Source organism: Scyliorhinus torazame, chromosome 2 (assembly GCF_047496885.1).
Source record: "Scyliorhinus torazame isolate Kashiwa2021f chromosome 2, sScyTor2.1, whole genome shotgun sequence".
NCBI classification, from domain to species: domain Eukaryota; kingdom Metazoa; phylum Chordata; class Chondrichthyes; order Carcharhiniformes; family Scyliorhinidae; genus Scyliorhinus; species Scyliorhinus torazame.
Genome location: NC_092708.1, coordinates 25,452,270 through 25,596,448, shown reverse-complemented (window position 1 = coordinate 25,596,448; position 144,179 = coordinate 25,452,270). Strand labels below are relative to the sequence as shown.

General features: G+C 49.6%; 1 protein-coding gene across 2 annotated transcripts; it reads left to right on the top strand.

Moving 5' to 3' along the window:
- Window positions 1-42,001: 42,001 nt before the first annotated feature.
- Window positions 42,002-97,041, top strand: LOC140386844 (beta-crystallin A2). 2 transcript variants are annotated; one of them, XM_072469602.1, is made up of 5 exons: window positions 42,002-42,062; window positions 90,816-90,996; window positions 93,966-94,107; window positions 95,566-95,708; window positions 96,808-97,041. In XM_072469602.1, the coding sequence occupies exons 1-5, from the start codon at window positions 42,017-42,019 to the stop codon at window positions 96,953-96,955; spliced, it is 660 nt and encodes a 219-aa protein (XP_072325703.1). In that variant the 5' UTR covers window positions 42,002-42,016; the 3' UTR covers window positions 96,956-97,041. The 2 variants fall into 2 exon arrangements, with proteins under 2 accessions (XP_072325703.1, XP_072325713.1); XM_072469612.1 differs by lacking the exon at window positions 42,002-42,062 and adding an exon at window positions 87,123-87,262.
- Window positions 97,042-144,179: the final 47,138 nt, after the last annotated feature.

Sequence of the window (144,179 nt, the reverse complement as noted above, 5' to 3'; positions counted from 1 at the left end):
GGCTTGGGTAGGGTGCTCTTTCCAAGAGCCGGTGCCGATGGGCCGAATGGCCTCCTTCTGCACTGTAAGATCTATGATTTCTATGTATTGTTTGATGTTGTCGATGATGTTTTTGTTTTTAATACTGTGCTTTGCACGTATGGCAATAAAGATAAATGAACAAAACGTGCTTCCCCCACATCCTCTTAAACCTTTTACAAAACCTTTAAATCTGTGTTCCATCATCTTTGTACCATGGGTTAAAGCGAACAGCTGGATTCTCCGCCAGCGGGATTCTCCGTTCCGCCAGCAGTGCACCCACTCCTGGTGATTTCCCGACGGCGTGGGGAAACCCCATTGGCTGGCTGGCGGGATGGAGAAAACTGGTGCAGTGAGGGGGGGGGGGTGGGTGGATGAATCCCGCCCCTTATCTTTGCTTACCTTATCTAAACCTGTCATAATCCTGTACCCCTCTCTCAAATCTCCCCTCAACGTCCTTTGCTCCTAGAAGAGCAACTCCACCTTCTCCTGACAAGAAGAATCGCAACAGTGCAGAAGGAGGCCATTCGGCCCTTCGAGTCTGCTCCAACCCTCTGAAAGAGCCCCCTACCGGGGCCCACTCCCCCGCCCTTCCCTGTAACCCCGTAAACTCACCTAACCTGCACATCTTTGGACACTAAGGGTCAATTTAGCATGGCCAATCCACCTAACCTGCCCATCTTTGGACTGTGAGAGGAAACCGGGACACCCGGAGGAAACCCACGCAGACACGGGGAGAACGTGCAGACTCCGCACAGACAGTGACCCAAGGTTGGAATTGAACCTGGGTCGCAAGCGCTGTGAGGCAGCAGTGCTAACCACTGTGTGACCGTGCCACCTAACCTTGCAGCTACAATCCCTCCTCACTGGAAGCTGAGTTAGGGAGGGCATTGACCAGGTTTCCTGTGCCACACATCATTTGGGTGATTAAAACAGGATTCGCATTCCTTAGCGATAGCATGACTCACCTTGTTGACCAAAAGTTTCATTTTTATTTTGTGTTATTAATGTGCTATTAATTCTTTCATAACGTGAGGTGCTACAGGGTATAGACAACTCAAGGCCTTATTACTTTCACAGACCCAGCACAGTCATGGAGGGCTGAATGGCCTCCTTCTGTGCTGTATGATCCCACGCCGGTCGTAGCTTGTCAGGGTTGTCAGCAGAAGATGTGACGGCGGGACCAGCTCCAAAGGGAGATTTGCCTCAGTTTTGCATGCTGTGTGCAAGAGGTGAATCATTTCCTTAATTTATGTCAGTATTTACATATTGATGCAACACACACCAGTTCGTTCTACAGCTTCTTATTTGAAAATAAAAGACACACCTTCAGTCTGTTAACCATTGCAGCACACTGCAGGGAGGAGAGCGAAACCTGCCATGACCAAAGGTTAAGCGGAGATCTGATGAGGGTGTTCATAGTTATGAGGGGGTTTGACAGCGTGGACGGAGATAAATTGTTTCGGGGGGTTATGAAGGGGGAGAGTTGGTAGCTAAAGATTTAAGAAAATCGACAAACATCAAATTGAATTCGTAGTTGAAAGGGAGGAGTTTTCAGGGGTTTTTTTGGCGTGGAAGAACCGGGAGGGAATGGGCCGAATGGGATAGCTCCAGCAATAGCGAGCGCAGGCACGATGAGCCTTGAGCTGAGTTGTATCGCTCCATGGTGGGGCGATTCTTCATCGGGATTTCCCCTTCCCTGGCCTAAGCTGACATGACTGTTAGGGGGTCACTGGCCTAATGATAGCAGCACATGGAATTCAAATCACTGAGGCGGGATGGCACGGCCGCACAGTGGTTAGCTCTGTTGTTTCACAGCTTCAGGGTCCCGGGTTCGATTCCCGGCTTGGGCCACTGTCCGTGCGGAGTCTGCACGTTCTCCCCGTGGCTGCGTGGGTTTCCTCCGGGCGCTCCGGTTTCCTCCCACAAGTCCCGAACGATGTGCGGGTTAGGTGGCTTGGCCATGGTAAATTGTCCTTAGTGCCCCCAAAAAAGGTTAGGTGGGGTTACTGGGTTACGGGGATAGGGTGGAGGTGTGGGCTTAGGTGGGATACACTTTACAAGGGCAGGTGCAGACTTGATGGGCCGAATGGCCTCCTTCTGCACTGTAAATTCTATGATCTCTGAAACAGGCCTAAATGGGTCTAGGCTAGTATTAATGCCCCACACCAGCCTGCTCTCTACTCTCCACCCCCTCACTCCACCCAGCTCATTACCTTTTAAGCTAATCTTTTTCCCCTCAGTTGCCTGCCTGGCTTTCCCTTAAATGTATCCGTGCTCTACGTGTCAATTACCCCTTGTGGTAACGAGTTCAACATTCCCACCACCCTCTGGGTAATGACGTTTCTTCCCAATACCCTGTCGGAGTTATTAGTGCTTATTTTATATTACCGGGGCTCCTGTTTTGAACTCCTCCACAAGTGGGATTACTTTAAAAAGATTAATTTACAGGATGCGGGTGTCGCTGGCGAGACCAGCAGTAGTTGCCCACTCCAAACTGCTCGTGAACTGGGTGTGTCGCTCGGCCTTTTCAGAGGCATAATTAAGAGGCAGCCACACTGCTGTGCGTCTGGAGTCACATGTCGGCCAGACCAGGTAAGGGGGGCAGATTTCCTTCCCAAAAAGGCATTAGTGAACCTGATGGAGTTTTACAACAATCGGCAATGGCCATCATTAGATGTGTAATTCCAGATATTTACTGAATTTCAATTCCAACATCTGCTGTGATGGGATTCTAACCCGGGTCCCCAGGACATCATCTGGAGTCCGGTCAGCCTTTGCTAAGGGTTTTAACCTCTCAGTTCTGTATAAACAATGACGACTTACATTTATATAGTGTCTTTGACTTGGTAAAACTCACAGCGCCAGGGTCCCAGGTTCAATTCCCGGCTGGGTCACTGTCTGTGCGGAGTCTGCACATTCTCCCCGTGTCTGCGTGGGTTTCCTCCGGGTGCTCCGGTTTCCTCCCACAAGACCCGAAAGACGCACTGTCAGGTGAATTGGACATTCTGATTTCTCCCTCTGTGTATCCGAACAGGCGCCGGAATGTGGCGACTAGGGGCTTTTCACAGTAGCTTCATTGCAGTGTTAATGTAAGCCTCCTTGTGACAGTAAAGATTATATACAAAGATTATATAAAAGCTCCAGGGGTGTTATCAGATAAAATCTGACCCTAAGCTATAGAAAGTATAGAACCTTAGTTAGGCCACACCTGGAGTATAATGTTCAATTCTGGTCGCCACACTACCAGAAGGATGTGGAGGCTTTAGCGAGGGTGCAGAAGAGATTTACCAGAATGTTGCCTGGTATGGAGGGCATTAGCTATGAGGAGCGGTTGAATAAACTTGGTTTGTTCTCACTGGAACGAAGGAGGTTGAGGGGCGACCTGATAGAGGTCTACAAATTTATGAGGGGCATAGACAGAGTGGATAGTCAGAGGCTTTTCCCCAGGGTAGAGGGGTCATTTACTAGAGGGTCAATTACTTTAAGATGTGAGGGGCAAGGATTAGAGTAGATGTACGAGGCAAGTTTTTTACGCAGAGGGTAGTGGGTGCCTGGAACTCACTGCCGGAGAATGTGGTGGAAGCAGGGACGAGAGTGATGTTTAAGGGGCATCTTGACAAATACATGAATAGGATGGGAATAGAGGGATACGGACCCCGGAAGTGTAGAAGATTTTAGTTTAGAAGGGCAGCATGGTCGGTGCAGGCTTGGAGGGCCAAAGGGCCTGTTCTGTGCTGTACTTTTCTGTGTTCTTTGTTCGAAAGAGACATTTGGATAAGCTCAGTAAATGACATAGATTTTAAGGAGGGTCAAGTGAGGAGAGAGGTGTGTCAATGGAAAGGTTGCAAGGCTGGGGTGATTTGATATGATTTGATTTATTATTGTCACATGTATTAGGATACAATGAAAATAATTGTTTCTTGCATGCTGTACAAACAATGCATACTGTACATAGGGAAGGAAGGAGAGATTGCAGAATATAATGTTACAGTTAAAGCAAGGTGTAGAGAAAAGATCAACTTAATACGAGGTAGGTCCATTCAAAAGTCTGATGGCAGTAGGGAAGAAGCTGTTCTTGAGTGGGTTGGTACGTGACCTCAAACTTTGGTATCTTTTTCCTGACGGAAGAAGGTGGAAGAGAGTATGTCCGGGGTGCGTGGGGTCCTTAATGATGCTGGCTGCCTTCCTGAGGCAGCGGGAATTATAGACAGAGTCAATGGATGGGAGGCTGGTTTGTGTGATGGACTGGGCTACATTCATGACCTTTTGTAGTTTCCTACGGTCTTGGGCAGAGCAGGCTCCATACCAAGCTGTGATACCACCAGAAAGAATGCTTTCTATGGTGCATCTGTAGAAGTCATTGAGAGTTGTAGCTGACATGCCAAATTTCCTTAGTCTTCTGAGAAAGTAGAGTCGTTGGTGGGCTTTCTTAACTATAGTGTCGGCATGGGGGGACCAGGACAGGTTGTTGGTGATCTGCACACCTAAAAACTTGAAGCTCTTGACCCTTTCTACTTCGTTCCCATTGATGTAGACGGGGGCATGTTCTCCACTACGCTTCCTGAAGTCGATGACAATCTCCTTCGTTTTGTTGACATTGAGGGAGAGATTATTGTCATCGCACCAGTTCACCAGATTCTCTATCTCATTCCTGTACTCTGTCTAGTCATTGTTTGAAATCCGACCCACTACGGTGGTGTCATCAGCAAATTTGAAAATCGAGTTGGAGGGGAATTTTGCCACACAGTCGTAGGTGTAGAAGGAGTATACTAAGGGGCTGAGGACACAGCTTTGTGGGGCACCGGTGTTGAGGATGATCGTGGAGGAGGTGTTGTTGCCTATCCTTACTGATTGTGGCCTGTGGGTGAGAAAGTTCAGGATCCAGTCGAAGGGAGAGGAGGCGAGGCCAAGGCCACGGAGTTTGGAGATGAGTTTCGTAGGAATGATGGTGTTGAAGGCTGAGCTGTAGTCAATAAATAGGAGTCTGACATAGGTGTCTTTGTTATCAAGGTGTTCCAGGGTAGAGTGCAGGGCCATGGAGATGGCGTCTGCTGTGGACCTGTTGCAGCGATAGGCGAACTGTAGTGGATCAAGGCAATCTGGGAGGCTGGAGTTGATTTGTGCCATGACTAACCTTTCGAAGCATTTCATGATGATGGATGTCAGAGCCACTGGACGATAGTCATTAAGGCACGCTGCTTGACTTTTTTTGGTACAGGGATGATGGTCGTCTTCTTGAAGCACATAGGGACCTCAGATTGTTGTAAAGAGAGGTTGAAGATGTCTGCGAATATCCCCGCCAGCTGATCCGCGCAAGACCTGAGTGTTCGTCCGGGTAACCCATCCGGGCCAATGGCTTTCCGTGGGTTGACCTTCGAGAAGGCTGCTCTGACGTCTGCAGTGGTGATCTCAGATACAAGTTCTTCCGCGGCTTCTGGGATGGAGGGCTCGCTCTCGCTGACCTCTTGCTCAAAGCGGGGCATAGAATGCGTTGAGCTCATCAGGGAGGGGTGCGCTGGAGCCGACGATTTTACATGCCTTCATCTTGTAGCCCGTTATGTCTTGCAGACCTTGCCATAGACAAGTGGGGGAAGTGTAGGACTCAGAGAGGGGCTGAAGGCATGGCCACCCATGGCTGAATGGTGAATGAGCTGGAGGACTGGCAAGATTAGGAGAAAAACAGCCTGTTCGGGGGATGGTGAGGCTGAAGGAGGTTACTGAGGCAGGGAGGAGGGTTGAAACCGGGGAAGGGGGGGGAGGGATTATTGCAGCCAATTGCTCATTGGGCACAGGGGTAGTAGCTGATTGGGACTTGGTGTGAGTTAGGATATGACGAGCACAGTTTTGGAAGAGTTGAAGATTACCGAAGGACAAAATACATAGATACATAGCAGATAGGAGCAGGAGGAGGCCTTTTGACCCTTCGAGCCTGCTCCGCCATTTATCACGATCATGGCTGATCATCCAACTCAATAGCCTAATCCTGCTTTCTCCCCATAGCCTTTGATGCCATTCTCCCCAAGTGCTATATCCAGCCGCCTCATATATCGGATTGAGTTTGAAGCCCCATATGTAAGATAGGCTGCAGAAACAGCTGGTCCGAGGGAGTGTGCGGTTGAGGGTGGGTGGGTGGAGGGAGGGGTTGCGGTTGGGGGCAGGGAGGGGCAGTGCTGCAGAGGAGCAGGGGTCAGCATGGGCTGATTCTATTTTTCTCTTTGAATCCCAGGTGTCCGTGGTCTGATCGGCTGTCACCTGTGATCGGTGAGGTCAGCATTGACCTGGAACTAAAACCTGAGCATTTCCTGTCTTTCTGGCTGGCCTCCAGTCTGGGGGGGGAGGGGTGTTAAAACTGACAATGAGGCTGAGGAAAGCTTTGCTCCACGACATGTACAGGCACAGCCTGTTTCGTCCCATTTCTCTAAATGCCATCAAGGCGAATGACCTTTGATCATGGTGAGCCGGTTTAATTCAGCCAGAATCTCCCCGTTACCCTCTGAAATAAAGCCACTGGGTGATTAGCCGCAGCCTCGAAGGAACATTCTGGGTCACTGCACCTCAACAATGTAATCTGATTGAAGCTGTCACTCGTCAAGAGGGAACAGGATGTGGGGTGCCTGTAGTGGGCGGGTGACCACAGTGTGGGATTCCTGGATCCGGTATCTGGATCGATGTCACGGAGGGACATCCAAGTCTCAAGAACATGCAAGGAGAATGTGTTTACAGGGCTGGAGCAGACAGTTTAAAACTAAAACCAGTAGTTCTCAGTGGGTTAGGCTCGCTTCATTATATATGCAGTCTATTAAATATGCCTCCCTCCCTATAGGATTTAATGCGTAACTTAACCCCGGTAAATTAGTAACTCCTGTACAAATGCAGGCACAATCCCAAATTGCAATAGAGTCAGCTTAGTTCCAGCTGGTGGGGGGTTGGCCATGGATTATGGATTTTTAGGATAAAACAGCTCCTCATTGTGCTATTAGTTTTCTAGGTTTCATTGCTGCTTTGGTCTCTGTGACCAGGAATCAAACAAGGTCAGGCTCAGCTCCAATAAGCCCCACCCTCTCCACAATCTTAAACAGCCCATCGCGGCATCTGTCAGCAAGGTTCACGCCTGAAGAACAGCCAATTGGATGAAGTGCTGGCGGTCAGCCAATCTCAGGGAAGCCCCATTTCGCCGTGAGCCAGGATATCCGGCAGTCGAGTTGTGTTCTGACACTTGCCTCCTCGGTTAGCACGGAGCGAATGGCCATGGCGCTGTACCGTACCAATCCAGGGGGCAATCAATTCACAGTGAAGGACCCGGTGGGGGGGGGGGGTGGAATTCGGCCTGTAGGGCCCACCGACCGAAAGTTCAGACATATAATGGTCGCAAGAAACAACTAGCGACCAAATGTTCGGTGTTATGTCTTGGCCGGTAATGTTCGCTCAGCGGCAAAATTTGGACCATACAGCTTAGGAACAAGAGGAGGCCATTCTGCCCCTCCAACCGGGCAGCATGGTAGCACAAGTGGCTAGCACTGTGATTTCACAGCACCAGGGTCCCAGGTTCGATTCCTCGCTGGGTCACTGTCTGTGCGGAGTCTGCACGTTCTCCCCATGTGTACGTGGGTTTCCTCCGGGTGCTCCGGTTTCCACCCACAGTCCAAAGACATGCAGGTTAGGTGGATTGGCCATGATAAATTGCCTTTAGTGTCCAAAAGGTTAGGAGGGGTTATTGGGTTACGGGGATAGGGTGGAAGTGAGGGCTTAAATGGGTCGGTGCAGACTCGATGGGCCGAATGGCCTCCTCCTGCACTGTATATTCTATGTTCTATGTTCAACCTGCTCCAACATTTAATTAGATCATGGCTAATCTGTGTCTTAACTCCATCTGCCCGACTTGGTTCCGTACATTAGAAAACTCTTGCCTGACAAAAATCTATTCTTCTTAATTTGGAAGTTTTCAATTGACCCCCCAGCCACAGGAAGGAGGGAATTTCAGATTTCCACGAAGCTTTGGATGAAGAATTGCTTCCTGACATTATCCCTGACTCGCCTGGTCCTAACTTTAAGGTTAAACCACCCCTTTTCTTGACTCACTCCACCAGAGCCATTACGAAGTAAAAATGGTTGAGCAGACGGCCCACTCTACAGGTGTGGAAAAGCAGAAATGGAAAAGTGTTTTTTAAAGCAAAACAATGTTTATTCTAGGAACTCAAGTTAACCTTTTTAAAACAAACAGTGAACATCTTAGTAACCATTAATTCAAATACAACCCCCAAAGAATACAACACTAAGTAATCCTCACAGGCTGAAACTGATGTTGGAAACCAAGCTTTGATTTATGAACTAATTCATAATCAGCTGCCATTTCTACTGCTAATCTCGCAGTTTTAACCCTCTGCTCTTCCACATGAGTTCTCACTACATCAGGAATTGAATTTTTAAACTCCTCCAAAAGTATAATTTCTCTGAGAGCTTCATACGTTTGGTATATTTTCAAAGCCCTTATCCACCGATCAAAATTACTCTGTTGGATCCTTTCAAAACTCCATGTATGTTTGACCAAATTCTTTCCTTAAATTTCTAAACCTTTGTCTGTAGGCTTCAGGCACTAGTTCATATGCACCTAAGATGGATTTTTTCACCTCCTCATAGGTCCCAGATACCTCCTCCGGTAGTGATGCAAACACTTCACTCGCCCTACCTACCAGCTTTGTTTGAATCAGTAATACCCACATGTCCTGTAGCTATTTCATTTGTTTAGCTACCTTCTCAAATGAAATGAAAAAGGCTTCTACCTCCTTCTCATCAAACCTTGTCAATGCTTGGACATATTTAAATAGATTCCCACCAAGCCTTTGACTTTGACGCTCTTTCTCACTATCCTCATCACTATCATCCAACTGTACGTTTTCCTTTACGCCTGCCAATTTAAACAGACTGTCATGTTTCATGGCCATTTTCTGAAGTTCAAACCCTCTCTCTTTATCTTTCTCCTTGATTTGTATCCCCCTTTCTCTTTCATTTTGTTCTGCTAGGGCTATTCTTTCTCTTCTCCTTTCTTCTCTCTCCTTTTCTTTTTCCTCTCTCTCTCTTTCTTTTTCCTCTATATCTCTTTCTCTTTCTTTTTCCGCTCTCTCTCTTTCTTTTTCCTCTCTTTCGTATTCAAGCTGCTTTAATTCTTTCTCATGTTCCATTTGTTTAATTTGTAACTGAATTTTTGCCATTTCCAATGAGTCAAACTGCATCTCAGGCAACTTTAAATGCTTAGCCAACGCCATAATTTCCTCATCTTTTCACATTTTGTCAGGTAATGTTAACTGCAATGTTTTTTTGCCAAATCTAACAGTCTGCTTTTAGTCTCTGTCCATAAGGTACTGCGTGTGACCGTCTCCACCCCCAAAAACTTCAGAGCCTCTGAAAATGCCATTGTCCACAACACACTCCCCACTTAAACTAGAATACCACACCTGAAAAGCAACCACAATATGCTCACCCCTCACTGTCTTTAAGTTCACTAAGCCAAGCCAATAGATAGACTTTTATCCCCCTCAAGGGTTTAGAGAACCCCAAAGTGTATCATGGAGTTCTCCTGACCCACAACGTTTAATAGATTGTGGTATGGGGAGCACACGACCCACTCTACAAGTGTGATACAGCAGAAATCGAAAAGTATTTTTTAAAGCAAAACAATGTTTATTCTATGAACTCAAGTTAACCTTTTTAAAACATACAGTGAACATCTTAGCAACCATGAATTCAAATACAACCCCCAAAGAATACAACACTAAGTAATCCTTAATAACTTCCCAAACAACCTCCAGAAGACAAAAGAATCATCTTTTAACAGAAGCACATTAGGTTTACATTCACTACTGGTAACATTTATAATTCTGAATTCACCAAATGATCAAGAGATAGTTTTTTCATGGCAGAGAGATCAACAGTACACCTGCTCTGTCTGGCTTCAGCTCCAACACTGAAAACAAAACTAAATCACACCCTGCAGCAAACAGCCTAACACAAAAGTAACAAGCTGACAGACAGCCCAGCTCCATCCACACTCTGATACCACTGATAAACACCCATTTCTTAAAGGTACATTTCTTAAACACCCATTTCTTAAACGTACTCTCACATGACACTAAGTGTGGTAGCGAGCAGGAATTGCCAGGTGCTTCTTGATGGCCAATTTGATGACACCGCCACCGGTGTCTAACACCAAGTAGGGCCTGTAACGAACCCCACAGGCTTCATGACGGAAATGACTGGCGCATCAGCTGGTTTGCCTGGACTGCGTCAGGCAGCTCCCTGCTAACGAGAACGAGCAGCACCTAAACCGATCCCACAGACCACCCCCAGACAGTACACAGCCATGCCACCAAAGAGACCTGCACCACGATTCGGAGACACCGACCTGGCCAGACTGTTGGATGCAGTGGTGTCCAGACGGGACATCCTGTCCCTCCGAAGATCAGTCACAGGGCAGCCAGTGCCACCTGGAAGGCAATGGCAGTGGCCGGCAGTGCAGGGAGTGTGACCAGGAGGATGGCCTCCCATAAGAACATAAGACCAAAAGACATAGGAGCGGAAGTAAGGCCATTCGGCCCATTGAGTCCACTCCACCATTCAATCATGGCTGATTTCAACTCCATTTACCCGCTCTCTCTCCATAGCCCTTAATTCCTCGAGAAATCAAGAATTTATCAACTTCTGTCTTAAAGACACTCAACGTCCCGGCCTCCACCGCCCTCTGTGGCAATGAATTCCACAGACCCACCACTCTCTGGCTGAAGAAATTTCTCCTCATCTCTGTTCTAAAGTGACTCCCTTTTATTCTAAGGCTGTGCCCCCGGGTCCTAGTCTCCCCTGCTAATCGAAACAACTTCCCTACATCCACCCTATCTAAGCCATTCATTATCTTGTATGTTTCTATTAGATCTCCCCTCAACCTCCGAAACTCCAATGAATATAATCCCAGGATCCTCAGACGTTCATCGTATGTTAGGCCTACCATTCCTGGGATCATCCGTGTGAATCTCCGCTGGACCCGCTCCAGTGCCAGTATGTCCTTCCTGAGGTGTGGGGCCCAAAATTGCTCACAGTATTCTAAATGGGGCCTAACTAATGCTTTATAAAGCTTCAGAAGTACATCCCTGCTTTTATATTCTAAGCCTCTTGAGATGAATGACAACATTGCATTTGCTTTCTTAATTACGGACTCAACCTGCAAGTTTACCTTTAGAGAATCCTGGACTAGGACTCCCAAGTCCCTTTGCACTTCAGCATTATGAATTTTGTCACCGTTTAGAAAATAGTCCATGCCTCTATTCTTTTTTCCAAAGTGCAAGACCTCGCACTTGCCCACGTTGAATTTCATCAGCCATTTCTTGGACCACTCGCCTAAACTGTCTAAATCTTTCTGCAGCCTCCCCACCTCCTCCATACTACCTGCCCCTCCACCTATCTTTGTATCATCGGCAAACTTAGCCAGAATGCCCCCAGTCCCGTCACCTAGATCGTTAATATATAAAGAGAACAGCTGTGGCCCCAACACTGAACCCTGCGGGACACCACTCGTCACCGGTTGCCATTCCGAAAAAGAACCTTTTATCCCAACTCTCTGCCTTCTGCCTGACAGCCAATCGTCAATCCATGTTAGTACCTTGCCTCGAATACCATGGGCCCTTATTTTACTCAGCAGTCTCCCGTGAGGCACCTTATCAAAGGCCTTTTGGAAGTCAAGATAGATAACATCCATTGGCTCTCCTTGGTCTAACCTATTTGTTATCTCTTCAAAGAACTCTAACAGGTTTGTCAGGCACGACCTCCCCTTACTAAATCCATGCTGACTTGTCCTAATCTGACCCTGCACTTCCAAGAATTTAGAAATCTCATCCTTAACAATGGATTCTAGAATCTTGCCAACAACCGAAGTTAGGCTAATTGGTCTATAATTTTCCATCTTTTTCCTTGTTCCCTTCTTGAACAGGGGGTTACAACAGCGATTTTCCAATCCTCTGGGACTTTCCCTGACTCCAGTGACTTTTGAAAGATCATAACTAACGCCTCCACTATTTCTTCAGCTATCTCCTTTAGAACTCTAGGATGTAGTCCATCTGGGCACGGAGATTTATCAATTTTTAGACCTCTTAGTTTCTCTAGCACTTTCTCCTTTGTGATGGCTACCATATTCAACTCTGCCCCCTGACTCTCCGGAATTGTTGGGATATTACTCATGTCTTCTACTGTGAAGACTGACGCAAAGTACTTATTTAGTTCCTCAGCTATTTCCTTGTCTCCCATCACAAAATTACCAGCGTCATTTTGGAGCAGCTCAATGTCAACTTTTGCCTCCCGTTTGTTTTTAATGTATTTAAAGAAACTTTTACTATCATTCCTAATGTTATTGGCTAGCCTACCTTCATATTTGATCCTCTCTTTCCTTATCTCTCTCTTTGTTATCCTCTATTTGTTTTTGTAGCCTTCCCAATCTTCTGACTTCCCACTACTCTTTGCCACATTATAGGCTTTCTCTTTTGCTTTGATGCATTCCCTAACTTCCTTTGTCAGCCATGGCTGCCTAATCCCCCCTCTGATAACCTTTCTTTTCTTTGGGATGAACCTCTGTACTGTGTCCTCAATTACTCCCAGAAACTCCTGCCATTGCTGTTCTACTGTCTTTCCCACTAGGCTCTGCTCCCAGTCGATTTTCGTCAGTTCCTCCCTCATGCCCCTGTAGTTACCTTTATTTAACTGTAACACCTTTACATCTGATTCTACCTTCTTTCTTTCAAATTGGAGATTGAATTCTACCATATTATGATCACTGCCTCCTAAGTGCTCCCTTACTTTAAGATCTTTAATCAAGTCTGGCTCATTACATAACACTAAGTCCAGAATAGCCTGTTCCCTTGTGGGCTCCATCACAAGCTGTTCCAAAAAGCCCTCCTGTAAACATTCAATGAATTCCCTTTCCTTGGGTCCACTGGCAGCATTATTTACCCAGTCCACCTGCATATTGAAGTCCCCCATGATCACTGTGACCTTGCCTTTCTGACATGCACTTTCTATTTTGTGGTGCATTTTGTGCCCCCGGTCCTGGCCACTGTTAGGAGGCCTGTACAGAACTCCCATTATGGTTTTTTTGCCTTTGTGGTTCCTCAACTCTACCCACACAGACTCCACATCATCTGACCCTATGTCATTTAGTGCTATTGATTTAATTTCATTCCTAATTAACAAGGCAACCCCGCCCCCTCTGCCCACCTCCCTGTCTTTTCGATAGGTTGTGAATCCCTGGATGTTTAAATGCCAGTCCTGAACCCCCTGCAACCACGTCTCTGTGATGCCTACCACATCATACCTGCCAGTCACAATCTGGGCCACAAGCTCATCTACCTTGTTCCGTACATTGCGCGCATTTAAATATAGCACCTTTAATTCTCTATTGACCGTCCCTTTTTGTTTTCTTAGTGTGGTGGACCTTGGTTTACTGAGCCTTTCCATACACGGTGTCATATTTTGTGGGATGGGGACTATCGTAACCTCTCCTGAGTTTTGTCTTTTCGTGCTTTTTTGCATTCCTAAGCAGCTACGCTTCCCACTGATTACTTTACCTCTTGGTTCCCTGACTTTCCCTTCCCCCCTACAATCTTTAGTTTAAAGTCCTATTGACCACCCTATTTATTCTTTTCGCCAGAACATTGGTCCCAGCTCGGTTCAGGTGGAGACCATCCCAACGGTATAGGTCCCCCCTGTCCCAAAACTGATACCAGTGTCCCATGAAAAGGAACCCCTCTTTCCCACACCACTCTTTCAGCCACGTGTTAACTTCCCTGATTCTTGCCTCCCTATGCCAATTTGCACGTGGCTCGCGCAGTAATCCGGAGATTATGACCCTTGAGGACCTGTTTTTTAATTTGAATCCTAGCTCTTTATAATCTCTAAACAGGTCCTCTTTCCTAGACTTGCCTATGTTGTTGGTACCGACATGGACCACAACAACTGGATCTTCCCCCTCCCTCTCCAGTATCCTTTCAAGCCGGTCAAGTCGATACCTGCCAGTATCATGAGAAGCTAAACAACCTTGACCGGGCCGCACGGGTAAGTTGGCATCGGACCCGTGGCACCGGTTCCGCCTGCCACCCCCGGTTGCCCCTGGAGTTGGTACACACCCCTCCCTCCCCCATCTCACCCCCCCACCCACAACACAATACCGCACCTGTGCCCAAGCACACACTGGCACCCATCAGCACATCCCACCCACTCCAGCAGCAGTGCCCATGCCAGGTGACCTGTCACATGTGAATTGTACATGCCAGAATAATGATCCCCCCCTCCCACTGAGCACATGTCCAGGGTGGACAGCCGTCGGAGGTCTGCTAGACCCCAGGCCCAGCTGAGTCCCAGTTAGAGGTCAAGCCCCTAGACCAGGCTATCCCTGACCATCAGAGCTCAGCTCACAGTTGGTTATTGTCACTCTCCTGCCTTGTATATTGACCCGCTGACAGTGCTGACACAGGCCCATCACCCTGGGGTGATGTTACTCAGACCCTGGGAAGATGGGACATGGTGAGGCAGATTGTGTGGTGAGAGAGAGTGATATGATGGACGAAGCCACGTCCTATGTGATGCGGGCGAGGATGAGAGCCACGCAGCTAGGGGGGGGACCTAGCTGGGGGTGGTGGGGGTACGGGGTGAGGGGGGAACTGGGTTGTTCCTGCATTGGCCAAAGGGGAGCTGGAGCTCGGAGAGAGAGTCGGGGCGGGCGTCTGCCACTGGTGGGACTGGAGAGTGCGGGAGGCGCGGGCATGTGGCTGGCCTAGAAAAGGGGATGGCTAATCGGGGGGGGGGGGAAGGAACCGGGGCCAGGTGGGTTCCTGGTGGAATTTTACCGGAAGTACATTAGTGAGGATTTTCAATGAGGCGGGGGGGGGGGGGGGGGGGGGGGGGGGCCCTACCCCCGACCATGTCCAGGGCGCTGATCCCGAAGCGGGACAAGGACCCATTGCAGTGTGGGTCGTATAGGCCAATCTCGCTCCTCAACGTGGACGCGAAGCTGTTAGCGAAGGTGTTGGCTACCAGAATTGAGGACTGTGTCCCAGGGGTGATTCAGGTGGATCTGACAGGTTTTGTGAAGGGAAGGCAGCTGCATACCAATGTGCGGAGGCTCCTTCGCGTAATCATGATGCCTGCAGTGGAGGGGGAGGCGGAGATAGTGGCGGCAATGGACGCGGAGAAGGCCTTCGATAGGGTGGAGTGGGGGTACCTTTAGGAAGTGTTGAGGAGGTTTGGGTTCGGGGAGGGGTTCATTAGTTGGGTGAGGTAACTTTACAAAGCCCCGGTGGCGAGTGTGGCCACGAATCGGAGGAGGTTGGCATACTTTCGGCTGTACCGGGGGACGAGGCGGGGTGCCCCCTATCCCCCTTGCTATTTTCATTGGCAATTGAGCCTTTGGCTATGGCTTTGAGGGAGTCCAGGAACTGGAGGGGGCTGGTCCGGTGGGGGGGGAGGAACACCGGGTATCGTTGTATGCCGATGACCTGTTACTGTATGTGGCGGACCCAGTGGGGGGGATGCCGCAGGTGATGCGGATCCTCGGGGAATTTGGGGAATTTTCCGGGTATAAGCTCAACGTGGGGAAGAGTGAGCTCGTCGTAGTACACCCAGGGGAACAGGGAAGGGGATAGACGAGCTTCCACTGAAGAGGGCGGAAAGGAGTTTTCAGTACCTGGGGATCCAGGTGGCCAGGAGCTGGGGGGCCCTACACAAGCTCAACTTGACACGACTGGTGGAGCAGATGGAGGAGGAGTTTAAAAGGTGGGATATGCTGCCACTCTCCCTGGCGGGTAGGGTGCAGTCGGTGAAAATGACGGTGCTCCTGAGGTTCCTTTTTTTTATTCCAGTGCCTCCCCGTCCTGATCCCTAAGGCCTTTTTTAAACGGGTCAGCAGGAGCATCATGGGATTCGTGTGGGCGAAAAAGACCCCGAGGGTGAGAAGGGTGTTTCTGGAGCGGAGTAGGGACAGAGGAGGGTTAGCGTTACCTAATCTGTGTGGGTATTACTGGGCTGCCAATGTGGCGATGATACGCAAGTGGGTACTGGAGGGGGAGGGGGCGGCGTGGAAGAGGCTGGAGATGGCATCCTGTGTGGGCACAAGCCTGAGAGCGCTGGTGACAGCACCGCTGCCGCTCCCGCCGACTAGGTACACCACGAGTCCGGTGGTGGCGGCGACTTTGAAAATTTGGGGGCAGTGGAGACGCCACAGGGGTGAGGTAGAGGCTTTGGTTTGGTCCCCGATCCGAGAGAACCATCGGTTCGTCCCGGGGAGAATGGATGGAGGGTTCCTGAGCCGGCACAGGGCAGGAATTAGAAGGATGGGGGACCTGTTTTTAGACGGGATGTTTGCGAGCCTTGGGGCGCTGGAGGAAAAATTTGGGCTTCCCCCCGGAAATGCCTTCAGGTACATGCAGGTAAGGGCATTTGTAAGACAACAGGTGAGGGAGTTCCCGCTGCTTCCAGCACTCAGGATCCAGGATAGGGTGCTCTCGGGGGTGTGGGTTGGAGAAGGCAAGGTCTCGGTGATCTACCAGGAGATGCAGGAGGAGGAGACCTCGGTGGAGGAGCTAAAGGGTAAATGGGGGGAGGAGCTTGGGGAGGAAATAGACGAGGGTACGTGGGCGGACGCCCTGGGTAGGGTTAATTCTTCCTCCTCTTGTGCCAGGCTTAACCTGATACAATTTAAGGTTCTTCACAGAGCGCATATGACAGGGGCGAGGCTGAGCAGGTTCTTTGGGGTGGAAGACAGGTGTGGGAGGTGCTCGGGGAGCCCAGCAAATCACACCCACATGTTCTGGGCATGTCCGGCGCTGGATGGGTTCTGGAGGGGCATTGCGAGGACGGTGTCTAAGGTGGTGAACACCCGGGTTAAGCCGAGCTGGGGGTTTGCACTATTTGGGGTATCGGACGAACCGGGAATGCAGGAGGCGAAAGAGGCCGGTATTCTGGTCTTTGCGTCCCTGGTAGCCCGGTGGAGAGCTCTGCTACAGTGGAAAGATGCGAGGCCCCCAAGCCCCGATCCACCCTGGATCAGCGACATGGCAGGATTCATTAAATTGGAGAGGGTAAAATTTGCCTTCAGAGGGTCTGTGCAAGGGTTCTTCAGGCGGTGGCAACCGTTCCTAGACTTTCTAGCGGAGAGTTAGGAGGTGGTCAGCAGCAGCAGCAACCCAGGGGCGGGGGGAGGAGGTGGAGGGGGGGTGTACACTGTGTTTACTACTGTGTTTATGTAGTTGTAGGATGTTTATTTATGCGTTCTTTGTTTTTCTTTTTTCTGTAATTGTTGAAAATATGTAAAAATTTGAATTAAAATATTTTTTTTAAAATAGAGGATGAGAGCCTCCTTGGTCCTCCGGGCAGGCCGGACCCTCGCTCACGTACTCGTACCCCACTAACAATAGGGCCCATCGCTGTATCCAGGCAGATGCTATTGACGGAATTGCCTTGTCTTCTTAAAACAATCTGAGTAACATCTCAGATAGGGATGGCCCGTAGTCGCAGTGTTCTGTCAGGAACTCAGGAACAGACTCCCCCAGTGTTCTCTCAGCTGTATCAATTCCTCAAATGTCTTGCAGTCTGGAGCCGCAGGGTAGGTTAGGCTCTTATGAAGCTGTAAATGGGGACCCCACAGCCGGTCAAAAGAATCACCATCCGGCGACCTTCCTTAGTGATCGCGTTCACCCTGAAGAAATAGCGTATACGCTCCATGTACCAAGCCCAGTCTTCCACACTCATGTCAAATGCGCCGAGGTTACTGAAAAGCGGCATTTTTGCAACAGTGCGAACCTTGCTCCTTTGCGTTGAGAAGCAGCCCTAGTCTGAGTGGCCAGCAGCGCCGTCACTGGTTCCATTTTATCCTCATCGCCAATATTGTAGTCAATCAGGAGTCCCGTAAATGTGAGTCAAAAGTAATTTATTTGCTACTTATGTTGGGAAATACATCAACGAAGCAACATTCCAAGTCCCAGCCGGGACCATCCTGGGATGCCAGCTCCTTCCTGGGCTGGCTTTTATCTGGGGGAAGTAGTGAGCCCCGCTGTTGGGCCTTCGCCCCTTAGTGGGGGATCTCGTACTCCACGAGCACCACGGGGCGATCGATCGGGTCGTCCCTGTGGATCTCCTGGAGGTTATAACAAAATCCCTTAAGGCTGGAGGTTAGACCACAGTTAGAATATTGCTGCAAATTCTGGCGTCACAATTTAGGAAGGATGTCAAGTTCCCAAAGAGGGTATGAGAAGAATGATATTCAGGATGAAAGACTTCAGTTATGCAGAGAAAAGGGAGGAACTGGGATTTTTCTCCTTAGAGCAGAGAAAGACAAGGAGAGATTTGAAACCGCGAGGGTTTTTTTTTTGATGGATTAGACGAGGGAAAACTGTTTTCGGTGGCTGGAGGGTCAGTAAGCAGAAGGTAAGGCTCGAGATGATTGGCAGAAAGGACGTGAGGAGTTTTGTTCAAATCATGACTCAGTGTTTAGCTGGGCCATTTTGCCATTGCTGTGGGTGGAGTCGCAGGGAGGCCAGACCAGGCAAGAACAGCAGATTTAGTGGACCAGGTGGGGTTTTTTGTAGGGCAATCACGGTCACCTTTACTGTCAGCAGCTCCATGTTCCAGGTCTATTCATTGAATTTAAGCCATGGTCAGCTTTGAAACCATGTCCCTCCCGGATATCTGAACGACTGGGCCAGCGATAATACCACCACACCACTTTCTCCCTGTTGATCAGGCAGTTCTTTCCAAGGGATGGCAGAGGCCTGATGGGCTGAGTGGCCTCCTTCCGTGTTGCAAGATTCGATCATTCTATAAATAGACTGTGGTTCAGCCTCTCTTCAAAATAACTTAAACGAGATGAAGCACAAATATCCTGCAACAAGCAATGGTGAAGGGTTTGTATCGCAGTGAAGTACTGTATAGTGTGACATTTAAATGCTATTTTTTTTTTTAAAGCCTTTTGATTTTATGTGGCTGGTGTTGTGCTGCTGTTTTGCATTAATGTGTTAATTAAGGTCATTATTGCAGGTGTTGCATTAAAATAAATCCAGACATTTCATCCCCATCTGGTTGTCTTACCTACCTCCACCTGTCTCTGTTTATCACTGCACTCCCTATTATCTCTCCCCCCGTCTCCTCTCAACTGCAAATTAAACGGTGGGAGCTAAGGACCAGCTTCTGTTTACCTTCCACAGCCTCACCAGTAATAGCTGTCCTCTCTCCTTCGCCTGCATAATCGAATCTGTCAGTGTCTGTGCACTTCCAACCAGACAGCTTAACCCTGCATGGGCCAGTTAACTAACAGCATTTAAAAGAAAATCAGGAACTTGCCATTACACAGCACCTGTTTCCTCCCCAGGACACCCTAAGGCACGTGACAGCCAATGAGGTACTGTTGCACTGCAGGAAGTGAGTCAGGAAATTTGCACATAGCAAGGTCTCACTGACAGCAACATGATACCCGGGTAGACTGTCTAAGTGATGTTGGGCTAGGGGCTCTAAATATTGGCCGGGACACATGCCCATCAAACACCCACCCTCACCCCTTTCACATAGCACCATGGGATTGGTTACATCTACCTGAGAGGGCAGATGCAGCCATAGTTAACCTCTGCTACATAGCACTTCCTCAGTGCTGGCCCAGAGTGGCAGCCACCATTTTGTCTCTATGGAGTGGGACTTGAAGCTGTGATCTGCTTTCCTTAGAGGCGCGAGTGCAGCGAACTGAACTAGTTTCACTTTGTGTCTGCATCTTTCTGCACCTTCGCATTCATCAGCTTCATCTTCCAGCTCCACTGTCTGCAGCTCTCCATTGTGTCTGCAGCTCCCCTTTGCGTCTGTCACGTTTCTCACAATAACCTCCTCCCTGTTGTTGCTGCTTCCAGGTCAACGGTCGTCAGGTCACATGGACCAGCATTTCTTATTCTGCAAGAAAATGACAACTGACCCCTTTGGAACTGATGCAAACTCTCAAAAAGTTCTTTTCAAACAACCTCACGAACAATTACAGATTCCACAGACCTTTTAAAGAGATTACACATTTTCCTCACCTGATTGCTTCGGCGTCAAAAGGTCGTCACATTCGGTGGTGCTCAGCTGAGGTTTGCGGCTAAGGCATGATGGGTCCTATTTTAACACACTCAAAACCTGCCCACTTCCCAGAGTTGAAATTGGAGCCTATTCAGATTTTGCGGTAGAAGAAACGGCGGGGTTAACTATGCCTTCGCTTACTAACATGGAAATTGCCAGCGACCACATGTGTTGTTGGACCTGAAAATCAGGAAGCTTGTGTCTGAGTTCCTCGCCCCTCCAGGATCTGTGTAATTATCCTGATGAGAGACTCGTCACTGAAATACAGGCCTCGGTGTAAATCTGCAGGACTTCCCTGATCGATACCCACAAAACCAGACAAATAAGTGTTACCCATTCTAGTGTCTATCGACGTTTCATTCGCCCAAATCCAATTCTCTTCCCGCACCCAATGATGCACCAAGGCAGACTTTTGTCTGTTTCCAGAGCTAGTAATTCCTGGGAAAGATGGCTAGTCTGTCGCCGGGGGCTTTTAGCTTGAGGGGCGCACCACTCCACATCAATCGTGGCTGACCAGGAGTCTCTCCCGCTCTTATCTCAAGCCATTTGCGCATTGGAAGGGTTTGCAGGTTGATAGTCAACCTGTTTTGACCGCGTTATCAACGCAGCTTCCTTGGCCGTCAAGTCCTGGGCTGGGAATCAAACTCGGAGCTTTTGACTCTGAGGCAGGAGCGCTACCCACTGTGCAACGGGACCTCCGGATGTTCAGGGATGTATTAATCACTACTCAACAACAAGAATGAGAGGGGGGGGGGTGGTGGAGATGGGCCTGCACTGGTAATATAGTCGAGACTAGTATTCTATGCCAGGCTAATGCTCTGGGGGCATGGGTTAAAATCCCACCACGGAAGCTGGTGGAATTTAAATTCAATTAATAAATCTGGAATGTAGAAATGGTCTCAGTAAGGATGACCATAAAACCATCATTGATCTTTATTAAAAAACCATCTGGTTCATTAATGTCCTTTCGGGCAATCTGCCAACGTGTGACCCCAGACCCACGGTGATGTGTTTGTTTTTCTAACTGCGCTCTGAAATGCCCTAACAAGCCACTCGGTTCAAGGACAATTAGGGACGGGCAACAAATGTTTGTCAGCAACCTCACATCCCATGTCGGAATAAATAAAAATCTCTGGCATTGAAAATGAGCTTAATGAGTGGATATTTCATTTCTTCAGGTTTTAATTATTGTTGGAGATTTATAAACTGTATTTCTGTCGCTTTTCTCTGTCTTCTTCAGTCTCATCTTTCTCCGCATTGAATTCCGTTTTTCCAACCACATGGGATGATTCAGGAGCTGTGGTGTTTATTAACCATTCTTCAATCGGATTGCTTTCCCTGTTCACACAGGTCCCCAGATGGGCTGTGTCGGGGAGCTGTGCCTTTTTGGGTACTTAGCTGACAAGAACTCACCCCGGGGAAATAACCCACAGGCAGTCGTTGGGCAAGTCAAGGGGTGGCATGGGGGCACAGTGGTTGGCACTGCTGCCTCACAGTGCCATGGTTCAATTCCAAGCTTGGGTGACTGTCTGTGTGGACTTTGCACGTTCTCCCCGTGTCTGCGTGGGTTTCCTCCGGGTGCTCTGGTTTCCTCCCACAGTCCAAAGATGTGCAGGTTAGATGGATTGGACATGCTGGTGTTAACTGGGGAAGCAGTGGCATAGTGGTATTGTTACCGGACCAGTAATCTAGAGACCACGGTAATGCTCTGTAGACATGGGTTCGAATCCCACCAGCGCAGATGATGGAATTTGAATTCAATAAAAATTTGGAATTAAAAGTCTGAATGATGACCATGAAAGCATTGTCGATTGTTATAAAAACCCTTCTGGCTCACTAATTAACGCCCTTTAGGTAATGAAATCTGCCGTCCTTATCTGATCTGGCCTATATGTGACTCCAGACCCACAGTGATGTGGTTGACTCTTAACTGCCCTCAGGGATGGGCAATAAATGCTGGCCCGGCCAGCGACCCCCACATCCCGTGAATAAATTTAAAAAATACTTAGGGCTGCTGAGCTGGGTGTTCTTTTGCAGAGTCAGTACAGGCTTGATGGGCTGAATGGCCTCCTTCTGCACTGCAGGGATTTTATGGATCCGGTGGAAGTGTAATTTGAAGCAATGGCTGCTGAAAAGCTGGCCCGTTGTTGAGGGACGTGCTTTAAACTGCAACAGAACATGTCATAAACCTCCAGCGATGGGAGTTAGAGACCAAACCTAGATATAGTCAGGACTAGCAGTAGGCCTTTGGTAACTCCAGATCAACAGCAATGTGGGCGACTCCGTGCTTTGCAATTACCTCTCAAGAATCTAAGTTATAGAGTCATAGAGTCATGGATGTTTACAGCATGTTAACAGGCCCTTCGGCCCAGCTTGTCCATGCTGCCCAGTTTCTATAACTGAGCTAGTCCCACTTGCCCGCATTTGGCCCAAGTTGTGCTGAACCGCCCATTTCCCAGGATGCAGTGCTTCGCGGTGGCAGCTTCACCACCATCTTCACCAGGGCCGAGTAGGCACACGTGCTAAATGCTGGGTAAGGGAGAGATTTGACAGTTTTTAATTTACATCAAGAACTTTGTCTTTTCAAACTCGATGCAAATTTGCCAAATTTGCATCTGATATCGACGAGCAGAAAGCGAGAGAGAGAGATCCCAGATGGCAATTCATTGTGAGGGAGCCGGAGAGCAAGAAATGGGAGGAACATCGTCTGAATCCACGGCACTGCTTGAGGAGGGGCTGGGGAGTTGTCCTGCCAACAAGCCAACCCTCAACCAACATAAGCAACACAGATTATGTGGTGATTTATTTCAATTGCCGGATTAATGAGATCTCCTGATTTGCAAATTGATTGCTGTGTTCCAGGCTTTACAAAAGCGATACACTTCAAAAGTGATTGATTGGTTCTGAAGCACTTTGCGAGGCCTGGGGTTGGGAAAGGCACTATGTAAATGCAAGATGTATATGTTGGTAGTCAGGTGGTGTTGTATTGCATGGCAAGTGGTGAGGCAATGTAAAATCGCAACTGGTGATTCATTTAACTGTGACAAGCTTCCGAAACAGGACAATACAACTACTCCCCAGGGCTTCTTTCCATGACTCCCGGGCTAACTCTGAGCAAACCCCAACAGTCAGGTGGGGAGGCGGTAGCGTAGTGGTATTGTCACTGGACTAGTAGTCCTGTGACCCAGAGTACTGGGGTCCCAGGTTCAAATGCCGCCATTGCAGATGGTGAAATTTAAATTCAATAGAGGTCTGGATTTAAAAGCCTAATGATGACCATTGTCTATTGTCGTAAAAACCCATCTGGTTCACTAATGTCCTTTCGAGAAGGAAATCTGCCGTCCTTACCCGGTCTGGCCTACATGTGACTCCAGACCCACAGCAATGTGGTTGACTCTTAACAGCCCCCTCAAGGGCAATTAGGGATGGGCAATAAATGTTGGCACAGCCTGTGACGCCTACGTCCTATGAATGAATAAAAAAGATCCTTGCCTAGACACCCGATAGACTAATGTTTGCGCGCTCCGAGACCCCGTAGATTCACGGCCTGTCTCCTGGCCCGTGAAGGATTAATAATAATATTAATCTTTACTTTGGCACAAGTAGGCTTGGATTAACACTGCAATGAAGTTACTGTGAAAATCCCTTTGCCACTTCAAGGGACCACGCTACCACATTCCTCCTCCCTTAATGTCCCTTACAGATCCCTGAAATACAGTTTTATTTACAGTTATATACAGTCAAAGAAAGTCACAGTGAGGAAGTTTAAAGCAAAGTTCATAAGGTAAGCCTATCAGGTGACTTCCTAACTCTTGGCGAACATCTCAACTTGGCCACCGGCTCTTCCAGACTGGAGGCATCCGAGTACACAGCAAGGCCAGACAAATAGGTCGAGTCTGAAATAGGGGCAGCACTGACTACCTCTTCAACTCTCCTGTGGCCGCTGATGAACCCTCTTGAGAAGATCGTTGGGCTAACGCCAGCATCTCGGCTGGTGGTACATTGGTAGCCGGGATCGGGTCCACCTGGCCCTTTGCGAGAACGACAGCTTCTTTCCTCAAATGATCAACATGTCTTCTAGCCTCACGGCCTTGTAGGTCTATGACGTAGGATGCTGGCCAGGTCCCGGCAACGCCGCCACCAGGTAACCATTCTGGTCCTACATAAAGTTCCACGCATACACCAATTCCAACTGGTTCAAATGACCTGTCCTTCTTGGCTGTATCGTGGTGGCCTTTCTGTGAGGTTTGCTTAGCCTCCACCCTCCCCGACAGATTTGGAAAATTAGGTCAAGCCAGGCCCTGAGGGGCCTGCCTATTAACAACTCTGCCGGGGTAACCCCGATGGTGTTACACGGGGTTGTATTGTACAAGAGCAAGAAGTCCGCTAAATGAAGCAGCAATGGCAGATTATCTTGCTTTCTACCCATGCTTTGAAAGTTTGGACCCCTCTTTTGCCGAGCCCGTTTGGCATGTGGTGGTAGGGGGCTGTCCTTATCTGCTGGATTCCAACAGACTTAACGGAAAATTTGAACTCTTCCGCTGTGAAGGCAGTACCGTTGTCTGAGACAATCACCTCAGATAGACCGTGAATGCCAAAGATTTGGTGGAGCTTGTCCATGTTGGCTCGTGCAGTGGTTGAACACATAGGCTGCCCATCCAGTCACTTTGAGCGGACGGCCATCACAATCGGAAACATCATGCCCAAAAAGGGACCCGTAAAGTCGCTGTCAAGCCTCTTCCACTTGATGTCCAGGCCATTCCCAAGGGTGCAAACCTGTTGCAGGTGGAAGGGTGTGTTGAGACTGATGGTGGCCGCGTTGGTTGACCATGCTTTTGACATCCTTGTCGATCCCTGGCCACCAAATGTAACTCCTGGCCAGCACCTTCTTCTTAACCTGACCATGATGACCGCTGTGCAATTCTTGGAGGTGAGGCTGCTGCCCCGGGGGTGGCACCATCACTTTGGAACCCCACAGGAGAACCCCGTCCTCACAAGTGATTTTGTCCCTCCTAGTCTGTTCTGACTTCTCAAAACGGCAGCGTGTGAGAACCATCCTTTTAACTCTTGATGACACAGGGCGCTGGGTTCACCGGTCACCGACGGCGAAATCACGTTCGGCGATCGGCCCGAGAAGACCCATTTCTGACGATATCGGGGGCGGCGCTAGGGGTACTCTAGGGGTACGCCACATGCCGTATCGACGGCCTGAGGATGTTGCCTGAGGCCCCCCCCCACCCCCGATGCTCCGCCCCCGACCGGCCGAATTCCCGACGCCGTGGGTCTCTCATGGGAACTCGGCGTGGCGGCTGCGGACTCAGTCCAGCGCTGCCACAGTCGGGGGAGGGCCGATCCGCAGGCAGGGGGGGACTTTGTCAGGGGCTGGGGGCACTGGTGGAGGGGGGGGTCCAGGGCTCGCGAGCCGGCCAAAGAGGGGCACATTATTTTGCAGACCAGGTTTGCAGACCAGGTCCGCGCGCAGCCGGCGCCATGTTGCACGGCACGGCCACTGTAGGCTGCCGGCACGCGCATGCGTGGCCACAGACCTGGCAATTCCTCAGCAGCTAGAGCCAGGTGCTCTACGCTTCCGGCATAGTAGCCCCCGGCCAAACGCAGGATCGGTGGCCGTTTTGCGTCAAATGTTCGGTAGTAAAACGCCACCGTTCCCACCCTGGCGTGGGGACATAGCCTCAAAATCGGAGAATCCAGCCCAGTGTCTCTGTTGGTCCACATTTTAATGTGGCCAGATGAACCAGGAAGATTTAGAGCCAGGACGATCTCCTGTGGAGTGGGAGGCTCGGATATTGTTTGTGGCATTGGAAGTCTGCTCAAAGCATCCACATTTGATATCTGGGTTCCTCGTCTATGCTGAAAGCTTCACGAATAGGCAACCATGATCAGTGCCCATCTTTGCACTTGAACCAATGCTATTGGCGGGCCGGGTTTACCGCCATGAAAAATGGCAAGTAATAGAACAAAAAACAAAGAAAAATACAGCGTAGGAACAGGCCCTTCGGCCCTCCAAGCCTGCGCTGATCATGTGTCCTATCTGGACCAACTGCCTGCATCCTCCTATACCCCATCTGTTCATCTGCCTATCCAGGTAAGTCTTAATGGTTTAAGGTCAAAGATGATGGTGAAGTGCCGGTCGAAAACATATTGGTGGAATTTTTTTCATGACATAAGTGATTGCCAGACTTTTTTTATCGATCTGGGAATATTTCCTCTCAGCATCCAACAGTGTCTGGACCACTTTGTGCGAGAGTACCGCACCGATGCCATATGGTGATGTATCGCCAGTGATTACGATGGCTTTATCCGGATTGAGGTGGGCCGGCAAGGCTGACAACTGCAGGGCCTGTTTGACCTGTTTGAAAGACTTCCCCTGGGAAGATTCCCACTTCCAATGTTGGTATTTCTTCAGCAGTTAAGGCAGAGGCATCAAAATGGCGGACAGGTTGGGTAAAAGATGGCTGTAATAATTGACCAACCCAAAAAAGGACTTCAATTCCGACATGTTCCTTGGTTCAAGGACCCCTTTTATTGCCTTTATCTTGTCTTCGAGTCTACATCGATTCTGAATCCTAATACGTGACCTCATTAGCCTGAAATGTTTATTTCCCTCACGTTAGCCGAATATCAGCTCCTTTAATTGTTTTGGGGACTTCTTCCAAATGTGCTCTGTGTTCCTCTGGTGTTGCTTCCATCAACAAAACAAAGAACAAAGAAATGTACAGCACAGGAACAGGCCCTTCGGCCCTCCAAGCCCGTGCCGACCATGCTGCCCGACTAAACTACAATCTTCTACATTTCCTGGGTCCGTATCCCTCTATTCCCATCCTATTCATGTATTTGTCAAGATGCCCCTTAAATGTCACTATCGTCCCTGCTTCCACCACCTCCTCCGGTAGCGAGTTCCAGGCATCCACTACCCTCTGCGTAAAAAACTTGCCTCGTACATCTACTCCAAACCTTGCCCCTCTCACCTTAAACCTATGCCCCCTAGTAATTGACCCCTCTACCCTGGGGAAAAGCCTCTGACTATCCACTCTGTCTATGCCCCTCATAATTTTGTATACCTCTATCAGGTCTCCCCTCAACCTCCTTCGTTCCAGGGAGAACAAACCGAGTTTATTCAACCGCTCCTCATAGCTAATGCCCTCCATACCAGGCAACATTCTGGTAAAAATCATTAGGGCATCGTCCAGACCTTCTGAATTCCCCGTAAAAGGCTCTCTTTTGTGGGCTGTAATATAGCACAGGCTGACAAAGTACCGAAAGACAATCTCCAATAGTGGAACAAGCCTTTATGGGTATTTATGGTAATAAACATTTGACTCATCTTCCAGCTCAAGCTGCTGGTACACAGGGCTTAAATCTAATTTGGTGTATTTGAGGCCCCCTGCCAACTTGGCACTTAATCTTCTATCCTTGGGATAGGATATTTATCTACTTTAGCTGTCCTGTTCACCGTCATCTTATAAGCACTGCAGATTTGGACTGTTCGGACGGGCTTCAACACTGGGACGATTGGTGCTGCCCATTCTGGAAGGTGTACTGGACTAATTACCCCAAGGTCTTTAATAATAATCTTTCTTGTCACAAGTAGGCTTACATTAACACTGCAATGAAGTTACTGTGAAAAGCCCCTAGCTGCCACATTCCGGTGCCTGTTCGGGTACACAGAGGGCGAATTCAGAATGTCCAAATTACCTAACAGCACGTCTTTTGGGACTTGTGTGAGGAAACCGGAGCACCCGGAGGAAACCCACGCAGACACGGGGAGAATGTGCAGACTCCGCACAGACAGTGACCCAAGCCGGGAATCGAACCTGGTACCCTGGAGCTGTGAAGCAACAGTGATAACCACTGTGCTACCATGCTTCCCGATGCTTCAATGCCAACTGCACTTTTTGGTATAAGACCATAAGGCACAAAATTATTTTGTTACTTCTGACATCTAGCTCTACATATGTCTTTTCCTTCACACTTTTAATGCATCCTAACTCTCTCTGGAAGGCCTCGTGGTATTTCCATAAAAGCCAATCCCACCCCAAGAGGCTTGTCCCTTGTCCCTTTCCGATGATTAAAGGCAACTGTACTGACTGCTGTTGGTATGATACTGTTATAGATGCCGTCCCCAATATCTTCAGTGCCTCCCCAGTATAGGTGGCTCACCCTCCCTCCGGATACCTAAGCATTTTCTCACCCGCTACCATGGCAGCCGCCCCTTTATCAAACCCCAATTTAAGTGGACGGCCGTTGATGACAAGGACAATCTCAGTGGGGGGGGGCGTTTTACTTAACTGCACCATGTTCAGTTTGTATACTTCTGATTGTTCTTCAGTGTCTTCCTCAAGCGTGCTCACTAGAGTTGCTGACTTTTTTGGGGGGACCTTTTTTTTATTCGTTCACGGGCACATTGGCTGCGCCAGACTTTGTTGCCCATCCCTGCGGGCATTTTAGAGTCAACCACATTGTTGTGGGTCTGGAGTCACATGATAGCCAGACCAGATAAGGAAGGCAGATTTCCGTCCCTAAAGGACATTAGTGAGCCAGATGGGTTTTCACGACAATCAATAATGGTTTCATTGTCATCATTTAGACTTGTAAATCCAGATTTATTTTTATTGAATTCAAATTCCACCATCTGCCATGGTGAGATTTGAACCCAGGGCCCCAGAGCACTATTACCCTGCGTTTCTGGATTACTAGTCTAGTGAATGGTGGTGGACAACTAAACAACTCACTGGAGGAGGAGGCCCCACAAATATCCCCATCCTCAGTGATGGAAGAGCCCAGCACATACGTGCAAAAGACAGTGCTGAAGCATTCGCAACAATCTTCAGCCAGAAGTGCCGAGTGGATGATCCATCCCGACCTCCTCCAGACATCCCCATCATCACAGATGTCAGTCTTCAGCCAATTCGATTCACCCCATATGATATCAAGAAACAGCTGAAGGCACTGGATACTGCAAAGGCTATGCGTCCTGATAATATTTCGGCAATAGTACTGAAGACTTGTGCTCCAGAACTTGCCGCATTCCTAGCCAAACTGTTCCAGTGCAGCTACAACATTGGCACCTACTCGGCAATGTGGAAAATTACCCAGGTGTGTCCTGTACACAAAAGCAGGACAAATCCAAACCGGCCAATTACCACCCCAGCAGTCTGCTCTCAATCATCAGTAAAGTGATGGAAGGGCGGCACGGTGGCGCAGTGGTTCGCACTGCTGCCCACGGCGCTGAGGACCCAGGTTCGATCCCAGCCCCGGGTCACTGTCCGTATGGAGTTTGCACATTCTCCCCATGTCTGCCTGGGATGTACAGGGTAGGTGGATTGGCCATGTTAAAAAAAAATTGCCCCTTAAATAAAAAAGTAAAGTGATGGAAGGAGTCATCAACAGTGCTACCAAGTGGCACTTACTTCACAATAACCTGCTCACGGACGCTCAGTTTGGGTTCCGCCAGGGTCACTCAGCTCCTGACCTCATCACAGCCTTGGTTCAAACATGGACAAAGGAGCTGAACTCTGGAAGTGAGGTGAGAGTGACTGCCCTTAACATCAAGGCAGCATTTGATTGTGTATGGCATCAAGGAGTCCTTGCAAAACCGGGGTCAATGGGAATCAGGGGGAAAGCTTTCCATTGGTTGGAGCCATACCCGGCACAAAGGAAGATGGTTGTGGTGGTTGGAGGACAATCACCTCAGTCCCGGGACATCACTGCAGGAGTTCCTCAGGGTAGTGTCCGAGGCCCAACCATCTTCAGCTGCTTCATCAATGACCGTCCTTCCAACATAAGGTCAGATGTCACGATGTTCGCTGATGATTACACAATCTTCAGCACCATTCGTGGCTGCTCAGACACTGAAGCAGTCCATGTCCAAATACATCAAGACCTGGACAATATCCAGGCAAGTGGCAAGTACAGTGCCAGGCACTGACCATCTCCAATAAGAGAGACTTAACCAATAGTCCCTTGACATTCAATGGCATTACCATCGCTGAATCCCCCACAATCAACATTCTGGGCGAGTACCATTGGCCGCCAACTGAACTGGATCAGCCATATAAATACTGTGGCTACCAGGGCAGGTCAGAGACGAGGAATCCTTCGGTGAGTAACTCACCTGCTGAGACCCCAAAGTCTGTCCACCACCTACAAGGCACAAGGCAGGAATGTAATGGAATACTCTCCACTTGCCTGGGTGAGCAGAACAAGAAGCTCAACATCATCCAGGACAAAGCAGCCAGCTTGATTGGCACCCCTTCCACAAACATTCACTCCCTCCACCACCGACGCACAGTGGCAGCCGTGTGTACCATCTCCAAGATGCATTGCAGAAACTCACCAAGGTTCCTCAGGCAGCACCTTCCAAACCCACAACCACTGCCATCCAGAGGGACAAGAGCAGCAGATACCTGGGAACCCCACCGCCTGGAGGTTCCCCTCCACGTCACTCACCATCCTGACTTGGAAATTTATCGCCGCTCCTTCACTGCCACTGGGCCAAAATCCTGGAACTCCCTCCCTAACTGCACAGTCAGTATATCTACACCACATGGCCTACAGCGGTTAAAGAAGGCGGCTCACCACCACCTTCTCAAGGGCAATTAGGGATGGGCAACAATTGCTGGCCTCGTCAGCGAAGTCCACATCCCATAAAAAATGAATTGATAAAACATCTGAAACAAATGTATTCCTTATACTTGTATATGTCTTGGGAATGCTCTTGCAATAATATCAAGCCTCCAATCCTTGTGACTGCCGGTCACTTTTCTTTTCTTTGCTGGTTCTGCCGCTCTCTCGCTTAAGGAACCTGGCTTGTTCCCTCACTAATCGCAGGAATTGGTGAAAGGCCTTAGAGTCTGGCACCTCTGGACATGTTAAGATTCGCATGAGGTAATATATTTGTGGGCCGCAAATTGTGAGTAATATGACTTCCTCCTTGTCTTCTGCCGTGATATCATTGGCAGCGAAAAAGTATCGAAGCCTTTCGCCATATTGGCCTTGACTTTCAACCTCCAGGTAAAACGGGTCAATCTTCCTGAATAGAGGCATCGCTATTCGACTGCTGACGATCTTTTCCAGTACTCTGAGAGTATTCTTCCTTCCCCTTCCAATTTTCGAAGAGTGCCCTTCGGCTGGCTTGATTTATTCTCATCGCCAATGTTGTATGTGAGGCAAACGACGAGGCAATGTAAAATCACAATGGTGGTTTACTTAACTAAGAAGATCTGTATATACAGGACAGCACAGCTGCTACACAGAACTTGTTCCCACGACTCCTGGGCTAACTCTGAGCAAACCTCAATAGCCAGGCCAGCGTCTAAAGACCTGATAGGCTAATGTTCACACGCTACTGTTGTATTATGCTGCTTCAGATAACACAGGCTGCTGCTTGATGCAGTCTTAACTAAAGGATGCTCCAGACTCTGAAATGAGTTCAACGTGTTGATTGAACTATTAACACAGTTCTCACATGAGTTCGACTCTCTGCTAATCTAACTGTAGTAACTCAGTCTAACTGTAGCAGCTTGCTCTAAGCCACGTGCTGGGGTGTGATGCTGCTGATCAACCCTGACTAACTCTCTAGATGTATGTCTGTGGAAAGAGGCAGGGTGTGAGTGCCTCATCCCTTTTATAGTGTTTATGTCATGCCCCCTTGTGGTGATGCCACCTCTGTGTGTCCTGACTGCCCATTGGTTGAGTCCTATTCAGAGTGTTCGTTGATTGCATGTTTGCATATCATGACAGCTCTGACCCAATAGGCTCTGGCCTGGTCATGTGGTCCATCAAGGTCGCCCGTTAAAGGGGCCACACTACCACAGAAATCTCTGGAGGCATAAGTTCAAACCCCCCACCCCTCCATGGTAACTGGGGAATTTAAGGTGAGTTAGTTTAATAAATCTGGTGTAAAAGACTCGGATGGAATTTTCCAGTCCCGTCCATGGCAGGAACCGTCGCAGGCAGCATGGAAAATCTGACGGACCAGCCAATGCTCTGTTGACTTTGAGTGAAATTCATGGTCCCATGGTGGGTGAGACTGGAAAATCAAGGCCCCAGACTCAGCAATGGTGCCTGCGAAATTACCGGGGACATTGCAAAAACCCATCTGGCTCACTAATGTCCTTTCTGGAAAAGAAACCTGTTCTCAATCTGCTCTAAGTGTGAATCCAGGCCCTCTGTGTTGGCCGAGCGAGCCGTTCAGTTGTACTAGACTGATAACCACATCCGTTCCGAGGAAGAATCACATTGGACTTGGAACTCTCTGCTTCTCTCTCTCCACACACGCTGCCAAACCTGCTGCGTTTTTACAGCAGTTCTCTGCTTTTATTGCTCACCGCACAAGCTGTGGTCATTGAAGAAGGTTATCTTTACAGGGACTAGCAGGGTGGCTTTGCCAGTGAATGAATAAAAAAAGAACAGAGGATGCTGGTAAATCTCAGCAGGCCCGGCAGCATCTGTGGGGAGGGAAACAGAGTCCGGGTGATTCTTCTTCTGAGCTAAAGGGAGGCAGAAATGTGTCAGATTTTAAACTGCAAATGGTTGGGCAACACCATTAGTTCCTGAGTGGGATTCTCTCACCCCAGGACCAGGCTGGAGAATCGCCAGAACCAGCATGAATCGCGGCACACCGCCCCAAAGCCGGTCCGCCGATTCTCCGGAGAGCGGAGAATCGGCGCCATTGCCGCCGGCGTGGTCCGGGGCCGCTCTACAGGGTCATCGTCCCCCCCGCCACCCCCCCCCCCCCCCCCACCCCCCACCGCCCCCAGTGATTCTCGGCTCGCGATGGACCGAGCGGCCACGCAAAAAAGGCCGAGTCCCGCTGGCGGCGTTCACACCTGCTCTTACCCGGCGGGACCTCGGCGTGGATGAATCGGGGGGCGGCCTGGTGGGGTGGGAGGGGTGTCCGACCCCATGGGTGGGGGGGGGGCCTCCGCTGTTGCCTGGCCCGCGATCGGGGCCCACCATTCGGCGGGCTGGCCTCTCGGGCTGGGGGCCTCTTTTGTTCCTGCGCCGGCCCCTGTAGCCCTCCGCCATGTTGCTTCGGGGGCCGGCGCGGAGAAGAGAGCCACTGCGCATCCGCAGACCCGCGGCGCCCATCTGACGCCGGGGACCAGCAGCTGGAACGGCATGGGTCGCTCCAGTGCCGCACTGGCCCCCTGTAACGGTCAGAATTTCTGCTCCTGAGGCCATGTTGCGCCATCGATAAATGCGGTGGCGTTTACGACGGCGTCAACACTTAGCCCCAGGATCAGAGAATCCCGCCCCCTGTATTAAAATGCGATGGCTCAGCGAGAATTTGTGGTGATTTAAAACTATTAACCTGATATTGTCCGCAGATCATTATCTTCTGCCATTTATTGCAGACTTGTTTGCTGGACTTTCTGGAGGGCAGAAAGTCAGCCAAATGAATCTTTCACAGACAAGTCTGTAGATGAACGTGGCTACTCACCAACATGACACACAAATGTCTGTTTCATTGCAGAAGACTTCCTTTTGGAATAACATCTGTGCCTGCTCATTTTCAAATATTCATGGATCAAATTCTAAGTGGGTTGAATGGGGCGCTATGTTATTTCGATGACACACTCATGCTTTCATAGTACAATATTTGGAAGGCAGTGGTATAATCGGACAAAATCAGCATGGATTCACGAAAGGGAAATCATGCTCGACAAATCGACTAGATTCTTCGAAGTTGTAACTCGTAGAGTTGACCAGGGAGAACCGGTGGATGCGATCTATTTAGACTTTCAGAAGGCTTTCAACAAGGTCTTGCACAGCAGATGAATACATAAAGTTAAAGCGTGTGGGATTACGGGTAATGTCTTGAGATGGATCGAAAGCTGGTTAGCAAAACAGGAAGCAAAATGTTGGAATAAATGGGCCTTTTTCTGTTTGGCAAGCAGTGACTAGTGGGCTAACGCAGGGACCCCAACTGTTCACATCATATATTAATGATTTGGACGAGGGAATTAAATATATTATCTCCAAATTTGCAGATGATACAAAGTTGGGTGGGAGGGTGAGCTGTGAGGAGGATGCAGAGATGCTTCAGTGTGATTTGGACAGGCGGAGTGAGTGGGCATATGCATGGCAGTTGCAGTAAATGTGGCAAAACGTGAGGTTATCCGCTTCGGTGGCAAAAATAGGAAAGCTGATTATTATTTGAATGGGTGTAAATTGAGAGGGGTGGATACTCAGCAAGACTTTGTTGTCCTTCTGCATCAGTCACTGAAAGATGTTTTACTACAACTGTATCGGGCATTGTTGAGGCCACACCAGGAGTATTGAGTGCAGTTTTGGTGTCCTTGGGCGAGATTCTCCGACCCCCCGCCAGGTCGGAGAATCGCCGGGGGCTGGCATGAATCCCGCCCCCGCCGGTTGCGGAATTCTCCAGCACCGGAGATTCGGCGGGGACTGGAATCGTGCCGCGCCGGTTGGCGGGCCCCCCCCCCCCCCGCGATTCTCCGGCCCGGATGGGCCGAAGTCCCGCTGCTAGAATGCCTGTCCCGCCGGCGTGGATTGAACCACCTACCTTGCCGGTGGGACAAGGCGGCGCGGGCGGGCTCCGGGGCCCTGGGGGGGGGGGCATGGGGCGATCTGGCCCCGGGGGGTGCCCCCACGGTGGCCTGTCCCGCGATCGGGACTCACCGATCTGCGGGCAGGCCTGTGCCGTGGGGGCACTCTTTTCCTTCCGCCTTTGCCACGGTCTCCACCATAGTGGGAGCGGAAGAGACTCCCTCCACAGCGCATGCGCGGGGATACCGTGAGCGGCCGCTAACGCTCCCGCGCATGCGCCGCCCGGCAATGTCATTTCCGCGCCAGCTGGCGGGGCACCAAAGGCCTTTTCCGCCAGCTGGCAGGGTGGAAATCAGTCAGGCGCGGGCCTAGCCCCTGAAGGTTAGGGCTGGACCCCCAAGATGCGGAGGATTCCGCACCTTTGGGGCGGCGCGATGCTGGACTGATAAGCGCCGTTTTTGGCGCCGGTCGGCGGACATCGCGCCGATAGCAGAGAAATTCGCCCCATATCTGAGGAAGGATGTTCTTGTTATGGAGGAAATGCAGCGAAGGTTTACCCGACTGATTCCTGGGGTGGTGAGACTGTTTCATGAGGAGAGACTAAATTGGAGATTAAAAGAGTGAGAGGCGATCTCATAGAAATTTATAAAATTCTAATAGGATTAGACAGGGTAGATTCAGAAAGAATGTTCCCGGTGATGGGGGTCATAGTTTGAGGATCAGGGCTAAACCTTTTAGGACTGAGGTGAGGAGAAATTCCTTCACCCACCGAGTGATGAATCTGTGGAATTTGCTATCACAGAAAGTAATTGAGGCCAAAACGTTGTGTAATTACAAGAAGGAATTAGATATAGTTCTTGGGACTAAAGGGATCAGGGTATTGAACTTGATGATGAGCCATGATCATAATGAATGGCGGAGCAGACTCGAAGGGCCGAATGGCCTCCTCCTGCTCTTATTTTCTATGTATGTTTCTGTGTATCACCAGTCCAAGTGAACAGGAACATTTGGAGAATTTGGAAGCTACCCTGAAGTGGTCACAGAGCCACAATCTAAGAGTTTAAAAGGTAAAGTGGGACTGTTTCAAATCAGCCGTAAATTACCTTGGTCATATTATCGACAAAGGTGACGTACACAGCAGCTGGAGAAAATGTCAACAATCTTACAAGCACCACGTTCTCAAAATTTAGGTCATTTCAGAATCGATCAATTATTATGATAAATTTGTGCAGAAGTATTGTGTCAAATGTGTCAAACAGGTCAGAAGAATGTGAGAATTGCAAACAATGCATAAAGGTGTTTTACAGAAGTCAGAGTTGTTGGTTCATTATAATCCCAAAGTGAAGTTGCAATTAGCTTGCGATTCCGCACCTTATGGGTTTGGTGCAGTAGCCTCGCACAGTCTACCTTCAGGAGAGGAACGACCGATAGCATTTGCTTCACACACTCTTACTGGCACAGAAATTAATCACGCTTAGCTAGGAAATGAAGCTTTGTGCGTCATTGTTGGTGTAAGACGGTTCCACCATTACTTTTGTGGGCGTCATTTCGCTCTTTTGATGTATCATCAACCCTTGCCTAAAATGTTTGGGCCTCATAAAGGTACACCTTCTTTGGCAGCTGGTAGATTACAAAGATGGTCATTGGTATTGTCAGCACACACTTACAATATCCAATATCGCAGGTCAGAGCAGCATGCAAATGCTTTATCATGATTGCCGTTACAAGTCCAGCATGAACCAGAAGAAAATGTTGTCAATATTTTGTCTTTCTCATGGATAATGTACCTGTGACTTCATCTCAAGTTCAAAGTTTTCAAAAACCGAACCAGTGATGGGGAAGGTGATGGACTTGTCCAAAAAAAGGAACACTGTCAGATGTACATAGGAAAAATTCAGACCTCAAGCCCTACACCACAGAAATACTTGAGTTGACAGTCCGGAATGGAGTATTATTATGGAGAATCCGTGTGATTATTCCTCCGTGCTTACATAGTAGAGTCCTTGACCAACTACATGAGGGACATCCTGGTGCGGTGAGGATGAAGGAATTGAAACATAGTTATTTTTTGGCGGCCAGGATTAGATGCTCATATTGAAGAGAAAGTTGGGCAATATTAATTCTGTGCAAAGCTAAGGAACGCTCCATCATTACAATCATTATATATACATGGGAATGGCCGACTCAGCCCTGGCAGAGAATGCACATTGATTATGCTGGACCACTGGAGGGTCAGATGTTCTCAGTAATTGTGGATGCCCATTCAAAATGATCAGAAGTTACAATAATGAAGTCAACGGCGACTGAGCAGACCATCGAGGAACTGGACAAAATATTTGCAAGATTCGGAACACCGGAGTAGGTTGTCAGGGAGAAATGTTTACTTCAAAGGAGTTTGAGGATTACCCGAAGGGAAATGGTAGACACCATATCAAATCAGCTCCATATCATGCTGCAAAAAAATGGGTTGGCCCAATGTTTTGTGAAACGTCAAATGACCAGGAGACATTATCAAGGAGAGTAAACAAATTTCTAATGTCTTAACGGGACACTACAAATGCTACTACGCAAAGTTCACCGGCAGTGGAGGGTGTTTAATGTAACTCCACTATTTAAAAAGGGAGGTAGAGAGAAAACAGGGAATCATAGTAGGCCTGTAATTTCAAGAGTAAGCCTGACATCAGTAGTGAGGAAAATTCTAAAATCCATTCTCAAAGATTTTATGGTGTGCAGATGCCGGCGTTGGACTGGGGTGGGCACAGTAAGAAGTCTTACAACACCAGGTTAAAGTCCAACAGGTTTGTTTCAAACGCTAGCTTTTGGAGCACTGCTCCTTCCTCAGGTGAATGGATTTTCTGACAAAAGATTTCATAGCAGAGCACTTAGAAAATAGTGGCAGGACCGGACAGAGTCTGCATGGATTTATGAAGCAGAGTTGACGAGAGGTAGCCAGAGGATGTGGTATATTTGGCTTTTGACAAAATCCCGCATAAGAGATCAGCGTGCAAAAGTAAAGCGCATGGGGTTCGGGGTAGTTTATTGGAATGGGTAGAAAACTGGTTGGCAGAAAACAAAGAGTAAGAATTAATGGGTCTTTTTCAAATTGGCAGGCAGTGTCTACTGGGGTATCGCAGGGATCGGTGCTGGGACACCTGCCATTCACAATATATGTCAATGATTTAGATGAGGGAACAAAATGTAATATCTCCACATTTTCAGGTGACACCAAGTTGGGTGGGAGGGTGAGCTGTGAGGAGGATGCAGAGATCCCGCAGTGTGATTTGGACAGGCTGAGTGAGTGGGCAAATGAGTAGCAGATGCCGTCTAATTTGGAGAAATGTGATGCTATCCACTTTGGAAGCAAAAACGAGAAGTCAGACTATTATGTGAATGGCTACAAATTAGGAGGGGGAAATGTGCAACGAGACCTGGGTGTGCTTGTACACCAGTCGCTGAAGGTAAGTATGCAGGTGCAGCAAGCGGTAAAGAAGGCAAATGGTATGTTGGCCTTCATATTGAGAGGATTCGAGTACAGGAGCAGAGATGTCTTGCTGCAATTAGACAGGGTCCTGGTGAGGCCACATCTGGAATATTGTGTGCAGTTTTGGCCTCCTTATCTGAGGAAGGATGTTCTTGCTCTAGAGGGAGTGCAGCGAAGGTTTACCAGGCTGATTCCTGGGATGACGGATCTGACATATGAGAAGAGATTGAATCAGTAAGGATTGTATTCACTGGAGTTCAGAAGAATGAGGGGGTTCATAGAAACCTACAAAATTCTAACAGGACGAGACAGAAGAGTGAGATAGAAGCTGGGAGGTTGTTTCCACTGGCGGGTGAAACTAGAACGAGGGGGCATAGCCTCAAATTAAGGGGGAGCAGATTTAGGACTGAGTTGAGGAGGAAGTTCTTCACCCAAAGGGTTGTGAATCTGTGCAATTCCCTGCCCAGTGAAGCAGTTGAGGCTCCCTCGTTGAATGTTTTTTAGGTAAAGATAAATAGATTTTTGAACAGTAGAGGAATTAAGGGTTATGGTGTTCGGGCGGGTAAGTGGAGCGGAGTCCACAAAAGATCAGCCATGATCTTATTGAATGGCGGAGCAGGCTCGAGGGGCCAGATGGCCTACTCCTGCTCCTAGTTCTTATGTTCTTACAACAGGGTAGATGCTTGAAGAATGTTCTCGGTGGTGGATGTGTCCAGAACCAGGGGTCACAGTCTGAGAATACGGGCTAGACCATTTAGGACTGAGATGAGGAGAAATCTCTTTACCCAGAGAGTACTCGGCCCGTGGAATTCATTCCCACAGGAAGCAGTTGAGGTCAAAACATTGCATGTTTTCAAGAAGCAGTTCGATACAGCACTTAGGGCGGAAGGGATCGAAGGATATGGGGGGAAAGCGGGATTGGGCTACTGAGTTGGATGATCAGTCATGATCATAATGCATGGCTGAGCAGGCTCGATGGGCCGAATGGCCTCAGCTTGCTCCTATTTTCTATGTTTCTATTTTTCAAATGCTGTTGTTCAAGAGGAAACTACGAACTACAGTTTGATTTGTTAAGTCCATCTGGTACTTCGGAGATTGTCAAACGACAACAACAGGCACAAGGCACTGAAGAGGTGAGTCAGCCTGAAGAAGAGCAAAGTTCTGTTTCAGTGGCAACTGGAGACGTGCGGAGCACTGCTGCAGGTTTCAGAGAATCCAACTGGGGTGACCTCTGCTGTGGAGATGCAACCTGTTGACCTACGCCACATATAGAGGAAATCCTCAGCTAAACTGAGTTCATAATGAACTGTGTTAAACATATTTATTATCGACGGTGCCTTGTAAATAGTTTATCTTTTTATTACTATACTGTTGCAGTAAGGGAATTAAGGGAGGAGGGATGTACTAGCGGGTCCCTTGAAGGGGTGAGGCTTTGAAGGGTCATGTGACCCGATCAGCCACAGCACGTGGATCTGGGGGTCTGAGCGCGTGCAGGCGTCCCCAGAAGAATCGGTCCTGGAGCTGTAGACGTCGGTAGCACATATCCGTGCTCTGTAAATAGTCGTAGGTATTCTAATAAATAGTTTGTTGTTCTTCAAACCTGGTGGTCGCCTGTCATTCAGATATTACAGGCATATTCCAAAAAAATTTCAAATTGAATATAACAGGAGATGCAATAAAATTCAACTCTTCTCCATACAGCATGGTCCGCTGAGGCGCCTCAATACAATTGCAATATTCTTGGTAATCACAATATGCATTCCCTTTCGAGCATCACAACCATGAGGGTTATTACATCAAGCATGCAGTGCGAGGGATTCCACACTGTTCCCCATCCCTCGGTGTACTGTGGCGGAAATGCCTCAGACAGCGACCCTTCCCCATCGCACCTTTGCGGCAGCTGCCCCAAGCTTTAGCGCGTCCTCTCAGCAGATAGTCCTGGACCGTGGGATGTCCCATTCTGCAGCACTCCCTCTTAGACACCTCTCTGCCCTGGGAAAGAGCATCTTTCACCGAGCTGATTGTCCTCCAGCCCCAGTTGATGTTTTTTTTTTGATTCGTTGATGGGATGTGGGCATTGACGTCGCTGGCACGGACAGCATTTTTTGCCCATCCCTAATTGCCCTTCAAGGGGCATTTAAGAGTCAACCACATTGCTGTGGGTCTGGCTCACATGTAAGCCAGACTAGGTAAGAGTTGCTGATTTCCTTCCCGAAACGATATGAGTGAACCAGATACATTTTTACAAGCAGCAATGGTTTTGTGGTCATTATTTGACTTTAAATCCCAGGGGTGGGATTCTCCCCTATCCGGCGGGACGGGCCACTCCGGTGCTGAGGGGTGGCGTGAACCACTCTGGCGTCGGACCACCCCGAAGGTGCGGAATCCCCCGCACCTTCAGGGGCTAGGCCGGCGCCGGAGTGTTTGGCGCCGCGCCAGCTATCGTGGAAGGGCTTGGCGTCACGCCAATCGGCGCCGAGGGGCCTCCACCAGCTGACACAAGTTGGCACATGCGTGGGAGCGCCAGCGTGTGCTGCCGTCATTCCAGCGCATGCACAGGGGGGGGTTCTCCTCCACACCGGCCATGGCGGAGGTTGACAGCGGTCGGTGCGGAGGGAAAGAGTATCCCCACGGCACAGGCCCGCCCACGGATCGGTGGGCCCTGATCGCGGGCCAGGCCACTGTGGGGGCACCCCCCCCGCCCCGGGCCAGATCTCCCCGTGCTCTCCCGAGGGCTCTGCAGGCCGCCCGTGGAGCCAGGTCTTGTTGTGATTTACGCCGGTGGGACCCGCTGAAAACGGGCGGCCATCGTGGACCGGAGAATCGCCGGGGGGAGGGGGTGGGGAGGGGGTGGGGGAGGGCGGCTGCCAGCAGCGCGACTCCCGCCCCCGCCAAAACCCCGGCGGCGCCGGAGAATTCGGCAGCCGGCGAGGGCGGGATTCACGCCCCCCCCCCCCGGCGATTTTCCGACCGGGGGGGGGCGGGGAGCGGAGATTCCCGCCCCAGATTTTTGTTGAATTTCAATTTCACCATCACCCAGGTCACAGAAACATAGACGTAGAAAATAGGAGCAGGTGGTGGCCATTCGGCCCTTTGGGCCTGTTCTGCCATTCATTATGATCCTGGGTGATCATCCAACGCAATAGGCAAATCCCAGTTTTCCCCCCTAGGGCATTACCGTGGGTCTCTAGAATACGAGTTTAATGACATTGCCACTATGCGATCACCTTCTCCTATCTCGCTTTGTGTCCTCGGCAACAGCCTGTGGAGTGGCAACGAGACCTGACCAGGTAAGGACAGCAGATTTCCTTCCCTGATGGACATTAGCCAAGTGGGTTAAGTGTTTCACAGCCACCATTCCTGACTGCTTTGTACCCCAGATTTTAACTTAATCACATGAATAGAAATTCACTCATAGTGGGATGTGAACCAGTCTCTGGATCACTGGTCCATGGAACTATTCCACCCTTACCAGTGGGCCTAATCATGCCTTCAGCTTTAACACTACCAAAAATGCCTGTTGTTCATGTGACATGACGCACACTGTAACTGGAGCACATAATTCACTTAATGCCCTCCCTGCTCCGAACTCTATGTAAACTAGATTTCAGGCAACATCCATAATGTACTGTCTGCTCCTGTTTGTCTTTGTGGGGATTAGTTACCATGGTGACAGATAACATATGGAGCAGGTAATTTGACTGTGCATTTGCTGTGTGTTCAGAGGTAATCATTAACCAAAACCACTTTAACAATTAACTTCCCGCACAGTGCACTGGAAGTGTGTTTTATTCAATTTTATTTTCCGGAGATTAAACATGAACTGACCATACACACACTTCCTCCCGTGGATGGGAGATGGGAGGTGCAGACGTTCGCAAGGCTGGCTTTGGGATTCGTGAAGGTTTGCTGGGTTTGCTCACATCCAGACTGTGGTAGATTCCCCTCCTTTGTGAGCAGGTTATTCAAAGTGTAGCGACGAGGCCCATCGCACCTCATCCTGCCCCCCACACATGCCCACCTTACAGCAGAGGGCCACTGCGTAGTGATCAGGAAATGAAATGAAAATCGCTTACTGTCACAAGTAGGCTTCAAATGAAGTTACTGTGAAAAGCCCTGAGTCGCCACATTCCGGCGCCTGTTCGGGGAGGCTGGTACGGGAATTGAACCGCGCTGCTTGCCTGCCTTGGTCTGCTTTAAAAGCCAGCTATTTAGCCCTGTGCTAAACCAGCCCCTTCAGTAACTGTGGCTAATTTTATCTTTTCGATTCCCCTTCACATGACCCTAATGCCATCTCCAGGGTTTTACAATGTTGTTTGGTTAGCATGCTCCACGTCATTGTGATTTTGAAGCTCTTAACGCGCTTTAACAAAAATTGGTACCAGTTAAATGGCCCAGGGACCAATGCGCCGTGACTTGGCAGCTTTCCGATCTTGGCTGTGCTGTCGGGTGACAGATAATTGCTTTGTCGAGACCAGGAGCAGGATGCCTGTCAGCCTGGGCTTCTTCCCTCCTGACCGTTAACCTCTTCCAGTTCTACAAAACCTCCGCCATCTCTGCCTTCCTGCCAACTCTGGCCCCTCGTGCCACACCCCCTTCCGCCCCCCCATTTTGTTCCACCTTTGGCAGCCGTGTCTTCAGCTGCCCTCGCCCAAAGAGTTGAAATTCCATCCCCAAAACCTCTTTGCCTCCCCTTCTACCTCTCCGCCTTTTATCTATTTAACGCTCCCCCTTTGATGAAGCTTTTGGTCACCTGTACTCCTAACTCTGCCTTTAGCTTGGTGTCAGGTTTTTGGTGGATTACGCTCCAACGAGGCACCTTCGGATATTTTCCCACATTAAAGCTGCCTTAAAAATGCAACTTTGTTGGGATTAGGCGACTCCTTGACATGGGAAAAGAGGTGAAAAGGCAACTTTGCAAAAAATTTGCAAAGGGATATTGATAGGCTAAGTGAGTGGGTAAAAAGTTGGCAAATGGGGCAGCACGGTGACACAATGGTTAGCATTGCTGCCTCACGGCGCCGAGGTCCCAGGTTCGATCCTGGCTCTGTGTCACTGTCTGTGGAGTTTGCACATTCTCCCCGTGTTTGCGTGGGTTTCGCCCCCACGACCCAAAGATGTGCAGGGTAGGTGGATTGGCCACGCTAAATTGGCCCATAATTGGAAAAAATGAATTGGGCACTCTAAATTTAAAAGCAAAGTTGGCAAATAATAGTAATCTTTATTGTCACAAGTAAGCTTACATTAACACTGCAATGAAGTTACTGTGAAAAGCCCATAGTCGCCACACTCCGGCACCTGTTCGGGTACACTGAGGGAGAATTTAGAATGTCCAATTCACCTAACAAGTACATCTTTCGGGACTTGTTGGAGGAAACCGGAGTATAATCCATACAGTGCAGAAGGAGGACATTCGGCCCATTGAGTGAGTACTGCACCTCTGAGGGAGCACCCTATGTTGGCCCACACCCCCGGCCGATCCCTGTAACCCTATAACTCCACTTAACCTGCACATCTTTGGACTATGGGAGGAAACCGGACCACCTGGAGGAAACTCGCGCAGGCACGGGAAGAACTCTCCAATCTGATATCCTTGATTGCTCCCACCCCACCTTTTTGATGCAAATGAATTTTAAAATAAGATTGATTTGAACCATCTAATGTCAATTTCGCGAACCACTGCCCACCCACCCCCACAGAAATACACAAGAAATACCCTCGCAAAATTATTTTTGGTTCCGTCAAAGCGGCATGTGCCTTACTCCGGCCAGTGGGATGTTCCGACCTGTCAAGATTCTCAGTCAATGTGTTCATTGGCTGTGAAACACTTTGGTAAATCTTGAGATTGTGAAAGTCATTGGGGTGAATTCTCCGCCGATGGGTTTTTCATTATCATTGGCCAGCGGCAGGAACTGAGAACCCCGCTGTCAACGACGGAGCGCGGCTGAGAAACACGCGGCTGGGGACGCGGCGAATTCACCCCACCATTAGAAACAGCAAGTCTTTCTTTCATATCCTCCACCTTTCTTGCTATTTTGAATTATCTTACAGTCAGTGCAGGCAGATCCTGTTGCCATGGCATAACGTACCTGTAGCGGCATCAAAGAAACACCATAAACTCTTACATTTCAGGCTTAAAAACTGCAACTCAGAAACCATTAGAATTATACTGAACCTAGCCTTCAGGTAAAGTGCCAATGTTCTGACTGACACCTATCCGAGGGATAATTGAAGACAATGGCTGTTAATGAGTAGGGAAAGATATTTTAAAGAGTGTTACCCGCAGGGTAATTGGTTGGTGCGGTATGCCATCACCCTGCCCTTTCACCCACGGAGTGTGGGTTCAAATTCCACCCAGTAGAGGTTAGAGGTTAATGAGTTGGGAGGGTCGAACCAAGCACTCGGTTTGAATTCCATTTTCGCTGGCATGAAGGTGTGAGAATTTCTTTATACGTTTCTGCGCAATAATTAGGGAAACCTCAATTCCTATAAGATCTGTACAGTAAGAGGTCTTACAACACCAGGTTAAAGTCCAACAGGTTTGTTTCGAATCACTAGCTTTCAGAACACAGCTCCTTCCTCAGGTGAATGAAGAGGTGGGTTCCAGAAACATATATATAGACACGTCCATGATGCAAGGCGATACTTTGAATGCGAGTCTTTGCAGGTAATTAAGTCTTTACAGGTCCAGACGATGTGACTGGAGAGAGGGATAATCACAGGTTAAAGGGGTGAGAATTGTCTCAAGCCAGGGCAGGGGCTGGTTTGGCACACTGGGCTAAATCGCTGGCTTTTAAAGCAGGCCAGCAGCACGGTTCAATTCCCATACCAGCCTCCCCGAACAGGTGTCAGAATGTGGCACCCAGGAGCTTGCCACAGTAACTTCATTTGAAGCCTACTTGTGACAATAAGTGATTTTCATTTTCATTTCAGTTGGTAGGATTTCACAAGCCCAGGCCAGATGGTGGGGGGTGAATGTAATGCGACATGAATCCGAGGTCCCGGTTGAGGCCGTACTCATGTGTGCGGAACATGGCTACAAGGTCTGTGGCCAACAAGAAGCTATCCCAGACCCTGTGGTTAGCACCGCCTTTGCAATTCCTGCAGAATGGATGGTATATATAGAAGCAGGACACAGTGGTGTGGTGAGAATTTCCTGAGATTGGGGCTCATGTTCGGTGTTGTTGCGCAGGTGGGGGCTTCACTCTATTGGTAATGTTGCCTAAGACTCCCCAGGAATGGTCGGCCGCACAGTGGCCAACTAAATTTGTTCACTGATGTCACCTTCATCCCAAAATGTTGACTATCGTGGATCTCAAACTCTGTCTGTCCAGTGATCTCCTTCACACAGTACAAAAATCAACTGTATCCAGTCCACCCAGCCCATCGTGTCTGCACTGGCCAGCAAGCACCTATCTATCTAATCACATTTTCCAGCACTTGGTCCATAGCCTTGTATGCTGTGCCATTTCAAATGCTAATCTAAATGCTGCTTTAATGCTGTGGGGGTTCCCACCTCACCCACCCTTTCAGGTAGTGAGATCCAGATTCCAGACACCCTTTGGGTGGAAAGGTTCCCCCTAAAGTCCCCTCGAAATCTCCTGCCCCTTGCCTTAAATTTATGCCCCCTGATTATTGACCCCTTGATTAAGGGGAAATGTTTTGTCCTATTGACTCTATCAATGTCCTTAATAATTTTGTCCACCTCAATCAGGTCCCGTTCAGCCTTCTCTGCTCCAAGGAAAACAAACCCAGCCTAACCAGCCTCTCTTCACAGCTGAAACACTCCAGCCCAGGCAACATCCTGGTGAATCTCCTCTGCACCCTTTCTAGTCCAATCACATCGTTCCAATGGTGTGGTGACCAGTACTGCTCACAGTACTCTAGCTGTGGCCTGACGAGCGTTTTATACAGCTCCATCATCACCTCCCTGCTCTCATCTTCTACGCCTCGACTAATAAAGGCAAGTATCCCATGTGCCTTCTCATCCACCTTATCTACCTGTCCTGCTGTCTTCAGGGATCGATGGAAATGCACACCTACGACCATTTGGTCCTCTGTACTTCCTCGGGTCCTACGGTTAATGGTGCATTCCCTTGTCTTTCTAGTCCTCCCAAAATGCACCCATGTCATTGGAGACCTTTGTGTGGTTGGGGACAGGGCAGGGATGCAACCTAGCAATCCCCCTGGTACCTGGGCACCTTGGCACTGCCAGGGAGGCACTCTGGTAGTGCCACCCAGGCACCCTGGCACCTCACATTTTTTAGGGTTACATTCTATTTGCCACTGTTCTGCCCATGTGACCAGCCCGTCTATATAATCCTGTAATCTACGGTTTTCCGCCTCACTATTTTTGCGTCTCCTGCAGACTTATTGATCATTCCCCCGATGTTCACGTCCAGATCATTAATGTACACCACAAACAGCACGGGGCCCAGCACCAATCCTTGCAGTACGCCATTAAACACAGGCTTCCAGTCACATAAATGACCTTCGAACATTAGCCGCTGCGACTGAGCCAATTTGGGATCTCATTTGCCAAATTTCCCTGGATCACATGGCTCTTACCATTTTGATCAGTCACCCATACGGGACCTTGTCAAAAGCCTGAATAAAGTCCATGTCGACTACATCAACTGCGCTGCCCTCATCGACACACCGTCACCCCCTCGAAAAATTAAATCAAATTGGCTTGACATAGGGTGAGATTCTCCGACCCCCCGGCGGGTCACCCTATGGGGGATATGGGGGAAGGGGGATATGGGGGAAGGGGGGATAGGGGGAAGGGGGATAGGGAGAAGGGGACATGGGGGAAGGGGGATATGGGGGAAGGGAGATGGGGGAAGGGGGATATGGGGGCAGGGGGATATGGGGAAGGGAGATATGGTGGAAGGAGGACATAGGGGATGGGGAAATATGGGGGAAGGACGGATAGGGGAAGGGGGATATGGGGGAAGGGGGATAGGGGGAAGTGGGATAGAGGGAAGGGGATATGGGGGAAGGGGAATATGGGGGAAGAGGGAGAGGGAGAAGGGGGGATATGGGGGAAGGGATATATGGGGTAAGGGAGATATGGGGGAAGGGGACATAGGGGAAGGGGAAATATGGGGGAAGGAGGGATAGGGGAATGGGGATATGGGGAAGGGGGATATGGGGGGATATGAGGGAATGAGAATCCGGGGGAAAGGGGATATGGGGAAGGGGGATATGGGGAAGGGAGATATGGGGTTGGGGATATGGGGGAAGGGGGGATATGGGGTAAAGGGGATATGGGGGCAGGGGGGATATGGGGAAGGCAGATATGGGGGAAGGGGGGATATGGGGTAAAGGGGATATGGGGGAAGGGGGGATATGGGGAAGGCGGATATGGGGGAAGGGGGGATATGGGGGAAGGGGGATATGGGGAGATATGGGAGAAGCGGATATGGGGAAGGGCGTATCGGGGAAGGAGGATATGGGGAAAGGGGGATATGGGGATATAAGGGAAGAGGGGATATGGGGGAATGGGGATATGGGGGAACGGGGATATGGAGTGTAGCCATCTGGGATGGCCACGTCCCGATTACAAAATGGACACTTGTAAAGAATGCAGGGAAAATTGGACAATGCTAAGAAACAAGCAGGTGCAAGCTCTGTCTGTTGATTAGAACCGTAAACTCTCAGACAGGACAGAAACTACCAAACAATCTACATACTAATGAGCCATCTCCGGGGACAAAGGGAAACATTTAGATACACAATGTTAGGACAGACTCCCCGGCGCCAGAAGAAGCTAAGACAAAGCAGACTGACAGTCACCAGGACACGCCCAGCGATCAGGGAACCACCCCTCTATTGGAGGAAAATCGATACCGATGATTGGGAAAGACCCAATTAGTTGAGGCCAAGTTCAAGGCCCGCCCAAAAGCGCGCGAAGCCCTTTGCAGTATAAGAGGTATCCCCCAAGGGAGAATCTTCCTCCTTTGGCTTTGGCTCTCACCGAAGAGAGAGACCTGCCTAGCAGCTGCACCAGACCAAGCAAGTCCCAAGTCAACGCACGCTACGAGATAGACGCTCCTAGTTGCTACCCTGTAAACAGCTCAACCCAGCAGCCTCAGAAATGAGCAAAGGCCATTGTTCCTCTGACTGAGTGGACACCCGAAGCTAAGTATAGAACATAGAACATAGAACAATACAGCGCAGTACAGGCCCTTCGGCCCACGATGTTGCACCGAAACAAAAGCCATCTAACCTACACTATGCCATTATCATCCATATGTTTATCCAATAAACTTTTAAATGCCCTCAATGTTGGTGAGTTCACTACTGTAGCAGGTAGGGCATTCCACGACCTCACTAATCTTTGCGTAAAGAACCTACCTCTGACCTCTGCCCTATATCTATTACCCCTCAGTTTAAAGTTATGTCCCCTCGTGCCAGCCATTTCCATCCACGGGAGAAGGCTCTCACTGTCCACCCTATCTAACCCCCTGATCATTTTGTATGCCTCTATTAAGTCTCCTCTCAACCTTCTTCTCTCCAACGAAAACAACCTCAAGTCCATCAGCCTTTCCTCATAAGATTTTCCCTCCATACCAGGCAACATCCTGGTAAATCTCCTCTGCACCCGCTCCAAAGCACTGAGTGCTGAATTTGGTGCTTTTTGAGTGCGATAGTGAGAGTTTGGTGACCGAGGGAGTATAAGGCTTCATTTTTATCTAAAGTTTAGTCTTTCTTTTATTTAGTTAATTAACTTAAAAGTTGCTGTTTGGTTTAGAAGAAGGTGAATTTTCAATCAGCTTTAAACAGGCTTCTACGTCTAGGCACTTGCAGCTGGAGCTTGTTAATTAGTTAATTGGATTAGGCCAGTTTTCAGAGGCTAGATTCACAGTATAAAAGTGATCCCCTACAGTGCAGACTTTGTTTGCACTGAGTGCTGAATTTGGTGCTTTTTGAGTGCGATAGTGAGAGTTTGGTGACCGAGGGAGTGCTGAATTTGGTGCTTTTTGAGTGCGATAGTGAGAGTTTGGGGACCGAGGGAGTTAGGTGAGGAGGGAGTAAGGAGCTCCTTTCATTTTGTTTCCGACATTTCCGCAAAGAGTGTGAAGAGAGCCAGGAGTTTACAGGAGGTGTAGCTGACTGGGAGCAGAGTCGGAGGGCGGAGATCTAGTTAGTCCACACAGCAGCTATATTCTGTAAGGTAAGAGGGGATGGAGGCTAGGCCAGTTACATGCTCCTCCTGTAGGATGTGGGTGGTGAGGGATACCACCGGTGTTCCCACTGACTATACCTGCGGGAAGTGCACCCAACTTCAGCTCCTCAAAGACCGTGTTAGGGAACTGGAGCTGAAGCTGGATGAACTTCGGATCATCCGGGAGGCAGAGGGGGTGATTGAGAAGAGTTACAGGGAGGTAACCACACCCAAGGTACAGGACAAGAATAGCTGGGTTACAGTCAGGGGGAAAAAAACAAACAGGCACACAGTGCAGGGATCCATCGTGGCCGTTACCCTTCAAAACAAGTATACCGTTTTGGATGCTGTTGGGGGGGATAACCTACCGGGGGAAGGCCCTAGCGGCCAGGTCTCTGGCACTGAGTCTGGCTCTGGGGCTCAGAAGGGAAGGGGGGAGAATAGAAAAGCAATAGTTGTAGGAGATTCAATGGTTAGGGGAATAGATAGGAGATTCTGTGGTCGCGAGCGAGACTCCCGGAAGGTATGTTGCCTCCCGGGTGCCAGGGCCAGGGATGTCTTGGATCGTGTCTTCAGGATCCTTATGGGGGAGGGGGAGCAGCCAGAAGTCGTGGTGCACATTGGTACCAACGACATAGGTAGGAAAAGGGGTGTGGAGGTAATAAACAAGTTTAGGGAGTTAGGCTGGAAGTTGAAAGCCAGGACAGACAGAGTTGTCATCTCTGGTTTGTTGCCGGTGCCACGTGATAGCGAGGCTAGGAATAGGGAGAGAGTGCAGTTGAACACGTGGCTGCAGGAATGGTGTAGGAGGGAGGGCTTCAGGTATTTGGATAATTGGAGCGCATTCTGGGGAAGGTGGGACCTGTACAAGCAGGACGGGTTGCATCTGAACCAGAGGGGCACCAATATCCTGGGAGGGAGGTTTTCTAGTACTCTTCGGGAGGGTTTAAACTAATTTGGCTGGGGAATGGGAACCGGATTTGTAGTCCAGCAACTAAGGTAGCCGATATTCAGGACGCCAAAGCATGTAATGAGGCAGTGGGGAAGGGAACACTGACAAAGGAGAGTATTTGCAGGCACAGAGATGGGTTAAAGTGTGTATACTTCAACGCAAGAAGCATCAGGAATAAGGTGGGTGAACTTAAGGCATGGATCGGTACTTGGGACTACGATGTGGTGGCCATCACGGAAACGTGGATAGAAAAGGGGCAGAAATGGTTGTTGGAGGTCCCTGGTTATAGATGTTTCAATAAGATTAGGGAGGGTGGTAAAAGAGGTGGGGGGGTGGCATTATTAATTAGAGATAGTATAACAGCTGCAGAAAGGCAGTTCGAGGAGTATCACCCGATTGAGGTAGTATGGGTTGAAGTCAGAAATAGGAAAGGAGCAGTCACCTTGTTAGGAGTTTTCTATAGGCCCCCCAATAGTAGCAGAGATGTGGAGGAACAGATTGGGAAACAGATTTTGGATAGGTGCAGAAGTCATAGGGTAGTAGTCATGGGCGACTTTAACTTCCCAAATATTGAGTGGAAACTCTTTAGATCAAATAGTTTGGATGGGGTGGTGTTTGTGCAGTGTGTCCAGGAAGCTTTTCTAACACAGTATGTAGATTGTCCGACCAGAGGAGGGGAAATATTGGATTTAGTACTGGGTAATGAACCAGGGCAAGTGGTAGATTTGTTAGTGGGGAGCATTTTGGAGATAGTGACCACAATTCTGTGACTTTCACTTTAGTAATGGAGAGGGATAGGTACGTGCAACAGGGCAAGGTTTACAATTGGGGGAAGGGTAAATACGATGTTGTCAGACAAGAATTGAAGTGCATAAGTTGGGAACATAGGCTGGCAGGGAAGGACACAAGTGAAATGTGGAACTTGTTCAAGGAACAGGTGCTACGTGTCCTTGATATGTATGTCCCTGTCAGGCAGGGAAGGGATGGTCGAGTGAGGGAACCATGGTTGACAAGAGAGGTTGAATGTCTTGTTAAGAGGAAAAAGGTGACTTATGTAAGGCTGAGGAAACAAGGTTCAGACAGGGCATTGGAGGGATACAAGATAGCCAGGAGGGAACTGAAGAAAGGGATTAGGAGAGCTAAGAGAGGGCATGAACAATCTTTGGCAGGTAGGATCAAGGAAAACCCCAAGGCCTTTTACACATATGTGAGAAATATGAGAATGACTAGAGCGAGGGTAGGTCCGATCAAGGACAGTAGCGGGAGATTGTGTATTGAGTCTGAAGAGATAGGAGAGGTCTTGAATGAGTACTTTTCTTCTGTATTTACAAATGAGAGGGGCGATATTGTTGGAGAGGACAGTGTGAAACAGATTGGTAAGCTCGAGGAAATACTTGTTAGGAAGGAAGATGTGTTGGGCATTTTGAAAAACGTGAGGATAGACAAGTCCCCCGGGCCTGACGGGATATATCCAAGGATTCTATGGGAAGCAAGAGATGAAATTGCAGAGCCGTTGGCAATTATCTTTTCGTCCTCACTGTCAACAGGGCTGGTACCAGGGGATTGGAGAGTGGCGAATGTCGTGCCCCTGTTCAAAAAAGGAACTAGGGATAACCCTGGGAATTACAGGCCAGTTAGTCTTACTTCGGTGTTAGGCAAAGTAATGGAAAGGGTACTGAAGGATAGGATTTCTGAGCATCTGGAAAGACACTGCTTGATTAGGGATAGTCAGCACGGATTTGTGAGGGGTAGGTCTTGCCTTACAAATCTTATTGAATTCTTTGAGGAGGTGACCAAGCATGTGGATGAAGGTAAAGCAGTGGATGTAGTGTACATGGATTTTAGTAAGGCATTTGATAAAGTTCCCCATGGTAGGCTTCTGCACAAAGTAAGGAGGTATGGGATAGTGGGAAATTTGGCCAGTTGGATAACGAACTGGCTAACCGATAGAAGTCAGAGAGTGGTGGTGGATGGCAAATATTCAGCCTGGATCCCAGTTACCAGTGGTGTACCGCAGGGATCAGTTCTGGGTCCTCTGCTGTTTGTGATTTTCATTAATGACTTGGATGAGGGAGTTAACAAAGAACAAAGAACAAAGAAATGTACAGCACAGGAACAGGCCCTTCGGCCCTCCAAGCCCGTGCCGACCATACTGCCCGACTAAACTACAATCTTCTACACAGTTGAAGGGTGGGTCAGTAAATTTGCAGACGATACGAAGATTGGTGGAGTTGTGGATAGTAAGGAGGGCTGTTGTCGGCTGCAAAGAGACATAGATAGGATGCAGAGCTGGGCTGAGAAGTGGCAGATGGTGTTTAACCCTGAAAAGTGTGAGGTTGTCCATTTTGGAAGGACAAATATGAATGCGGAATACAGGGTTAACGGTAGAGTTCTTGGCATTGTGGAGGAGCAGAGAGACCTTGGGGTCTATGTTCATACATCTTTGAAAGTTGCCACTCAAGTGGATAGAGCTGTGAAGAAGGCCTATGGTGTGCTCGCGTTCATTAACAGAGGGATTGAATTTAAGAGCCGTGAGGTGATGATGCAGCTGTACAAAACTTTGGTAAGGCCACATTTGGAGTACTGTGTACAGTTCTGGTCGCCTCATTTTAGGAAGGATGTGGAAGCTCTGGAAAAGGTGCAAAGAAGATTTACCAGGATGTTGCCTGGAATGGAGAGTAGGTCTTACGAGGAAAGGTTGAGGGTGCTAGGCCTTTTCTCATTAGAGTGGAGAAGGATGAGGGGCGACTTGATCGAGGTTTATAAGATGATCAGGGGAATAGATAGAGTAGACAGTCAGAGACTTTTTCCCCAGGTGGAACACACCATTACAAGGGGACATAAATTTAAGGTGAAAGGTGGAAGATATAGGAAGGATATCAGAGGTAGGTTCTTTACCCAGAGAGTAGTGGGGGCATGGAATGCACTGCCTGTGGAAGTAGTTGAGTCGGAAACATTAGGGACCTTCAAGCAGCTGTTCGATAGGTACATGGATTACGGGAAAATGATATAGTGTAGATTTATTTGTTCTTAAGGGCAGCACGGTAGCATTGTGGATAGCACAATTGCTTCACAGATCCATGGTCCCAGGTTCGATTCCGGCTTGGGTCATTGTCTGTGCGGAGTCTGCACGTCCTCCCCGTGTCTGCGTGGGTTTCCTCCGGGTGCTGCGGTTTCCTCCCACAGTCCAAAGATGTGCGGGTTAGGTGAATTGGCTAATGATAAATTGCCCTTAGTGTCCAAATTGCCCTTGGTGTTGGGTGGAGGTGTTGAGTTTGGGTAGGGTGCTCTTTCCAAGAGCTGGTGCAGACTCAAAGGGCCGAATGGCCTCCTTCTGCACTGTAAATTCAATGATAATCTATGATTAATCTAGGACAAAGGTTCGGCACAACATCGTGGGCCGAAGGGCCTGTTCTGTGCTGTATTTTCTATGTTCTATGTTCAAAGCCTCCACGTCCTTCCTATAATACGGTGACCAGAACTGTACGCAATACTCCAAATGCGGCCGAACCAGAGTTCTGTACAGCTGCAACATGACCTCCTGACTCCGGAACTCAATCCCTCTACCAATAAAGGCCAACACTCCATAGGCCTTCTCCACAGCCCTATCAACCTGGGTGGCAACTTTCAGGGATCTATGTACATGGACACCTAGATCCCTCTGCTCATCCACACTTTCAAGAACTTTACCATTAGCCAAATATTCCGCATTCCTGTTATTCCTTCCATGGGCTAGCTGAATCACCTTACACTTCTCTACATTAAACTCCATTTGCCACCTCTCAGCCCAGCTCTGCAGCTTATCTATATCCCTCTGTAACCTGCTACATCCTTCCACACTATCGACAACACCACCGACTTTAGTATCGTCTGCAAATTTACTCACCCACCCTTCTGCGCCTTCCTCTAGGTCATTGATAAAAATGATAAACAGCAACGGCCCCAGAACAGATCCTTGTGGTACTCCACTTGTGACTGAACTCCATTCTGAACATTTCCCATCAACCACCACCCTCTGTCTTCTTTCAGCTAGCCAATTTCTGATCCACATCTCTAAATCACCCTCAATCCCCAGCCTCCGTATTTTCTGCAATAGCTTACCGTGGGGAACCTTATCAAACGCTTTGCTGAAATCCATATACACCACATCAACTGCTCTACCCTCATCTACCTGTTCAGTCACCTTCTCAAAGAACTCAATAAAGTTTGTGAGGCATGATCTACCCTTCACAAAGCCATGCTGACTATCCCTGATCATATTATTCCTATCTAGATGATTATAAATCTTGTCTCTTATAATCCCCTCCAAGACTTTATCCACTGCAGACGTGAGGCTTACCGGTCTATAGTTGCCGGGGTTGTCTCTGCTCCCCTTTTTGAACAAAGGGACCACATTTGCTATCCTCCAGTCCTCTGGCACTATTCCTGTAGCCAATGATGACATAAAAATCAAAGCCAAAGGTCCAGCAATCTCTTCCCTGGCCTCCCAGAGAATCCTAGGATAAATCCCATCAGGTCCCGGGGACTTATCTATTTTCAGCCTGTCCAGAATTGCCAACACCTCTTCCCTACGTACCTCAATGCCATCTATTCTATTAGCCTGGGGCTCAGCATTCTCCTCCACAACATTATCTTTTTCCTGAGTGAATACTGAAGAAAAATATTCATTTAGTATCTCGCCTATCTCTTCAGACTCCACACACAATTTCCCATCCCTGTCCTTGACTGGTCCTACTCTTTCCCTAGTCATTCGCTTATTCCTGACATACCTATAGAAAGCTTTTGGGTTTTCCTTGATCCTTCCTGCCAAATACTTCTCATGTCCCCTCCTTGCTCGTCTTAGCTCTCTCTTTAGATCTTTCCTCGCTACCTTGTAACTATCCATCGCCCCAACTGAAACTTCACACCTCATCTTCACATAGGCCTCTTAATTCTTCCTCTTAACAAGAGATTCCACTTCCTTGGTAAACCACGGTTCCCTCGCTTGACGCCTTCCTCCCTGCCTGACCGGTACATACTTATCAAGAACACGCAGTAGCTGATCCTTGAACAAGCCCCACTTATCCAGTGTGCCCAACACTTGCAGCCTACTTCTCCACCTTATCCCCCCCAAGTCACGTCTAATGGCATCATAATTGCCCTTCCCCCAGCTTTAACTCTTGCCCTGCCGTGTATACTTATCCCTTTCCATCATTAACGTAAACGTCACCGAATTGTGGTCACTGTCCCCAAAGTGCTCTCCTCCCTCCAAATCCAACACCTGGCCTGGTTCATTACCCAAAACCAAATCCAACGTGGCCTCGCCTCTTGTTGGCCTATCAACATATTGTTTCAGGAAACCCTCCTGCACACACTGTACAAAAAACGACCCACCTAATGTACTCAAACTATATCTTTTCCAGTCAATATTTGGAAAGTTAAAGTCTCCCATAATAACTACCCTGTTACTTTCGGTCTTATCGAGAATCATCTTCGCCATCCTTTCCTCTACATCCCTAGAACTATTAGGAGGCCTATAAAAAACTCCCAACAGGGTGACCTCTCCTTTCCTGTTTCTAACTTCAGCCCATACTACCTCGGAAGAAGAGTCCCCATCTAGCATCCTCTCCACCACCGTAATACTGCTCTTGACTAGCAGCGCCACACCTCCCCCTCTTTTTCCTCCTTCTCGGAGCTTACTAAAACACCTAAACCCCGGAACCTGCAACATCCATTCCTGTCCCTGCTCTATCCATGTCTCCAAAATGGCCACAACATCGAAGTCCCAGGTACCAACCCATGCTGCCAGTTCCCCTACCTTGTTTCGTATACTCCTGGCATTGAAGTAGACACACTTCAAACCACCTACCTGAACACTGGCCCCCTCCTGCGACGTCAAATCTGTGCTCCTGACCTCTATACTCTCATTCTCCCTTACCCTAAAACTACAATCCAGGTTCCCATGCCCCTGCTGCATTAGTTTAAACCCCCCCAAAGAGCACTAACAAATCTCCCCCCCAGGATATTTGTGCCCCTCAGGTTCAGATGTAGACCATCCTGTCTGTAGAGGTCCCACCTTCCCCAGAAAGAGCCCCAGTTATCCAGAAATCTGAATCCCTCCCACCTGCACCATCCCTGTAGCCACGTGTTTAAATGCTCTCTCTCCCTATTCCTCATCTCACTATCACGTGGCACGGGCAACAACCCAGAGATAACAACTCTATTTGTTCTAGTTCTGAGCTTCCATCCTAGCTCCCTGAAAGCCTGCCTGACATCCTTGTCCCCTTTCCTTCCTATGTCGTTAGTGCCAATGTGGACCACGACTTGGGGCTGCTCCCCCTCCCCCTAAGGACCCGGAAAACACGATCCGAGACATCACGTACCCTTGCACCTGGGAGGCAACATACCAAACGTGAGTCTCTCACGCTCCCACAAAATCTCCTATCTGTGCCCCTGACTATAGAGTCCCCAATTACAAATGCTCTGCTCCTCTCCCCCCTTCCCTTCTGAGCAACAGGCACAGACTCCGTACCAGAGGCCCGTACCCCATGGCTTACCCCTGGTAAGTCCCCCCCCCCACAAGTATCCAAAGCGGTATACTTGTTTCTCAGGGGAACGACCGCAGGGGGTCCCTGCACTGACTGCTTTTTCCCAGTCCCTCTTACAGTTACCCACCTATCTCCAATCTTTGGTGTAACTAATTCCCTGAAGCTGCTATCTATGACCCTCTCTGCCTCCCGAATGATCCGAAGTTCTTCCAACTCCAGCTCCAGTTCCCTAACTCGGTCTTGGAGGAGCTGGAGATGGCAGCACTTCCTGCAGGTAAAATCAGCAGGGACACTAACTGCATCCCTCACCTCAAACATCCTGCAGGAGGAACATTGCACTCCCTTCCCTGCCATCCCTCTAACTTTCTACCAAGATCTAGCTCACAACTAAATTAAATTTTTTATATAAAGAAAAAAAATTATTAATAATAAAATATGGTACTTACCTCACACCAAAGGGTTTTATTATTAGGTTAGAGGAGGAGGGCGGGTGGGAGACACTACACGTGTAGTGTCTCGGGTTTCCTCTCCACCAGAATTTATTGGTGAGGGGTCTTCCCAGAAGTCCGCGGGTCGACTAAAGGACAGCCTTACCTCCCAGCAGCCACTTCCGCACTGCTCCCGCTGAAACTGACTCACCAGCTGTTCTCCCGCCGAAATCGACTGGCCTGCCCCTGCAAAGACAAGTGTTTTTAAAGGACAGACTTACCTCCCAGCAGCCACTTCCGCACTGCTCCCGCTGAAACTGACTCACCAGCTCACCAGCTGTTCTCCCGCCGAAATCGACTGGCCTGCCCCTGCAAAGACAAGTGTTTTTAAAGGACAGACTTACCTCCCAGCAACCACTTCCGCAATGCTCGCGCTGAAACTGACTCACCAGCTGTTCTCACGCCGAAATCGACTGGCCTGCCCCTGCAAAGACAAGTGTTTTTAAAGGACAGACTTACCTCCCAGCAGCCACTTCCGCACAGCTCCCGCTGAAACTGACTAACCAGCCAGCTCCACTCCCGCCGAAATCGACTCAAGTATAGGCTTTAGTAATAGTGGTAGTTTAGTTTGTGGAGTTTATGTATGAGTAGATTTGACTGTGTGTAAATAAATGAGCATTGGTTTTTAACTTACTAACTGGTGTATCGAGTCATTGATCAGTATTCGGTTCTGAACCTTGTGGCGGCGTCGAAAGATACCTGGCGACTCTTGAGCAAACATGAGTAAACAGGGCCAAATGAAGAGCCGACCAAAAGTTAGCAACAGGAGGAACGGGGATATGGGGGAAGGGGGATATGGGGGAAGGGGGATATGGGGCAAGGGGGGATATGGGGCAAGGGGGGAGAAGGGGGAAGGGGGATATGGGGGAAGGAGGATATGGGGGAAGGGGGATATGGGAGGATATGGGGGAAGGGGGATATGGGGGAAGGGGATATGGGGGAAGGGGAAGGAGAAAGGGGGGCAGGTAGTGGGGGGTCTCACTTGGCGCTGCATGGTGGCCGGCTATTTTGCCGGGTCTCTGGGGCGGGGTGTCATTTGTGCAGTGACACCGCGCGGCGTCCGTCACTGACGGCATGCGCGTCCGTGACGGGTGACACCATTGCGAATGGCGTCATGCCTCTACTAGCCCATTCCCGGCCAGAGAGATCGCGACATTTCAGGGCGCCCGAAGACGGAGTGATTCGCGACGGGTTCGGGCCATCGCGCCGTTTCACGTAGAATCCCGCCCAGCCGATGAAATGAAATGAAATGAAAATCGCTTATTGTCACAAGTAGACTTCAAATGAAGTCACTGTGAAAAGCTCCTAGTCGCCACATTCCGGCGCCTGTTTGGGAAGGCTGGTGCTGGAATTGAACCAGCTAGCTCATTGGCCTGTAATTTCCTGGTTTCTCCCTATTTCCCTTCTTAAATAATGGTACCACATTAGCTGTCCTCCAGTCCTCTGGCACCTCTCCTGTGGCCACAGAGGATTTGAAAATTTGCAGCAGCTTGTCCTAACCTGGTACGACTACATCTCCATCCAAATTCACCGCAATGTAGTCGATTCTGAAATGGATTTCAACTCATGTCACTCGGTCATTAATCTACTGGGTGTCTCGCAGGTAACATGTTACCTTTTCCAAATCTGTATCAAATCCACCATGAAAACTATAACCCAGTGGTTTGTGAAGATGGCTCACCCACTCACAGTTAATTAGCGTTGGGTAATAAATACCAGCCTGTCCTTGGTGCTGGGCTCTTCAGTTTTGATGTCCATTGCCTCTACATCAACAAAATGAGCCAACAACTGTGGAGATCCAGCAAGGTGAGCACAGTGGTGAGCACAGCTGCCTCACAAGACCCGGTTTCGATTCCAAATTCAGGCGACTGTCTCTGTGGAGTTTGGGCATTTCCCCCCCGTGTCTGCGTGGGTTTCCTCCGGTTTCCTCCCGCAGTCCAGAGATGTACCGGTTAGCTGGATTGGCCATACTAAATTGCCCCTTAGTGTCCAAAAGATCAGGTGGGGTTGTAGGGTTACAGGGATGGGGAGGTAGGCCTGGGTGGAATGCTCTTTCGGAGGTAGGCTCGACGGGCCGAATGGCCTCCTTCTGCATCGTCGTGATTATTCCTTGATTCTATGATTTGCATTTCCTCAGTTTATCTGGGGTGGGATGGGCGGGGGTGGGGGGACGAGTGATATCGTGAACCTTCTCTGTTCCACTCTCACACATTAATTAACCCGTAATGGGTTAATGAGTGAGTTAGAACATCACAGGCAGGGCCTGGCTTGAATGCACCAACGAAAAAGCTGTAAATAGCCAACAGAATGGACAAAACCAAAGCCTGGTTCACGGTTCCGATGCCCCCAGCTAAATCAACAAACAGGCAGCTCCACTAACCACCTGCAACTTATAACGCAGCAAAAGATCATTGAGTATGTGTGAGCGAGTGGTACGTAGCGGGTTTATTGAAGGGCAGGGTCGATCAGTGAGACTCGCTGATGAAAAACAGGAGGAGGAACACATTGAGGATTCATTTTCTGTGTCGAATGCCGTTGGCGGCTGGAACAGCCAGGCTGAGCTGGGAGTGCGAGAACGTTGCAGTCCGTTAATGACCTGGAGTGGCACGCACTCATCGTGAATTAATCCTGTTTTTTTTTTACCGTGGTTTATTCCGAATAAATCAGCAGATTAATCGAATTGAGGGGCAGTACGGTGGCGCAGTGGTTAGCACTGCTGCCTCACGGCGCCGAGGTCCAGGTTCGATCCCGGCTTTGGGTCACTGTCCGTGTGGAGTTTGCGCATGATCCCCGTGTTTGCGTGGGTTTCGCCCCCACAACCCAAAGATGTGCAGGGTAGGTGGATTGGCCATGCTAAATTGCCCCTTAATTGGAAAAAATGAATTGGGCACTCTAAATCGAATCGATCTCATGCGAACATTTCCCCAGGAGCTAACCGTGGCCCAACCGGTCGTACCCCTAACTTAAATCAGGAGGTGACCCACATCGGAGACTCGAGCAAGAGATGAAACCTGACACTCCCAGCCAGTACTGACGAAGTGCTGCCCTGTTGGAGCTGCTGTTACCTGAATGGGACATTGAACCGAGACCCCTATCTGTCTCCCACAAACCTCTGCCATTACGTTGAGGGGAGCCGGGAAGTTCTCCCTGATGCTCTGGCCAAGATTTTTATTCACACGGCATCACTATAAATACACAATCTCATTGTCACCCTGTTGTTGTTTGTGGGAGCTTGCTGTGCAGATGTTGGCTGCCACAGCGTCTACACAGCAACAATGAACACACTTCAGCAAAGTTCTCGGTTACGTGCTGGGATTTTCCTGAGCTCATTAAAGATGCAGTGGAAAGTCTGTTGTGTCAGTTTAATGCTATAGAATAGAAACCGACAGCACGCGAGGAGCCGTTTGGGCCACCGTGGCTATTCTGGCCCTTTCAAAGAGCTCTGCAGTTAGTCCCATTCCCCTTGGCCCTGCAAATCCTTTCCTATTCAGGAATGTACCCAATCCCCCTTTGATGGTTAGCGAAACTGTTTCTCCCGTTCTTTCAGGTAGCGCATTCCAGTTCATAAATCGAAGCGCAAAAGAAAATTCTTCCCGACTCACCTCCGGTTCTTTGGCCAATTATTTTAAGTCTTGAATATAACGAAAATAGATACATGCAGCGGGACCCCCACCGGGTCGGAGAATCCCCGGGGGGGTGCGGCGCGAATCCTGCCCTGCCAACCCGACGCCGCTGCCGTATTCTCCGACGCCGGTTGTTGGGCGGGGGGCGGGTTCATGCCACACCAGTCGGTGGCCCCTGGCAGCGGCCCCCCCCGGCAATTCTCCGGGCCCCGATGGGCCGAGCGGCCGTCCATTTTTGGCCAGTCCCGCCGCCGTGGATGGGACATGTCCCACACGGCGGGACCTGGCAGGTAAGTTGGCTGGTGCGGTCCTCGGGGGGGGGGGGGGGGGGGGGAGGGAGTGGGGGGGGGGGGGGGGGAGTGGGGGGGGGGGAGGATCCGAACCTGGGAGGGGGCCCCACGGTGGCCTGGCCCGTGACCGAGGACCGCACCAGCCAACTTACCTGCCAGGTCCCGCCGTGTGGGACCATGTCCAATCCACGGCGGCGGGACTGGCCAAAAATGGACGGCCGCTCGGCTCATCGGGGCCCGGAGAATTGCCGGGGGGGGCCGCTGCCAGGGGCCACCGTGTCGCCACATGGTTTGCCTCCTCACTGATGTTGACAAGAAAAATATCAGCCTTGATTGAATGGCGGAGCAGAGCCAATGGGCCAAGTGGCCTAATTCTGCTCCTATGTCTTATGGTCTTATGAAAGATGAAATCTTAATTGCCAATTTCTCGCTCCCAGAGTAGTAAGTGGGAGGAGATTCCACTACTTTCAATCACATTTCAACAAAGAACAAAGAAAAGTACAGCACGGGAACAGGCCCTTCGGCCCTCCAAGCCTGTGCCGACCATGCTGCCCGACTAAACTAAAATCTTCTACACTTCCGGGGTCCGTATCCCTCTATTCCCATCCTATTCATGTATTTGTCAAGATGCCCCTTAAATGTCACTCTCGTCCCTGCTTCCACCACCTCCTCCGGCAGCGAGTTCCAGGCACCCACTACCCTCGGTGTAAAAAAATTGCCTTGCACATCTCCTCTAAACCTTGCCCCTCGCACCTTAAACCTATGCCCCTAGTAATTGACCCCTCTACCCTGGAAAAAGCCTCTGATATCCAAAAACGTACAATGTCCGATATTAAAATTTAGTGGCTAAGAGCGACGGTGAAGATCCCAGCCTATGATTCCATCGCAAGTCCATTTGGAAACCGGACTGTCGGGCACAAAATCACACACAATGTAGTCCAAAAGAACACATCTCTCTCTGCTGACTGCTTCTGACTCTGTGCTTGGCAGTACATTGGTGGCTTGGAGACTTGAGTCAATATAGCAGAGCCAGGCCGACTGCATTAACCTGAGCAGGGACACCTGCGAAGTACATTTAATGATATTCTGTTAAGCCGTGTTCAGCATTGTGTAACTAGTAAACTGAGCCTGCAGAGCAACATGTTTTGCATGGGCTTTAATGACTGGTTGTGGGCTTACTTTTCCACACCTTGGATCACAGCTGGACAAATCGTGAAGTGAGCGCCTCTAACGTAAAGATGCCCCCAGTCTCCATGTGGACCGATGAATCTCACAATGTTTCCGGACGTTTTCTGTGAAAATTGTCTCATTTACATTGTGGGATATACTTTGCAGCATGCAGCGCAGGAGATGGTCCTCTCGATCACTCGACCCAGTGTTGCCCAGTCAGGTGACTGTTGCCCTTTGCAGAAAGCCCATGACCATCTTGCCTCGAAATGACCCCTCCCTATCTCTGTAACCTCCGCCAACCCTGCAACTCCCTCCCAGAATCCCCGAATAATATAATTGCTTATTGTCACAAGTAGGCTGCGATGTAGTTACTGTGAAAAGCCCCTAGTCGCCACATTCCACCGCCCGTTCGGGGAGGCCGGTACGGGAATTGAACCACGCTGCTGGCATTGCTCTGTATTGCAAGCCAGCTATTTAGCCCACTGTGCTAAACCAGCCCCTAATGCATCCCCACATCCAGCACCCTGCAACTGGTAGCCAATGATTAGCTGTCCAAGAAGGAAACGTTTAATATCGCCCTTCACCCCCCCCCCCCCCCCCCCCCCCCTCAGAATGTTCCTAAACACCTCACGCTTGTGAAATGTTGTCATTGTTTTAATGCAGGCATTTCACCTCTGAAATTAGCTCCGGAAAGATCTCTGCCTCCTTGCCTCTTTCTGCTCCTTTGAGAAAATCCTTAGAACCAACCGGACCTATTATCGCCTCCCTGGCTAAGTGTCAAATTTCAACCGACTGAACTCCTATGAAACGTATCAGGGCGGTTTACTATATTCGAGGTACTGTATAGAGTTCTTGCCAGCCGGAGGTTCTGACATGGGCCACCCTGCATCAGTGAGGCAGCGTCTGTCTCCAGCTGGTCTCTGCTCCCACCCATGGCCGCAGGTCTTGGGCCTCATCCAGCCATCAGTGGCTGCTGCTTGATTCACGTCTTTCGGGAATGGTGGGAGGAAACCGGAGTACCCGGAGGAAACCCACGCAGACACGGGGAGAACGTGCAGACTCCGGAACGCTGACACAGGGAGAACGGAGCACAGTGACCCAAGCTGGGAATCAAACCCGGATCCCTGGTGTTGTGAAGCAACAGTGCTAACTGCCGCCAATACAGAGAGTCGTTGCAGACATTATGGGCCGAATGGCCATTCAGCCCATCGGGTCTGCACTGACTGCCCTACCTAGGCCCACTCCCCCGCCCTACCCACCTAACCTGTTGGACACCCAAAGGGCAATTTAGCGTGGCCAATCCACCTAAGCTGCACATCTTTGGACTGCGGGAGGAAACCGGAGCACCCGGAGGAAACCCACGCAGACACGGGGAAAACATGCAAACTCTACACGGACAGTCACCTGAGGTCGGAATTGAACCCGGGTCCCTGGTGCTGTGAGGTGGCAGTGCTAGCCACTGTGCCACCGTGCCGCCCATTCTTCACTGTGTGAAGAGCTGCTTCCCTGAATGGCCTGGCTCTAATTTTAAGGTTAGTCCTCTTGTCCTGGACTCCCTTCGCCAGGGGAACTCGTTTCCCTCCACTGGCTCTGTCAAATCCTTTAATCATCTTAAACACCGCAATTAGATTTACACATAATCTTTTATACCTGAGGGAATACAAGATTAGTCCATGCCGAGTGTCCTCGTGATTTAACCCTTTCAGCTCCTGTACCGGTGTTGGTGGCAGGGAGATCCTGTGGCCCAATGGACCAGAGACGCAGTGTTCAAGTCCCACTTCACGACCGGATGGCCATGGAAGGCGTGTTGCGAATGTGGTCAAGCAGGTTGCTTAATAAATAAATAATCTTTGTTGTCACATGTAGGCTTACATTAACACTGCAATGAAGTTACTGTGAAAAGCCCCTAGTCGCCACACTCCGGCGCCTGTTCGGGTACACCGAGGGAGAATTCAGAGTGTCCAATTCACCTAACAAGCACGTCTTTCGGGACTCGTGGGAGGAAACCGGAGCACCCGGAGGAAACCCACGCCGACACGGGGAGAACATGCAGACTCCGCACAGACAGTGACCCAAGCCGGGAATCGAACCTGGGACCCTGGCGCTGTGAAGTAACAGTGCTAACCACTGTGCTACCATGCTGCCCCTAATCAACCTGCCCCTCATCAACCTGCAAAAACCTTCCAATATCCTTGTGGGAGGCGGTGAGAGTGTCAAAGTTTTCTGGTGAACCAATATTGCAGAAGACAAGGACAAACCACTGTGGTACTTTGCCAAACATCATCATGGGCCTTGAGCCTATCCTCCAATTCCTTCCATTTGCAGAGAACAGTGTGAATGTTTGCTGCTCTATCATGACACTGCTTTCTGCGATACACTCTGCAAGAGATCACAATATCCAGAAAAGAGGTATAATTTGCCAACTGCTATTCCGTGCACAATAGTTCCACTTGTTGCACGGAACCACATTCAGCCAACATGCAAAACAACTTGTGTAACAGGTTGTTTTTATGTAAAATTAACTGGACAGGAGCTGGGGGAGGGGAACCGAGTGGCAGGCAGTCAGGTATAAGAGACTGCAACACTCACAGGTAAGCACGCAGGGCTAACAGGGTTGCCAACTCTGGTCGGAAGTCACCCTGGAGATTGCGTCACATGACTGCCTCCCTCTGGAGGTCCCATCCCTACCCTGCTGCCATTGGCTGCCCAAACACGCCCATCGTCAATTCGCACAGACGTCCGACAGCCAATTGAGAAGCAGACAGACTCTTTGTTACCTCATTGGGTGGTACCGATCGCCGGCCTTTCTCCCCAAACCGAGGGGCTGAGGAAGTGTTTCTTTTAAAATACGCGACCCTTTCCCGAAAGCGAAATACTACGCATTCTGGAAATCTGAAATAAAAACAAAAAGGCTCGGGGAACACTCAGCGAGTCAGGCAGCAGCTGTGGAGAGAGAGTTTCAAATCTGTGACCTTTCATTACAAAGTGTAGAAAGATAGAAACGGAAGAGGTTTTACACCAGTGGAAGTGGCGAGATGGCAGGAAGAAGGGCAGCGAATCTCTGTGTCGGGAAGGAGAGATTAAAAATCAAATATATTTTGGTGAAGCAGCTAAAGAGAGTAATAATGGTGACGGTGTGTGGAGTCGGCACGTTCTCCCTGTGTCTGCGTGGGTTTCCTCCCACAAGTCCCGAAAGACGTGCTTGTTAGGTGAACTGTACATTCTGAATTCTCCCTCCGTGTACCCGAACAGGTGCCGGAATGTGGTGACTAGGGGCTTTTCACGGTAACGTCATTGCAGTGTTAATGAAAGCCTTCTTGTGACACTGATAAAGATTATTATTGTTTGCTATTTAATCGCTCTCCTTTTCTGTGTTGGTAAGCCGTATTCACGCAGCTGGTTAAATTTAATCAGTTCTCATACACTCACTGGAGGACAGGTTGGGCCTATTCCATTACGGGCCATTTACATACTGTGGGCTGGATTCTCTCAAAATGGGACTGTGTCCCGCACACCGGCGTAAAAACGGTGGGATTATACTGCCGAAATTCCTAGAAAAAAGTTGAACTAATTCATAGCCCTGCAGGGGGGCTAGCAGGGACCCGGTGTGAATCTCGGCGCTTTAGCTGCAGATGCGGGCCCCGCACTTCCGGTTCAAAGTCAGCGCATGCGCAGGGCGGCGGCCTCCAACGACTGCGCCGTGCTCCATGGCGGACTCAGACCGCGGAGCCACAGCGACAAAAGAGACACCCCGATCGGCCGCGCGACCGAGCCTCAACCCCTGCACAGTTACTCCCCGGCCACCTGTAAGGCCCTCCCCTGGCCTCTGATTCACCCGCCCCCTGCCAGGGCAGCCGCGGACTGAGTCCGCAGCCGCCACGCCAGCCTCCCGACCGGCAATAGGTGGTTAGCTCCACGCCGTCGGGAACTCGGCCGGTCGGGAGCGGAGGATTGCTGGGCGGGCCTCTGGCAATGGCCCCCCAGCGGCGCGGCGTACTCCGCGGTCACGCCGATTTCCGGGGCCTGGAGAATCGCCGAACTGGCGTCGGGCCCGATTACGGCGTGAAAGTGGACCCCCCCCCCCCCATTACGGCGCTGGACTGCGGAAAATCCAGCCGGGAATCCTGCTGAGAGTAACCCACCTCCTGACCCCCCCAAAGCCTGTCCACCGTCTACAAGGCACAAGTCAGGAGTGTTATGGAACACTCTCCACTTGCCTCTTGCCTGAATGACTGCAGCTCCAACAACACTCAAGAAGCTCGACACCTTCCTGGACAAAGCAGCCCACTTGATTGTCACCCCTTTCACCACATTCAGATTCCACTCCCTCCACCATCCAAGCACTGTAGCAGCCGCATGCAACATCTACAAAACGCACTGCAGGAATTTGGCAAGGCTCCTTCAGCAGCCTCTTCCAAACCCGTGCCCTCACCACCCAGGAGGACGAGGGCAGCAGACACCTGGGATCACCACCACCTGCACGTTCCACTCCAAGTCACTCAACATCCTGACCTGTGAATGTATGGCTGTTCCTTTACTGTCGCTGGGTCAAAATCCTGGAACCCCCTCCCTAACAGCACTGTGGATGTACCTACACCTCCTGGACTGCAGCGGTTCAAGGAGGGAAGCTCCCCACCACCTTCTCAAGGGAAATTAGCAATGGGTGACAAACGTGGGCCCAACCAGACACTCCCACCAAAGAATCAGAATTCCTACAGTGCCGAAGGAGGCCATTCGGCCCGTAGAGTCTGCACCGACTCTCTGAAAGAGCAGCCTACCCAGTCACGCTGCTCAGCAAAACGTGGCCAAATTCTCTGGCCTTAGGCAAGTAGGTGGGGTGCGTAGCCATGGTCGGAGGTAATGTGCAACCAGTCTCAGTTTAAAAGGTCTGCCATCAAGCTGGTCGTTAAGCTCCAATACTCTTACAAATGGTATTGGCTTTCTACACACATGGGGCGCAAGTCCTAAAATATAATGTCATTATCAACTGAGTAGCAGGCCAGGTACTGTACTGTGTCAGTGAAGATCGAGCTCCCTGCCTGTCACTCGAAGCGATCTCAGATGCACAGGAAGCCGCAGGCCCCACCGTCGACAGTGACTGTGCTCCTGAAATGGCAGTTTTCTTTCAGATTAGATCAGCCAGTTAGTGCCTGAAGGTGGCTGCTCTGTTGCGCCTGTATTGTGGGAAAGATTGTGCACTTGTTCTGCGTTATAATTAAATAATGAGGCAGGTTTTGTTTCTGTCTTTGGCTGCCCCCGGCTCAGGGCCCTTGTTTAAAGGCAGGTGGTTCTTTGCATTGCCCCAGCACTTAAAGGGATGCCTGGCGTCCGTGGAATAGGTTCATGCAGCGCAGGACGAGGACATTTGGCCCATCCTGCCCCCGCCAATCCACCATTTCCTCTCCATCTCGCTCTCTTCGATTTCCCTCGCTCCTCGCCTGTGCGAAAGTGCGATCGCTTTGCCGAAACGTTGTTTCGTGGCTGCGGGGCGACTAACCCCCAACAGTTTGACAGAAATATTAAGAGTTTGACAATCTCACTGTGAAGCCCCTTTGGACAGTTTATTGCTTTAGTCCAGTGGTGGGATCCCTGCCGCCCGGAGGGCCACCTGCAACCCACCTGGGTTCCCAGTGTGGCCCACGAGTCAGTTTGTTCGCCATCGCCACATTCCGCGGATTTCCATCCACGTAGTTTTGTTCTGCCTGCGTGACTGAAGTGATTTGCACGTGAAGCGAGGGCGAGTGAAGCGAGGAGCTTGCTGATTGCTCACAACATTGACTGTGCGAGCCGAGCTCCGTGTCCAAAGTGTAAATATTTCTTTTGTTTTACCATTTGGAGTTGATTAATACGTGAATGAATGGTTGGTGAACAAGCCCTGATTTCAAAGTTGTGGTTCACTCAGATGAAGGAGGGTCACACACCAGCCCACCTGCTTCAAGGACACTGGGCGGGATTCTCCAATTTTGGGGCTGTGTCCGGGGCATGTGTCTAGTATTATGACCAAAATGTCGGTGGCACCCCCGCACCGATGCTCCACCCGGTGGGGGGCTAGCCGCCGGGCCACGGCTTTACCTGCAGATACGGATGCGGAATGGGTGGGCCCGTGGCCGTGCATGTGCATGGCGGGGGTCTACGGAGGCCGCGCGCGCACCCGGCCTGCCAGACAGTGCCCCCCGCAATACCCCTCGCCACGCCCCCGAACCATCCACCACCAGTCCCCCCAGCCCCTGCCGAAGCCCACCTGCCAGCGGAACGGCTCCCCGCCCCTCCACCCCCCCCTACGACTGTGGCGCCGCTGGACACAGTCCGCAGCTGCCACGCCAGGTTCACGAACGTTGAGAGGACATGCGACCGAAGCCGCCGGGAAGTCGCCCCATCGGGGGCGGAGCATCGGGGGAGGGTCTCAGGTGACGTCCTGAGCCCGTCCCAACGACGTGAAGCGTACACCTCGAGTACGCCGTTTTTGAGGGGCAGAGAATCCCGGCTTTTCACAGTAACTTCGTTTGAAGCCTACTTGTGACAATAAGCGATTTTCATTTCATTTAATTTCACTCAGAAGCTCCGCGTTCGTGTCCCACCCCAGGTGACCAAGGAAGGCGTGTTCATAACGTGTCCAAAAGTGGTGGAGTTCCCCGGTCAACTGTGCGATGGACAGAACGTGGGAGCCTCTGCTCTATATCATTGTCCATAGCTCCAGTCAATTGAGCCATGTGCTCTTGGTACCAATCTGATCTACTCTGCCAGCACCTTCTCGATGGGCAGCAAGGAATGAAATGAGTGCGAGCGATGGCCACATCTCTAGAAGGGTTTTACAAAGGACAAACTGCACCAGTTGCCGGCCCCTGTTGATTGACAAACTTCCCGCAGAGCTAATACGAAGCAAGGTGATCGACAGCGCAACAGTGCCACCTGCAGGGTGAGGCCACTTATTCTCCAAAGGCGAGTTTGGGCCATTTCAGTAACAAGGCAAGGCCCAAGCCCCCCCCCCTCCACAAGTCCTTGCCAATACAGTGGAATTTCTGTGGTGAGCTGGCTGATTTTTTCAAACGTACAAATCTAACATAGAAACGCTGGGTTGCCGCGGGATTGGAGGAGGTACCTATCTTCTGACGAGAAAGGCTTGCATTTATATAGCGTCCTTCACGAGCTCTGGACAGGCCATTGAGTCATAGAATTTTACAGCACATAAATAGGCCCTTCGGCCCATGGTGTTTGTGCCCGCCATCAGGCACCTATCAATTCTAACCCCCCATTTTCCAGCACTTGGACTTGTTTTCTGCGATGTTTCAAGCCATGGCCAACAGAATTTACATCTAATGAAGCGCTTTCGAAATGTATTCGTTGTCGTAATGGTGGAAAGACAGCGGTTAATTCACCTCCAGTGAACGCAAATATGATTTTGGTCTCGGCAATGCTGGTCGTGGGTGGATATTGGCCAGCACAGTCTCTGTGCCCTCAAAGCAAAGCCATACGATCATTTATGTTTGCCCCCCCCCCCCCCCCGAGGGCAGACAGGGCTTGGGTCTAATGCCCGCCTGATCCAAAAGACGGCACCTCTGACAGCGCAGCACTCCTTCCCGCACTGAGGTCCCTGGTGTGGAGCTCGAACCGACACTTTCCTGACTTGCCGCCAAGTGCGCAGCCCACGGAGCCACATGAAGAGGGCAAAATTAATCAGTTTAGAATCAGGGGTTCCTGTGGGTTGCTGTGTGAGTGTTTGCTCCGTGAAACATTTCTAACGGCGGAGGGAGGAAAGTGCAAATTCGTGGTTTATAAATTATCTTTCACCTCATCCCAAAGGCGGCCACAGCCATTTGCCAAAGCTGAAGGTGAAGGAGATTAAGAGGTGACAATATGACAGGAAATGAAACTCTATAAGCAGGCTTCAGATCGCAGCTGCCTGGTACAATGTTGACAGTAGGTATATATAATAGAAAAATAAGAACAGGAGAAGGCCTTGGTGGTGTTATGGTAATATCCCTGGACTAGTAATCCAGAGAGTCAGGCCAACGCTCTGCAGTTATGGGTTCAAGCCCCACAATGACAGCTGGTGGAATTTAAATTCAATGAATAAATCTGGAATATAAAGTGAGTCTCAGTATGGGGACGATGAAACTACTGTCAATTGTTGAAAAAACCCACCTGATTCATGAATGTCCTTGAGTGAAGAAAATATTGTTACCCTTACCAGGTCGGGCCTACATGTGACTCCAAACCTTACAGGTCAGCTCAATGAGGGATGGGCAAAAAAATCCTGTGCAGTGACACATACATTGCATGGAATAATACATTTTAAAAATATTTATTGATCTCAGCCTTGAATTGATCCACCGCCATTTCCAAAATAGAGAAGTGCTTCCTGATTTCAATCCTGAGTGGCCTGTCAGATTGCACCCCACACCACCCCCCCCCCATTCCCCAGAACTCACCATCAGACCCTCCCATTAAACACCCCCATCGGACCCCCATATCAGACCCTCCCATCAGACCCCCATATCAGACTCCCCCATCAGACTCCCCCATATCAGAGACTCCATATCAGAGACCTCCTATTAGAGACCTCCCTACATCAGCGATCCCCGCATCAGAGACCGCCCCCCCCCCCAATCAGTCACCTTGCCTGGAGGCTAAAAAGCAGTTCATGCAGAAACAGTGAAAAATCACTGCTTTTTCACTCACCTGTCCCTAACACCTGCTGCCTCAGACAGATGTGTAGAAAGCAGCAGCTGTCACTTCATAGAAATCCAAAACATATTGCAAGGTTTTAAACCGCCTCTGATACTTTTATCTGTGAGGCTTCCATTCATTTTCAAAGAGAAATAGCTTTTAGTCGGCTGTAATTGACAGGGTAATGGATTGCAGATAGCCAGGTGTCTGGGTTGTTTATTGTCTTTTGCCTTCTTGCTGGAATGCATCTCAAGTACACTGCTGTGATGCTAAACACAATACTTATAAACACATAGCTATGATTAGCAGCTCCTCACCACATGAAAAGCAGTTAAGTGCATTCTGTTGAGAAAAAGAGGAAGTGAAAGCACATATAAACAAAGAACAAAGAACAAAGAAAAGTACAGCACAGGAACAGGCCCTTCAGCCCTCCAAGCCCGTGCCGACCATGCTGTCCGTCTAAACTAAAATATTTTACACTTACGGGGTCCGTACCCCTCTATTCCCATCCTATTCATGTATTTGTCAAGATGCCCCTTAAACGTCACCATCATCCCTGCTTCCACCACCTCCTCCGGCAGCGTGTTCCAGGCACCCACTACCTTCTGTGTAAAAAACTTACCTTGTACATCTCCTCTAAACCTTGCCCCTCACACCTTAAACCTATGCCCTCTAGTAATTGACCCCTCTACCCTGGGAAAAAGTCTCTGACTATCCACTCTGTCTATGCCCATCATAATTTTGCAGACCTCTATCAGGTCGCCCCTCAACCTCCTTCGTTCCAGAGAGAACAAACCAAGTTTATTCAACCTCTCCTCATAGCTAATGCCCTCCATACCAGGCAACATCCTGGTAAATCTCTTCTGCACCCTCTCTGAAGCCTCCACATCCTTCTGGTAGTGTGGCGACCAGAATTTAAAACTATACTCCAAGTGTGGCCTATTTAAGGTTGTATACAGCTGCAACATGACTTGCCAATTTTTATACTCAATGACCCGGCCAATGAAGGCAAGCATGCCGTATGCCTTCTTAACTACCTTCTCCACCTGTGTTGCCCCTTTCAGTGACATGTGGACCTGTACACCAAGATCTCTCTGACTGTCAATGCTCTTGAGGGTTCTACCATTCACTGCATATTCCCTACCTATATTAGACCTTCCAAAATGCATTACCTCACATTTGTATGGATTAAACTCCATCTGCCATCTCTCCGCCCAAGTCTCCAAACGATCTAAATCCTGCTGTATCCTCTGACAATCCTCATTGCTATTCGCAATTCCACCAACCTTTGTGTCGTCCATAAACTTACTAATCAGACCACTTACATTTTCCTCCAATTCATTTATATATACTATGAACAGCAAAGGTCCCAGCACTGATCGCTGCGGAACACCACCAGTCACAGCCCTCCAATCAGAAAAGCACCCTTCCATTGCTACTCTCTGCCTTCTATGACCTAGCCTGTTCTGTATCCATCTTGCCAGCTCACCTCTGATCCCATGTGACTTCACCTTTTGTACCAGTCTGCCATGAGGGACCTTGTCAAAGGCCTCACTGAAGTCCATATAGACAACATCCACTGCCCCACCTGCTTCAATCATCTTTGTGACCTCCTCGAAAAACTCTATCAAGTTAGTGAGACACGACCTCCCCTTCACAAAACCGTGCTGCCTCTTGCTAATACGCCCACTTGCTTCCAAATGGGAGTAGATCCTGTCTCGAAGAATTCTCTCCAGTAATTTCCCTGCCACTGACATGAGACTCACCGACTTGTAGTTCCCTGGATTATCCTTGCTACTCTTCTTAAACAAAGAAACAACATTGGCTATTCTCTAGTCCTCCGGGACATCACCTGAAGACAGTAAGGATCCAAAGATTTCTGTCAAGGCCTCAGCAATTTCCTCTCTTGCCTCCTTCAGTATTCTGGGGTAGATCCCATCAGGCCCTGGGGACTTATCCACCTTAATATTTATCAAGACGCCCAACACCTCGTCTTTTTGGATCTCAATGTGACCCAGGCTATCTACACACCCTTCTCCAGACTCAACATCCACCAATTCCTTCTCTTTGGTGAATACTGACGCAAAGTATTCATTTAGTACCTCATCCATATCCTCTGGCTCCACACATAGATCCCCTCCCCTGTCCTTCAGTGGGCCAACCCTTTCCCTGGCTACCCTCCTGCTTTTTATGTACGTGTAAAATGCCTTGGGATTTTCCTTAACCCTATTTGCCAATGACTTTTCCTGACCACTTTTAGCCCTCCTGACTCCTTGCTTAAGTTCCTTCCTACTTTCCTTATATTTCACACAGGCTTCGTCTGTTCCCCGCCTTCTAGCCCTGACAAATGCCTCCTTTTTCATTTTGACGAGGCCTACAATATCTCTCGTTATCCAAGGATCCTGACGAGGGGCTGGTTTAGCACAGGGTTAAATCGCTGGCTTTGAAAGCAGACCAAGGCAGGCCAGGAACACGGTTCAATTCCCATACCAGTCTCCCCGAACAGGCGCCAGAATGTGGCGACTAGAGGTTTTTCACAGTAACTTCATTTGAAGCCTACTTGTGACAATAAGTGATTTTCATTTCATTTCATTTGCCATATTTATCCTTCTTCCTCACAGGAATATGTCAGTCCTGAATTCCTTTCAACTGACATTTGAAAGCCTCCCACATGTCAGATGCTGATTTACCCTCAAACATCCACCCCCAATCTAGGTTCTTCAGTTCCCATCTAATATTGTTATAATTAGCCTTCCCCCAATTTAGCACATTCACCCGAGGATCACTCTTGTCCTTGTCCACCAGCACGTTAAAACTTACTGAATTGTGGTCACTGTTCCCAAAATGCTCCCCTACTGAAACTTCTACCACCTGGCCGGGCTCATTCTCCAATACCAGGTCCAGTACAGCCTCTTCCCTAGTTGGACTGTCTACATATTGTGTTAAGAAGCCCTCCTGGATGCTCCTTACGAACTCTGCCCCGTCCAAGCCCCTAGCACTAAGTGAGTCCCAGTCAATATTGGGGAAATTAAAGTGTCCCATCACAACAACCCTGTTGCTTTTATCTCCTAGATGTTTACTTGTCAGTGAGGGGGGAGCAGGATTTGCAATGTTGGGGGGAGGAAGGCCAGCCGCCGACCTCGGTATCAGGCCGCCTACTTAAAATGGCGGCCCGATAGCGGAATTCCAAACATAACCCCGCAAGCACGTGCCATGTATAGATTTCCATGGCAAGGGAGAATGAAACGCTTCTGAGCGTCACTCCTAGTCCAGTGCAGACCAGGAGCGATCTGTTCTGGCTCGAGAACGTAGTCTCCCAAACGGAGAATCCAGCCCATTGTCTCTGCATCTAACAATGTTTCATTAACTGTGGCAGCACGGACTTCCTGTGGCGGCCATGCAAGCGTAGGTCGCGAATACAGCAGCTCCCGCCGCGAACGGACTTACGGGCCCTTTTTAGGAGCTTTAGCGGCTTCCCCTCGGTGAAATTCGGCGGGGCAACGCTGGGAAGGTTCCCCGCATCGGTTTATGGAGGGGACCAGAAGTAGGGCGGCGAAGCAAGCGAGTGCCGAGAAGCAGGTGGAGCGGGCGCGGGAACACAAAATGGCGGCCGGCTCGGATCAAGCAGCGTGGGCCAGTGGTCGCGGGAACAGCAGGATTTCCTCAGAGGCTGTTTTGCAGAGCTCAAAACGGAGATGCTGGCCCCGATGAAGGCCTCAATGGAGAAGATGGTTGAGACCCAGAAGATGCAGGAGAAGGCGATCAAGGAGATCGAGAAAAAGGTCTTGGATAATGAAGATGAGATACTTGGTCTGGCCGTCAGGGTGGAGGCGCATGATGCCTTACATAAGAGATGGCAGGAGAGATTGGAAGACCTTGAAAATAAGTCCAGGAGACAAAACCCCCTGTCAGCATCAACGGGGCCGAGGTGGAGATGGTTAGCAGTTTCAAATTCCTAGGGGTGCACGTCTCCAAAAACCTGTCCTGGTCCACCCACGTCGACGCTACCGCCAAGAAAGCACAACAGCGCCTATACGTCCTCAGGAAACTAAGGAAATTCGGCATGTCCGCATTAACTCTTACCAACTTTTACAGATGCACCATAGAAAGCATCCTATCGGGCTGCATCACAGCCTGGTATGGCAACTGCTCGGCCCAGGACCGCAAGAAACTTCAGAGAGTCGTGAACACCGCCCAGTCCATCACACGAACCTGCCTCCCATCCAGTGACTCCATCTACACTTCCCGCTGCCTGTGGAAAGCGGGCAGCATAATCAAAGATCCCTCCCACCCGGCTTACTCACTCTTCCAACTTCTTCCATCGGGCAGGAGATACAAAAGTCTGAGAACACACACGAACAGACTCAAAAACAGCTTCTTCCCCACTGTCACCAGACTCCTAAATTACCCTCTTATGGACTGACCTCATTAACACTACACCCTGTATGCTTCATCCGATGCCAGTGCTTATGTAGTTACATTGTATATGTTGTGTTGCCCTATTATGTATTTTCTTTTATTCCCTTTTCTTCTCATGTACTTAATGATCTGTTGAGCTGCTCGCAGAAAAATACTTTTCACTGTACCTCGGTACACGTGACAATAAACAAATCCAATCCAATCCAATCCAAACCTGCGAATTCTGGGCCTCCCTAAGGGTGGTCGGATGCGAGTTCATTTGTGACCACGTTGCTGGGGACTCTGATGGGGACGGGGGCATTCCCTCGGCCTCTGGAACTGGATGGGGTGCACAGAGTCCTTGCAAGGAAGCTCAAGACTAACAAACCACTGAGGGCTACGGTGGAACGTGTCTTGCGATGGGCCAAAAAGGAGCGGAGCAGCAAGTGGGAGAACTGCGTCATCTGCATCTACCAGGACCTGGGAGCAGAACTGGCCAAGACGCGCGCTGGATTCAACCGTGCTAGGGAGGCCCTCCACAGCAAAGGGGTGAAGTTCGGGCTGCTGCATCCGGCGAGGCTTTGGGCACGTATCAAGACCGGCATCACTACTTCGATACACCGGACGAGGCGTGGACATTTTTCAAACAGGAATAGTTGGACTCGAGCTAAAGGACAGCCACACTTTGATGAAACGCTCTGGTGGGGATGTGTCACATGATGCTGTCCTAACATAAGATTGGGAGTAATGTTAAATGTTTGAGGGGGGTGGGGAGGTGGCTGGAGAGAGCTTTGTTATGTTGTTTCCCTTTTTTTTTGTTCCCTGGTTCTCTGGCCATGTTCTCTGCTTTTGCGGAGTTCAGCTACAGAGGGGGGAGTGGGGCCCTATACCTAGGCTGCTCTTCAGGCATCTGGAGCCGTTTCTTTTGTGGGGCCGGGTTAGCGCCTGGGGTTTGTTTCTTGTTTCACTGGGGGGGGGGGGGGGATATTCTTTGGGGGCGGTAAAGGCAGTTAAATTGGGCTTTCTATGGGAAGGGAGGGGCCCGAATAACGAGGCAACTGGATGATTGGAGTCAGAGGCGGGAGCGTCCGGGGTCAGCATGGGTCAGTCGACTCACGGAAGCGTAATGGGGGAAGAGTTAGTGTTAAGCTGGTGCTTGACTTGGGGGTTTGGGATCGTGGGGCTGCTGGGGGTTGGGGGTGATGCTGCTTTGCTGACAGAAGAGGAACCAACTTTGGGGAACAGATGGAGAGTCAGAGGGGGGGGGCCTCCAGTGGGAGGGCTCGAGTAAGCGGGGCGAGCGGGCTCGTGGCTGGCCGAAAAAGGGGGATGGCTAGTCGGCAGGGGAGGGGGGTTAACCCCCTGTCCAGGCTGATCACGTGGAATGTGGGGGGTCTGATTGGACCGGTCAAGAGGACTCGTGTGTTCTCGCACCTAAAGGCTTAAAGGCAGACGTAGCCATGCTACAGGAGACGCATCTAAAACTCGCAGATCAAACAAGATTGAGAAAGGGGTGGGTGTGCCAGGTGTTCCATTCGGGGCTGGATTCAAAGACCAGAGGGGTAGCAATTCTGGTCAGTAAACGGGTGGCATTCGAGGCTGGGAGTATTGTGGCTGATAAAGGGGGCAGGTACATAATGCTGAGTGGGAAGCTGCAGGGGGCCTGGTTGGTGTTAGCGAACGTATACGCCCCGAACTGGGATGACGTGGAATTCCTGAGACGCATGCTGGGCAAAGTCCTGGACTTTGTTGTGAGCAGGGCGTTAATCCCAAGGGTGGAGGGGACGGAATTCTCGGCCATTGGAGCCTCTGGCCATGCTCCGCACTGGGTGGACTTGCGACTTGGTGAAGAGAGAGGGCAGCGCCCACTCTGGAGGCTAGATGTGGGACTGCTAGCGGATGACGAGGTTTGTGAGCGGATAAATAGGAACATCCAAAACTACTTGGAAACAAACGATACGGGAGAGGTAACGGCGACTACGGTTTGGGAGGCTCTGAAGGCAGTTATTAGAGGGGAGTTAATCTCTATCAGATCCCATCGGAAGAAGAAAGAAAGAGCGGAGAGAGAGAGGCTAGTCGAGGAGATACTCAGAGTAGACAGGAGTTACGCGGAGACCCCCGAGACAGGGCTACTGAAGGAGCGCCAGAGACTGCAGGCAGAGTTTGATCTGCTGACCGCAGGGAAAGCGGTAGCACAGCTGAGGAAGGTAAAAGGGCCAGTCTATGACTATGGGGAGAAACCGAGTAGAATGCTAGCGCACCAACTTTGTAGGAGAGAGGCGGCCAGGGAAATTGGGGGAGTTAGGGATAAGGAAGGTAACACGGTCTTGGACCCAGAGGAGGTGAACAAAGTCTTTAAGGAGTTTTATTGTAAACTGTACGAGTCAGAACCCCCGGCGGGAGGGGAAGGGATGAAACAATTCATGGACCAATTGAGGTTTCCAAAGGTGGAAGAGGATCTGGTGGAGGGACTGGGGGCCCCGATTGAGTTGGAGGAGATTGTTAAAGGCCTAGGGAGTATGCAGTCGGGCATGTCCCCGCGGCCGGACGGCTATCCTGTAGAATTCTACAAGAAATTTTAGGAACTGTTGAGTCCACTCCTGCTAAGGACCTTTAACAAGGCGAAAGAGAGAGGAACCCTCCCCCCAACAATGTCACAGGCCTCAATCTCACTCATTCTCAAACGGGAGAAAGATCCGCTAGAATGTGGGTCCTACAGACCGATATCGCTCTTGAACGTGGATGCCAAATTGCTGGCCAAGATTTTGGCCACGAGAATAGAGGACTGTGTCCCAGGGGTGATAGGGGAGGATCAGACAGGCTTTGTTAAGGGCAGGCAACTGAAATCCAATGTACAGAGGCTCCTAAACATTATTATGGTGCCCTCAGAAGGTGGGGAGGCAGAAGTAGTGGCTGCGATGGATGCACAGAAAGCCTTCGACCGGGTGGAATGGGGGTACCTGTGGGGAACGCTAAGAAGGTTTGGATTTGGTGAGGGATTCATAGGGTGGGGCAAACTACTTTATCAGGCCCCCGTAGCAAGTGCATGCACGAACAGGGTGAGGTCGGAGTATTTTAGGCTTCACCGAGGGACGATGCAGGGTTGCCCTGTCTCCCCGTTACTATTCGCCCTTGCAATAGAGCCGTTGGCCATAGCGCTGAGGGCTTCAAAGAACTGGTAAGGGTTGGTTCATGGCGGGGTGGAGCATCGGGTCTCGCTCTACGCGGATGATCTGTTCCTGTATATTTCGGACCCACTGTCATAATGTACACCAGTCTATCATGGTGCAGACACACACACACACACTGATGGACATGCAGTGGGACCAATCAGCATACACAACACCGCAGCCAATCACCAGCGAGAGCACACGCACTATAAAGACAGGCGACGGGAGAGTTCCCGCTCATTCTAGTAGCAGCCAGCTCGGAGCACAGAGCTCACAGCCTGCAACACGGACATTCACCATGTGCTGAGTGCATCAACTGGTTAGGACTAGGCTAGGGTCAACAGTTAAAGCTGGTATTGCATTTACCCACAGTTCAAGTATGTTAATATAGTTAACCTTATAATAAAATAGAGTTGCACCACTTTCAGTGTTGGTGACCTGTTTGTGATCCAGAACACCCAACACATCACCCACTAGAGGGGATGGGGGAGGTCATGCAGGTTCTGAGGGACTTCGGTAACTTTTCGGGATACAAATTAAACGAGAGGAAAAGCGAGATGTTAGTGATCCAAGCTAAAGGGCAGGAGAAGAGATTGGGAGAGCTTCCGCTTAAGATGGTAGAGAAGAGCTTCCGGTACCTAGGCAAACAGGTGGCTCGAAACTGGCATGCCTTGCACAAGCTTAACTTATCCCGGCTGGTAGAGCAGATGGAGGGGGACTTCAAAAGATGGGACATGCTCCCGCTATCTCTAGCGGGGAGGGTGCAGACCGTTAAGATGACCGTCTCCCCAGATTTTTGTTTGTCTTCCAGTGCTTTCCCATCTTCATCCTTAAGTCCTTCTTTAAGTGGGGAACAAGATCATTTCGGGTTTTGTGTGGGCAAATAAGACCCTGCGAGTAAAGAGACTGTACTTGGAGCGCAGTCGGTGGTGGGGGGGGGGAGGGATGGGTTGGCATTGCCGAATTTTTGCAGCTACTACTGGGCGTCTAATATAGCCATGATTAGGAAATGGGTATTGGGGGAGGGGTCACCGTGGGAGCGGTTAGAGGCGGCGTCATGCAAAGGTACCAGCTTAGGGGCACTCGTAACGGCATCTCTGCCGTTCTCGCTGGCGCGCTACTCCTCAAGTCCGGTGGTGGCAGCGGCAATAAGGCTCTGGGGTCAGTGGAGACGGCACAGGGAGATGGAGGGAGCCTCAGTCTGGACCCCGATACGCAACAATCACAGATTTGTCCCGGGCAAGATAGACGGAGGGTTTCAAAGCTGGCATCGGGCAGTTATTAAAAGGATGGGGAAACTGTTTATAGACAGGACTTTTCCCAGCTTGAAGGCGCTGGAGGAGAAATTTAATCTGCCCCCTGGAAATTCCTTCAGATACCTTCAGGTACGCGCCTTCCTAAAAAACAGGTGGTGGCATTTCCGCTGCTACCCCCACGTAGGATACAGGATAGGGTGGTCTCCGGCACCTGGGTAGGGGAGGGGAAGGTGTCGGTCATTTATCCAGAACTACAGGAGGGGGAGGAAGCCCCAGTGGTGGAACTTAAGGGCAAGTGGGAGGAGGAGCTAGGCGGGGAGCTGGATGCGGGCCTGCGGGTGGATGCCCTAAACAGGGTTAACTCCTCCTCATCATGTGACAGGCTTAGCTTAATCCAGTTTAAGGTGGTCTATCGGGCACACATGACGGCAGCGAGAATGAGTAAGTTCTTTGGCGTTGAGGATAGATGTGCGAGATGTGCGGGATGCCCAGCGAACCATGTCCATATGTTCTGGGCATGTCCGGCTCTAAAAGGATTCTGGCAGGGATTCGCAAAGGCAATATCCTAGATCCTAAACACGCGGGTGGTGCCGAGTCCAGAGATAGCGATCTTTGGGGTGTCGGAGGATCCGGGAGTGCAGGAAGCGAAAGAGGCCGAGGTTTTGGCCTTTGCCTCCCTGGTAGCCTGGAGACGGATCCTTTTAATGTGGAGGGTCTCGCAACCCCCGAGTGTGGAGACCTGGGTTGGTGACATGGCTGGGTTTCTCAGTCTTGAGATAATAAAGTTTGCCTTGAGAGGGTCCATGATGGGGTTCTCTCGGAGGTGGCAGCCGTTCCTCGACTTTCCAGGAGAGCATTAGGGCAGCACGGTAGCATTGTGGATAGCACAATTGCTTCACAGCTCCAGGGTCCCAGGTTCGATTCCCGGCTTGGTTCACTGCCTGTGCGGAGTCTGCACATCCTCCCCGTGTGTGCGTAGCTTTCCTCCGGGTGCTCCGGTTTCCTCCCACAGTCCAAAGATGTGCAGGTTAGGTGGATTGGCCGTGATAAATTGCCCTTAGTGTCCAAAATTGCCCTTAGTGCTGGGTGGGGTTACTGGGTTATGGGGATAGGGTGGAGGTGTTGACCTTGGGTAGGGTGCTCTTTCCAAGAGCCGGTGCAGACTCGATGGGTCGAATGGCCTCCTTCTGCACTGTATAATCTATGATAATCATTAAAATGTCAGCAGCAGCAATCCTGGGGGGGGGGGATGTTCATTCACTGCATATTCTTGGTTTTTTTTTGTTTTTTTCCTTCTCTTTATATAATGTTAACGTCCACCTTGTTTTGTTAAATGTTGTTAATGGTTATGTAAAAAATTTTGTTTCGATAAAAATCTGAATAAAAATAATTTTTTAAAAACACTGTGGCGGCAGTAAAATGCACGTCAGGAGCAAGTACCTGCCTGCGGATTTACTGACCCAGAATCCGTCGGCATAATTCCTCACAGATCCACATGAGGCTTATTAAAATGTGTCCTCTTGGGGGCCACAGCCATGAGAAACAGGAGCAGGAGTGGACCATTCGGCCCATCGAGCCTGCTCCGCCATTCAATGCGATCGTGGCTGATCTTGGGTTTCAACTCCACTTTTCCACCAACTCCCCAATATCCCTCGATTCCCTGCGAGACCAAAGACCTTTCTACCCCAAACTTAAATCCGTTCAACGATAAAGTATGCGAGGCCCTCTGGGGTAGTGAATTCCAAAGATTCCAGTAAACCTTTTGAGCGAAGTCATTTTGCCTCCTCATCTCAGTCCCAAAGCATCGTTCTCCTTATCCTGAGACTGTGCCCCCGTGTTTGAGGTTCCCAGACCAGTGGAAACAATCTCTCAGCGCCCACCTTGTCAAGCCCATTCAGAATCCTGTACCTTTCAATGAGGTCGCTGCACTGCAGCGTTCATAGTGCCCACACTTCACATCAGGTGTCAAACTGTGTCCTTGATCCCGCTCGGATGTGTGTGAAACATTCCGTGGCCCTATTTGAAAGGGGACTGAAGAGTTATCCCCAAAGTCGCCCTCAAACAACATCACTCAATTGAAAAAAAAAACTTACCATCCGGTCATTGTCAGGTTGACGATTGTGGGATCCTGCTGTGCACAAATTGGCTGCCGCGTTTCCCACATGACAACAGTGTCTGCACTTCAAAGTGGAAAGTACCTAATTAGCTAGAAAGTGCTTTGGGGGTGCCCTCAAATTGTGAAGGGTTCTCTATAAATGCAAGAGGTTCCTTCTTTAATTGTTCTGCCTTCTCTGTTTATCCTTTCAGCTTTGATGGTGTCTCCTACCATCAGCGTTGACTTAAATTGCTTCATCCATAGAAACAAACATGGAAAATTGAAGCAGAAGGAGGCGAAAATTGAAGCAGAAGGAGGCCATTCGGCCCTTTGAGCCTGCTCCACCATTCATTATGATCATGGCTGATCATCAAGTTCAATACCCTGATCCTGCCGACCCCCCCATATCCCTTGATCCCTTTAGCCCCAAGAGCTATATCTAATTCCTTCTTGAAATTACACAACATTTTGGCCTCAACTACTTTCTGTGGTAGCGAATTCCACAGACTCACCACTCTCTGGGTGAAGAAATTTCTCTTCACCTCAGTCCCAAAAGGTTCACGCCTTATCCTCAAACTATGACCCCTAGTTCTGGACTCTCCATCATCAGGAACATTCTTTCTGAATCTACCCTGTCTAATCCTGTTAGAATTGTGTAAGTTTCTATGGGATCGCCTCTCACTTTTCTAAACTCCAATGAATATAATCCTAACCGACTTAGTCTCTCCTCGTATGACTGTCCTGCCATCCCAGGAATCAGCCTGGTATACCTTCGCTGCACTCCCTCCATAGCAAGAACATCCTTCCTCAGGTAAGGACACCAAAACTGTTCACAATACTCCAGGTGTAGCCTCACCAATGCCCTATACAATTGTAGTAAAACATCTCTGTTCCTACACTCAAATCCTCTCGCTATGAAGGCCAACATCCCAGTTGCCTTCTTTACTGCCTGCTGTACCTGTGCGCTTACTTTCAGTGACTGATCAGTCTTATTGGGTGTCCACCTCTCTCAATTTACACCCATTCAAATAATAATCTGCCTTCCTATTTTTGCTACCGAAGCGGATAACTTCACATTTATCCACGTTATACTGCATCTGCCATGCATGTGCCCACTCACTCAGCCTGTCCAAATCCCGCTAAAGCATCTCTGCATCCTCCTCACAGCTCACCCTCCCACCCAACTTTGTATCATCTGCAAATTTGGAGATAATACATTTAGTTCCCTCGTCCAAATCATTAATATACAATGTGAACAGTTGGGGTCCTAGCACACATCCCTGCGGTACCCCACTAGTCACTGCCTGCCAATCGGAAAAAGACTAATTTATTTCAACTTTTTGCTTCCTGTCTGCTAACCAGCTTTCTATCCATCTCAAGACACTACCTGCAATACCATGCGCTTTAACCTTATGTCGCAATCTGCTATGTGAGACCTTGTTGAAAGCCTTCTGAAAATCTATATAAACTGTGGTAGTCACCACTGTTGTATTATATTGTATATATGGGTATTACGGTAAGGCCCCTGTACTACAGGCACAGGGGTAGATCCCTGCCTGCTGGCTCTGCCCAGTAGGCGTAGTATAAATGTGTGTGCTCTCCGAACAGCAGCCAGTTCGTAAGCTGCTGTAGGAGGCCACACATCTCTGTGTAATAAAACCTCGATTACATTCTACTCTCGTCTCGTCGTAATTGATAGTGAATCAATTTATTACACAGAGATTTTTCAGAGATGGACCTCCGCATCAAGCCGGATCGCCTGCAGCTGCTTCCTCAAGCAGACAACGCCAAAAAGGGCTTCCAACATTGGCTAGCTAGCTTTGAAGCATACATCGGATCTGCGCCAGACCCAATCTCAGAAGCACAGAAGCTCCAGATTCTGTACACGCGGCTGAGCTCCAACGTTTTTCCCCTCATCCAGGACGCGCCGACCTACGCAGAGGCCATGGCGCTACTGAAGGAGAATTACATTCAGCAGACCAACAAGATCTACGGCAGGCATCTCCTATCCACGCAGCACCAACTTCCCGGTGAGTCTGTGGAAGATTTCTAGCGTGCCCTGGTGAGAGACTGTGACTGCCAGGCCGTTTCAGCCACTGGACATTCAAACCTGCTAATGAGAGACGTGTTCGTTATGGGCATAGGGTCTGACTACATCCGCCAGCGCCTCTTAGAAGGGGCCACGCTTGACCTCGCGGTGACCAAGAAACTAGCGCTCTTGCTCACGGTCGCCTCACGCAACATACAGGCTTTTCCCCCGACCGCACGGCCCACCCCCCTGTGCATCATGGACCCCGCCAGCGGCCACCCCATCATGGACCCCATCAGCGACCGCCCTCAGCCAACCCCACGCCTGCCCCGCGCGGCAGACAACCAACCCAGGGGGACACAAGTGCTACTTCTACGGACAGACAAAACACCCCCGGAAGCGCTGCAAGGCCTGTGGCAAGAAGGGACATTTCGCTGCAGTGTGCCAGGCCCGCTCAATCGCCGTTAATGTCCCGGCACCGCCCACGTGCGGCCAGTGGGCGCCGCCATCTTCCTCTCCTCAGACCACGTGCGGCCCGTGGGCGCCGCCATCTTGCTTGCCTCAGAACCAATGGGCACCGCCATCTTGCCTGCCGTAGGACACGTGCGGCCCGTGGTCGCCGCCATCTTACCCGCCTCAGGATCCCTGCCCATCAGGCACCTCATTGGGCCGCTCATCGCCTGCAACCGCCGACGACCAGCCGCGCCTCGCCTCGGTCACAATCGACCAGTCTCGACCGCACAACGTCGCGACCGCTTCGACAAAGGTGAAGGTCAACGGGCATGAGATATCCTGCCTTCTGGACTCCGGGAGCACTGAGAGCTTTATCCACCCCGATACGGTAAGGCGCTGCTCCCTCGCGGTACATCCGCTAACCAGAGAATCTCCCTGGCTTCCGGATCCCACCAAGGTACATGTGCCAGCACACAAGTGGACCGACTCCGGACCCTGCACGACGATCTCTGTCACCCGGGGGTCACCCGCTTTTACCACTTCATTAAGGCCCGCAATCTGCCCTACTCCATCGAGGAAGTCAGGGCTATCACCAGAGACTGCCAGGTCTGCGCGGAGTGTAAACCGCATTTCTTCCAGTCAGACCGTGCGTGCCTGGTGAAGGCCTCCCGCCCCTTTGAACGCCTCAGCGTGGACTTCTAAGGGCCCCTCCCCTCCACCGACTGCAACGCGTACTTTCTTAAGGTGGTCGACGAGTATTCCCGATTCCCCTTCGCCGTCCCATGCCCCGATATGTCGTCTGCCACCATCATCAAAGCCCTCAACACCATCTTCGCTCTGTTCGGTTTCCCTGCCTACATCCACAGCGACCGGGGACCCTCATTCATGAGCGATGAGCTGCGCCAGTACCTGCTCAACAGGGGCATTGCCTCGAGCAGGACGACCAGCTACACCCCCAGGGAAAACGGGCAGGTGGAGCGGGAGAATGGGACGGTCTGGAGGGCCGTCCAGCTGGCCCTACGGTCCAGAAATCTCCCGGCCTCCCGCTGGCAGGAGGTCCTCCCCGACGCACTTCACTCCATTCGGTCGCTCCTGTGCACCGCGACCAACGAAACCCCCCATGAACGTCTCTTTGCCTTCCCCAGGAAGTCCACCTCCGGGGTTTCGCTCCCAACGTGGCTGGCAGCTCCAGGACCCTTTCTCCTCCGCAAGCACGTGCGGCTCCACAAGGCGGACCCGTTGGTTGAGAGGGTACAGCTACTCCACACAAACCCGCAGTACGCCTACGTAGCATACCCCGACGGCCGCCAAGGCACAGTCTCCCTCAGGGACCTGGCACCAGCTGGGTCCCCACACACCCCCCCCTGCCCCGGCGCCACCCTCCCCTCCCCCGGCGCACCCCACTGCAGCCCCCGCTCCAGGACAATCCGTCCTCCCCTTGCTCCCACCCGGGGATGAAGAGGATTTCGACACGCTCCCGGAGTCACCGAAGACCAAGCCGATGCCTGAGTCGCCACCAGCACTGCGGCGCTCTCAACGACAGATCAAGGTGCCCGATCGTCTAAATTTGTAACCTCTGTAATTTTAAAACCAATATGTATGTATCTAGTTTTCCACCACCCCCGCTGGACTCATTTTTAACAGGGGATGAATGTGGTAGTCACCACTGTTGTATTATATTGTATATATGGGTATTACGGTAAGGCCCCTGTACTACAGGTACGGGGGTAAATCCCTGCCTGCTGGCTCCGCCCAGTAGGCGGAGTATAAATGTGTGTGCTCTCCGAACAGCAGCCATTTCGTAAGCTGATGTGGGAGGCCACACATCTCTGTGTATTAAAGCCTCGATTACATTCTACTCTCGTCTCGTCGTAATTGATAGTGCATCATAAACCACATCCACCGGCCCTCCCTAGTCAACTCTACTAGTTACATCTTCAAAGAATCCCAGTCGATTTGTCAAGCATGATTTCCCTTCTGTAAATCCGTGCTGACTTTGTCTAATGCCACCACTGCTTTCCAAATGCTGTGCTATGAAATCCTTGGACTAATGGACTCCAGCAACTTCCCTACTACCGACGTTAAGCTCACTGGTCTATAGTTCCCTGCTTTCCCTATACCTCCCTTTTTGAATAGCGGGGTTATATCCCTGTACTTGGATCGTGGGAATCTGTAGGAACCATTCCAGAGTCCAAAGAATTTTGGAAAATGACCACCAATGGACCCACTATTTCTGGAAACTGGGGAGTGACCATCTCTTCTTTGGCTTCAGGCCTGCCAGAACTGCCCATGGATTGTGAACTTGGGACCCCGATTGGACAGAAAGCTAAGGGCCTGGAGTGAAAGTAAACATCCAGGACAGTGTGCTGCTGTGCAGAAGCAATGTCTGAGAAGTAATGCAAGATAGAGAGGGAGCGACATTCCACAAGTATTCGCTGTTAAATCACAGCTGCATACCCAGCTCATTGTACTTGCAAAGTGGCATGTAACTAATTGGACTGGCTGTCAAGCCAGAGTGTTGTGTCAGTCTGTTTTTCTTGGAACCTGGCTGGAGGTCAAAAGTAGAAACAGCATTTTCTATTGTCGTGAGGTTTGGAGAGACAGATAAAACTGATCCTTTCCACAATGGCCTCTGAGGCTCCGCACAAAGGCTTTTTGACTCACGTGGGCCTTTTCAAGGCTGCGCATTGCTGAGCTTGCAGGGATTGTGCCCATTCTGCACTTACGCTGGGGAAGGGGCAGGAGTATAAAAGCGGCTTTGCCTCCCTGACTGACACCACGGCAGCCTCGTTGGAACTTGCCACCGCTGAAATCAGGTGAGTACCTCGCTCGTGCAAATACCTGATCGTGCGCAAGAAGAACTGCTTAAGTGTTCAGACTGAAGCTAGGGAGAAAGTAACGGCTGAGAATATACTGGAGGCGGGCAGCGAGTGCCGATCGTTACTTACACGAGTCCTTGCCTGTATATTTTCCATGAGGCTTGCAAAGGAACCTGTTGTCAGTGGATGAGTGAAACAGTACAGCACCCGCTACAGCCCCTCTGGATTGTGCGTGAACAATTGCTTGCCTCCTCAAGGTTTGCAGGATTTTGACCTGAACTGTGCAGGTAGTATGCCGGACAGTTAAAGTTAGGACACCGAATTCAGTGTTAAATCAGCTACAGAAAGGGAACTAAGCAGAGGGAAAGAAAGTTTCATAGAATTTACAGTGCAGAAGGAGGCCACTCGGCCCATCGAGTCTGCACCGGCTCTTGGAAAGAGCACCCTACCCAAGCCCACACCTCCACCCCATCCCCATAACCCAGTAACCCCACCTAACACTGAGGGCAATTTTGCACACTCAGGGCAATTTATCATGGCCAATCCACCTAACGTGCACATCTTTGGACTGTGGGAGGAAACCGGAGCACCCGGTAGAAACCCACGCAGACACGGGGGGGAACGTGCAGACTCCGCACAGACAGTAACCCAATCCAGGAATCGAACCTGGGACCCTGGAGCTGTGAAGCAATTGTGCTATCCACAATGCTACCGTGCTGCCTTTAAGATTGGCTTAAGAGAGAGAAAAAGAGAGCTAGAAAGAAAAAGTTTAAAAAAAATCTCCAGTAACAATTCAAATGCGAAGAGATGAATCTCCACAGTTGTGCTGGTTTATCTTCAGTGCCAGTGAGTTTCTTTTGGCAGTGGTTGACACTTAGCAAAACATTAAAAAGGCTACTTTTATAAGATGACCAGGCCTTAACTTTGTGAGGAGGGTTTAGTTTCCCACGATCCAAGTACAGGGATTGCACGTTAGAGATGGACCTGTTTATAGCTGCAACGGAGATCACCTCATATGAAAGGTAGGTATTTGGGGGATTTTGTACCAGAATAGCCTCCAGGACAAGTTTTGATTGCCTCGATGTGCTGGATAACCAGATGTTTCCCCCCCCTCCCCTGGGTTTTTATTTGGTTTTTTTGCCTCTCCTCGGAGACCACCTGGTTTTTGGATGGGATGTGGAGTGTATGTATTGTGATATGCGTTGTGGAGTCCAGGTTTGATGGATCCTGGTAATGGGTTTGAGGGTTTTGGAGAACGGGCAGGAGAGTGGCGATGAGGCTGAGAGGATAGCGGCCCTGCTCGTGTTGAATAGCGGAGCGGGTTCGTGGAGCTGAATTGCTCTCTCCAGCTCCTAGTTCTTATGTTCTTATGATTAGAGCATGTTTACCTGTCTGTCACTAGTTGTATATTTATAAGTTCTACAGTGAGCCAGACGGCGCAATGTTATTCGCATGAAGCTAGTGAGCCAATTAAAAACCTCAAATTACATAATCTTTTAAAGCCAGACGAACTACTTATTGAGTTCTGACAAACGCAAGTCACCGATCGCAGCGTCTCTGTTGACGAAATTTCACAGACATTGTCCAGAGTCCTTTATCCCCCCAATCCTCTCTCCTTTACCTACTTCTCCTCAAAGATAAAGCTGACTGCTAGGATCCTGATGAAGAAGTCCCAAACACAAAAGATATCACTGCATGGGGTCGGCTAGATGGACACGGGGGGACTGGATTCTCCGCCCCGCCGCCCCACATTTCTGCCCCGACCCGCCGGCGGGATTCTCCGTTACGCTGGCCGGTCGATGAGATTTCCCATTGTCGGGCAGCCCCACGCCGTCGGGAAACCCCCAGGCGCCGGCAAAACGGAGACTCCCGCCGGTGGAGAATCCCGCCCGGGGAATTTAACTCTCCGGCATTGTTTATGCGGCTGGGGTTTCAATGGTGAGCCAGACACTGGGAAACATTTTCCTGAAGCTAAAAACGGAGCATTGGAAATAGGACAGCAACTTCTGTATTTTTGTGCTTAACCGCATCAAACTTCATTTGTTGCCCCAGCTTTGTCCAATCGGGCAAAGCTGGCCAGTTAATTGTTCCATGCTGCATTCTACATGACAATGCCTCCACCAATCAGAGTCCACGCTAAAACCAATCAGCACTCTTTTCTCATGCAATACATATCATTGTTCCCCTGCTACTTTGGACAATTCTTGCGATTCTGTCCTGATGAATGGTTAGCACTGCTGTCTCACGACGCCAGGGACCCAGATTCAATTCGGCCTGGGGTCACTGTCTGTGCGGTGTCTGCGCATTCTCCCCATGCCTGCGTGGGTTTCATCCGGGTGCTCCGGTTTCCTCCCACTGGGCTGGTTTAGCACACTGGGCTAAATCGCTGGCTTTTAAAGCAGACCAAGGTAGGCCAGCAGCACGGTTCAATTCCTGTACCAGCCTCCCCGAACAGGCGCCGGAATGTGGCGACTAAGGGCTTTTCACAGTAACTTCATTTGAAGCCTAGTTGTGACAATAAGCGATTTTCATTCATTCATTTCATTTCATTTTCACAGTCCAAAGATGTGCAGGTTAGGTGGATTGGTCATGATAAATTGCCCCTTCGCGTCCAAAGATTGGGTGTGGTTATAGAGATAGGACGTGGGATTGGGCCTAGGAAGGGTGCTCTTCCAGAGGGTCAGTGCAGATGCGATGGGCCGAATGGTCTACTTCTGCACTGTGGGATTCTATGATTCTGTGAAGATGAAAAGCTTTGTTTCTTTTTTCAACAATACTCGCATTTTGTGCAATGAAACAGTTAGTTGATAGTGGACTTGGTAGAACCCCACACGAGATGGATGGTTCAAGTGGCTGAAAATGACTACTTAGTCCCTTTATCTGGTTTTTCTGCCAGTCTCTACAGTAAATGGTCCATCGCAGCTCTGGGAAATTCAAGGTCAGAGCTTCCACCCAGATGGTGTTGAGGAGCTGGAACCCAAAGCATATCTCTTCCTAAATCAAGGGTGATTGAAGAAACCAGCTCTTGCTTCAGAGGGGATCAACTAACCAACTCAGATGTCGATCAAACTAATTTGCTTGAACTCATTCTTGGGGTATGGGCATCGTAGGCAAGGCTGGCATTTATGGCCTATCCTGGGGAAATGGTGCTGGACCTTCTTCATGAACTGCTGCAGTCATGGGGTGAGGTATCTCCTCAGTTCCCTTAGGACAGAGATCCAGGATTTTGAGCTGGTAACCATGAGGTAATGGCTGCCGTACTCCCAAGTTAGGATGGTGTTTAGAGGGCAGCTCGGTGGTGGTGGTGTCCGCATCAACCTGCTCCCTTGCCCTCTTAGATGGTGAAGGTCATAGGTTTGGAAGCAAATCTGGCATCTGAATGGCTCCACATCAGGAAGTATTTTAGGAGGAGATTCCAGAGTGTAGAGTCAGAACTGCAGACTGCAAGTCCGCCAATATGAACAGGGCAGTGCATTCAATTGGAAGCGCAGCTGGAGAGCTGACCTTTGCCTCTGCTGCTAATGGTACATTCCTCTTCCTGTCATTACAGAAGGTACGGTGCAACAATTCAAGATGACAACCCAACCAATGGACATCATGGGACAGTGGAAGGTCACTATCTGGGAAGAGCAAAACTTCCAGGGAAAGCATTGCGAGTTTATGCTGGAATGCCCAAACATCATGGAGCGGGGATTCAACAAGATCCGATCCATTAAGGTGGAATGTGGACCGTAAGTATTCAACATTACACTGCCCAATCCTCCAACCTCTCGCTCCGTCCCCCCAAATAACGGCCTCTGCCATTAGTAAAATAGAGGGGATGTTGGATTTTGAATGGTGGCTGGGCCCACTGATTCATTCATTAGGACAGACATTGGACCATTCATTCATTAGGAATAGCATGGATCAGAACACACTATTGGGAGTAATTTATACCCCCCTAACAGCTGCTATACATTGACTGAGCATTAAATAAGAAATTATAGGAGCTTGCAACAAAGGCAATGTAATAATTATAGGGGATTTTAATCTTCATGTAGACTGGACCAATCAATTGCAGTGGTGGTTTGGAAGCTGAGCTTGTTGAATGCTTTCATGACGGTTTCCTATTGTGTTATGGACCCAACTCAGGAAAAATTACTTTATTTCTAGTTTTGCGCATTGAGGAAGGGTTAATTAGTAATGTTATAGTAAAAGATCCACTGGGAAATAGTGATCATAATGCATTAAGTTTGAAGACGATATACTCCCATCCAAATAGAATGTTAAATTTAAGCAAAGTCCACTACATAGGCATGAGGAGAGAGCTGGCTACAGATAATTGGGTAAATCGACTAAAGGATACAGAGGTTGATAAACAGTGTGGAATGCAGACAATTATAGAAACGATTCAAAATGTTTAACAAAAGTACATTGCATCAAAAAAACAAAACTCATTGGGAAAGATCCATCTGTAGCTTAGTAAAGAGGTTAAGGATAGTATTAGATTAAAAGAAGAAGATGGTAATGTTGCAAATGATAATAGTTTTACACATGGGAGTGTTTTAGAAACCAGCAACGGGCCAACAGAAAAAGTAGAGTCTGAGAATAAATTCACCAAGAATATAAGATTTTGAGAGATCAGGTCAGCCACGATCTTATCAAATAGCAGAGCAGGCTCGAGGGGCCGAGTGGCCTACTCCTGTTCCTAATTTGTATGTTTGCATGTATGCTTGTATGTTGGTGAGAGTTTTCTCAAGTAAATAAAGAAAGAGAGTAGCTAAAGTAAAAATTGGTCCCTTAGAAGCCAGACACAGGCGAAATTATGATGGAGAATGAAGAAATGGCAGAGGCACTGAACAAATATTTTCTGTCTGTCTTCACCATAGAAGACACAAGTTACATATCAGGCATAGAAGGGCTAAAAAGAGTGAGAAAAGTATGGTAAATTCAGCAGAGAAAAGGTGAGGTTGTAGGAAAAGAAAAACAGAATATTTTTCTAAAGGTGTGAAACTCGTAAATGTTGATGCTCAGAAAGACTTGGATGTGCTCGTACAGGGAACACGGGTTAGCAGGCAAGTACAGCAAACAATTAGAATGCAAATGTCATGTTGGCCTTCATTGCAAGGCGACTGGACAACAAGAATAAAGGGATCTTGTTGCATTGTATGGGGCTTTGACGAAACATCTGGAGTATTGTGTGCAATTTTGATCTCCATATTTAAGGAAGCATACACTTGCATTGGAGACGATACAGCGACTGTTCACCAGATTGATAAGAGAGCGTTGTCAAGAGGCTGAGTAAACTGAGTCTTTACTCTCTGGTGTTTAGACGAATGAGAGGCAAACATTCAATGTCATAAAGGAAACTTCACAGGGGAAACACTGAGAGTTTTTTCTGCTCGTTCGGCAATCCAGAACAAGGATCCAAGGCTCAGAATAATTGGACGCTCATTTAGGATTGGGATGAGGAGAAATTCCTTCACTCAAAGGGTTGTAAATCTTTGGAATTCTCTGCTTCAGAGGGGGTGGGTGCTCCTTCGTTGAATATATTTAAGACTGAGAGAGATTTTTGGTTTCTCAGGGAATCAAGGGATCTGGGAACAGGCAAGAAAGTGGAACGGAATCCAAGATCAGCCATGGTCGTTTGATTGGCAGTGGAATAGGCTCAACAGTCTTCTCCTGCTCCTGGTTCTTATGTTCCGCTGCCTCTGTTGCTTGTAGACCGGACTATTCCTTATCAACCTACCACCTTTTAACTTGAGATTGCCATAAACTCTGCTATATGTAACCTAACTTACACCATGTCCCATTCGCCCTGTGCTCACTAACTTACGTTGGTTCTCAATCGGCAACTGATCGAAAAGCACTTTCTTAAAGTGTGAGTCAATGCTCTCCCTGGTGTCCTGGCCAATATTTACTTCCCAGTCATTGTTAAAACAGATTATCTGGCCGCTATCAAATTGCTGTGTTTCCCTACAATACAATAGTGACTACACGGCAAAGGTATTTTGAGGACTATAAAGCACTTTGGGATGTCCAGAGGTTGTGAAAGCTGTTGTCTAATTGCAACTCTATTTATCAAGTGGACCAAAGCATTTGATTACTATGCACAATGGCACTGACACTACCTGAAAGGTAGAGCTCAGAGGTGAGGAGAGGGGTTAGGTCAGTCAGCTTTCCTGTGCCCGGCTGTCTTCGGATTACTGGGAAGTGTGTGGGCGAGCGCACAGGGGTCAGCCGTGGACAGCTCTGAGTCTGGCCGTAATGCCCCATGTGGTCGAATTGCCTGCACTGTTGAAACCCAAGAATGAAGATCTTCCTCTGGAAGATCAGTTTTGGAATAAATGTCATGCCTTGGAAGCATGTCCAGGGGCTGGTTTAGCACACTGGGCTAAATCGCTGGCTTTTAAAGCAGACCAAGGCAGGCCAGCAGTACGGTTCAATTCCCGTACCAGCCTCCCCGAACAGGCGTCGGAATGTGGCGACTAGGGGCTTTTCACAGTAACTTCATTGAAGCCTACTTGTGACAATAAGCGATTTTCATTTTTTCATTTCAAACTTGAGATGGCACCAACAGAAGGTGGGGGGGGGGGAGTGTTGGGGATGGGGGTGGTGGGGAAACTGTACATATCTCGAGGCTGTGTTATGTCAGGCCCACGAGAGGTTGTTTGTTTGCGGGAAAATCATTGAATGTCTTTCCTCCCTCTCTCACTTGTAGCTGGGTCGGTTATGAGTATCCAGAATTTCAGGGACAGCAGTTCATTCTGGAGAAGGGTGACTACCCACACTGGGATGCCTGGAGTGGTAACAGTGGCTACAGAACAGAGCACCTGCTTTCTTTCCGCCCAATCAAATGTGCCGTAAGTCCCTTATAATCTTTGTCTCTTTCCTCTCAGCGTCTGTATCAGCCCCGTAATCCTAATCCTACAATTACCAAAAAGAGGTAAGGTTCAGGGACTGTAATCTACATGCAATCAAATTTCAAGCATGTTTGTAAAGGGTCAAGCTATTGATTAACAAATATATAAAGCATACTTCTCCCATCTCACCGTCCAACAGATAGGAGCGCACTCAGGGTAGAGTGGGTTACACAGGGACAATACAATAGTTTTTTATGTTCTACATAAAGAAGGGCAGCACGGTGGCACAGTGGTTAGCACTGCTGTCTCACAGTGCCAGTGACCTGGGTTCAATTCCACCCTTCGGTGGCTGCCTCCCCGTGTCTGCGTGGGCTTCCTCCGGGTGCTCCGGTTTCCTCCCACAGTCCGAAGATGTGCAGGTTGGGTGGATTGGACATGCTAAATTGCCCTTAGTGCCTGGGGATGTGCAGGTTAGGTAGGGCTCCAGGGATAGGGTATGGGAGTGGGCCTAGGTAGGGTGTTCTTTAAAGAACATATAACATACAGTGCAGATGGAGGCCATTCGGCTCCTCGAGTCTGCACCGACCCACTTAAGCCCCCACTTCCACCCTATCCCCGTAACTCAATAATCCCTCCTAACCTTTTTGGTCACTAAGGGCAATTTAGTATGGCCAATCCACCTAACCCGCACGCCTTTGGACTGTGGGAGAAAACCGGAGCACCCGGACGAAACCCACGCAGACACGGGGAGAACGTGCAGACTCCGCACAGACAGTGACCCAGCAGGGAATGGAACCTGGGACCCTGGCACTGTGAAGCCACAGTGCTATCCACTGTGCTACCGTGCTGCCCGTCTCCTTTCAGCTCACGCTGGGTGCTATTGATTGTTGGGGGTCGGTTTATCTCAGTTGGGTAAGTGGCTGGTTTGTGACGCAGAGCGAGGCCCACAGCACGGACTCAATTCCCATATCGGCTGAGGTTATTCATGAAGGCCCCGTCTTCTCAGCCTTGCCCCTCGCCTGAGGTGCGGTGACCATCAGGTTAAATCACCACCAGCCAGCCCCCCCCCCCCCCACAGGAGAAAGCAGCCTGTGATCACCTGGGACTATGGCGACTTTACTTACTCTTTCAGAGTTGTTGCAGATGTGATGGGCCGAATGGCCTCCTTCTGCGCTGTTGGGATTCTATGGTTCGAATATCCCTCAGACTGGAGTATGTTACATGCAGAATATGCAAAAATTGTGGTTTATACATTGGGTAGTACAGATTGAAATGTGTTACATGGAAGAGAGTACATGGCCTGGAATATGTTACATGTAAAAATATACATGATCTGGAATATGCTGTATTCAGGATCTGAATGGTAAAGTAATTCAATCAGTGTCCTCTGGACACTTGAGGTGTTGTAGATTATATATTTGCAATGTAGCCACCTTTGCTCTTTCTCCCTGTTCCCAGAACCACAGCGACAGCAAGGTCACCCTTTACGACAATGAGAACTTCCAAGGCCGTAAGTTTGAGTTGTGCGATGACTATCCCTCTCTGCAGGCCATGGGCTGGTGTAATAAGGAGGTTGCTTCCATCAAGGTCAACTCTGGAGCGTAAGTAACCAGTGGACGTGCTAACAATGATGTTCTTCTGCACAGTGACTTGTCCCCATGTCTCTCCTCCACACTTTCTGAGGAAAGGTGCACCACCTTGGCCAGGCATCTGATATCAGGTGTTGTGCATTGGGCAAACCAGTCTTGGGCAAACGTCCAAAACAAATGAAATGGCAATAGATTCAAAAAGGAGCAACTTGGGCTCATCACCCACAATAGGGTTGACTTTGCCCTCTGCAATGGGTTGGTTGGCTCCTTGTCCAAGCCACCAAGAGCCCCCACACTTTTACGGCCTTGGTGCAACGCGATCGGACGATAAATGTGTGGATTGTACAAAGGTGGGGAAACTTGAGAGAATGAATTAGTTCCACTGCTCAGAGGGCCTGGGGAAAAAGCAGTTCGAATAGGAGAAGGTGTGATGTGGTCGTGGTGCATTTTCTGATTACATTTTCACATCTCCTCCCTCCCTATCTCTGTAACCCGTCCCAGGCCTCCTGCCCTCTGAGAACCCTGCGCTCCTGCAATTCTGGTCGCATGCACAGCACCCCCATTCCCGGCACTCCACCATTGGCAAATACCTCAGCCCTAAGCTCTGGAATTACCCAACTAAATCCCTCCGCCTCTGTGCCTTTTGGGAGGACACTTCTTAAATTCTACTTTGACCATTCCTTTGACCTGCTGCAGCATCCGCTATGGGCGGCACGGTAGCGCAGTGGTTAGCACTGTTGCTTCACAGCTCCAGGGTCCCAGGTTCGATTCCCGGCTTGGGTCACTGACTGTGCAGAGTCTGCACGTTCTCCCCGTGTCTGCGTGGGTTTCCTCCGGGTGCTCCGGTTTCCTCCCACAAGTCCCGAAAGACGTGCTGTTAGGCCATTTGGACATTCTGAATTCTCCCTCTGTGTACCGGAATGTGTCGACTAGGGGCATTTCATAGTAACTTCATTGCAGTGTTGATGTAAGCCGGCTTGTGACAATAAAGATTATTACTATTATGTGGCCTGCTATCAAATGTTTTGTTTGATCGTCCTTGTGTGGAAGGACTTGATGTTGCATCATGACATTGCAGGTTCTATATAAATGCATGCTGTTGTTGTTACAGATGGGTTGGCTACCAGTACCCCGGATACAGGGGCTACCAGTACATCTTTGAAAGAGACAGGCACAACGGTGAGTTCAAGAACTACAATGAGTACAGCACCCAGGCCCATACTAACCAGATGCAATCTATCCGCCGAATCCAGCACTAAGTTATGGAGAGATCATCGACCATCTGACCCACCTGTACTAAGAAGTAACTATAGTGAACAATAAAACAAAAGCATCTTGCAAAACACTTGAGAGTTGTTACTGTATTTATTGCCCCTTCATTAATTTCAGTAGGCGGGTTGGTTTAGCTCAGTTGGCTGGACGGCTGGTTCGTGGTGCAGAGCGACGCCAACATCGCGGGTTCAATTTGCCGCACCGCCTTCTCAGCATTTCCCCTCGCCTGAGGTGTGGTGATTCTCAGGTTCAATCGCCACCCGCCAGCTCTCCCCCTGAAAGAGAAAGCAGCCTAATTCCACCTGGGATTACGGCGACATTCATATTTACCAATTTCAGGAAAACGCACAAAAATAGGAATTAGGAGCAGGAGAAGGCTACTCGGCCCCTCGAGCCTGCTCCACCATTCAATAGGATCTGATCTGATTGTAACCTCAACCCCACATTGCCGCTGACCCCCGATAACCTGTCACCTCCTTGTTAATCAAGAATCTATCCAGCTCTGCCGTAAAAATATTCACTCTGGTTCCACTGCCTTTTGAGGAAGATAATTTCAGATACTCACAGTGCGCTGGGAGGAACAACTTCTTATCATCTCCGTCTTCAATGAGCGACCCCTTAGTTTTAAACAGAGAACCCCTAGTTCTAGATTCTCTGACAAGAGGAAACATCCTCTCCACATCGACCCTGTCAATACACCCTGTTAAATGCGTTAAGAGCCCATGGTGTTAAGGGTAAGATCCTCGCATGGATAGAGGATTGGCTGACTGGCGGAAGGCAGAGAGTGGGGATACAGGGGTCTTTTTCAGGATGGCAGCCGGTGACTAGTGATGTGCCTCAGGGCCGGTGCTGGGACCACAACTTTTCACAACACACATTAATGATCCGGAAGAAGGAACTGAAGGCACTGTTGCCAAGTTTGCAGATGATACAAAGGTATGCAGAGGACAGAGAGTATTGAGGAAGCGGGGGTGGGGGTGGGGTGGGGGGGGGGAGGGGGGTTGCGAAGGACTTGGACAGGCTAGGAGAGTGGGCAAAGAAGTGGCAGGTGGAATACAATGTGAAAAAGTGTGATGTTTGCACTTTCCAAGGAAGAATGGAGGCATAGACTATTTTCTAAATGGGAAAAGGCTTAGGAAATCAGAAGCACAAATGGACTTAGGAGTCCTAGTTCTTAAGGTTAACATGCAGGTTCAGTCGGCAGTTAGGAAGGCAAATGCAATGTTAGGATTCATGTCGCGAGGGCAAGAGTACAAGGGTAGGGATGTAGCTCCGAGGCTGTATAAGGCTCTGGATACAAACCTAACCTATCCAATCTTTCTTTATAAGACAACCTACCCATTCCTAGAATTAGGCTAGTAAATCCTCTCTGAACTGCTTCTAATGCAGTTACATCTTTGCTTAAATAAGGACACAATACCCCACGGGTGGGATTCACCGTTCCCCAGCTGCGCATTTCTCGATGGTGCTGTCTTCACTGGAGGCGGGATTCTCTCTTCACACCGCTTGTCAATGGGATTTCCCATTGAGGACACCCCAGGCCGCCAGGAAAACCGCTGGTGGGGGGGCACTGCCGGAGGAAACAGAGAATCTCAATGGCTGGAGAATTCCAGCTGATGTGGTCTCACCAATGCAATGTACAACTTTTATAATAATCTTTATTGTCACAAGTAGGCTTACATTAACACTGCAATGAAGTTACTGTGAAAATCCCCGAGTCGCCACATTCCGGCGCCTGTTCGGGTACACGGAGGGAGAATTCAGAATCTCCAAATTACCCAACCGCACGTCTTTCGGGACTTGTGGGGGGAAACCGGAGCACCCGGAGGAAACCCACGCAGACACGGGGAGAACGTGCAGACTCCGCACAAGCAGTGACCCAAGCCGGGAATCGAACCCGGGAGCCTGGATCTGTGAAGCAACAGTGCAAACCACTGTGCTACCGTGCTGCCCATGCACCGCCCACTGAAGCATAACCTCCCTACTTTTAACACCAGGTTAAAGTCCAACAGGTTTGTTTTGAATCACTAGCTTTCGGAGCGCAGCTCCTTCATCAGGTGAATGAAGAGGTGGGTTCCACAAGCTCATATATAGACAAGTCAATGATGCAAGATAATACTTTGAATGCGAGTCTTTGAAGGTAATTAAGCCTTTCCAGCTCCAGACTGAGGGACTGCAGAGAGGGATAATCACAGGTTAAGGAGGTGTGAATTGTCTCAAGCCAGGACAGTTGATAGGATTTTGCAGGCCCAGGTCAGATGGTGGTGGGGGGGTGAATGTGATGAGACATGAATCCAAGGTCCCGGTTAAGGCCATATTCATGCGTGCGGAACTTGGCTATCAGTTTCTGCTCGGCGATCCTGCGTTGTCGCGCGTCCTGAAGGCCGCCTTCGAGAATGTTTACCTGAAGATCAGAGACTGAATGCCCTTGACTGCTCAGGTTATAAGTTGAACATGGGGAAAAGTGAGATGTTCCCAGTGAATGAGTTGGGTTGGACAGCCAGCTTAGAGGGGGGCTAGCATTTAGGATAGCCAGGGATAGGTTCAGGTATTTGGGGATCCAGGTGATGGGAGAGTGGGTGTCGCTACACAAGTGGAACCTAACAAAGCTGGCGGAGGTGATAAGGGAGGATTTTAAGAGGTGGGACACGCTGCAACTGACTCTGGCAGGGAGGGTCCAAGTGGTGAAAATGAATGTCCTGCCAAGGTTCTTATTCATATTCCAGACACTCACGACTTTTGTATCAAAGACCTTTCTTTGGAAGTAGGTAACAGTTATTTCAGAGTTCGTATGGACGGGGAACGGCCAAGGATAAAGAAGACCCTGTTGCAGAGGCAGAAGAGGGGGCCTGGCGTTAACGAACTTGTTGCATTATTATTGGGTGGAGAAGGTGAGGGGGTGGTGGGAGGGAGAGGGGGTATAATGGGTTAGGATGGAGGAAGAATCCTGTAGGGGGTTCAGCCTGAGGACTAGGGTGACGGCGGTGCTACTGCTGGCACTGAGCAGATATATGGAGGGCCCGGTTGTGCAGTCCACGATTACGGTGTGGAACCAGCTCAGGAGGCATTTTAGTATAATAATTTAATAATCGTCTATTGTCACAAGTAGGCTTCAATGAAGTTACTGTGAAAAGCCCCTAGTCGCCACATTCCAGCGTCTGTTCGGGAGGCTGGCACAGGAATTGAACCCGCGCTGCTGGCATTGTTCTGGATTACAAGCCAGCTGTTTGGCCCACTGTGCTAAACCAGAGGGGTTGTCAGTGTTAACGCCGCTATGTGAGAACCACGGGTTTTAGCCAGGGGGGACAGCTGGTTTGTATAGGAAGTGGAGAGAGTTGTCTGGTGAGGTACCTGAAAGAGAGGTTCGTACGCACAGAGGAGCTGAGGGGCAGGGTAGAGCTCCCGAGAGGAAGCAAATTTAGATATTTACAAGTACGGGACTTGTAAGGTGTTGGAAAGGACTCCCCAAGCTGTCGAAGTATGTCCGATTGGCACGGTTGCTGCTTCCGGACATGGAAGGGGAGGGAAGGATTGGGGACATATATGGATGGCTGGGAGAGCGGGGCGGGTGCGGCTGGTGAGGGTCCAGGAGAAGTGGGAGGAGGAGTTGGGAGGGGAGATAGATTGGGGAGTGTGGAGTGAAGCATTTCGCAGGGCAAACTCAACCTCCTCGTGTGCGAGGGTGAGCCTGATACAGTTTAAGGTGGTACACAGGATTGCACGTGACCCGGGCGAGGATGAGTGGTTTCTTCCAGGGAGTGGCAGACGAGTGCGAGAAGTGTGAGCGAGTGCCAGCGAACCATGCGCACATGTTTTGGGTCTGTGAGAAGCTGGAGAGATACTGGGCAGGGGTGTTCAGGACACGAACAAAGATAGTGGGGGAAGAGGTCGGGCCGGACCCGATGGTAACAACCTTCGGGCTTTCGGAGAACATAGAACATAGAACATAGAACGATACAGCGCAGTACAGGCACTTCGGCCCACGATGTTGCACCGACATGGGAAGTCAAAAAACAAAAGCCATCTAACCTACACAAAAAGAGTAAATAGGATGGTCAATAGGACTTTAAACTAAAGATTGGGGGAGAATGGAAAGTCAGGGAACCAAGAGGTGAAGTAATCAGTGGGAAGCGTAGCTGCTTAGGAATACAAAAAAGCACGAAAAGACAGAACTCAGGAGAGGTTATGATAGTCCCCATCTCACAAAATATGACACAGTGTATGGAAAGGCTCAGTAAACCAAGGTCCACCACACTAAGAAAACAAAAAGGGACGGTCAATAGAGAATTAAAGGTGCTATATTTAAATGCGCGCAGTGTACGGAACAAGGTAGATGAGCTTGTGGCCCAGATTGTGACTGGCAGGTATGATGTGGTAGGCATCACAGAGACATGGTTGCAGGGGGTTCAGGACTGGCATTTAAACATCCAGGGATTCACAACCTATCGAAAAGACAGAGAGGTGGGCAGAGGGGGCGGGGTTGCCTTGTTAATTAGGAATGAAATTAAATCAACAGCACTAAACGACATGGGGTCGGATGATGTGGAGTCTGTGTGGGTAGAGTTGAGGAACCACAAAGGCAAAAAAACCCATAATGGGAGTTATGTACAGGCCTCCTAACAGTGGTCAGGACCGGGGGCACAAAATGCACCACGAAATAGAAAGTGCATGTCAGAAAGGCAAGGTCACAGTGAACATGGGAGACTTCAATATGCAGATGGACTGGGTAAATAATACTGCCAGTGGACCCAAGGAAAGGGAATTCATTGAATGTTTACAGGAGGGCTTTTTGGAACAGCTTGTGGTGGAGCCCACGAGGGGACAGGCCATTCTGGACTTAGTGTTATGTAATGAGCCAGACTTGATTAAAGATCTTAAAGTAAGGGAGCACTTAGGAGGCAGTGATCATAATATGGTCGAATTCAATCTCCAATTTGAAAGAAAGAAGGTAGAATCAGGTGTTACAGTTAAATAAAGGTAACTACAGGGGCATGAGGGAGGAACTGACGAAAATCGACTGGGAGCAGAGCCGAGTGGGAAAGACAGTAGAACAGCAATGGCAGGAGTTTCTGGGAGTAATTGAGGACACAGTACAGAGGTTCATCCCAAAGAAAAGAAAGGTTATCAGAGGGGGGATTAGGCAGCCATGGCTGACAAAGGAAGTTAGGGAATGCATCAAAGCAAAAGAGAGAGCCTATAATGTGGCAAAGAGTAGTGGGAAGTCAGAAGATTGGGAAGGCTACAAAAACCTAACAGAGGATAACAAAGAGAGAGATAAGGAAAGAGAGGATCAAATTTGAAGGTAGGCTAGCCAGTAACATTAGGAATGATAGTAAAAGTTTCTTCAAATACATTAAAAACAAATGGGAGGCAAAAGTTGACATTGGGCCGCTCCAAAATGACGCTGGTAATTTTGTGATGGGAGACAAGGAAATAGCCGAGGAACTGAATAAGTACTTTGCCTCAGTCTTCACAGTAGAAGACATGAGTAATATCCCTACAATTCCGGAGAGTCAGGAGACAGAGTTGAATATGGTAGCCATCACAAAGGAGAAAGTGCTAGAGAAACTAAGAGGTCTAAAAATTGATAAATCTCCGGGCCCAGATGGGCTACATCCTAGAGTTCTAAAGGAGATAGCTGAAGAAATAGTGGAGGCGTTGGTGATGATGTTTCAAAAGTCACTGGAGTCAGGGAAAGTCCCAGAGGATTGGAAAATCGCTGTTGTAACCCCCCTGTTCAAGAAGGGAACAAGGAAAAAGATGGAAAATTATAGGCCAATAAGCCTAACTTCGGTTGTTGGCAAGATTCTAGAATCCATTGTTAAGGATGAGATTTCTAAATTCCTGGAAGTGCAGGGTCGGATTAGGACAAGTCAGCATGGATTTAGTAAGGGGAGGTCTTGCCTGACAAACCTGTTAGAGTTCTTTGAAGAGATAACAAATAGGTTAGACCAAGGTGAGCCAATGGATGTTATCTATCTTGACTTCCAAAAGGCCTTTGATAAGGTGCCTCACGGGAGACTGCTGAGTAAAATAAGGGCCCATGGTATTCGAGGCAAGGTACTAACATGGATTGACGACTGGCTGTCAGGCAGAAGGCAGAGGGTTGGGATAAAAGGTTCTTTTTCGGAATGGCAACCGGTGACGAGTGGTGTCCCGCAGGGTTCAGTGTTGGGGCCACAGCTGTTCTCTTTATATATTAACGATCTAGATGACGGGACTGAGGGCATTCTGGCTAAGTTTGCCAATGATACAAAGATAGGTGGAGGGGCAGGTAGTATGGAGGAGGTGGGGAGGCTGCAGAAAAATTTAGACAGTTTAGGAGAGTGGTCCAAGAAATGGCTGATGAAATTCAACGTGGGCAAGTGCGAGGTCTTGCACTTTGGAAAAAAGAATAGAGGCGTGGACTCTAAACGGTGACAAAATTCATAATGCTGAAGTGCAAAGGGACTTGGGAGTCCTTGTCCAGGATTCTCTAAAGGTAAACTTGCAGGTTGAGTCCGTAATTAAGAAAGCAAATGCAATGTTGTCATTCATCTCAAGAGGCTTGGAATATAAAAGCAGGGATGTACTTCTGAAGCTTTATAAAGCATTAGTTAGGCCCCATTTAGAACACTGTGAGCAATTTTGGGCCCCACACCTCAGGAAGGACATACTGGCACTGGAGCGGGTCCAGCGGAGATTCACACGGATGATCCCAGGAATGGTAGGCCTAACATACGATGAACGTCTGAGGATCCTGGGATTATATTCATTGGAGTTTAGGTGGTTGAGGGGAGATCTAATAGAAACTTACAAGATAATGAATGGCTTAGATAGGGTGGATGTAGGGAAGTTGTTTCCATTAACAGGGGAGACTAGGACCCGGGGGCACAGCCTTCGAATAAAAGGGAGTCACTTTAGAACAGAGATGAGGAGAAATTTCTTCAGCCAGAGAGTGGTGGGTCTGTGGAATTCATTGCCACAGAGGGCGGTGGAGGCCGGGACGTTGAGTGTCTTTAAGACAGAAATTGATAAATTCTTGATTTCTCGAGGAATTAAGGGCTAAGGAGAGAGAGCGGGTAAATGGGGTTGAAATCAGCCATGATTGAATGGTGGAGTGGACTCGATGGGCCGAATGGCCTTACTTCCACGCTTATGTCTTATGGTCTTATGCCATTATCATCCATATGCTTATCCAATAAACTTTTAAATGCCCTCAATGTTGGCGAGTTCACTACTGTTGCAGGTAGGGCATTCCACGGCCTCACCACTCTTTGCGTAAAGAACCTACCTCTGACCTCTGTCCTATATCTATTACCCCTCAGTTTAAGGCTATGTCCCCTCGTGCTAGCCATTTCCATCCGCGGGAGAAGGCTCTCACTGTCCACCCTATCTAACCCCCTGATCATTTTGTATGCCTCTATTAAGTCTCCTCTTAACCTTCTTCTCTCTAACGAAAACAACCTCAAGTCCATCAGCCTTTCCTCATAAAATTTTCCCTCCATACCAGGCAACATCCTGGTAAATCTCATCTGCACCCGCTCCAAAGCTTCCACGTCCTTCCTATAATGCGGTGACCAGAACTGTACGCAATACTCCAAATGCGGCCGTACCAGAGTTTTGTACAGCTGCATCATGACCTCATGACTCCGGAACTCAATCCCTCTACCAATAAAGGCCAACACTCCATGATGGGACTCCAGTGATGGGAGACTTCAACTTCCCCAATATTGACTGGGACTCACTTAGTGCCAGGGGCTTAGACGGGGCGGAGTTTGTAAGGAGCATCCAGGAGGGCTTCTTAAAACAATATGTAGACAGTCCAACTAGGGAAGGGGCGGTACTGGACCTGCTATTGGGGAATGAGCCTGGCCAGGTGGTAGATGTTTCAGTAGGGGAGCATTTCGGTAACAGTGACCACAATTCAGTAAGTTTTAAAGTACTGGTGGACAAGGATAAGAGTGGTCCTAGGATGAATGTGCTAAATTGGGGGAAGGCTAATTCTAACAATATTAGGCGGGAACTGAAGAACATAGATTGGGGGCGGATGTTTGACGGCAAATCAACATCTGACATGTGGGAGGCTTTCAAGTGGCAGTTGAAAGGAATTCAGGACCGGCATGTTCCTGTGAGGAAGAAGGATAAATACGGCAATTTTCGAGAACCGTGGATGACGAGAGATATTGTAGGCCTCGTCAAAAAGAAAAAGGAGGCATTTGTCAGGGCTAAAAGGCTGGGAACAGACGAAGCCTGCGTGGAATATAAGGAAAGTAGGAAGGAACTTAAGCAAGGAGTCAGGAGGGCTAGAAGGGGTCACGAAAGGTCATTGGCAAATAGGGTTAAGGAAAATCCCAAGGCTTTTTACACGTACATAAAAAGCAAAAGGGTAGCCAGGGAAAGGGTTGGCCCACTGAAGGATAGGCAAGGGAATCTATGTGTGGAGCCAGAGGAAATGGGCGAGGTACTAAATGAATACTTTGCATCAGTATTCACCAAAGAGAAGAAATTGGTAGATGTTGAGTCTGGAGAAGGGTGTGTAGATAGCCTGGGTCACATTGAGATCCAAAAAGAAGAGGTGTTGGGTGTCTTAAAAATTTTTAAGGTAGATAAGTCCCCAGGGCCTGATGGGATCTACCCCAGAATACTGAAGGAGGCTGTAGAGGAAATTGCTGAGGCCTTGACAGAAATCTTTGGATCCTCGCTGTCTTCAGGGGATGTCCCGGAGGACTGGAGAATAGCCAATGTTGTTCCTCTGTTTAAGAAGGGTAGCAAGGATAATCCCGGGAACTACAGGCCGGTGAGCCTTACTTCAGTGGTAGGGAAATTACTGGAGAGAATTCTTCGAGACAGGATCTACTCCCATTTGGAAGCAAATGGACGTATTAGTGAGAGGCAGCCCGGTTTTGTGAAGGGGAGGTCGTGTCTCACTAACTTGATAGAGTTTTTCGAGGAGGTCACTAAGATGATTGATGCAGGTAGGGCAGTGGATGTTGTCTATATGGACTTCAGTAAGGCCTTTGACAAGGTCCCTCATGGTAGACTAGTACAAAAGGTGAAGTCACACGGGATCAGGGGTGAGCTGGCAAGGTGGATACAGAACTGGCTAGGCCATAGAAGGCAGAGAGTAGCAATGGAAGGATGCTTTTCTAATTGGAGGGCTGTGACCAGTGGTGTTCCACAGGGATCAGTGCTGGGACCTTTGCTCTTTGTAGTATATATAAATGATTTGGAGGAAAATGTAACTGGTCTGATTAGTAAGTTTGCAGACGACACAAAGGCTGGTGGAATTGCGGATAGCGATGAGGACTGTCGGAAGATACAGCAGGATTTAGATTGTTTGGAGACTTGGGCGGAGAGATGGCAGATGGAGTTTAATCCGGACAAATGTGAGGTAATGCATTTTGGAAGGTCTAATGCAGGTAGGGAATATACGGTGAATGGTAGAACCCTCAAGAGTATTGAAAGTCAAAGAGATCTAGGAGTACAGGTCCACAGGTCATTGAAAGGGGCAACACAGGTGGAGAAGGTAGTCAAGAAGGCATACGGCATGCTTGCCTTCATTGGCCGGGGCATTGAGTATAAGAATTGGCAAGTCATGTTGCAGCTGTATAGAACCTTGGTTAGGCCACACTTGGAGTATAGTGTTCAATTCTGGTTGCCACACTACCAGAAGGATGTGGAGGCTTTAGAGAGGGTGCAGAAGAGATTTACCAGAATGTTTCCTGGTATGGAGGGCATTAGCTATGCGGAGCGGTTGAATAAACTCGGTTTGTTCTCACTGGAACGAAGGAGGTTGAGGGGAGACCTGATAGAGGTATACAAAATTATGAGGGGCATAGACAGAGTGGATAGTCAGAGGCTTTTCCGCAGGGTAGAGGGGTCAATTACTAGGAGGCATAGGTTTAAGGTGAGAGGGGCAAGGTTTAGAGTAGATGTACGAGGCAAGTTTTTTACGCAGAGGGTAGTGGGTGCCTGGAACTCGCTACCGGAGGAGGTGGTGGAAGCAGGGACGATAGTGACATTTAAGGGGCATCTTGACAAATACATGAATAGGATGGGAATAGAGGGATACGGACCCAGGAAGTGTAGAAGATTGTAGTTTAGTCGGGCAGCATGGTCGGCATGGAGGGCCGAAGGGCCTGTTCCTGTGCTGTACATTTCTTTGTTCTTTGTTCTTTGTTCTTTGTTCCATAGGCCTTCTTCACAACCCTATCAACCTGGGTGGCAACTTTCAGGGATCTATGTACATGGACACCTAGATCCCTCTGCTCATCCACACTTCCAAGAACTTTACCATTAGCCAAATATTCCGCATTCCTGTTATTCCTTCCAAAGTGAATCACCTCACACTTCTCTACATTAAACTCCATTTGCCACCTCTCAGACCAGCTCTACAGCTTATCTATGTCCCTCTGTAACCTGCAACATCCTCCCGCACTATCGACAACACCACCGTCTTTAGTGTTGTCTGCAAATTTACTCACCCACCCTTCTGCGCCCTCCTCTAGGTCATTGATAAAAATGACAAACAGCAACGGCCCCAGAACAGATCCTTGTGGTATGCCACTTGTAACTGAACTCCATTCTGAACATTTCCCATCAACCACCACCCTCTGTCTTCTTTCAGCTAGCCAATTTCTGATCCACATCTCTAAATCACCCTCAATCCCCAGCCTCCGTAATTTCTGCAATAGCCTACCGTGGGGAACCTTATCAAACGCTTTACTGAAATCCATATACACCACATCAACTGCTCTACCCTCGTCTACCTGTTCAGTCACCTTCTCAAAGAACTCGATAAGGTTTGTGAGGCATGACCTACCCTTTACAAAGCCATGCTGACTATCCCTAATTATATTATTTCTATCTAGATGATTATAAATCTTGTCTCTTATAATCCCCTCCAAGACTTTACCCACAACAGACGTGAGGCTCACCAGTCTATAGTTGCCGGGGTTGTCTCTACCCCCCTTCTTGAACAAAGGGACCACATTTGCTATCCTCCAGTCCTCTGGCACTATTCCTGTAGCCAATGATGACATAAAAATCAAAGCCAAAGGTCCAGCAATCTCTTCCCTGGCTTCCCAGGGAATCCTAGGATAAATCCCATCAGGCCCCGGGGACTTATCTATTTTCAGCCTGTCCAGAATTGCCAACACCTCTTCCCTACGTACCTCAATGCCATCTATTCTAATAGCCTGGGTCTCAGCATTCTCCTCCACAACATTCTCCTTTTCCTGAGTGAATACTGATGAAAAATATTCATTTAGTATCTCGCCTATCTCTTCAGACTCCAGAAGCCGGAGTTGATGGGGGGCGGGGTGGGGGGGGGGTGGCATTATTGTGGCCTTCGGCGCTCTGATTGCCCGGCGGAGAATTCTTTGAGATAAGGTGGGGACTGTTCGTGGCCATATTTGAGGAACTGTTTGTCTCGGTGGGGTGGGGGGGGGGGGGGGGGGGGGGGGGGGTGGGAGGGGAGAGGGGGGCATGGGGTGAAAATGGGGGGGGGGGTCAAACTGTACAGACTGTGATAGTGTGCGGTGGGGAGCATGTTCCGCGGATTATTTATGTTTTGAATAAGTTTGGAATAAAATACAATTTTTAAACAAAGGGTTCTGACGTTGATTTGTCCCTGGTGGCAGCGGTTTTATCAGTAACCCTGAGCCTGTCCCTTGCTGTAACTCTGGATTACGGGGTTTGGTGGGTTGTTGATAAGTGCCAAGCTGTTCTGGGGTTACCTGTAGGGGCGTCCCATCCTGCTTCCTGGCCCTAGTTTCCTGCTCTTACTCACAAAGGCTTTATACAAATATGCAAATGAATTTGTCTGCAGGGCTAAGCTGCTGCTGTGAGCCTTAACTCTACCCCGCCTCGCCCTGCTTAGTAACTTGAGGAAGCAGGCGAAAACTGAGAATTAATTTATTTGAACTATGTACAAAGTTCTGCATGGAGCAGCACCTCGCTCCCAGTCCAATCCTCGGTGGGTGGACCAGTCTGTCTCGGCCCTGCTTTGGGCCGGCTTTTATATCCGTGCATAGCGAACCGCAAGCGGGAGGCCTCCGCCCCCTATCTGGGAAGCTGGTACTCCGCGAGTGACACGGGAAGATCGGCGATGATTCCCTCGTGGCCCTCATGGCGGTTATGACACTCTGTAGCCCATGAATTTATTTACTCAAACTCGGGCACTTTTACAAATCTTATTGCTTAGGAGGTTACCGGGGCTGTACTTTGATCTTCACCCCCTGTAGGGATTCCGGTTTAGTGCCTGGCTCTGAACCATTCTCGGTTCCCCGTGCCCCTACCGATTCCAGCCCTCTCAGCTTCTTTTGAGTCGAGGGTTTCTCCAGACTTTTCAGGATGACTACCCTTTGACCCGCAACATCTGCCTTCATCTCCCCTTCCCGTTCTTACAGTTTTCATTGGAAAGCTTCCTCATCTCGCTCTCTCATTTTCTAACGCTTGAAGTCCTAACTCTTTTTCATAGAATTATAGAATTTACAGTGCAGAAGGAGGCCATTCGGCCCATTCGGGTCTACACCGGCCCTTGAAAGAGCAGCCTATCCAAGCCCACACCTCCACCCTATCCCCGTAACCCAGCTACCCCACCAAACTTTTGGACACCACGGGGCAATTTAGCATGACCAATCCACCTAACCTGCGCACCTTTGGATTACGGGAGGTAACCTATTGCCTGAGCTACATTCTCGCCAATTCTATTTCGAATGTTTACAACCACATTTTCTGGCTACGTGCTTTAGCATCACACGGGTGAAACTCTAATTCTAAGTAAACAGCCCTTTGAACTCTTCAAGGAACAGAACTCTTACATCCTCATTAGTAACCTCCTTCTTTTCTAGAAATCAAATGTGGACATTTTTTGAATATTTATTCATGGGATGTGGGCATCGCTGGCTGGGCCATTTGTTGTCCAACCCTAATTGCCCTTTAACTTGCGAGGTCATTTCAGTGGGCAGTTGCTGTGGATTTGGAGTCACATGTTGGCCAGACCTGTTAAGAATGGCAGATTTCCTTCCCTCAGGTGCGTTTTTACCACAATGATTTCATGGTTTAAACTTTGGATTCCAGATTTTATTGGAACCAATTTCACCAATGTGGTAGTCACCACTAACTGTATATTAGATGCAGTACGGTAAGACTCATATACTCGAAGTACATGGGTAAATCCCTGACTGCGCGCTCACCGGTGCTGCTCCCATTCTGGTAGCAGCTACAGGAGGCCACACATCTTTGCTCAAAAAAGCCTCGATTATTCACTACTCTGGTCTTTGTAATAATTGATAGTGCATCAATTTATTGAGCAAAGATTTTAAAACGATGGAACTTCGCATCAAGCCTGATTGTCTGCAGTTGAACCCTCAAGCAGCCAACGCTACGTTCGCTTTTGACCACTGGCTAGCCTGCTTCAAAAGCTACCTCAGAACAGCCGCTGAGGAACCCTCGGACACACAAAAGCTCCAGGTCCTTTACTCACGGGTGAGCCCTGATATTTTTCCTCTCATCCGGGATGCACCCACTTACGCTGAAACAATGGAGCTCCTGAAAGGACATTACGTTCGGACAGTCAACAAACTATACGCCAGGATACAGTCTCCCTCCGGGACCTGGCACCCGTTGGATCCCCACCCATGGCCCCCCACCCGACACTCCCCCCTCCGGTTGCCCCATTCAACCCGGCGCCACCCACCCTCCCCCCAGCGCACCTCACCGCAGCTCTCGCCCCAGGAGGATCCGTCCTCCCCCCAGGAGGATCCGTCCTCTTACTGGTTCCACTCAGGGGTGACGAAGACGAGGACAACACGCTCCCGGAGTCACAGTTGACCAAGTCGGCGCCCGCATTACCACCAGGACTGAGGCGATCACAGCGGAGGATCAAGACCCCCGACAGACTGAACTTGTAAAATCTTTCCACTACCCCCACCGGACTCTTTTTTAACAGGGGGTGAATGTGGTAGTCACCACTAATTGTATTAGATGTAGTACGGTAAGACTCATAGACTAGAGGTACATGGGTAAATCCCTGCCTGCTGGCTCTGCCAGTAGGTGGCGTATAAATGTGTGTGCTCGCTGGTGCTGCTCCCATTCTGGTAGCAGCTACAGGAGGCCACACACCTTTGCTCAATAAAGCCTCGATTATTCACTACTCTCGTCTTTGTAGTAATTGATAGTGCATCAACCATTTGAATGGATTTGAACCCAGAGTCCACTGAGTTTCTGGATTTCTAGGTCAGTGACAATATCACTGCACCACCACCTCCCCTAAATAGCTAATAGAATAGACAAAGGGGGACGGGCGGATACAGTATATTTATATTTTCAGAAGGCATATGATCAGCTGCCACACAAGAGGTTGTTACACAAGATTAGGGTTCATAGGATTGCAGATAATACATCAGCATGAATTAAGGATTGGCGAGAAAATAGTGATTCATATTACCAGCGTGTGGTGATTATGGTGTCTGCCTCTTTAAGACAGTACAGCTGAAAAGAGTCACCTGACCTGAGGGACCAATGAGAACCAAGAGTGACTGATCACCCGAGAGGGTGGGGTCCTCACTTGGGCACAGTACACCTAGCAACCGTGTAGGACAAGGCAGTCTAGTGCTGCAAACCCGCCTGTACCAAGTTGCACTTCATTAATAAATATCTTCTTGTTCCAAACAAAGGCTGAAGTCTCTTGACAACGCCAAAAGTAAATGGGTCATTTTCAGGATGCTCAGTTATTGAGTTAATTTGAGACAAAGTGGATACATTTTTAAGGGAATCAAGGGTTATGGGGGTGGAAAGTGGAGCTGATGTAGAAGATCAGGCATGATCTCATTAAATGGTGAAGCGGGCTTGAGTGGCCGAATGGCCTATCCCATTCTTATTTCTTATGTTCTTATGCTCTCCAAGGAACCTTTAAAATATTAATTTAACATAGGATTAGTATAAGAAGTATGGCACAGAAAAAGGCCATCCAGCCCAATCAATTCCATGCTGGTGTTAACGCGAGACTCGAGTCTTCTCCCATCTTTACTCATCTAAGTCCATCATTATAACCCTCTCTTCCCTTCTTCCTCAAATGTTTCTTAAGCTTCCCCTTAAGTGCACCTCTACTAATCGGGCAGCACGGTAGCATGGTGGTTAGCACAATTGCTTCACAGCTCCAGGGTCCCAGGTTCGATTCCCGGCTTGGGTCACTGTCTGTGCGGAGTCTGCACGTTCCCCCCGTGTCTGCGTGGGTTTCCTCCGGGTGTTCCGGTTTCCTCCCACAGTCCAAAAATGTGCAGGTTAGGTGGATTGGCCATGCTAAATTGCCCTGAGTGTCCAAAATTGCCCTTAGTGTTGGGTGAGGTTACTGGGTTATGGGGATAGGGTGGAGGTGTGGACCTTGGGTCGGGTGCTCTTTCCAAGAGCCGGTGCAGACTCGATGGGCCGAATAGCGTCCTTCTGCACTGTAAATTCTATGATTCTAATCGCTTCAACCACTCCTTGTGGGAGTGAGTTCCATATTCTCTCCTCTCTCTGGGTTAAAAAATACCTTCCGAATTCCTGATTGGATTTCTTGGTAATGATTTTATATTGATGGCCTCTTCCCCACAAGAGGAAACATAGAACATACAGTGCAGAAGGAGGCCATTCGGCCCATCGAGTCTGCACCGATCCACTTAAGCCCTCACTTCCACCCTATCCGGTAACCCAATAAACCCAATAAACCTTTTTTGACAATAAGGGCAATTTATCATGGCCAATCCACCTCACCTGCACGTCTTTGGACTGTGGGAGGAAACCGGGGCACCCGGAGGAAACCCACGCAGACACGGGGAGAACGTGCAGACTCTGCACAGACAGTGACCCAGCGGGGAATCGAACCTGGGACCCTGGCGCTGTGAAGCTACAGTGCTATCCACTTGTGCTTCTGTACTGCCCAGAGACATTGTCTCTTTATTTCTCAGCAAAACCTTTCATCGACCTCCCTGATCACCCCTTTAATCTTTTTTTCCCCAAGAGAGGAGACCAGGCCTAATTGGAGCCTTTACCATCACTACCCAAAGCTCTAGGCTATAAAATGCATGGGAAAGTGTCTGTTGTCACAGCAACTTAGACTCCTGGGGAGGGGAGCGTTTGGCTCATTTGGTTGGACGTCCGAGTCATCCGATTGGATTATCAATCCCACCCTGGCCAGGCACAACCTGCCATTTCCTGCTCCCAGCAGGGGTGGGGGGGGGGGGGGGGGGGGGTAGTGTCACAAGTTGGCTTACATCAACACTGCAATGAAGTTACCGTGAAAATCCCCTCATCGCCACACTCCGGCACCTGTTCGGGTACACAGAGGGAGAATTCAGAATGTCCAAATTACCTAACAGTACGTCTTTCAGGACTTGTGGGAGGAAACCGGAGCACCCGGAGGAAACCCACGCAGACAATGGGAGAACGTGTCAGTGACCCAAGCCGAGAATCGAACCTGGAACCCTGGTGCTGTGAAGCAACAGTGCTAACCACTGTGCTACCGTGCAGTAAAGTCCCCACAGTGCAAGATGACCATAGGCTGTTTCCCCTTTGAGGGGGAGAGCTGACCGGCGGTGATTTAACCTGAGGGTCACCACACCTCACTCGCGAGGCAAGGTTGAGAAGGCGGGACCTTCATGAATAACCTCAGCCGGTACGGGGAATTGAACCCACGCTGTTGGCCTCGCTCCGCATCACAAACCAGCCATCCAGCCAACTCAGAGGCCCACCTGAACCACATTGCAAGACTTGCTAACAATCTTAAATTGGTCGTTGGCATAATTCTTAGCTTACTAATGCTAACTTTATCAAATATTATTATAATTTCATTTTAACTTTATTAATTTTGTTTCCTTAACTTTATTCAATTTCATTCCTGGATTCATGCCTGGTGATTGAAATGTGCAGCATTATCCCTTGCCAATAGTTACCCTCCCACTAGGGCCACACAACCTGAAAGAGGGTGCAGCTGTTCTTCAGTTAATGCAAAATAAATACTAGTAAAATTCTGAGATCTCCCGCAGCATCACATGTTGAGCAAATGGAAATTAATTCTGAGTCACTGCACCAAGCACTGAGGTAGGTTTGAACTTTGTTGCTGAAGTTGGCTGCAAGTGATGGGTTCCCCATTGTCAAAAATGCCCACTTGCATCGCCACCCAACACATGTGATCTATGTGACACCCTCCCGAACCCTTCTGACCTATCTGACCCATTCAACACTTCTGACTTATGTGACCCCCTCAACACTTCTGACCTTTGTGACACCCCCTCAACACTCTGACCTTTGTGACCCCCTCAACACTTCTGACCTTTGTGACACCCCCTCAACACTTCTGACCTATGTGACCCCCTCAACACCTCTGACATTTGTGACACCCCCCTCAACACTTCTGATCTTTGTGACACCCCCTCAACACCTCTGGCCTGTGACCCCCTCAACACATCTGACCTTTGTGACACCCCCTCAATACCTCTGACCTTTGTGACACCTTCTCAACACCTCTGACCGATGTGACTCCCCTCAACACATCTGACCTTTGCGACACCCCCTCAACACCTCTGACCTACCTGACCCCCCTCAACACTTCTGACCTTTGTGACATCCCCTCAACACCTCTGACCTATGTGACCCCCTCAACACATCTGACCTTTGTGACACCCCCCTCAACACTTCTGACCTTTGTGACACCCCCTCAACACCTCTGACCTATGTGACCCCCTCAACACATCTGACCTTTGTTACCCCCCCTCAACACCTCTGACCTATGTGACCCCCCCTCAACACATCTGACCTTTGTGACACCCGCCTCAACACATCTGACCTTTGTGACCCCCCCTCAACACTTCTGACCTTTGTGACACTTCCCTCAACACTTCTGACCTTTGTGACACCCCCCTCAACATCTCTGACCTATGTGACCCCCCTCAACACCTCTGACCTTTGTGACACCCCCTCAACACATCTGACCTTTGTGACACCCTGCTCAACACATCTGATCTTTGTGACACCCCCTCAACACCTCTGACCTATGTGACCCCCCTCAACACATCTGACCTTTGTGACACCCCCCTCAACACATCTGACCTTTGTGACACCCCGCTCAACACATCTGACCTTTGTGACACCCCCTCAACACCTCTGACCTATGTGACCCCCTCAACACCTCTGACCTTTGTGACACCCCCCTCAACACATCTGACCTTTGTGACACCACGCTCAACACATCTGACCTTTGTGACACCCCCTCAACACCTCTGACCTATGTGACCCCCCTCAACACATCTGACCTTTGTGACACCCCCTCAACACTTCTGACCTTTGTGACACCCCCTCAACACATCTGACCTTTGTGACACCCCCTCAACACCTCTGACCTATGTGACCCCCCTCAACACATCTGATCTTTGTGACACCCCCTCAACACTTCTGACCTTTGTGACACCCCCTCAACACCTCTGACCTATGTGACCCCCTCAACACCTCTGACCTTTGTGACACCCCCCTCAACACCTCTGACCTTTGTGACACCACGCTCAACACATCTGACCTTTGTGACACCCCCTCAACACCTCTGACCTATGTGACCCCCCTCAACACATCTGACCTTTGTGACACCCCCTCAACACTTCTGACCTTTGTGACACCCCCTCAACACCTCTGACCTATGTGACCCCCTCAACACATCTGACCTTTGTGACACCCTGCTCAACACATCTGATCTTTGTGACACCCCCTCAACACCTCTGACCTATGTGACCCCCCTCAACACATCTGACCTTTGTGACACCCCCCTCAACACATCTGACCTTTGTGACACCCCGCTCAACACATCTGACCTTTGTGACACCCCCTCAACACCTCTGACCTATGTGACCCCCTCAACACCTCTGACCTTTGTGACACCCCCCTCAACACATCTGACCTTTGTGACACCACGCTCAACACATCTGACCTTTGTGACACCCCCTCAACACCTCTGACCTATGTGACCCCCCTCAACACATCTGACCTTTGTGACACCCCCTCAACACTTCTGACCTTTGTGACACCCCCTCAACACATCTGACCTTTGTGACACCCCCTCAACACCTCTGACCTATGTGACCCCCCTCAACACATCTGATCTTTGTGACACCCCCTCAACACTTCTGACCTTTGTGACACCCCCTCAACACCTCTGACCTATGTGACCCCCTCAACACCTCTGACCTTTGTGACACCCCCCTCAACACCTCTGACCTATGTGACCCCCCTCAACACCTCTGACCTTTCTGGCACCCCCCTCAACACCTCTGACCTATGTGACCCCTCTCAACACCTCTGACCTATGTGACACCCCCCTCAACACTTCTGACCTTTGTGACACCCCCCTCAACATCTCTGACCTATGTGACCCCCCTCAACACCTCTGACCTTTGTGACACCCCCTCAACACATCTGACCTTTGTGACACCCTGCTCAACACATCTGATCTTTGTGACACCCCCTCAACACCTCTGACCTATGTGACCCCCCTCAACACATCTGACCTTTGTGACACCCCCCTCAACACATCTGACCTTTGTGACACCCCGCTCAACACATCTGACCTTTGTGACACCCCCTCAACACCTCTGACCTATGTGACCCCCTCAACACCTCTGACCTTTGTGACACCCCCCTCAACACATCTGACCTTTGTGACACCACGCTCAACACATCTGACCTTTGTGACACCCCCTCAACACCTCTGACCTATGTGACCCCCCTCAACACATCTGACCTTTGTGACACCCCCTCAACACTTCTGACCTTTGTGACACCCCCTCAACACATCTGGCCTTTGTGACACCCCCTCAACACCTCTGACCTATGTGACCCCCCTCAACACATCTGATCTTTGTGACACCCCCTCAACACTTCTGACCTTTGTGACACCCCCTCAACACCTCTGACCTATGTGACCCCCTCAACACCTCTGACCTTTGTGACACCCCCCTCAACACCTCTGACCTTTGTGACACCACGCTCAACACATCTGACCTTTGTGACACCCCCTCAACACCTCTGACCTATGTGACCCCCCTCAACACATCTGACCTTTGTGACACCCCCTCAACACTTCTGACCTTTGTGACACCCCCTCAACACCTCTGACCTATGTGACCCCCTCAACACCTCTGACCTTTGTGACACCCCTCTCAACACATCTGACCTTTGTGACACCACGCTCAACACATCTGACCTTTGTGACACCCCCTCAACACCTCTGACCTATGTGACCCCCCTCAACACATCTGACCTTTGTGACACCCCCTCAACACTTCTGACCTTTGTGACACCCCCCTCAACACCTCTGACCTATGTGACCCCCCTCAACACCTCTGACCTTTGTGGCACCCCCCTCAACACCTCTGACCTATGTGACCCCTCTCAACACCTCTGACCTATGTGACACCCCCCTCAACACATCTGACCTTTGTGACACCCCCTCAAGACCTCTGACCTTTGTGGCACCACGCTCAACACATCTGACCTTTGTGACACCCCCTCAACACCTCTGACCTATGTGACCCCCCTCAACACATCTGACCTTTGTGACACCCCCTCAACACTTCTGACCTTTGTGACACCCCCTCAACACATCTGACCTTTGTGACACCCCCTCAACACCTCTGACCTATGTGACCCCCCTCAACACATCTGACCTTTGTGACACCCCCTCAACACTTCTGACCTTTGTGACACCCCCTCAACACCTCTGACCTATGTGACCCCCTCAACACCTCTGACCTTTGTGACACCCCCCTCAACACCTCTGACCTTTGTGACACCACGCTCAACACATCTGACCTTTGTGACACCCCCTCAACACCTCTGACCTATGTGACCCCCCTCAACACATCTGACCTTTGTGACACCCCCTCAACACTTCTGACCTTTGTGACACCCCCTCAACACCTCTGACCTATGTGACCCCCTCAACACCTCTGACCTTTGTGACACCCCTCTCAACACATCTGACCTTTGTGACACCACGCTCAACACATCTGACCTTTGTGACACCCCCTCAACACCTCTGACCTATGTGACCCCCCTCAACACATCTGACCTTTGTGACACCCCCTCAACACTTCTGACCTTTGTGACACCCCCCTCAACACCTCTGACCTATGTGACCCCCCTCAACACCTCTGACCTTTCTGGCACCCCCCTCAACACCTCTGACCTATGTGACCCCTCTCAACACCTCTGACCTATGTGACACCCCCCTCAACACATCTGACCTTTGTGACACCCCCCTCAAGACCTCTGACCTTTGTGACACCCCACTCAACACATCTGACCTTTGTGACACCCCCCTCAAGACATCTGCCCTTTGTGACACCCCCCTCAACACAAGTGGCAACACATGTGGATAAAGTGGTCAAGAAGGGAGCAGCACGGTGGCGCAGTGGTTAGCACTGCTGCCTCACGGCGCCGAGGTCCCAGGTTCGATCCCGGCCCTGGGTCACTGTCCGTGTGGAGTTTGCACATTCTCCCCGTGTCTGCGTGGGTTTCACCCCCACAACCCAAAAGATGTGCAGGTCAGGTGGATTGGACACGCTAAATTGCCCCTTAGTTGGAAAAAAAAATGAATTGGGTACTCGAAATTTTTAAAAAGAAATTCAACCATGATAAAAAATAATGAAGAATAAAGCATCCCATAATACTGCTAAAGATTACATTCACACTGGTTACAATTGCATTCCATTTGTGGAAATGTATATCTGTAATGGACTGTCCCTGTTTTACACTCAGACTTGCTAAGCCCTGCAGTTTGGCTCTGGGGTTTGGTATGTGTGTTAACAGTGCCCCCAACTGGGAAGCAACTTGACGAAGTGCTTCTGCTTTATTTATTTCTCTCTCTCTCTCTCTGAGAGCCACGCATTCACATCCTGCTCACCGTCCGGGTTCATTAACCTCACCTCTCATTCTCTACCTGGCAGGGGGAAAGCAAATAAATAATTAGTCACAAAGTCCCACGCAAACCCCCCTTTCTCCTCCTGGTGCCTGGAATGTGGCTGCAGCTTAAACCTGTCTCTGAGCTGGAGCCTGCCCGGGGGACTCTGCCAGGCCAACACCAGCCCCAGCACCTGCCCCAGCCCCAGCACCGGCACCAGCCGCACGGCCCGACAGCCCAGGAGCCTGACACTAATTTGGAGATGGTCCCTCAGTGAGTAATGCTTTCCTCCAGACCTCACCCTCAAAATCTTACAGCGGAGACTTTCCAACTCTGTACAAACTGCCCCTTCTCTCTCCCTCTTTCCTCTCTCCCTATTCCCTCTTTCCTCTCTCCTCTCTCTCTCTCTCTCTCCCCCTCTTTCCTCTCTCCCTCTTCCCTCTCTCTCTCTCCCTCTTTCTTCTCTCTCCCTCTTCCCTCTTTCCTCTCTCCTCTCGCTCTCTCTCCCTCTTTCCTCTCTCTCTCTCCCTCATTCCCCTCTCTTTCCCTCTTTCCTCTCTCTCTCCCTCTCTCTCCCACTCCCTTAGTCTCTCTCTCTCTCTCTCTCACTCCCTCATTCTCTCTCTCTCTCCTTTCCCCCACTCTCCCCTATCTCTCACCCTCTCTGCCCCTCATTCGTTGCTCTTCACTATCTCTCCCTCTCTCACCTATCGCCGCTCTGATCCTCCTCTTTCTCTCCCCCCCGCCCCCCAATCATCCCGTTACTCCATGCTGACTGGGTGAAGCTGTTTCAAGCCCATCTCACTTTCCTTATCAGCTCTGGCCTCTTATCTTATTCAGATATTTCTCTCCCCAAACTCTCTATTGTATTTCTCTGCATAGCCCCCCCTCCCTCTGCATAATGTCAGGCTTACTCCCACCTCCAAACATGGTCACTGTTTGTGCGGAGCCTCACCGTGTCTGCGTGGGTTTCCTCCGGGTGCTCCGGTTTCCTCCTACAAGTCCCAAAAGACGTGCTGTTAGGTGAATTGGACAGTCTGAATTCTCCCTCTGTATACCTGGACAGGTGCCGGAATGTGGCGACTAGGGGCTTTTAACAGTAACTCCATTGCTTGTGACAATAATAAAGATTATTATTATTGCCCTCCAGAGTCTAAGTAGTCTAGCCTATAAATAGTACCTCATTCTGTCATCCCCTCTCCATGCTGGCCCTCCCTCTTTCTCCTTGACATCTTTCTCTCTCTCTCTCTCTATTCTTCCTCTTTTCATGCTTTCTATCTGTCTCAATAATCTCTCTCTCTCTACTATCTTCCTCTCTCTCTCCATTCTCTCCCTCCATGCCCTTGCTCTCTTTCTCTCTCCATGTTTTCTCTTTCTCTATGCTCTCCCTCTCTCTCTCTCCATGCTATCTCTTTCTCTCTATCCCTCTCTCGTACTATGCTCTCTCTCTCCCCATGCAGCCTCTCTCTCTCTCCATGCAGTTTCTCACACTCTGTCCATGCTCTCTCTATTTCTCTCCCTCCCCAGCGATAGATAGAGGAGCATATAGGTAGGGATATTTTGGATAGGTGCAAAAGTAATAGGGTTGTTGTGGTCGGGGATTTTAATTTTCCTTATCTTGACTGGGACTCACTTAGTGCTCGGGGCTTGGGTGGGGCAGTTTGTAAGGTGAATCTAGGAAGGTTTCTTGATGCAATATGTCAATAGTCCAACTCGGGAAGGGGCATGACCTGGTATCGGGAAAAGAGCCTGGATAGGTGGTGAGGTTTCAGTAGGGGAACATTTTGGGAGTAGTGACCACAATTCGGTAAGTTTTAGGATACTTTTGGACAGAGATGAGGGTAACCCTCGCGTTAAGATGCTAAACTGGGGAAAGGCAAATTATGACAGACTGGAATTGAAGAATTCGCATTGGGTGTGGCTGTTGGAGGGTAACTCAACATCGGAAATTTGGGAGTCTTTCAAGTGGCAGTGATTAGGATTCAGGAAAGTCACGTTCCTGAGAGAATGAAGGATAAGTATGGGAAGTTTGGAAGCCTTGGATAATGAGGGATATTGTGAACTCGTCGAAAAGAATAAGGAGACTTTTGTACAGTCCAGAAGGGTAGGGACAGTCAAAACCGTGGAGGAGTACCAGAAAGGTACTGGTGAGACCATCAATTCACTCAGAGACACGAGGAGAAGTAAACCGTGGTTTTAATCAGCTTAGAACAGTGCCTGCCTGCGACTGGTACAATACTGGGGACTGCCTGCAGGTCAGCTGCTCTTTATACTTCCTCTTAAGGGGAGGAGCCATGGGCGGAGCCCGTACATGCCCCAACATATCCCCCTGTGGGTGAAGCCACACAATGGCCCAAAGGTGGAGCCCACAGGGTTAACAACATAACACAACAGCAGAACATGATACAAATGCACTGGTGAATTATTAGCACTATTCATTCACCACAGGTACGTAAGCAGGAAATTAAGAGGGCTAGGAGGGGTCATGAAAAGTCCTTGTGAAGTAGGATTAAGGTGAATCCCAAAGCTTTTTATTCAGATGTAAAGAGCAAGAGGGTGGCCAGAGAAAGGATTGGATCACTTAAGGACAGTGGGGAGAATCTATGTGTTGAGCCAGAGGAAATGGGCGAGGTACTAAATGAATACAATGCTTCAGTGTTGACCAAAGAAAGGGACTTTGTGGAAGATGATTCTTGGGTAGGTCTGGGTCATGTTAACATTGAAATGGAGGAGGTATTGGGTCTTTTAAAAGGCATTAAGGTAGGTAACTCTCCTGGGCCGGATGGGATTTACCCCAGAATACTGAGGGAAGCAAGGGAGGAAATTGCTGGGACCTTGACTGACATCTTTGTATCCTCATTGGCTACAGGTGAGACCCCAGAGGACTGGAGAATAGCTAATGTGGTACCGCTGTTTAAGAAAGGTGGCAGGGATAATCCTGGAAACTCTAGACCGGTGAGCCTCACATTGGTAGTAGGTGAATTATTTGAGAGAATTCTCAGGGACAGCATTTATACCCATTTGGAAACAAATGGGCTCATTAGCGACAGACAGCATGGTTTTGTGAAGGGGAGATCATGCCTCACTAACTTGACATAGAGGGGAAATATACTATAAATGGTAAAGCTCTTAGGAATATAGAAAGCCAGAGAGATCTGGGCGTGCGGGTCCACAGATCTTTGAAAGTGGCAACACAAGTGGACAAGGTTGTCAAGAAAGTATACGGATTGCTTGCCTTCATTGGATGGGGCATGGATTATAAAAACTGGCACGTCATGCTACAGTTGTATAGAACCTTGGTAAGGCCGCACTTGGAATATTGCGCACAATTCTTGTCATCACACTACCAGAAGGATGTGGAGGCTTTGGAGAGGGGGCAGAGGAGGTTTACATAGAACATAGAACAGTACAGCACAGAACAGGCCCTTCGGCCCTCGATGTTGTGCCGAGCATTGTCCGAAACTAAGATCAAGCTATCCCACTCCCTGTCATTCTGGTGTGCTCCATGTGCCTATCCAGTAACCGCTTGAAAGTTCCTAAAGTGTCCGACTCCACTATCACAGCAGGCAGTCCATTCCACACCCTAACCACTCTCTGAGTAAAGAACCTACCTCAGACATCCCTCCTATATCTCCCACCCTGAATTTTATAGTTATGCACCCTTGTAACAGTTACATCCACCCGAGGAAATAGTCTCTGAACGTCCACTCTATCTATCCCCCTCATTATCTTATAAACCTCTATTAAGTCGCCTCTCATCCTCCTCTGCTCCAAAGAGAAAAGCACTCGCTCCCTCAAACTTTCCTCATAAGACCTATCCTGCAAACCAGGCAGCATCCTGGTAAATCTCCTTTGCACCCTTTCCAATGCTTCCACATCCTTCCTATAATGAGGTGACCAGAATTGCACACAATACTCCAAATGTGGTCTCACCAGGGTAATGTATAGTTGCAGCATAACCCCGCGGCTCTTAAACTCAAGCCCCCTGTTAATAAACGCTAACACACTATAAGCCTTCTTCACGGCTCTATCCACTTGAGTGGAAACCTTCAGAGATCTGTGGACATGAACCCCAAGATCTCTCTGTTCCTCCACATTCCTCAGAACCCTGCCGTTGACCCTGTAATCCGCATTCAAATTTTTTCTACCAAACTGAATCACCTCGCACTTATCAGGGTTAAACTCCATCTGCCATTTTTCGGCCCGGCTCTGCACCCTATCAATGTCTCTTTGCAGCCTACAACAGCCCTCCACCTCATCCACTACTCCACCAATCTTGGTATCATCAGCAAATTTACTGACCCACCCTGCAGCCCCCTCCTCCAAGTCATTGATAGAAATCACAAATAGCAGAGGACCCAGCACTGATCCCTGTGGTACACCGCTGGTAACTGGTCCCAGTCTGAAAACTTTCCATCCACCACCACCCTCTGTCTTGTATGAGATAGCCAGTTAATTATCCAATTGGCCAGATTTCCCTCTATCCCACACCTCCTTACTTTCTTCATGAGCCGACCATGGGGAACCTTATCAAACGCCTTACTGAAATCCATGTATACGACATCAACTGCTCTACCTTCATCTACACACTTAGTTACCTCCTCAAAGAATTTAATCAAATTTGTGAGGCAAGACCTACCCTTCACGAGTACAAGACCCTTTTGAGCACAAGAGTCGGCAGGTCATGTTACAGTTGTATAGAACCTTGGTTAGGCCACATTTGGAATACTGCGTGCAGTTCTGGTCGCCACATTACCAGAAGGATGTGGATGCTTTAGAGAGGTGCAGAGGAGGTTCACCAGGATGTTGCCTGGTATGGAGGGTGCTAGCTATGAAGAAAGGTTGAGTAGATTAGGATTGTTTTCGTTGGAAAGACAGAGGTTGAGGGGGGGACCTGATTGAGGTCTACAAAATTATGAGAGGTATGGACAGGGTGGATAGCATCAAGCTTTTTCCAAGAGTGGGGGTTTAAATTACAAGGGGGTCACGATTTCAAGGTGAGAGGGGGAAAGTTTAAGGGAGATGTGCGTGGAAAGTTTTTTATGCAGAGGGTGGTGGGTGCCTGGAACGCTTTGCCAGCGGAGGTGGTAGAGGCGGGCACGATAGCATCATTTAAGATGCATCTAGACAGATATATGAACGGGCGGGGAACAGAGGGAAGTAGATCCTTGGAAAATAGAAGACAGGTTTAGATAAAGGATCTGGATCGGTGCAGGCTGGGAGGGCCGAAGGGCCTGTTCCTGTGCTGTAATTTTCTTTGCTCTTTGTCATGAATCCGTGTTGACTATTCCGGATTAAGCTGCATCTTTCCAAATGGTCATAAATCCTATCCTTCAGGACCTTTTCCATTATCTTCCCGACCACCGAAGTAAGACTAACTGGCCTATAATTACCAGGGTCATTCCTAGTCCCTTTCTTGAACAGAGGAACAACATTCGCCACTCTCCAGTTCTCTGGCACTATCCCCGTGGACAGCGAGGACCCAAAAATCAAAGCCAAAGGCTCTGCAATCTCATTCCTTGCCTCCCAAAGAATCCTTGGGTATATCCCATCTGATCCAGGAGACTTGTCGACCCTCAGGTTTTTCAAAATTGCTAATACATCCTTCCTCAGAACATCTACTTCCTCCAGCCTACCCACCTGAATCACACTCTCATCCTCAAAAACATGGCCCCTCTCCTTTGTGAACACTGAAGAAAAGTATTCATTCAACGCCCCTACTATTTCTTCTGACTCCATGCACATGTTTACCAGGATGTTTCCTGGTCTGGAGGGTGTTAGCTATGTGGAGAGGCTGAATTGACTCGGACTGTTTTCATAAGAAAGACGGAGGTTGAGGAGTGACCTGATAGAGGTCTACAAGATTATAAGGGGCATGGATAGAGTGGACGGGCAGGCACTCTTTTGCTGAGTGGAGGGGTCAGTCACCAGGGGGCATAGTTTTAAGGTCCAAGGGCAACGTTTAGAGGAAATGTGCGAGGCAGGTTTTTTACACAGAGGATGGTGAGTGCCTGGAACGGTTGCCAGGGAAGGTTGTGGAAACAGACATATTAACAGTGCTCAAAAAGCATATTGACAAATACGTATATAGGATGGGCATAGAAAGATATGGCACAAGGAAGTACTGATGGTATTGGCCAAGGTTGGTACCATGATCGGTATAGGCTTGGAGGGTCGAAGGGACTGTTCCTGTGCTGTATTGTTCTTTGCCCTTTGTTCTTTCTTTGTCTTTTCTCTCTCTCCCTCTCTCTCTGAATCTCTTCATTCTCTCACTCTCCATGCTCTCTCCATGCTCTCTCTCACTCTCCGTGCTCTCTCACTCTCCATGCTCTCTCTCACTCTACATGCTCTCTCTCATCCTCCATGCTCTCTATGCACTCTCTCACTCTCCATGCTCTCTCTCATCCTCCATGCTCTCTATGCACTCTCTCACTCTCCATGCTCGATCTATGCTCTCTCCTCCCTATGCTCTCAATCTCACTCTCCATGCTCTCTCTCTGTCTATGCTCTCTCTCACCATGTTCTCTCTCTCCATGCTCTCTCCTCTCTCTGCTCTCTCTCACTCTTACTCTCCATGCTCTCTCTCTCCATGCTCTTTCTCTAAGCTCTCTCTATGCTCTCATTCTCTCCATGCTCTTGCTCTCTCTATGCTCTCATTCTCTCCATGCTCTTGCTCTCTCTATGCTCACTCCTCCCTATGCTCTCTCCAAGCTCTCTCTCTCTCCATGCTCTCTCTCTCTCTCTGCTCTCTCCTCTATATGCTCTCTCTCTCCATGCTCTCTGTCTCTCTATGCTCTCTCTCTCTCTATGCTCTCCCTCTCTGTGCTCTCTCTCTCTATGCTCTCTCTCCATGCTCTCTCTCTCTCTCTCTCTCTCTCACTCTCCATGCTCTCTCTCTCTCCATGCTCTCTCTCCATGCTTTCTCTCTCTCAATGCTCTCACTATGCTCTGCTCTATGCCTTCTCTCTATGCTCTCTCTCTCTATTCTCTCTCTCTCTATGCTCTCTCTCTCTATGCTCTCTCTCTCTATGCTCTCACTCTCCATGCTCTCACTCTCCATGCTCTCTCTCTCCGTGCTCTCTCGCTCCATGCTCTCTCTCTCGCTATGCTCTCTCTCTCTATGCTCTCTCTCTATGTTCTCTCTCTCTATGCTCTCACACTCCATGCGCTCTCTCTCTCTGTGCTCTCTCTCTCCATGCTCTCTCTCTCTCTATGCTCTCACTCTCCATGCTCTTTCTCTCTCAATGCCCTCTCGCTCTCCATGCTCTCTCTCTATGCTCTCTCTCTCTCTATGCTCTCTCCTGTCTATGCTCTCTCTCTCTCTATGCTCTGTCTCCCTATGCTCTCTCTCTCTATGCGCGCTCTCTCTATGCTCTCTCTCTATGCTCTCTCTCTCCATGCTCTCTCTACCTATGCTCTCTCTCCATGCTCTCTCTCTCTATGCTCTCTCTCTATGCTCTCTCTCTCAATGCTCTCTCTCCATGCTCTCTCTCTCAATGCTCTCTCTCTCACTGCTCTCTCTCTCTATGCTCTCTCTCGCTCTATGCTCTCTCTCTATGCTCTGTCTCTCTGTGCTTTCTCTCTATACACTCTCTCCCCATGCTCTCTCTATACTCTGTCTCTCTGTTCTTTCGCTCACTATGCTCTCTCTCCATGCTCTCTCCATGCTCTCTCTCTATGCTCTCTCTCTCCATATTCTCTCTCTATGCTCTCTCTATGCACTCTCTTATACTGAGAGAGATTCACAGTATAAAAGTGATCCCCTACAGTGCAGACTTTGTTTGCACTGAGTGCTAAATTTGGTGCTTTTTGAGTGCTATAGTAAGAGTTTGGTGACCGAGGGAGTATAAGGCTTCATTTTTATCTAAAGTTTAGTCATTCTTTTATTTAGTTAATTAACTTAAACGTTGCTATTTGGTTTAGAAGAAGGTGAATTTTCAATCAGCTTTGAACAAGCTTCTACTTGTAGGCACTTGCAGCTGGAGCTTGTTAATTAGTTAATTGGATTAGGCCAGTTTTCAGAGGCTAGATTCACAGTATAAAAGTGATTCCCTACAGTGCAGACTTTGTTTGCACTGAGTGCTGAATTTGGTGCTTTTTGAGTGCGATAGTGAGAGTTTGGTGACCGAGGGAGTTAGGTGAGGAGGGAGTAAGGTGCTGCTTTCATTTTGTTTCCGACATTTCTGCAAAGAGTGAGAAGAGAGCCAGGAGTTTACAGAAAATGTAGCTGACTGGGAGCAGAGTCGGAGGGCGGAGATCTAGTTAGTCCACAGGGCAGCTATATTCTGTTAGGTAAGAGGGGATGGAGGCTAGGCCAGTTGCATGCTCCTCCTGTAGGATGTGGGTGGTGAGGGATACCACCGGTGTCCCCACTGACTATACCTGCGGGAAGTGCACCCAACTTCAGCTCCTCAAAGACCGTGTTAGGGAACTGGAGCTGAAGATGGATGAACTTCGGATCATCCGGGAGGCAGAGGGGGTGATTGAGAAGAGTTACAGGGAGGTAACCACACCCAAGGTACAGGACAAGAATAGTTGGGTGACCGTCAGGGGGAAAAAAACAAACAGGCAGACAGTTCAGGGATCCCTCGTGGCCATTCCCCTTCAAAACAAGTATACCGTTTTGGATGCTGTTGAGGGGGATGACCTACCGGGGGAAGGCCCTAGCGGCCAGGTCTCTGGCACTGAGTCTGGCTCTGGGGCTCAGAAGGGAAGGGGGGAGAATAGAAAAGCAATAGTTGTAGGAGATTCAATGGTTAGGGGAATAGATAGGAGATTCTGTGGTCGCGAGCGAGACTCCCGGAAGGTATGTTGCCTCCAGGGTGCCAGGGTCAGGGATGTCTCGGATCGTGTCTTCAGGATCCTTAAGGGGGAGGGCGAGCAGCCAGAAGCCGTGGTGCACATTGGTACCAACGACCTAGGTAGGAAAAGGTGTGTGGAGGTAATAAACAAGTTTAGGGATTTAGGCTGGAAGTTAAAAGCCAGGACAGACAGAGTTGTCATCTCTGGTTTGTTGCCGGTGCCACGTGATAGCGAGGCTAGGAATAGGGAGAGAGTGCAGTTGAACACGTGGCTGCAGGAATGATGTAGGAGGGAGGGCTTCAGGTATTTGGATAATTGGAGCGCATTCTGGGGAAGGTGGGACCTGTACAAGCAGGATGGGTTGCATCTGAACCAGAGGGGCACCAATATCCTGGGAGGAAGGTTTCCTAGTACTCTTCAGGAGGGTTTAAACTAATTTGGCAGGGGAATGGGAACCGGATTTGTAGTCCAGCAACTAAGGTAGCCGATATTCAGGACGCCAAAGCGTGTAATGAGGCAGTGGGGAAGGGAACACTGACAAAGGAGAGTACTTGCAGGCACGGAGATGGGTTGAAGTGTGTATACTTCAACGCAAGAAGCATCAGGAATAAGGTGGGTGAACTTAAGGCATGGATCGGTACTTGGGACTACGATGTGGTGGCCATCACGGAAACTTGGATAGAAGAGGGGCAGAAATGGGTGTTGGAGGTCCCTGGTTATAGCTGTTTCAATAAGGTTAGGGACGGTGGTAAAAGAGGTGGGGGCGTGGCATTGTTAATTAGAGATAGTATAACAGCTGCAGAAAGGCAGTTCGAGGAGTATCACCCTAATGAGGTAGTATGGGTTGAAGTCAGAAATAGGAAAGGAGCAGTTACCTTGTTAGGAGTTTTCTATAGGCCCTCCAATAGTAGCAGAGATGTGGAGGAACAGATTGGGAAACAGATTTTGGAAAGGTGCAGAAGTCACAGGGTAGTAGTCATGGGTGACTTTAACTTCCCAAATATTGAGTGGAAACTCTTTAGATCAAATAGTTTGGATGGGGTGGTGTTTGTGCAGTGTGTCCAGGAAGCTTTTCTAACACAGTATGTAGATTGTCCGACCAGAGGAGGGGCAATATTGGATTTAGTACTTGGTAATGAACCAGGGCAAGTGATAGATTTGTTAGTGGGGGAGCATTTTGGAGATAGTGACCACAATTCTGTGACTTTCACTTTAGTAATGGAGAGGGATAGGTGCGTGCAACAGGGCAAGGTTTACAATTGGGGGAAGGGTAAATACGATGTTGTCAGACAAGAATTGAAGTGCATAAGTTGGGAACATAGGCTGTCAGGGAAGGACACAAGTGAAATGTGGAACTTGTTCAAGGAACAGGTACTACGTGTCCTTGATATGTATGTCCCTGTCAGGCAGGGAAGAGATGGTCGAGTGAGGGAACCATGGTTGACAAGAGAGGTTGAATGTCTTGTTAAGAGGAAAAAGGAGACTTATGTAAGGCTGAGGAAACAAGGTCCAGACAGGGCATTGGAGGGATACAAGATAGCCAGGAGGGAACTGAAGAAAGGGATTAGGAGAGCTAAGAGAGGGCATGAACAATCTTTGGCGGGTAGGATCAAGGAAAACCCCAAGGCCTTTTACACATATGTGAGAAATATGAGAATGACTAGAGCGAGGGTAGGTCCGATCAAGGACAGTAGCGGGAGATTGTGTATTGAGTCTGAAGAGATAGGAGAGGTCTTGAACGAGTACTTTTCTTCTGTATTTACAAATGAGAGGGGCGATATTGTTGGAGAGGACAGTGTGAAACAGACTGGTAAGCTCGAGGAAATACTTGTTAGGAAGGAAGATGTGTTGGGCATTTTGAAAAACTTGAGGATAGACAAGTCCCCCGGGCCTGACGGGATATATCCAAGGATTCTATGGGAAGCAAGAGATGAAATTGCAGAGCCGTTGGCAATGATCTTTTCGTCCTCACTGTCAACAGGGGTGGTACCAGGGGATTGGAGAGTGGCGAATGTCGTGCCCCTGTTCAAAAAAGGGACTAGGGATAACCCTGGGAATTACAGGCCAGTTAGTCTTACTTCGGTGGTAGGCAAAGTAATGGAAAGGGTACTGAAGGATAGGATTTCTGAGCACCTGGAAAGACACTGCTTGATTAGGGATAGTCAGCACGGATTTGTGAGGGGTAGGTCTTGCCTTACAAATCTTATTGAATTCTTTGAGGAGGTGGATGTGGATGAAGGTAAAGCAGTGGATATAGTGTACATGGATTTTAGTAAGGCATTTGATAAGGTTCCCCATGGTAGGCTTCTGCAGAAAGTAAGGAGGCATGGGATAGTGGGAAATTTGGCCAGTTGGATAACGAACTGGCTAACCGATAGAAGTCAGAGAGTGGTGGTGGATGGCAAATATTCAGCCTGGATCCCAGTTACCAGTGGCGTACCGCAGGGATCAGTTCTCGGTAATCTGCTGTTTGTGATTTTCATTAATGACTTGGATGAGGGTGTTGAAGGGTGGGTCAGTAAATTTGCAGACGATACGAAGATTGGTGGAGTTGTGGATAGTAAGGAGGGCTGTTGTCGGCTGCAAAGAGACATAGATAGGATGCAGAGCTGGGCTGAGAGGTGGCAGATGGAGTTTAACCCTGAAAAGTGTGAGGTTGTCCATTTTGGAAGGACAAATATGAATGCGGAATACAGGGTTAACGATAGAGTTCTTGGCAATGTGGAGGAGCAGAGAGATCTTGGGGTCTATGTTCATACATCTTTGAAAGTTGCCACTCAAGTGGATAGAGCTGTGAAGAAGGCCTATGGTGTGCTCACGTTCATTAACAGAGGGATTGAATTTAAGAGCCGTGAGGTGATGATGCAGCTGTACAAAACTTTGGTAAGGCCACATTTGGAGTACTGTGTACAGTTCTGGTCACCTCATTTTAGGAAGGATGTGGAAGCTTTGGAAAAGGTGCAAAGAAGATTTACCAGGATGTTACCTGGAATGGAGAGTAGGTCTTACGAGGAAAGGTTGAGGGTGCTAGGCCTTTTCTCATTAGAACGGAGAAGGATGAGGGGCGACTTGATAGAGGTTTATAAGATGATCAGGGGAATAGATAGAGTAGACAGTCAGAGACTTTTTCCCCGGGTGGAACAAACCATTACAAGGGGACATAAATTTAAGGTGAAAGGTGGAAGATATAGGAGGGATATCAGAGGTAGGTTCTTTACCCAGAGAGTAGTGGGGGCATGGAATGCACTGCCTGTGGAAGTAGTTGAGTCGGAAACATTAGGGACCTTCAAGCAGCTATTGGATAGGTACATGGATTACGGTAAAATAATATAGTGTAGATTTATTTGTTCTTAAGGGCAGCATGGTAGCATTGTGGATAGCACAATTGCTTCACAGCTCCAGGGACCCAGGTTCGATTCCGGCTTGGGTCATTGTCTGTGCGGAATCTGCACGTCCTCCCCGTGTCTGCGTGGGTTTCCTCCGGGTGCTCCGGTTTCCTCCCACAGTCCAAAGATGTGCAGGGTAGGTGGATTGGCCATGATAAATTGCCTTTAGTGTCCAAAATTGCCCTTGGTGTTGGGTGGAGGTGTTGAGTTTGGGTGGGGTGCTCTTTCCAAGAGCCGGTGCAGACTCAGGGGGCCGAATGACCTCCTTCTGCACTGTAAATTCAATGATAATCTATGATTAATCTAGGACAAAGGTTCGGCACAACATCGTGGGCCGAAGGGCCTGTTCTGTGCTGTATTTTCTGTGTTCTATGTTCTCTCACTCTCCATGATCTCTCTCTCTATACTCTCTCTCTCTCGCCATGCTCTCTCTCCATGCTCTGTCTCTCCATGCTCACTCACTCGCCATGCTCTCTCTCTCTCTATCCTCTCTCTCTATGCTCTCTCTCTCCATGCTCTCTCTCTCCATGCTCTATGTATGCTCTTTCTCTCCATGCGCTCTCTCTCTCCATGCTCTCACTCTCCATGTTCTCTCCATGCTCTTTCTCTCTATGCTCTCTCTCTCCATGCTCTCTCGCTCTATACTTTCTCTCTCCATGTTCTCTCTCTCTATGCTCTCTCTCTCTCCATGCAATCTCGCTCCATGCTCTCTTTCTCCGTGCTCTCTCTATGCTCATGCCTCCCTTTGCTCTCTCTCTCTCTCTCTCTCTCAGTTATCTCTCTCTCTATGCTTTATCTCTCTCTATGCTCCCTCTCTCCATGCTCTCTCACTCTATGCTCTCACTCTCCATTGTCTCTCTCTCCATGCTCTTTCTCTCTCCATGCTCTCTCTCTCTCCATGCTCTCCCTCTCTCCATGTTCTCTCTCTATGGTCTTTCTCTCCATGCTCGCCCTCTCTATGCTCTACTCTCTATGCTCTGTCTCTTGATGCTCTCTTTCTCTGTGCTCCATCTCTTGCTCTCACTCTCCATGCTCTCACTTTCCATGCGGGCTCTCTCTCTATGCTCTGTCTGTCTTTGATTTCTCTCTCCATGCTCTCTCTATCTGCTCTTTCTATGCTCTGTCTCTCTGTGCTTTCTCTCTCTGTGCTCTCTCTCCATGCTCTCTCTCTCCATGCTCTCTCTCTCCCAATGCCCTCTCTCTCCATGCTCTCTCACTCTCCATGCTCTCTCTCTCTCTATGCTCTCACTCTCCATTGTCTCTCTCTCCATGCTCTCCCTCTCTCCATGCTCTCTAACTATGCTCTTTCTCTCCAAGCTCGCCCTCTCTGTGCTCTACTCTCTATGCTCTGTCTCTTGATGCTCTCTTTCTCTATGCCCCATCTCTCGCTCTCACTCTCCATGCTCTCACTCTCCATGTGGGCTCTCTCTCTATGCTCTGTCTCTCTGTGATTTCTCTCTCTATGCTCTCTCTCGCTGCTATTTCTATGCACTGTCTCTCTGTGCTTTTGATCTCTATGCTCTCTCTCTCCCAATGCCCTCTCTCTCCATGCTCTCTCACTCTCTATGCTCTCTCTCTCTATGCTCTCTCTCCATGCTCTCTCTCTATCCATGCTCTCTCTCTCCACACTCTCCCTCTCTCCATGCTCTATCTCTATGCTCTTTCTCTCCATGCTCTCTCGCTCTCTCCATGCTCTCTCACTCTATGCTCTCACTTTCCATTGTCTCTCTCTCCATGCTCTCTCTCTCCAAACTCTCTCCATGCGCTCTCTCTCTATGCTCTCTCCATGCTTTCTGACTCTCCATGCTCTCTCTCTGTACTCTTTCTCTCCATGCTCTCTCTCTCTCCATGCTCTCTCTCTCCATGCTCTCTCTATGCTTACACTTCCCAATGCGCTCTCTCGCTATTTCTCTCCATGCTCTCTAGCTCTATGCTCTATCTCCCTATGCTCTCTCTCTCTCTGTCTATGCTTTCTCTCTCTCTATGCTCTCTCTCTCCATGCTCTCTCTCTCCCCATGCTCTCTCTCTCTCTGCTCTCTCTCTCTGTGCTCTCTCTCTATGCACTCTCTCTGTCTATGCTCCATCTCGCTCTGCTCTCTCGCTCTGCTCTCTCTCTATGCTCTCTCTCTATGCTCTCTCTCCATGCTCTCTCTCTATGCTCTCTCTCTATGCTCTCTCTCCATGCTCTCTCCATGCTCTCTCTATGCTCACTCCTTCCAATTCTCTCTCTCTCTCTATGGCCTCTATGTCTATGCTTTCTCTCTCTCTATGCTCTCTCTCTCTATGATCTCTCTCTATGCACTCTCCCTGTCTATGCTCCATCTCGCTCTGCTCTCTCTCTCTCCATGCTCTCTCTCTCTCTCTCTCCATGCTCTCTCTCCATGCTATCTCTCTCTCGATGCTCTCTCTCTCCTTGCTCTCTCTCTATGCTCTCTCTTTATGCTCTCTCTCTCCATGCGCTCTCTCTCTATGCTCTCTCTCTCCATGCTCACTCCCTTTCCATGCTCTCTCTCTCTCTTGTTCTCTCTCCCTATGCTCTCTCTCTCTCCCTATGCTCTCTCTGTCTATACTTTCTCTCTGTCTATGCTTTCTCTCTGTCTATGCTTTCTCTCTGTCTATGCTTTCTCTCTCTCTATGCTCTCTCTCTCTATGCTCTCTCTCGCCATGCTCGCTCTCGCCATGCTCGCTCTCTCTATGCTCTGTCTCTCTATGGTCTCTCCCTCTGCTCTCTCTATGTTCCGTATGCTCTCTCTCTAGAGATACTCTCTCCATGCACTCTCTTTTTATGCCCTCTCTCTCTCCATGCTCTCTCTCTCCATGCTCTCTCTCTCCATGCTCTCTCTCTCCATGCTCTCTCTCTCCAAGCTCTCACTCTCTCCATGTTCTCTCTCTCCATGCTCTCTCTCTCTATGCTCTCTCTCTGTGCTCTTTCTCTCCAGGCTCTCGATCTCTCCATGCTCTCTCACTCTATGCTCTCACTCTCCAATGTCTCTCTCTCTCCATGCTCTCCCATTCTCCATGCTCTCTATCTCTCCATGCTATCTCACTCTATGCCCTCACTCTCCATTGTCTCTCTCTCCATGCTCTCTCTCTCTCCATGATCTCCCTCTCTCCATGCTCTCTATCTTTCCTTGCTCTCTCACTCTATGCTCTCACTCTCCATTGTCTCTCTCTCTCTCCATGCTCTCTGTCTCCATGCTCTCCCTCTCTCCATGCTCTGTTTTTCTATGCTCTCTCTCTCCATGCTCTCTCTCTCTATGCTCTTTCTCCCTATGCTCTCTGTCTCTCTATGCTTTCTCTCAATATGCTCTCTCTCTCTATGCTCTCCCTCTTTATGCTCCCTCTCTCCATGCTCTCTCTCTATGCTCTGTCTCTCTATGCTCTCTCTCTCTCTATGCTCTCTCTCTATATGTTCTCTCTCGCTACGCTCTCTCTCTCCATGCTCTCTCTCTATTCTCTCTCACGATGCTCTCTCTCTCCATGCTCTCTCTCTCTCCATGCTCTCTCTCTATCCTCCATCTCTCTATGCTCTCTCTCTCTCTATACTCTCGCACTATATGCTCTCTCTCGCTACGCTCTCTCTCTCCATGCTCTCTCTCTATTCTCTCTCTCGATGCTCCCTCTCTCCATGCTCTAACTCTCTCCATGCTCTCTCACTCCATGCTCTCTCTCTATCCTCTGCCTCTCTATGCTCTCTCTCTCTCTATACTCTCGCACTATTTGCTCTCTCTCGCTACACTCTCTCTCTCCATGCTCTCTCTCTCTATTCTCTCTCTCGACGCTCCCTCTCTCCATGCTCTAACTCTGTCCATGCTCTCTCTCTCTCCATGCTCTCTTTCTCCAGGCTCTCTCTCTCTCTATGCTCTGTATCTCTATGCTCTCTCTCTATATATATATATATATATACTCTCTCCATGCTCTTTATGCTCTCTCTTCCTATGCTCTGTCTCTCTATGCTCTCTCTCTCTCTCAATGCTCTCTCTCCATGCTCTCTCTCTCTCCATGCTCTCTCTCTCTCCATGCTCTCTCTCTCTCCATGCTCTCTCTCTCTCCATGCTCTCTCTCTCCATGTTCGCTCTCTCCATGCTCTCTCTCCATGCTCTCTCTCCATGCTCTCTCTCTCCATGCTCTCTCTCTCCATGCTCTCTCTCTCCATGCTTTCTCTCCATGCTCTCTCTCTATGCTCTCTCCTCTCTATGCTCTCTCTCTCTATGCTCTCCCTCGCTCCATGCTCTCTCTCTCTCCATGCTCTCTCTATGCTCTCTCTCTCTATGCTCTCTCCTCTCTATACTCTCTCCATGCTCTCTCTCTCTCCATGCTCTCTCTCTCTCAGCTCTCTCCCTCCACGCTGTCTCTCTCTCTATGCTCTGTCTCTCTATGCTCTATCCTGTCTATGCTCTCTCTCTCTAGGCTCTCTCTCTCTCCATGCTCTCTCTCTATGCTCTCTCCTCTCTATACTCTCTCCATGCGCTCTCTCTCTCCATGCTCTCTCTCTAGGCTCTCTCCCTCCATGCTCTCTCTCTATCCATGCTCCCTCTCTCTCCATGCTCTCTCTCTCTCTATGCTCTCTCTCCCTATGCTCTCCTTCTCTCTCTTAGTCTATGGTCTCTCTCTCCATGCTCTCTCTCTCCATGCTTTCTCTCTCTACGCTCCCTCTCTCTATGCTCTCTCTCTCCATGCTCTCTCTCTCTCCATGCTCTCTCTCTGTGCTCTGTCTCTCTATGCTCTCTCTCTATATGCTCTCTCTCTCTGTGCTCTCTCTCTCCATGCTCTCTCTCTATGCTCTGTCTCCCTATGCTCTCTCTCTATGCTCTCTCTCTCTATGCTCTCTCTCTATATGCTCTCTCTCTATGCTCCATCTCCCTATGCTCTCTCTCGAGGCTCTCTCTCTATGCTCTCTCTCTCTATGCTCACTCCTCCCTATGCTCTCTCTCGTTCTCACTCTCTACTCCCTCTCTCCATGCTCTCTCACTCCATGCTCTCTCTCTCTATGCTCTCTCTCTCTATGCTCTCTCTCTCTATGCTCTCTCTCTCTATGCTCGCTCTCTCTCCATGCTCTCTCTCTATGCTCTCTCTCTCCCAACTCCTCTCCATGCTCTCTCTCTCTATGCTCCCTCTCCACGTTCTCTCCCTCCATTCTCTCTCTCTCCACGCTCTCTCTCTCCACGCTCTCTCTCTCTCTATGCTCTCTCTCCAAGCTCTCTCTGTCCATGCTCTCTCTCTATGCTCTCTCTCCATACTCACTCTCTCCAAGCTCTCTCTCTTCATGCTCTCTCTCTCTATGCTCTCTCTCCATGCTCTCTCTCTCTATGCTCTCTCTGATGCGCTATCAATTATGACGAAAGGAGAGTAGAATGTAATCAAGGTTTTATTACACAGAGATGTGTGTCCTCCGACAGCAGCTGACGAAATGGCTGCTGCTCGGAGAGCACACATATTTATACTCCACCTATTGGGCGGAGCCAGCAGGCAGGGATCTACCCCCGTACCTGTAGTACAGTGGCCTTACCGTAAAACCCATATCTGCAATATAATACATCAGTGGTGACTACCACATTCCCCCCTCATAGTTGTAGGTGGAGAGCTCGATCCCCCACATTAAGATTTTATTGTTTTTGATCTTGCCCTCTGTGTTATTAAACCTGAAGGCTACCGACCGTTGGTCAGTGAGGAGAGGGAATCTCCTGCCGGCCAGGTAATGCCTCCAATTCCGCACAGCTTCAACGATGGCTTGGGCCTCTTTTTCGACGGAGCAGTGCCGAATTTCAGAGGCGTGGAGGGTGCGGGAAAGGAATGCCGCGGGCCTGCCTGCCTGGTTGAGGGTGGCGGCCAGAGTGACGTCTGATGCATCGCTCTCGACTTGGAAAGGGAGAGTCTCGTCGACCGCGTGCATCGCGGCCTTGGCGATGTCGGCCTTGATACGGTCGAAAGCCTGGTGAGCCTCGGCCGTCAGTGGGAAAACGGTGGATTGAATGAGTGGGCGGACCTTGTCCCCATAGTTTGGGGCCTACTGGGCGTAATACGAAAAGAATCCCAGGCATTGTTTGAGGGCCTTGGGGCAGTGGGGGAGGGGGAGTTCCATGAGGAGGCGCATGCGATCGGGGTCGGGCCCCAGAACTCTATGTTCTGAACCAAATAGCCAAGGATGGCTAATTGGTTTGTGCTGAACACGCACTTCTCCTTGTTGTACGTGAGGTTGAGGAGAGTGGTGGTATGGAGAAATTTGTAAAGGTTGGCATCATGGTCCTGTTGGTCATGGCTGCAGATGGTGACGTTGTCCAGGTACAGGAAGGTGGCCTGCAGTCCGTACCGGTCAGCCATTTGGTCCATCTCCCGTTGGAAGACCGAGACCCCGTTGGTGACGCCGAAGGGAACCCTAAGGAAATGGTAAAGGTGGCTGTCTGCCTCGAACGCAGTGTATGGGCGGTCCGCCTTGCGGATGGGGAGCTGGTGGTAGGCAGATTTCAGGTCGAGAAAACCCGGTACTGTGCAATCTGATTGACCATATTAGATATGCATGGGAGGGGGTACGCGTCGAGCTGCGTATATCGATTGATGGTCTGAGTGTAGTCAACGACCATCCTGTTTTTCTCCCCGGTTTTCACCACTACCACTTGGGCACTCCAGAGGATGATATCTTCCCGCAGCAGCCGCTGGACTTCAGACCTGATGAAGATCCTGTCCTGGGCGCTGTACCATCTGCTCCTGGTGGCAACGGGTTTGCAATCCGGGGTTAGGTTTGCAAAAAGGGAAGGCGGGTCGACCTTAAGGGTCGCGAGGCCGCAAACGGTAAGGGGTGGTAAGGGCCCGCCAAATTTCAGGATCAGGCTCTGGAGGTTGCACTGAAAGTCCAGGCCGAGTAGCAAGGCAGCGCAGAAGTTGGTGAGGACGTAGAGCCGGAAGCCGCTGAACTCTACGCCCTGGACGGTGAGGGTGGTGGTGCAGTACCCCCGGATCGCCACAGAGTGGGATCCGGAGGCCAGGGAGATTCTTTGGTTAATGGGGTGTACCACGAGGGAGCAGCGCCTTCCCGTATCGGGGTGGATGAAGCTCTCAGTGCTCCCGGAGTGCAGCAGGCAGGAGATCTTGTGCCCGTCGACCTTCACCTTTGTCGAAGCGGTCGCGAGGTTGTGCGGCCGAGACTGGCCAATCGTGACCGAGGCGAGGCGCGGCTGGTCATCGGCGGTTGCAGGCAATGAGCAGCCTGATGAGGTGCCCGACGGGCAGGGGTCCTGTGGCGGGTAAGATGGCGGCGCCCACGGACCACACGTGTCCTGGGATGGCAAGATGGCGGCGCCCACGGGCCACACGTGTCCTGGGGCAGGCAAGATGGCGGCGCCCACGGGCTACACGTGTCCTGGGGCAGGCAAGATGGCGGCACCCATTGGTTCTGAGGCAGGCAGTTGGCGGCGCCCACGGGCCGCAAGTGTTGTGAGTAGAGCAAGATGGCGGCGCCCACTGGCCGCACGTGTGGGGTGCCAGGACATTGACGGCGATTGAGCGGGCCTGGCACACTGCAGCGAAATGTCCCTTCTTGCCACAGGCCTTGCAGAGCGCGCTCCACGCCGGGCAGCGCTGCCGGGGGTGTTTTGTCTGTCCGCAGAAGTAGCATTTGGGTCGCCCGGGTTTGGCTGGCTGCCGCGCGGCGCAGGCGTGGGGTTGTCTGGGGGCCGTCGCTGATGGGGTCCATGATGGGGTGGCCGTCGGCGGGGTCCACGATGCACGAGGGGTGGGCCGCGCGGCTGAAGCATTGCGTGATGCGACCGTAAACCAGAGCGCTAGTTTTCTGGTCGCCGCGAGGCCAAGCATGGCCCCTTCTAAGAGGCGCTGGCGAATGTAGTCAGACCCTATATCCCGTAACTAACGTGTCTCTCATCAGCAGGTTCGAGTGTTCAGTGGCCGAAACGGCTTGGCAGTCAGTCTCTCACTTGGGCGAGCAGGGCACGCCAGAAACCTTCCACAGACTCATCGGGAAGTTGGCGCGGTGTGGAGAGGAGATGCCTGGCGCAGATTTTGTTGGTCCGCTGAGCGTAATTTTCCTTCAGTAGCGCCATCGCTTCTGCGTAGGTCGGCGCGTCCTGGACGAGGGGAAAAACGTTGGAGCTCAGCCGCGTGTACAGAATCTGGAGCTTCTGTGCTTCTGAGATTGGGTCTGACGCAGACCCGATGTAAGCTTCAAAACAGGCTAGCCAATGTTCGAAGTCTTTTTTGGCGTTGTCTGTTTGACGATGCAGCTGCAGGCGATCCGGGTTGATGCGGAGGCCCATCTCTGAAAACTTTTTGTGTGCTAAATTGATGCGCTATCAATTACGACGAGGCGAGAGTAGAATGTAATCGAGGCTTTATTACACTGAGATGTGTGGCCTCCTACAGCAGCTGACGAAATGGCTGCTGTTCGGAGAGCACACATATTTATACTCCACCTACTGGGTGGAGCCAGCAGGCAGGGATCTACCCCCGTACCTGTAGAACAGGGGCCTTACCGTAAAACCCATACATATGTAGTATAAAACATCAGTGGTGAATACCACACTCTCTCTATGTTCTCTCCCTCTATGTTCTCTCTCTCCATGCTCTCTCTCCATGCTCTCTCTCCATGCTCTCTATCTCCATGCTCTCTCTCTCTCTCTCCATGCCCCCTCTCCATGCTCTGTCTCTCTCCATGCTCTCTCTCTCTATGCTTTCTCTTTCCATGCTCTCTCTCTATGCTCTCTCTCTCTCTCTATGCTCTCTCTCCATGCTCTCTCTCTCTATGCTTTCTCTCTCCATACTCTCTCTCTCTATGCTGTCTCTCTCTCTATGCTCTGTCTCTCTCTTTATGCTCTCTCTCTCTTTATGCTCTCTCTCTCTCTATGTTCTCTCTCTCCATGCTCTCTCTCTCCATGCTCTCGCTCTCTTTCTCCGTGATCTCTCTCTCTATTCTCTCTCTCTCTCTCTATGCCCTCTGTCTCCATGATCTCTCTCTTTGCTCTCTCTCTCTGTGCTCTTTCTCTATGCTCTCTCTCCATGCTCTCTCTCTCCATGCTCTCTCTCTTTATGCTCTCTCCATGCTCACTCCTCCCTATGCTCTATCTCACACTCCATGTTCTCTCTCTCTCTCCATGCTCTCTCTCTCTATGCTCTCTCTCTCTATGCTCTCTCTCTCTATGCTCTCTCTCTCTATGCTCCCTCTCTCTATGCTCTCTCTCTCCATGCTCTCTCTCTCCATGCTCTCTCTCTTTATGCTCTCTCCATGCTGTCTCTATGCTCGCTCCTCCCTATGCTCTAGCTCACTCTCCATGCTCTCTCTCACTCTCCATGCTCTCTCTCCATGCTCTCTCACTATGCTCTCTCTCTCTCTCCATGCTCTCTTTCGCTCTGCTCTCTCTGCATGCCCTCTTTTCATGCTCTCTCTCTCTCCATGCTCTCTCTCTGTGCTCTCTCTCTCTCTATGCTCTCTCTCTATGCTCTCTCTCTCCATGCGCTCTCTCTCTAATCGCTCTCTCCATGCTCTCTCTCTCTGCTCTAGCTCTCTCTATGCTCTCTCTCTCTTTGCTCTCTCTGCATGCTCTCCCTTTCTATGCTCTCTCTATTTCTCCATGCTCCCTCTCTCTATCTGTATGCTCTCTCTCTTTCTCTATGTTTTTTCACTTACTCCATGCTTACTCTCTCGATGCTCTTTTTTCCTCTCCCCGTGTCCTCTCTCTATGTTCTTGCTCTCTCCCTCCATGTTCTCTGTCTCTCTATGCTGTCTGTGTCTCCCTCCATTCTATTTCCTCCACACAACATTTGCTCTCTCTCTGCTGCCAGCCTCTCCTTTATCTGTGCTTTCTTTTTGTCTCCATGCTTTCTCTCTCCATGCTCTCTCTCTCTATGCTCTCTCTCTCTATGCTCTCTCTCTCACTATGCTCCCTCTCTCCATGCTCTCTCTCTCTCCATGCTCTCGCTCTCTTTCTTCATGGTCTCTCTCTCTATTCTCTCTCTCTCTTTGCCCTCTGTCTCCATGATCTCTCTCTTTTCTCTCTCTCTCTATGCTCTTTCTCTATGCTCTCTCTCCATGCTCTCTCTCTCCATGCTCTCCCTATGTTCACGCCTCCCTATGCTCTCCTGCGCTCTCTCTCTCCATGCTCTCTCTCTCTCTATGCTCCCTCTCTCTCTATTCTCGCTCTCTCTCTATGCTCTCTCTCTCTCCATGCTCTCGCTCTCTTTCTCCATGGTCTCTCTCTCTATTCTCTCTCTCTCTCTATGCCCTCTGTCTCCATGATCTCTCTCTTTGCTCTCTCTCTTTATGCTCTTTCTCTATGCTCTCTCTCCATGCTCTCTCTCTCCATGCTCTCTCTCTTTATGCTCTCTCCATGCTCTCTCTATGCTCACTCCTCCCTATGCTCTATCTCACTCTCCATGTTCTCTCTCACACCCCATGCTCTCTCTCTCTCCATGATCTCTCTCTCTATGCTCTCTCTCTCTCCAAGCTCTCTCTCGCTCTGCTCTCTCTCGCCATGCTCTCTCTCTCGCTGTGCTCTCTCTCTATGCTCTCTCTCTCCATGCTCTCTCTCTCGACATAAGTTGCTGAACACAGCGGGTCTGGTGGCCTGAAGTGCATATGTTTTAATGCAAGAAGTATTACGGGTAAGGCAGATGAACTTCGAGCTTGGATTGCTACTTGGAACTATGATGTTGTTGCCATTACAGAGACCTGGTTGAGGGAAGGGCAGGATTGGCAGCTAAACGTTCCAGGATTTAGATGTTTCATGCGGGATAGAAGGGGATGTAAAAGGGGTGGCGGAGTTGAGCTACTGGTTAGGGAGAATATCACAGCTGTACTGCGGGAGGACACCTCAGAGGGCAGTGAGGCTATATGGGTAGAGATCAGGAATAAGAAGGGTGCAGTCACAATGTTGGGGGTTTACTACAGGCCTCCCAACAGCCAGCGGGAGATAGAGGAGCAGATAGGTAGACAGATTTTGGAAAAGAGTAAAAACAACAGGGTTGTGGTGATGGAAGACTTCAACTTCCCCAATATTGACTGGGACTCACTTAGTTCCAGGGGCTTAGACGGGGCGGAGTTTGTAAGGAGCATCCAGGAGGGCTTCTTAAAACAATATGTAGACAGTCCAACTAGGGAAGGGGCGGTACTGGACCTGGTATTGGGGAATGAGCCCGGCCAGGTGGTAGATGTTTCAGTAGGGGAGCATTTCGGGAACAGTGACCACAATTCAGTAAGCTTTAAAGTGCTGGTGGACAAGGATAAGAGTGGTCCGAGGATGAATGTGCTAAATTGGGGGAAGGCTAATTATAACAATATTAGGCAGGAACTGAAGAACATAGATTGGGGGCAGATGTTTGAGGGCAAATCAACATTTGACATTTGGGAGGCTTTCAAGTGTCAGTTGAAAGGAATTCAGGACCGGCATGTTCCTGAGAGGAAGAAGGATAAATACGGCAATTTTCGGGAACCTTGGATAACAAGAGATATTGTAGGCCTCGTCAAAAAGAAAAAGGAGGCATTTGTCAGGGCTAAAAGGCTGGGAACAGCCAAAGCCTGTGTGGAATATAAGGAAAGTAGGAAGGGACTTAAGCAAGGAGTCAGGAGGGCTAGAAGGGGTCACAAAAAGTCATTGGCAAATAGGGTTAAGGAAAATCCCAAGGCTTTTTACACGTACATAAAAAGCAAGAGGGTAGCCAGGGAAAGGGTTGGCCCACTGAAGGATAGGCAAGGGAATCTATGTGTGGAGCCAGAGGAAATGGGCGAGGTACTAAATGAATACTTTGCATCAGTATTCACCAAAGAGAAGAAATTGGTAGATGTTGAGTCTGGAGAAGGGTGTGTAGATAGCCTGGGTCACATTGAGATCCAAAAAGACGAGGTGTTGGGTGTCTTAAAAAATATTAAGGTAGATAAGTCCCCAGGGCCTGATGGGATCTACCCCAGAATACTGAAGGAGGCTGGAGAGGAAATTGCTGAGGCCTTGACAGAAATCTTTGGATCCTCACTGTCTTCAGGTGATGTCCCGGAGGACTGGAGAATAGCCAATGTTGTTCCTCTGTTTAAGAAGGGTAGCAAGGATAATCCAGGGAACTACAGGCCTTACTTCAGTGGGAGGGAAATTACTGGAGAGAATTCTTCGAGACAGGATCTACTCCCATTTGGAAGCAAATGGATGTATTAGTGAGAGGCAGCATGGTTTTGTGAAGGGGAGGTCGTGTCTCACTAAACTTGATAGAGTTTTTCGAGGAGGTCACTAAGATGATTGATGCAGGTAGGGCAGTGGATGTTGTCTATATGGATTCAGTAAGGCCTTTGACAATCATAGATTATCATAGAATTTACAGTGCAGAAGGAGGCCATTTGGCCCATCAAGTCTGCACCGGCTCTTAGAATGAGCACCCTACCCAAGGTCAACACTGCCACCCCATTCCCATAACCCGGTAACCCCACCCAACACTAAGGGCAATTCTGGACATTAAGGGCAATTTATCATGGCGAATCCACCTAACCTGCACATCTTTGGACTGTGGGAGGAAACCGGAGCACCCGGAGGAAACCCACGCACACACGGGGAGGATGTGCAGACTCTGCACAGACGGTGACCCAAGCCGGAATCGAACCTGGGACCCTGGAGCTGTGGAGCAATTGTGCTCTCCACAAGGCTACCGTGCTGCCCCGTGAGGCCGACAAGGTCCCTCATGGTAGACTAGTACAAAAGGTGAAGTCACACGGGATCAGGGGTGAGCTGGCAAGGTGGATATAGAACTGGCTAGGTCATAGAAGGCAGAGAGTAGCAATGGAAGGATGCTTTTCTAATTGGAGGGCTGTGACCAGTGGTGTTCCACAGGGATCAGTGCTGGGACCTTTGCTGTTTGTAGTATATATAAATGATTTGGAGGAAAATGTAACTGGTCTGATTAGTAAGTTTGCAGACGACACAAAGATTGGTGGAATTGCGGATAGCGATGAGGACTGTCAGAAGATACAGCAGGATTTAGATTGTTTGGAGACTTGGGCGGAGAGATGGCAGATGGAGTTTAATCCAGACAAATGTGAGGTAATGCATTTTGGAAGGACTAATGCAGGTAGGGAATATACAGTGAATGGTAGAACCCTCAAGAGTATTGAAAGTCAAAGAGATC

Bases quoted from the DNA above. Each gene is read 5' to 3' on its own strand.
- LOC140386844 (XM_072469602.1), top strand. From the start codon at position 42,017: ATGGGAGGTGCAGACGTTCGCAAGGCTGGCTTTGGGATTCGTGAAG. The intron at 42,063-90,815 runs GTTTGCTGGGTT...CTGTCATTACAG, and splicing joins TGGCTTTGGGATTCGTGAAG to AAGGTACGGTGCAACAATTC. The intron at 90,997-93,965 runs GTAAGTATTCAA...TCTCACTTGTAG, and splicing joins ATTAAGGTGGAATGTGGACC to CTGGGTCGGTTATGAGTATC.